Below are 106943 nucleotides of genomic sequence, written 5' to 3' on the forward strand. Positions count from 1 at the left end.
CCAAAGGGGGAGACAAAATAATATATCATTTTGATGTTATCAAAAAGAGAGAATAATATAGATTTTTTAATAAGTTTTGATGATTAATATGTGATTATGGTGATGATTTTGAGATATGATGATGATTTGATTACATGGTGTGTATCATGATTTAAAATAATTTCGGAGTAATATTACTAAACTTGTATTTGAGGTGATGCTTATTGTTAGGGGGAGTATCTATCCCAATTTCTACTCGGACAACATGAGTAACAAATTTATTATGCTTTTTCTTTTCCACTAATTTTTCTTTTTGATAATGAGGGGGAGAAGAATACATGTATTTAAATTTGTTAATTTACCTAAATTGTAAGAGAAGCTTACATTTAAAGGGAGCAATTTGTGGAATCATTCTTTAAATACATGAAAAGTTTGTCATCATAAAAAAGGGAGAGATTGTTAATATTTATGTATTCTTAATGTTGATTTTGATGATAACAAACAAAATTAAGAATGATTTAGTTTTTAAAAGCTCAAATTATTTTTATACATTTTAAATAAATCATTATTTTCACATTTTAAAGGTTTTTATATTTAATGGAAAAATGATTTTATGAAATTATTTATTTTTCAAGTTTATGGTTTAATTGAAAGAGTTATGAAAACTTTGAAATTAACAAGTATTGCTTGAAATTTTGGAGAAAGATTTATTTGAAAAGTATTCATAGCAGTTTGGGCTATATCATAATTTTATAAAGTTTTAGGAATATTAAGCATTATTTAGAAATTCTGAAATTAGACTTATTTGCTAAATGTATAACGTTTTGGGCCATAGTACAAATATATAAAGTTTTGGGGTCAAATTGTTATTTTACAAAATGGTTCACTGTAGCAGTTACTGTAGAAAATGACGATCCGACATCTTGATAATGGCTCGCCAACATCTAACAGAATTGAAAATTAGCCTTTGGACCTAAACGGCGATCCGACAATTTAGATAAACGGCTCGTCGATATCTAACAGAACTGAAGATTAGCCTCTGGACCTAAACGGCAATTCGACGTCTAAATAACGGCGATCCGACGATTTGAAAATCAGCCCAACGGTCATATTGACCAGTCAAACGATGATCCGACATCTAGTTAACGGCGATCCGATAGTGCGCAGAAAGTCAATAACGGCTAGTTTTCAGCTCCATCTATAAATAAGCTCATTCAAATTCAAACAAGAAGAATTCTAGCGATCATTATTGAGCAAAATATTGAGAATACAACTTTCATTGAGCTTTAAATCCTTGTATTCATCTCATTCATTCACACATTAAGCTTTCACTTGTGATCAAACACATTGTGTGAGAGAGATTCATTTGTAATCCTTTTTGTAAAATCAAGTTATGTAAAATCAAGTTAAAAGATTGTAAGTGTTGGGATACACGTGGGTTAAGAGATTGGGGATAATCTCTTGTTGTGAAGGTCCATTGACACCTTTGAAGTCAATTGTAAGCATTTGAAGCCCTGGAGGCTTGCTTAGTGAAATCCTCAAGCCCGGTGAACTTTGAGGTGTGGACGTAGGCGGGGATTGCCGAACCACGTAAAAATCATTGTGTTTGCTCTCTCTTTCCTTATCTTTTCATATTGTGATTAACTTATTTGTTATTGCTTTAAATTTGTTCTATATTTGAATTAAGTTTTTCTTTATAAATTGAATAATTTTTAAAATCTCAATTCACCCCCATCTTGGGTTGCATAACTAAAATTTCACTCTCAAGGGCTAAAATGCCATGAAGCGACACATACTGTACAAAATGCCACGTGCAAGTCATTTCATATGAAAAATAAATTTAAATATTTTGGCGCATTGTCCATAACCATTCTGATTATGATTCTAATCGTATTATACAATATATATGTCCTAGACCAATATTAGGTTTTTGTTCTGAATGTGAGAATGTTATTGTGGCTCTGATTCTTTTTTTGGCCAGGTCATTAGGAGTATAGGTAACACTGTGTGACATGAACTAATCTTTTTTTTTTCTATGTATACATGTTATAAGATTTGTTTTCATGGTTAATTGTGCTTTTGATATTTTGAATCACTTATGAATTGTGTCCTTCTGTTATAATATATAATTTTTTAAAACTTATGTTTTTCAAATATGTTTCGATAAGAAAAGTAAAACTTGCAATACATTTGGTACCTAATAACTCTAGTTCATTGTGAATAGTTTTATTTTTCGAGTTGACAACTCCCTCATCATTACTTTTTGCAGATTGAGTAATTTGCTGAGAGGCGTGCTTATCTTTAGAGACAGAGATTTACTTTTGCTAGTTGAATATGAGAAGGATGGATTTCTATTTCCTTTAATTTTGTTTATCTTATGAACTTGTATTTGGAGAGTTTTGGAACTTTTGTTATATTTATGTTTTCGCAAGAAAATGTTTAGTATTAGACTTGTGGATTTGTCGATTTGATTAATAAAATTTGAGATATTTCAGTTTGAGATTTTTGTGTAAAGAATTCAAATTTGTAAGTAACCTCATTTTTTACGTGCTCCATACATGTTAGATTTGCAGTGTTAGATTTTGGGTGTTTCAGTAATGAGCTTGTTACTTGCAGAGTAGACACTTATATTGTTACATGGAGCCTTTTGGTATATGTGCCATTTCCTTCGAGATCGATATATGTGAAATACTAACTAGGCAACCCAAGAGGAGGGGTGAATTGAGATATTAAAAATTATTCAATTCTAAAACAAAACTCAATGCAAATCTAAAACTAACTTAAAACAATAACAAATAAATCAATTACAATATAAAAAGATAAGGGAAGAGAGAGCAAACATAATGATTTTTACGTGGTTCGGCAACCCCCGCCTACGTCCACGCCTCTAAGCTCACCGGGCTTGAGGATTTCACTAAGCTAGCCTCCCAAGGCTTCAAACGCTTACAATTGACTTCCAATGTGTCAATAGACTTTGACAACAAAAGATTATCCCCAATCTCTTAACCCAAGTGTATCCCAACACTTACAACCTCTCAAGGATAAATATTACAAATGAATTTTCTCTCACACAATGTGTTTGATTACAAATGAATGCTCAATGTGTGAATCAAAGAAACAAAAACAAGTTCAAAGCTCAATAATAGTTTTATGCTCAATAGCAAGCTCAATGATAACTCTTGGATTTATCTTTATTTGAATTGGATTGAGCTTATTTATAGTTGGAGTTGAAAACTAGCCGTTATTGGCTTTCTGCTCACTGTCGAATCACCGTTAGGCTGGATTTTCAAATTGTTGGATCGCCGTTAGCGTCCAGAGGCTACTCTTCAATTCTGTTCAATGTCGGATCACCGTTATCGAGATGTCAAATTGCCGTTTTCTACAGTTACTGCTATAGTGAACTATTTTGTAAAATTATAGTTTGACCCCAAAACTTTATATAACTGTACTATGGCCCAAAATGTTATACATTTAGCAAATAAGTCCAATTTCAGAATTTCTAAATAATGCTTACTATTTCCAAAACTTTCTAAAATTATGATATAGCCCAAAATACTATGAATACTTTTCAAATAAATCATTCTCCAAAATTTCAAGCAATACTTATTGATTTCAAAGTTTCCGAAACTCTTTCAATTAAACCATAAACTTGGAAAACAAATAATTTCATAAAATCATTTTTCCATTAAATATAAAACCTTTAAAATGTGAAAATAAAGATTTATTTAAAATGTATAAAAATAATTTGAGCTTTTAAAAACTGAATCATTCTTAATTTTGTTTGCTATCATCAAAATCAACATTATGAATACATAAATGTTAACAATCTCCCTCTTTTTGATGATAACAAACTTTTCATGTATTTAAAGAATGATTTCATAAATTGCTCCCTCTAAATGTAAGTTTCTCTTACAATTTAGGTAAATTAACAAATTTAAATACATGTATTCTTCTTCCCCTTATCATCAAAAAGAAAACTTAGTGGAAAAGAAAAAGAGTAGCAAATTAGTTACCCATGTTGCCGAGCAGAAATTTTGATAGAATCTCCCCCTAACAACAAGCATCACCTCAAATACAAGTTTAATAATATTACTCCCAAATTATTATAAATCATGATACAAGCCTACTCCATATACAAATCATCACATAATTCATCAACCATAAAAAGATCATGAACTATTATTCCATCAATTACCAAATCAACAACTTATAAATTATCATATAGAACAACCATGTAGTCAAATCATCATCATATCCCAAAATCATCACCATAATCACATATCAATCATCAAAACAATACTCAAAGTGCATATTATTCTCCTCCTGTTGACAATATCAAAATGATATATTACTTTGTCTCCCCCTTTGGACAATAAAAAAGTTAGTTTGTTTATTGAGTTTTTAATTTGTTTATTGAGTTTTATAGTCATTATAATTTATTGCAATTTCCAAAAAATTAATAGATCTAACTCGTAATAGATTTTGGCAAAGCTGCTCTTATCAGTTGGTGTCCTTAGTCTTAGAAGGACTATTGACATGTATATTTGGGACATGAAACTTTTGTGATTTATTAATGTAGATCCTCAGGTGCTATGGACTGATTAAGCAACCCAAGACTCTGCCCCAAGACCTCTAGCCAACAGAACAAGATGCAGCAAGATGGTTAACTGAGAAGCTATGACTAAGATAAAACTATGGAACTAGATGATTAACCAATATGGTCTAAAGAATCAATAGAAGTAACGTAATCTAAAGAACAAAAGAATCTTAACGTGGTTCAGCTAGATTTCTCTAGCTTACATCCACTGGAGGCCAAGAAACACAGTTTTATTGATTTCAAAGATGAATTATAGAGTAACGCATCTCCCCCAAGAAAGATCACAACTGACTTTATATAACCAGTTCCCTTCTCTCTCTTCAGCTCTCTCTGCTTCTCCAATCCGTTGCTTCCACATCAGCTGTTCCATGACAGCTTCAGTTAACGAACCCAGAAAATCCCCAGCACTTCACATGAGTTCCTCATGCGTTTAACGACTTATAACGAATCTCGCAAGCTGAACACAAGCACGTGATATAAGCGTGCTTCACTTAAACCTAAACGACAAACCCATACGTCATTCAAACGTATAATTCTTTTACTCTTCAAAACGTAGAACCAATTGTCGTTGTGCTTAAATGTTTCCAGCTTCTAAATGCAAGGCCTTCTGTCGTTTTGGTTTTCTGGATTTGCTTTCACAGACAACAATTAAGCTTAATAGATCTTTTACTTTTGGGAGTTATTTTGTTGAACTCTAAGCTTAACAACTTTATAACAGTTTAACTTCTCTCATTATTACTATATTTGTTGCATTTTTGAGATATTCGTAGATAAAAACATGATCCTTCCATCCACAAACATATAATACGTTAAACCCTAATTTACATGTATCTGTTATTGTTCTCAGGCGCTGTTGCAACACTTGATATCATCTAAGTAATAAGAAAATTACAGTATTAATGAAAACTCAATTATATGTCGAATGAAGATGCTGACATACAAATATATAAATTGATGTTGTCATAGAATTATCAATATCCATGCAATGAAATTCCTAACAAGTAGGTTTCCTCCCTTTCCCAAAAGCAAATGCACTCGATTAACAAAGCTTCAGAATAAATAGCCTAGCATAACTTTCCTTCTTTGCATAATATTCCCCACAATTTAGAAGCAACATCACAATGGCGAAACAAGTGATTTAAAATCTCCTTAATACTTCTCCCACACGTCACACACCTTGAAGGCAAGATATGAATAAATTGTCATGGTTACTCATGTATTATGTACATTATGAAGTTTATATGTTTATATCTATCTGCAAGCAGTAATTTATAATTATAAAATTCTAAGGCACGCGCAAGCTTATTATTTTCAGATTAATTACCCTGTTACTCTCAGGTTTAGGTCAGACTTCATACGAAGATTACGATCATTTGAGTAAGGGGCCACAACACGTTGCTGCATATTCGACGTTTTCAGCATATGTTTATGCTTATTTGTATATATTTCATATGTATACATTTACTGTTTCGATGTGAAAAATAAAGTGACAATCCATGACAAACATCAACATCGAATGATTACAAGTCTTCTACCATATTAAGCAAAAAAAAAATTACTAATGAATTGCAAATTATTTTTAAGTAGCTTATTCAAGCATCAAATATAAATCAACCGATTTTTTTTTAAATAAATTATAGTATTTTCTTTTTTTTTAAGCGAACTAATTCATTAAATTGAAGTATATTAAATAAATTTTATTACATTTGATTATAACATTTGTGTATAGCGCTAATAATTATAAGAAAATGTCAGAAAAAAACATTACAATAAATAATATTATAAATTCAATTCAGATTTAAATAATAATTTTTAATTAATTTGAGCGTCCAAACTGTTTTTAATCTGATGGCCACGATTTACTCAATGTATCTATAAAAAGGGAGCCTTCCCCCCTAATTTGATATCTCTGAATCCATTTTTAGACTCTATTTTCTGTAATTCCTTCTCCATCTTGTATTTTCTATGTATTTTAATAAATTTCCATTTTACCCCTAATTCAATTATGAGTGGCTAATTTTCTTTCAAGCTTGGATTGAAGGTGAAGTCTCAACATGTGTCATAGGCTTTATTTGGTAAATTTATTTTCTCTTCCCCTCTAGTTTTTGTGGATGTTTTGACTTTTCGTTGACAAATAATAATAATCTTGTCTAGTACCGCCCTGATTTCACCGGCTCCCTAGTATAAGGTTGTTATTATTTAGCACGATAAGCCCTTAGTACCATATTGATTAGAGTGTGGTTCATGAGGTGTGGATTCCCCCCCTCATGATTTAATTGGTATTAATAAGGAATATTTAGCCCATGGTGCATGTTGATACGGATCCAGATACCCAAGTACGTCATTTCAATAGATTTCTCTTCAATTTATTCTCGTCATTTCAACTCCAATTTTAGAATTTATTCTCACAATTTCAATTCTAATTTTAGGATAATCCAAATCATTTTCACTACAAATCCAACCACCCTCATACAAAATTAATTCCACATATAATTAAAATCCACCTCCTCGTGGGATCGACACTCGTCACCATTAATCTATACTACAATAGATTCGTGCACTTGTAAGTTCAATAAAATTTGCACAACAAGTTTTTGGCGTCGTTGCCGGGGAGGTAAGTAATTTTAATTCATAGAATTAATTTTTGTAAATAATTTCTTTTAATTGTTTTCTTGTAATTTTTTATTAAAAAAAAGAAAAAAAAGTGAATTTACATTTTGAGCTAAGAATTTTTTTTATTTATTTTCTCTCTTCTTTAAAATTCTGTAATTTAATTTTCAATTTATTTTTCTTTGTAATTTTTTTTATCTTATTAATTTATTCTTAGTTAATTTATTTCACGTATTTGTTTTAGTATATTTTTATAGTAAGGTTTTAACATTTAAAATAATATAAAATTAATTAATATTACAAATCAAATTCAATTGAAATTGAACAAAAGCATTATTAGATTTAATGTTATTCAATTCAATTTCATTTATTAATAGGATGTTGTAGTATAATTAAATTAAAATTAAGTCTTAAATTTTAAATGAACTTTTCCACGTTTCATGCTTAAACCTGTCTCTAATCCTCCTATGTTTTATTAGCCTGCGTGTCTAGAGGCAGAAAAATCATAAATATAGGATGATTTGTTTTTTGGAAAATATCCACCGTCCACCCGTTTTTTACACATTTTTCAAAAATACACAATTCCTTCATTTTTTGGCTGGAATCCACCTAAAGTTACATTTTTTTTCACTTTTCCACTTCCGTTTGGAATCCGTTAAGAAAACTAACGGAAACTTAAAAAAATGACCATTTTACCCCCAAAACGAAAATTACAATTTCACCTTAAAAAATACCAAAAATAATAAGATTTAATGATGAATATCATTATTGGTACTTTAATAAAGTACAAAAAAATCTTAACTACTAGAGATTATAACTCAATTAATAATAAAACTCTATTTATCTTAAATTCAATTGATAATTTGTGAGATTGGGCTATTTTTAATACTACTGTTATAATTTAGCATTCTAATTACAGACATATTAAAAAAAAACTGCATTTGATGGTTATGGAATTAATTTATTTATTGACCGATGGGGAAAATAAATTAGATTTAATCTAATTATTTTTTGTAATTTTTAAGGTGAAATTTTTATTTTTATTTTGGGGGTAAAATGGTTATTTTTTTAAGTTTCCGTTAGTTTTCTTAACGAATTCCAAACAGAAGTGAAAAAGTAAAAAAATATATAATTTTAGGTGGATTCTAGCTAAAAAATAAAATAATTATATATTTTTAAAAAATATATAAAAAATAAGTGGACGGTAGATATTTTCTTTTTCTTTTTTTTCAGCAATTTATAATTTTCTTTACGAGGGAAAGAGGGAGGGAAAAACCATTAGTTAGTTTGCAGTTATGCCCGCGTTATTTTAAGCAAAGTCTCCCTCTCTCCCACCTCCCTCCCTCTGTCTGTCTGTCTTCACCAAATTCACAAAACAAAAACCAAATTTTAACTCTACTTTCTCTTTTGGGTTTATTTGCTTTGATCCCAAAAACTTGATGTCTAAAAGCACCAACCTTTCATTTTTAATTAAACGACGAATTTCGAAAAACTAACAGGTACCCATTTCATCATTCTTTTTCTTTGTCCAATTTTATCCATTTTGATCCCTTTTTTTATTGGATGCAAAATAAATATAATGTGCCCTTCGAATGTTGTGTCATAATTTTTGTTTTTCTAATTTAATTATTTGCATATAGTTTTAACGTACTATCATTTGTCAATAATGATGGTTTATTTGGTTGCTCTGACTGTTTCTTCCATGCAAATTCTTGAATAATTAACGAACTTCTTATGTTTCCACGGGGAATTTCTTGCAATGCATGTTTAATATTTGACGAATATGTGGACAGTGCAGGAATATGGTTAGTTGTGTATGTATTTCGTTTCATTTTGCTAAAATAAAGGAGGATTGAGCAAAGAAAAGAACGATTTTTTTTTTGGTCTATATAAATAATTTGATTTTCGAAGAGAGCTGGTGTTGTTAGGCATGATAATTGTAGAGCCTTTGTGAGTCAATAGCTCAAGGGTTTATAAGAAACAAATCGGCAACTTTGTATATGTAGTGAGGATTTTACTGTTCTTGGTGCATCTTGAACGGGTATCATAAGTTATGCATTTGATGCCATCAATTAGTTTAGTTTTTATGGCAATTAAGGAAGTAAGGCTTATCATTTTGCCGTTCTTGCGAATATGAAGCTATAAAGAAAGTAATATCTCTTTTGATACCATGACAAGAGAGGATCCAAGCATTTCAGGCCAGCCGTTGTGCAGAGATAGAGGAAACGTTGTGTCAAGCAACAGAGTTGATGCGGAAAGAAGCGTAAACAATGTTTGTCTGCAGACAGGCGAGGAATTTTCTTCAGAGTTTCTAAGGGATCGTGTTGCCGCAAGAAGAATAATGGTCATGAATGATGGAAAGTATCTCCAGACAATCCAAGCGGGTGTTAATATCAACCAGAACCATCAGGTAGTTTGCGGGGATCTTAATGGCATTGTCGGGTTAAGGAGGATGGACAACGAAGGCAATGCAAATGCCTCGGATTTTGCTGGCACTTTTGGATATGCGGTTGAAGCAAAGAAAAATAATTATCCTGATAATCTAAGCAGATGCCAGCTGCAATATGGTGCTGTTGGACAAAATTCAGGTATATTTTTTTATGAAAATCATTGTGATCAAGTTGCAACAGAATTGTCCGGTTCCCCTGTTTATGTTGTGGAGTCTCCTCAGTCTTATCATCCCTGCGGACCAGGTTATGCAGAAAGTCCTTTTACTAGAAAAATGAAATTTCTTTGTAGCTTTGGGGGAAGAATATTTCCCAGGCCCAGTGATGGGAAGCTTAGATATGTAGGTGGGGAGACACGAATTATATCCATAAGGAAAAGTCTTACTTGGGAGGAATTAATGAGGAAAACATCAGCAATTTGTAATCAACCTCATACAATCAAGTATCAGCTCCCTGGTGAGGATCTCGATGCACTTATATCTGTTTGCTCTGATGAGGATCTCCATCATATGATAGAAGAATATCAAGAGCAGGAAAGAATTGGGGGTTCTCAAAGACTGCGGATATTTCTCATATCTTTAGGTGAACCTGACAGTCCAAATTCTTTGGAGGGAAAGACCACACAACAGACTGATGCTGATAATCAGTATGTTTCTGCTGTTAACGGCATGCTAGATGCGAGTCCTCGAAAAAGTTCTAGTGGGCAGACTTTGGCCAGTCACACAACACAAATGGGCAGAGACTCTCCCACATTTGCTTACATCTCTGAAATTAAGGATCATAGTCCAAACTCCTCAAATGTGGGTGGGATGTTTTCAAATAATGCTAATAGATTACCTCCAATCTGTGTGGCAGGCAAGTCATTGAATCCATCAGTTCCTGTAACAACTTTTTCTTCTCAGAGTATAGATCCTTTCAATTCTAATGCACATTTTTATGTGGACTGGCCATGTGATGGCAATGGAAATGATAATCCTTGTGTTATGGACAAATTTCTTTGCGACCATTCCTATGATGTGAATTCCCTAAGTCATTATGATAATCTTCATGACCATCATCCATTGATGAATTACCACAAGCACAACCAAACTTTAGTAGAAACTGACCAGACTAACAACTGCCACTTGCATTTGCACAATTGTGGCCTCAGTAGAGATATTGTGCATTGTACACCGTATAATCAAAGTGATAAGAACTACAGATTACTTGTTCATAGGGAAAGGGTGCTTTCTGACTCAAGGTTACGGGTTCATGATAACAGCTCTACTCACTGTTTGGAAGAAGGGATTATTTCTCAGAGCCCAAGAAATATTGGAAGAGCGAAATCACCATCGGTAGTGTCAAGTTCTTCTAGGGGGTTTTCAATGCACTGGCAAGATGTAATTGATGAGAAACACCAAGGAACCACTTGTAAGAATCAGCCCTCGTTCAAGATGCTGGAATCCTGCAATGATAATTTTAAAACTGTTCAGGAAATCAAGGCTATGAATGGGAACCTGGCTTCCTCTGATCCACATTGGAAACACCATATAGGAAATAAAGAAGTTACACCAAATAATAAAGCCATTGAAAATAAGATTAACTACCAACCCAGCAGTAATCTTCCCATACGAGATTCACCAAACTCAGGAAGCTCAAATTTCTCTTTACAAATAGCTACTGCAGAAAGTTCTGCAGGTTTTATAATAGAGCACCTTTATGGTTACCAGTTGGATACAACAACTATGCCTGAGATTCAGGTCAAGAACTCAAATGCTACAAAGGATGAGAAGTGTGCTCTGACTGAGATAAGCCAACCAGTTTCCCCAGGATCCTCTGTAAAACTATCTTCAAAGGACGAGAAGTCTGCAATGACTGAGATAAGTCAACCAGTTACCCCAGGATCCTCAGTAAAACTATCTGTTTCGTCTCAAGCAGTTGCCAATCAAGAATGGATAAACCCAAGTTCCGTAAGTATATTTCAGTATAATTATTATACATTCTTAAATTAGACATATGTTTCAGTCATTTCTGTATGCTGTCTTCAGAAATTGATGAATCCTGCTTCAAGTAGAGAGGGTACAATCAATGATGAATACCACAAATATTACTATGGGGCTGACGAGGTATTTATCAGGAGAGTATCATCTGAGGGGCGAAAACCTAGAATTGCATTGTGCGCCCAAACTGAACCATCAGAAAACAGTCATAAAGACAAGATGCTTGCTAATCAAGAATGCATAAACCCAAGTTCTGTAAGTATATTTCCTTTTAATTTTTATAGATAAGCTTAAACTGGCCTATATATGAGCCATTTCGGTTGTCCTCAGAAATTGACAAGTGCTGCTTCAAGTAGAGAGGCTACTATCAATGATGAAGACCCCAGAATTTATTATAACTATGGGGCTGAAAAGATAGTTATAAGACGATCAAATGAGGGACAAAATCCTAGAACTGCCGTCCATGCACAAGTTGTACTGTCAGAAAATGATGATGAACACAATGTGCTCAAGTCAGCCGTTATTGTGGAAGATGTAACTGATAGTATACCTCCAGGAATCCCCTCCTCCTCATCGGTTGTGCCATTTGTACAAGATGATGTCAGTGATGATTGTCCATCTCCTATAGTAACTGAAACTGAGAGTGCCCATCCAGATTCTGACCATGAGGTAGCATTTGAGATTTTCCCTATTGTTTGTTGATTTGTTCCATTATTACAATGGCTTTGCTGATTGACATGAGCTTAAATCCTATCTTTCCTAGGATGTCAGAGGTGATGGCAGAGAAGTGGATGAATCTATTAGTGATGCTGCAATGGCTGAAATGGAAGCTGGCATCTACGGTTTGCAGGTTTATGACAACCATTTTAATTAATTTATGATAAACTTTCGTGAAAGTCTATATATGTTAAATTAAATGCATTATTCATATTCTTATCTGCAGATAATCAAGGACAGTGACCTTGAAGAATTGCAAGAGTTAGGTTCCGGTACATTTGGAACTGTCTATCGTGGAAAATGGAGGGGAACAGATATTGCCATTAAGAGAATCAAAAAGAGTTGTTTTTTGGGCAGATCACCAGAGCAAGAACGGTTGGTGGGTCTTCTCTTTCGTTCTACTCAAGATACTCTTATCAAGATATTCATATTTATAAAATTTAATTTTGTTAATATGCGTTACACATTCAGTTGTGGAAAATTAGAAACAAGTTATAGAAAATATTTGCTCCAAGATGCTTAAACAATTTTTTTTCTGGTTAATAAAAGCATGCATGTAAGATGACACTGCAAGATTATATCCTACCTTTTGGATTCTTAAGATCATAATAGTTCTTTTTTTATATATAAAAAAAGAATCCCACTCTTTAGTATATATCTTCATTATATATAGAGAGGCAAAATCTAGTGCAGATGTGCGTTGGAGTTTGCAATGTTCCTTCTTCCAGTAACTCTTTGTACAAACAGTTGCATGCCCATCCACACTAGACAATATACATAGCACTTCTCTTGTGTTGACATCCTTATTTTTCTAAATATGGACTAGTTAAAATACAAAATTTCACACAACCTTTTGTACAAAGAGATGGGAAGTCAATGCACTGGAGTTCACAAATTAGTCATTAGCAATCAGATTTTTTTTTTGGGGGGGATGGAAATATAACATTAGTAAATTTACAGATTAAAGAATTCTGGAGAGAGGCGCATATCATATCGAATCTTCACCATCCAAATGTAGTAGCATTTTATGGTGTCGTCCCCAATGGACCTGGAGGAACAATGGCCACTGTAACTGAATATATGGTGAATGGATCACTGAGGCATGTCCTTGCAAGGAAGGACAGGTGAGTCGACTAGCATATCTTATTTTCCTTTGTATCTCAAACAGGGAGTAGATTTACAGTCTTTAAAACTATTCCTGCAGAATACTTGATCGCCGCAAAAAGCTAATGCTCATGATGGATGCTGCTTTTGGCATGGAATATTTACATATGAAGAAAATCGTGCATTTTGATTTGAAGTGTGACAATTTACTTGTCAATTTGAGGGATCCCCAACGACCGATTTGCAAGGTGGCAAAAACTTAGATAATATTGACCATGGCCTTCTTCTATTTTGTGTCAACACTCGCAAACACCCTTGCTCTTGACATGTGATTAATTAAATGCTGTTGCTAAAAGCATACATAGACTAATGTCTTTGGATCTTTTAATCTGCGAGCATAAAATGATTGGAAGAATAGCATATTTCACTCAGAATTAACTTGCCTGCTTTGCAGGTTGGAGATTTTGGTTTGTCAAGAATTAAATGCAATACACTTGTATCTGGTGGCGTGCGTGGAACCCTTCCGTGGATGGCACCAGAGCTATTGAATGGCAGCAATAATAGGGTCTCTGAAAAGGTGAGGGTTATTTTCTCTTTTTCCCGAATAATCATAATAGAAGCAAATATAAGTGTGGAAGCCTATATGGTGATAACATCATTTAAGCTTTCTTTTCTTTGTCTAGGTTGATGTTTACTCATTTGGTATAGCAATGTGGGAAATCATCACCGGCGAAGAGCCATATGCCAACATGCATTGTGGTGCTATCATAGGTACGATTCGCACTTGGCTAGTCAAACTATTTCAAACTTTTCTGGATCAATTTTATCATCAAATCTTCTCAAGAGATTCCATGCTGGAATTGATTATGTGTCCCTTATATAAGTATTCGTGCATATTTATAAAATAATTTAAGCTGTTGAATAATGTAGTAGACAACTGTGTTTGTACATGTCTGTGTATTCGTGAAAGTATGTTTTGCGAAGAATAACATTTGTTAGTATTTTGTAATTCTCTTTTCAATGGGGAATATTAGTAGTTACATGGTAGATAAAGTTCTACGATACCTATCGCTGCGAAATTGTCATTAAATCCTTTACCTTCCATGGCAAAGCCATATAAAGTAATGTTTCATAAATTTTCTTCAGTGTAACATTTGGTCCCGATGGAAATTCTAAAGGTGGATATAGTAAATATTGATCTTCTAGTGGCATGATAATGTAGTCCTTCAAAAAATTGTGCAAATCCGAACTTTTGTCCCAATAGAAATTCAAGTGCTTGATTGTCTGATGATCAGCTACATTTTGATGATAACATTTCCATTCGTATGTCCGATATATTTTCTTCTTAAAGAGCTTATTTTGCTTGTTTTGATGCTTTATTATGATTCCTTACAATTTTGACACAAAAAATGTTACTAGCTGTGAACTTTATATGCAGGGGGAATTTTAAGTAACACACTCAGGCCTCAGATACCAGAACGTTGTGATCCTGAATGGAGAAAGTTAATGGAAGAGTGCTGGTCTTTCAACCCTGCTGCCAGGCCATCGTTCACAGAGATAACGAACAGACTACGTGTTATGTCAACGGCACTCCAGACAAAGCGACGGAATCATGCTATTAGATGAAATTAATCCAACGTTCTCACACAAGTTACATGCACAGAAACACACATACATATACATATATACTCATGTATCATATAAAAGTGTTGGATTTAAGGCTAAATTTGTTGAGTAGTTGCATTCAAATCATTGCTGTACATGTATAGATGTAAATTTTGTAGACTGGAAATATGAACCAAAGTTCAAAATGTTCATTCTAAAATTTGGTGTCAATTAATGCAAATCTTTTACTTTCAGTTTCAAAATTGTATTTGGAACCAATATGGGGTGAGTTTGGTGACGTATTTATTTGAAAATACTATGAAAAATACCTTGAGAATTAAGCAAGCACTAGATTGCAATTGCAGTACTGTGTAAATTTTGGTCCTTGCGCCTTAAGAAAAGCTTCTGTAACTCATATACATATTGATGAATATTCAGCACTTATCTATTACATGTATGGCTATGATTGTACAGTTCTTTGAAAAATTCAAGTTCGTTTTATAGTTTTATTTCCCTTCAAGATCTTTTACTTGTATTACAATCAGGGGTGTATGGGATTGTAAATCAATATAAAGTCATATAATACAGCACATCCCATTATCCCAAAGGATATTTTAAAAATCATAGCATTAGCGACGAAGCCTCATTATAATTTATAGTTATCAAAACAAAGCAGCAAACATGTATATAATATTTGTACTCCAAAAATTACTCTGAATACTCTAATTTTAACAATAAAAAATTTACTAAAAAAATTACCCATTATGTAAATTATTATTATGGACAATTTATTATAAGTCAATATAACATAATTATTTTTAACACTCATATAGTACACTCATTATTCAATGTACAATTCTCATATCTTAAAAGGTAAAACTTTTATGTCCAACATCTTAATCATGCTTAGATTATTATGCTATTAATGATTATGTGTTAACTCTCAAAATGAGTGTATAGAATTAGTTTTATTTGTGCTTTAAGTTAATAAACTTAATTAATTTAAATAGCTTAAGTAAGAATTTTTTTAGAATTTTAAAGAGTGTACAAACTAATTTTTTTTTTTAATTAGTGTATGAGAACATACAAAGTAATAGTGTCGAATTGATTTTTAGAGTACAAATAACCCCACCCTATAATAAATCAAGGAGAAAGAAATTTTTTATTTATTATTTCTGTGTCATTAATTTTTAAATAATAATTAGAATAATTATCTAGCAATTATGGTTAATGATTCGTAAGTTAAAAGTGATTTTACCATAAACGGTGCTTAGGTAAATGTGTTATATTAACCATTTATGTGTGTGTGTATTATAAATAAACATAGATAATACAGAAAAAGTAATTATAAAACAATTAAAATATCAACCCTAGTTAGCTTAATCAAAAAGTAATTATAAACCAATTAAAATATCAACCCTAGTTAGCTTAATCAATAAATCAAACAATGCAAGAGGTTAAGGGTTGTTTGTTTTTATCTAAAGTATAAGGTTGCGTTTGTTTTTTTATCTCAAATCTGAATATGTATGAATTTAGCTTAAATCTGAATAGGTCTGAATGAAAATTTCTGAATGACTTATTTATTTTTTCTTTTTCAACATCTAAAGAGAAAAAATTAAAAGCTAGTAGTTTGACATAAATATCTTTTTAAGTGGTGCATATATTTGTTTTTCAAAATTTATAATTTTCACAGGTTGTTTAGTTTGGTAACATTAAAAAAAATACTATCATTGTTGATCTTAATTTAATTTTTTAATAAAAGATGTAATTATAACGTCAAATTTTATTATAAAGTCAACACTATCACAATTGACATAATTTGATTTGTTCAATATTTCAATTTAGTTAATGTTATCGTGTGAATAAAAATTTAAAGCAATTAAAAAAATAACTTTAAGAATAATACAAAAATATAAGGTTTATGCATAATATTGGAAATACATTAATTGTTAAGGGTATTTTTGAGATTTCAAATTAAAATTTTCCATTTAAACTTCAGACTTCAGATAAAAGTGGAATTTCTCTACTTTTTTTATTTAGATAAAATTATCTGACAATAAGTGATAAGTTAAAAAAACAAACAACCTAAAATAAACAAATATATAAAAAAAGTTAAATTCAGACTTCAGACTAAAAAAAAAACAGCACATAAATTTTAATTATTCTCAGACATTTAGAGTTTTTAATTTGTTTGTTTTCAATAACTTGTGTTTGATTATAAGATTTTTAGGTCTGAATAGAAAAAATAAGATACTCTAACTTTTATCTGAATGACAAAACATTTTAATAAAACTTTATTATTTTCTCTCATTAATACCCCTTATTAAATACAAGTATTTCCTACCATATAAATTACCTTCTTATTATTTTTCATTTATCCATTTTCTTTGTTCTTTGTGTATCCAACTATCGTTATTTTTATTTTTATTTTTATTTTTTTGGTGAATGAGAATTTTAAATGCAATAAAATTTAGGAGATTGTGTTTTATAATAGGTCCATCCCTTTATATTTATAATTATAATTTTTTATTAGATTTTGAATATTATTTAATACATTAATTTTAATTCAAATGATTAAACAATTCTTGGTTGGCTTACGTAATTAACAAGAAAAAAATCATATAATATACTAAAAATAATATTATGAGTATCGTATATTAATGTAAAAAAATACATGTGTTAGATATTTTTTTATTTTTCATTCTTTGTTAAGTACAAATTGTCAAATTTTTGTTAACTAATCAAATAATTTATTTATAACTTGTCATGTGTTTAACAAATAAATATAAGTATTATTAATATTTAGGAGGTTATATATGTCAAAATATCATATTTTAGATATTTTCTTTTTAAAAAAATACTTAATACTTATATTCAGATATTGAAAAAAAAAATCTTGTCATTCATAAATACTCATTTAGGGGCTTTTTTTTTACTTAATGATTTAATTAACTTAATTGCAATCAGTTAAGTCATTAAGTCCGTTTGTTATTTTAACTTAATGAAAATTTTCAGTAATTAAGTCACTAAGTTATTAAGTTAATTTTTTTTAGTTTTTTGCTTAATTAAAAAGGCTAAATGACACTATTAAAAGATATTCTCCAAAATATCCCTATCTAATTAATTAATTTTCATTCATATCTAAATAAGTTTAATAATTAGCATCATTAATCATTTCTATAACTTGTGATAATATAGTGATAGACTATTATTATTTTATTTTTATTTTTCTTCAAATTAGCATTATTTATGTTTATAATTTTTAATGAACATTTTTCATATAAAACAACATAAACAACAATAAAATTGATTAACATATACCAATTTAGAACATTAAAGGGTTGCATTCAATTGAGCATGATCATATTATGAAAATATATTATCTTATTTATTTTCTTTGAGATGTTATTAATTATTTAACATTTATAATTTGAAGGGCATAGATGTAAAAATATTGGTTTTCGGTTCTTTCAAGTTAAAAAAACAAAAACCTTAATACTTATTTGTAGCGATTCAGATGAGAAAATAAACATATAATTCAGATTCAGACATTCAGTTCTATTAATAATTCAAATTAATTTAGGTCTATTCAGACTTAAGATTAAAAAAACAAACACCACCTTAAAGCTATTCAGACTTCAACCAAATTCAGACTCATTTATATTTTAAGGGGAAAAAAAATAAACACTACATTAGAGTTTGAAATCAAACCCCCTTGCATAAATGGGAAAGAAAAATAATAATAATAATAATAAGATAGCCATTAACCTTTATTATAATATCCAACATTAGAACTATGCCGCCTTTCCTCACCTAGCCATCCATGTGTAGCCTCTAAAATTAATTTTGTGTGTGTATACGCTTTAACACATGTTTAGAATAATTGTTAAGTTAATTAATAATATTTGAAAGTGGAAAAGAAGTGCTAGGCTTGTTGGTAATGGAAAGCTAGTCTCTCATCCATTCAATGTTCCACCAATATTATATTTATATGTCTACTCATCCAAAAGTATGTATAAATAGAATTTGACTTTTAGAAAAAAAAAAAAAAAGGTTGTTTCAATTTAATTTGCTCAAAATGGTCTGCCATTTATGATTGTGAAAAAGAGTGAGATGTGATGTGAAAAATATTGAATTATTGAAAAAGAAATTAATAAAGTTTATCCGGTGTATCTATCTGATGTGTAATATTCGAAATAAGAAGTGGAATGAACACAATTTTATTAGGTAGCCTATATTTATGATCATTTAATCGATCATCTCAACTCTTAAAATGCTTCATCAAATCATACATGAAAGCACACAGCCATGCCGGCCACAATGTGTTCTAAAGTCAATTGGTAATTATCCTATGTGTTTAGTGGAACTTTCACCTTTGTTTTTTTTTTCCTTGCTGGTGTCAATTGATATAAAATTTTTTAATTGCCCAGCTGACTTATTCCACTGTCAACGCTTACATAAGAATTTTGCACAATGATGCATTAATTTAGTGACAACAATAATGTGACAAGCAACAAATTGAATTTTCGCACCATGAGAGATCAAAAGAAGGGTTATCATATGGCCATAAAGATCGATTAAGAATTTACCATATGTCAAGCTTAGTTTTGACTTTAACTTAAAGATTGAATTATTGCTCATAATTTAATATATATGGAAATAAAAGATAAAAGATAGAGTCAAAATATTGTTTATAATTCAAAGTGAAAAGAGTAAGAAATAAAAGATAGATACAAAAGAGAAAAGTTGAACGTATATTTATTTAAATAGGAGTGACTGTTGGAAGATAAAAATTTATACCTAATTTTTTTTTTCAAGAAATTAGTGAAATAGTTTTCACTAAATCTTTTTTGAGCTGTCAATTTAAACATATTCTCATAAGATATTTGCTCATAAGTTTTCTCTTGATATGTTATTTGTTGAGGTTTAATATAAAACTTCATTCAAGATATCTACTCATGATTTCTTTCTGTCTTCGTCCTATTATAAAGAGAGCACGATTATGTGAGAACAAGCATCGAATCATGGTGGACTAATTTTTTTCCCCAAAGAATATAGACAATATTTATATAATGACGTAACTAATTGTAACGTTATCTTTTGCTCTATTTCTTGAATGCAATTCAAACAAATGCTTGTCTAGATTGTGAGAGATCTTAGAGGAGAATTAATTGATGCCCGTCACAAAAATAATAAGGTTACTTTTCATAGCAAGAAGAAAAAATTGTAAAGGTTATATAATTGATTATAGTTGATAAAGATGCAATTGCAATTAGCAAGTAGTGTCAAATGCAGATATAGAGATAAGAATAATACATCTTATTGGGGGTACTACTTGAGACTCCATACATGTCATGGCCTCCATTTGTAGAACTTGCTTTTTGCGTCATCAAAAAAGCCCATTAGACTGGGAATCAAATGATGACAAAAATGTCAGCGCCATACTTAATTGTCCCCATTCCCATTTTGTGTAACCACGTACTTTTATCTTATTATATATTTCTAATGACACACACTCAACAAAACAATAATATGGTAGGTGTTGGTTACTCTTAACCTGTAATATCATTTGGAACCGAGTTGGACCTTGTTTATTTGGGTGACAAGGAAATTGCAGTACTATCATACCATAATTTTTTAAATATATACTATTATAGTCAAAAAGTATAATTGACTAAAATGAGTGTGTATGACCTAAATTAAGAAAATTTATGTGGTTATCAAACCTTAAACCTTTGTGGGTGGATTTTTCCTTAAAAAATATTCAAAGTATTTTGAAATTATTAAGTTCTTACTCCAGTATTTATAGAGTATATAGATAAAGTTGTATTCATAGAGTATATCGATTTTTTAATTTATCGTTAACACCGTAGGAATCTTTTGAAGAATTTAATCAAAACAACCATTTTACCCTTAAAGCATATTTTTGAAAAGATATAACCATACTATATTTGTTCTATAGAAAATCAATTTTTATATAAGAAATAAAAAAAAATTTAACTAAACCTAATAAAGAAGAGAAGGGAAAAAAGATAAACAAAAAGTAAAAATTAAAAAAATAAAAACTATTTCCAAGTTTTCCTATTTTACCCATATAATGTCATTAGAATTTAATGGTTGTTAACTGCAAAATGAATAATTAATACACTTTAAAAATATTAGGTGGATTGTGATATATAATTATAAAAATTTTTAAGTATGTTCAAAACTTTCATTAATCATTAAATGGAAATATGATAATTTCTTGTATATTTATTACTACATGCTTATTTAAAAAGTATTTAAATACTTAATATTTTTTCTCATTTAGAAAAGTCTTTGACCAAAATCAAGATTCAGAGTTGAGGAAGAAAAATACTTGAATTTTTTTCTCATCTAAAAAAGTCTTTGACCAAAATTAAAGATTTAGCGCTGCTTTTTTTTTAATTTCTCTCACCTATTGTTATTATTAAATTCAGTGCTGAAAAAAAATATAATTAACTTCACGTGGAATCTTGTGACATTCACTTTCCCTGTTTTCTTGTCTCCCTTCGAAATCATCACACCAACATTTCCACCAATATGTGTAAGGATCCCACTATCTTACATGCATGTAAGATAGGAATTGTCGTATGTGTAAATATACTCGTGGATATAAACATCTTCTAATTTATTAGTGCATCATCTTCCTCATAACATTATCACAAACACATTGTCAACTTTCTCACTAATAGCATCTCAAAATAAAACCCATTTTGCAATTGTGTTTAATTCATATTTATACACCCAATGATATACACGCATGAAGATCCAACATGGATATCTTCTCACATATAATAATACAACTTGCCATAAGTATTTTTAATTCACTATACATCTGAATGTTGATTGTCTCCTACTTACTAAACAAGGCGCAAGAGAAGTAACTAGGATCATAAAACTTGTCCGCTCAATTCTTGTTCACTAATAAAAGTGCCATGAAATCCATAAGGAACCCTCCTTGGTAACTTAACCGAAGCCACTTGCTCCATGCTTGAGGCTTTCACTATCGCCATCTCCGACTGCTCTCTCCTTTCATCTCTTACGAAACCCATTATAAACCCTTCATCTTCACTTCCACTGCCCGCATTTTTACTATTTTGAGGCACAAACATTGGCTCACCGCCAAAACGGTGCTCACCGTACATTAACTTTGTCACCTCACCAGTTCCCAGATCAACCTTGGCAATGCCACTGCATTTTGGCCACGGGTCAGCTATTGCCAAGTACACGTACCGTGTCTTTTGACCCAATAGCGCTCGGTTGACTTGACCCGCCTCCAAATTCATACCCGACACAATAACCCGCCGGGTTGACTTTCCGGTTTTTAAGTTCAAACGGATTTCGGATAATTCACTCCGAACTGGGTCTTGTTGCTCGTTGAATACGGAGTCCGGTGGGTCCATGCATGATCCGATGACAACGACGTTTCTGTCGCCATCGTCATTATTTTCTTCCCATGCATTCCATAAATGAAAGCAAAAACAATTTGGTACGTCTATCCATTGGATACCAGACTCATCAGCATCATTTTTCGACAAAACTCCGAACCGGGAGGTCTTGTGTTTGTCGTAAATTACGGGCGAACCGCCCCGAATCATCTCGGATAACTTGAATACCACTTGGTGATCCGGGATGATCACACAATTTTCCGTAATGGCAAAATCGTGAATCATTGTTGGTTGGTCAAGTGTAACATCCACGTCACGTGACTTCTTCCCGTTATTACTGCCTCCAAACCTGAAGTACTTCAAGTACGGTTTCCTAACAACGTTGTAACTGAGTGCATGCAAATCACCTGTAACGGGGTCCACCTTGGGGTGCGCAATCATAGGACAGTCGAGCTGATCGTCAAAACTGAACCGTCCGATCGTCTCGAGATCGCCGTCGGGTTTGATTTTGACGCGATAAGGAAGGTCATCCTCGGACATGGCTAATAAGCTCCCGTTGAAGTAAACAAGTCCAGCATTAGCCGCGCCCATGCCGCGTGACCCATCAACCAAGCCGGCTCCGGCTCGAGCCATGAACAAACCCAGGCGGGCCAATCCCAAATGTCCATGCAGCTCACCAATCGGCTTAGGAAACACCGGCTTACCGTACTTAGCTTCCTGCACGAGCCGGCTCGTTTGAGTGTACCTACAACTATAGCTGGCTTGATTTGCATGCCCCAACGTGACAGCATGAATCATACCATCACCATCGAATAAATGGTGTCCACCTGAGGGCACGAACATAGGATTGGCACCATTTCTGACATAAACGCCACGTAAGCAATCGGGAATCCGGCCCACAACTTGTAGCCCGTGATGAACGGGGCACTCCTGGACCGGGGCGAAGTTGCCCGATATCTGAACCGTTGGGTCCACCGTTTTCGGTAAACTTTTGCCTTTCTCAAAGAACCCAATTAGTGAGTCCTCAATTTTGTCAAGAGCCGAGGCTGCAAGCTTTTGAAGTGGGTTTAAGTGATGTGGGTACTTCGGTCTCACTGGCTCTAAGAATGTCACCGGGTCCGGTGGCGGTGGCGTCGGCATAGGCGGTGCTAATTTCCGAGGTAATGACGTTTTCTTGGAAGGATTAATGTGGATTTTGGATGTCAATTTTGGATAATGAGTAAGAGGCGAGTCATGTTTGGAGAATGGTGAATTGGTGAAGCATTGAAAAGAGGCTTGCATGCTGTTTTAAACTGAACAAGAATGAAGCTATGAAATTGTGGGATGTTAAGGTGGCTACACAAGAGGGGGCTATATATAAGATTTTGAAAATGTTCAATTTATTTTCATTAAAATAATGCAAAGGATAGAGAGCAAATCTACCCAGGAGCCATGACAGCGTTTAGACGCGTGGCAGATTGTTTTGAGGACGTATGGATAGCATGCTGGCTAATTTATTCAATGAAACCCAAAAATAATTTATTCAATGAATAACACTATCCCAAAATGAATTTTTTTTTTTTTTTTGGGGAAGAAAATGTTCTCATGCTTAGAGCAAGCGATAGAAAGCAAGTGATGGTTTAAATATTACACTAATGGTTGATGAACGGTCAATAGACTTGATCTTAAATAACAATATTTTTGTTATTTCCAACACTAAAATAGAGCTAAAATGTGTCGTTTCTAATTTTGTTAAATAAATTATTGAACTGTACGACGTTTGTATTATATACGGTACTAGCTAATAGAAGTCCGTAGGCATAATTAATACTCAAATAACATTTGTATATTTAAATATACAGTATCTCCATCTGTATTTTCTTTTAAGAGATTCACTGTCATTGTTGGATCAATATCACCCAGGACATATATATATTTGAATACTCAAATGCTGCCTCATATATCTTAAAACAGCGTCACTTGTTTTTTGACGGGCAACAAATGTCATTAAAGCAGCCTCATATATCTTAAAATATATGAGAAAAATTCTTTGTACATAGAGAAATTTGGTGTTGTGTCGAATTTTGTTTGATTTATTTACCTATAGCAGACGCGTGGAAAAAATGTAAGACTAACTTGAAGTTTTGTATCTTTTTGCTCAACTAACGTGCGGGGATTATTCTATTATTAATATTTATTACAAAGATGGTGTACAAACAAAAAAAAATTAATCCATCATCTCACAAGAAAATTAATTTGTCAAAGCCAAATTAATTAATTCCTGGCATAATAGTAGTGAAAAAAACAAATCAACAATTGAATATTGAAGCTGGAAGATAAAAGTAGGGGTAGGCATCAACCCGTCCAACCCGTGAATCCGACCCAACCCGTGTAATTTTTTACGGGTTGAGTTATTAAATTCCCAACCCGTCAACCCGTATATATATATATATATATATATATAAATTATTATATGAATTTTTATATTTTATATAAAAAATAAAAAAAAATATAAATATAAAAACTTTGAAATGTTGGATTTGTTTTAAGGATTTTAATATTTACATTTTTTTTGTTTATCTAATTTATTTATTTATTTATTTTTGTTCACTATTTAATTAGACTATAACAATAGATTTTTTTAAAAACCCAATCCAATCAATCTAACCTAACCGGTCAACCCGTATGTATATAAAAATTATTATATAAATTTTGATATTTCATATAAAATATAAATATAAAAACTTTGAAATGTTGGATTTGTTATAAAGATTTTAATATTTGCATTTTTTTATTTTTTTTATTAATTAATTTATTTTTGTTTACTATTTAATTATACTATAAAAATGAATTTTTTTAAAAATCTAACCCAATCAACCCAACCCGACCCAACCCGCAGTTTTGCGGGTTGGGTTGAGATATGTAATGGGTTGAGTTGAGATATGTAATGGGTTGGGTTGGGTTGAAAAATTTCAACCTGTTCTACATGCGGGTTGGGTCGAGTTGAGCGACCCGTGCCCACCCCTAGATAAAAGAGAGGGATCAGTTTTATTTAAGATAAATAAATTTTATTGATCTCTCGTAATTAAATATAGTGTTCTGATGGATTCTAATAATAAGACCTTATGTGAGCTATGAATAGGTTCTCACTAAATAATCAACTAATGAGTCATTTAGAAAAGATGAGAGAAAATGATATACTAGGAAGTTCACCAAATAAGAGAATGTTAATTAGGAGAATATTCCTTATAAATTTTGGGGATTGTTATTCTCTTTTAATCTAAAAGTCTCATTTCTAATTTTGTTAAAAATATAAATTCAAATCAAAAGAGAATAATATTCTTGAAATTATAAAAATGTAATGAAGAATATTGTTACAAATTATATTCTTAAAAGACGCAAAAAAAAGCTATATGAAACAGTACACCATGTCATTCGTGCACTTGACCAATAATATTTTGACACATATATGTACTCTTATTTTGAAATTGATCAATCATGAAAAAGAGAAAATAATATAAAACATGTGGCATGCATTTTTTTAACAGTCTCAATATATATATAGGACCATCCCATATAATTTTTTTTTTCTTTTAAAGCATATGTTTGTAGACTAATTTAGTTGATTATTCTATTAAGGGAGGGATAGTATTAATCGATTATTAAGGGAAAAATGAGGATTATCCCCTTTTGTTTGGAGAAATTAAGTGAAATTTTCTCATGTCATAAATAGGCAGTCCAAACCTTTCTGCAGTTATAACTTCGATAATTTTATATCGTTTTACTATACTACTGCTAGTTTTGATAATAGTCATAAAATCTAAATGTTTTGAGCTATGAATCAAATCAAATAGCTTAAGTACCCTTAATGATTAAATTAATTTAATAATGAATTATAAACCTCAGAAAAACATTAGAAACTAAAGCTCAAACAATCGACTTCTCACACCCATAAATCAATTTTCTTCCCAACAAAATTAATAAAAACACCCATGTTAGGCATTTGAGCATAGTAACAATGGACATTGCAATCATTATTTCAAGAATTCCTTTAAAATCTCTATACCAACAAAATCAGACTCCATTTAATGACCTAGTCATAAACATTACAACAACAACAACAACAAAAAAAGAACAAACAAAAGTTTAAACTTTTAATAACCATAATAAACCCCATGTGTCAAAAAAAAAAAAAAACAACAGACTCAAGAACATAACGTACCTTTGGTTAATATTTGCTTTCACAGTCAAGGGCAAGCTTGATGATGATGACTTGATGATGCAAATTTAAATGATTAAAAACTTCACAAGCTATGGATTTAAGAAGAGGCTGAGTCACATGATTAAGCACGTGGATGCAGACCCTGCATAAGCCGAGTGGAACCTTCTTCCAATAACCCCCAAACACATCCTGGTCCATCGTGGGCTCCCACGTGTTCAACCTCACCTCACTTCGTGACAACTCTTGTTTGGGCATTTGAAACCAGCGTGGAATTTAATTGACCATGAGCCTTAATATATTATAGAGTTGCGTATATATCCATGACTGCTGCCGTTGTGTTAATTGATTTCATCACTCAATTTTGTCTTTTGATCATCATTTCCGTAGCCCTTAGGAATTTGCAAGTCCCATGTGGAGAACCACGCGTTACAATTTCGTACAGAAGCACAGTTCATTCTATTTTATTTATTTTTTGAACTTCTTCTCAAACCGAGAAAGAAGTTTCCAATTGTCTAATTAGCAAATTTGTCTAACAAGTAGGGATGATGCTGTGAGTGAAGGAGCTCGTTGGCCTCCGTGGGCTAGTTTGATATATCGCCATGAGAAGGAATTGTAATACGTATTTTTCCTTCTTAATTTTAATTGAGATGCATTATGTATTTCGATTGGTCGTAATATGTATTTTTTCTCGAATATGTATTTTTTTTCTTTCTTACTTTTCTTGACTGGTTTTATAGTTTAGTAAAGACAAATTTTGTTAATATTCTCTTATAATCTATAAAATTTTTAAAACTAGTTTGCTAAAAAATTAAAATTAATAAATTCATGATGGATTTGGAGTAGGTCTGGATTTTTTTTTTTTCTGAGATCTGAATATGGAGCAAAAATCATAGACTCATGATGAATTTGATGTAAATATTTATTCTATTTTTTTTTTTTTACAAATCTAGATAAGGAGGAAGGTAGATCCAACCCTTATATGCCTCATTGCTATCTCTTGAGCACACTATGTAGTATTATATTATATGAGACATATGAAAATGATATAATGTTGTCAAATGAGTTTGTACTACAAATTAAATTTTTAAATATGGCATTATTGTTTTTAAGTACTAAAATTGTTAGTACAAATCTTTCGGAACGTTGACGCCTATTATGGCATAATTTGGCAGAGGGAAGGAGTCACTAGCGGCAGCCAAAGGGTAATGGCACGGATTATGGGAAGGGACGTTGATCTTGATGCGCTGGTGTGGCCTTAAATCTACTTTAGGATACAATAATGCTACATTGATCTATTACTCTCTCGAGTGTGAGTTTTGGAGACAGGCATTATTGAGACCCAATAATTCTTGTTTCATAATCTTGCATGGCCGGTAAAGCGAACGGTAGAGTTGTGAGAATGGGAGCGGACTATGCCACATGATTAATGTAGAACCGAAATAAACGAGGGAACTATTGCTATCTATTGAGTTACTTGGACACAAAGCAACCTGGCGATCAACATATGAACAAATGCCACCTAAACATTATTTCAAACACTAAACCTAATGCTATTTTCTTGGAGATAGGGAGTGTTTAAGCTATGATCCTAGAATGAATGAGTCCAGCGTAAGGAAGATAAAAAGGTTAAGTGTCTATTTGATGAATAAGATTTGACCATGGAAACCAAAGATAGTCATTTTAGGGTTTCTTAGCAATCAAGATACATACTTTTGGTGTTTCAAGGGTTTTCTATACTTGGCGTAGATGCAAAGGCGGATGCAGCATGTGACTAGTAGGGATTGCAGCCCCGCTGGCAAAAAAAAAAAATTAAGAATAAAAGAAAAATATATTTTAGGTTTCCAATGAGTCCTTATTAAATTTATTAGAATAGTTCTGATAAATTTATAAACCCATAAAATTTAAACTTTAAGAATGATAGAAGCCTATACTTCAATTATAAATAATGATAACCTATCACACAACATTTTCCTATTCCCAAAAATAGAATTAATTCTTCTAATTTCTATAATAATAGTAGAGATAACAAAATTTGTGAGGAACCAGATTTATAAATAATAATTTAGTTCTTTATGTAGGAAATGATACATTTAATAGGGTCCAGCTAACTTGCAATAGTTGCAAGGTGCCACCAAATTTTGTCTTATGTGACGTTAAATTTCATTGAACCCTTTATCTTCTTTTTTATTTACATTTTATTTATAAGTTTATGTGCTTTAACTAATGACCTTTTAAAATGTAATTTTATTTTATTCAACATTATTTATCTTTTTAAAAAAGAATAAATATAATAATAAGTCTATGACTAAAAAATATTAAATAAAATGGAATAAATAATATTAAATAAAATGGAATAAATAATATTAAATAAAATGGAATAAATAATATTAAATAATATTTATTTTTAATAAAATAAATAATATTAAAAATTTATTCTTTTAAATAAAATTTATAATACTCCCTACTAATTAAACAATATAAATTGTAAACAATCCGGATTTATGTGCTAAAACTTTTAACTCTTTAACTTGTTTGTATTTTTAATAAATATCAAGGAGTACAATGTTCATATTTAAATGGACAAATCTCTACCATTGAAAATACCTTTTCACTAAATCCAATGGCAAAGAATTGAAATCAAGAAAAGACAAAACTTGGTGGTACCTTGCAACTGTTGTAAGGTAGTTGAGTCCCATTTAATAATATTGATAATCAATTTATTACATAACATTTTCAAAATATGAAAATGTGTTGATAACAATTATAAATGTATTAGTAAATATTTTATACATTCAAAGTTTTATTTTTAAAATTTTATTCTTATCTAATTTAGCCCCCAGTAAATTATTTTTTTAAATCCGCCACTGCGTAGATGGTACTATCTGTTCTACCCATTTCGACTTCCGCATCTGTTTACCTTCAAGCGCATGTGATATAACATTTTATTAATTTAGTGTTACTTCCAAAAGAGAGGTAGAAATTGAGGAACATGAACTATCAACATTTTCTTTTTCCTTTTCTCGCTACGTACTTTTCTATCTCATATTTATTGGAGGCGACTCAAGAGTACTTTGGGCCTTAGGCAAAATTCACTATTAGGCGTTTTCATATTTAAAAAAATAATAGTCTAATTTTCATATTTAAATTCGTATTTGTAGTTGATATATTCATTATAAATAAATAGTTCTGAGAAGACATTTTGCGATTTTATCTTCCGATAAAAATGATAAAAGAAAATTAAAAGAAAAAGTATAGAAACCAAAAAAAAAAAAAGAAAATTGTAATTTATAGCAAGGTATTTATATTATTTTTAATTCATTCTTTTAATCTATATATGGATCTTAATGGCAAAACCTTTTTTTTCATTTTTTTAATTGTCTAATCATAAGGATAGTGTTGACAAAATATAAGATATGAAAAAAATAGTTTAAAAAAAATTAGTTTTCAGTTTGAGTTTTGATAAGTCAAAGATATTACTGAGAACGTAAAAGTTTAGATAATGATAAACATTCAAAAATTTTAGTTGAAATTTCATTCTAATGACATATAATGTGTTGTTATTCATAAAGTGTTTGAAGACTTGGCTACTCATTAAAAGTAAAGAAAAAAAAACTTAATTAGACATAACCATAAATAATGCTGATTAATTAGGCTTTGATTCAATGGGAGGCCATAGGCTTAGGCGATTGCTTATGTCACCTGCTGTTTTCTGTAATTTTTTTTAATCTATTTTCAGTGGGTTTTTATTTGAGTTTTTTTTTTTTTATTGTCGATTAACAAGTTTGATTGTGTTCAACATTACCAGTTTAATTGAAAAATAAGCTAAAAAGGGACTTTTGCACTGTAATACATCATATACACCATTAACGAACTCTATTCTTTTAAAGGATTAGTCCACTTGCAGTATAAAAATGGCATTTTGATGGTTAATTTCTATATATTATGGGATATTCTCAAATGAAGCTTGTCGTAATCTTTTATCGGTCGTTTTCCGTAACTTTCTTTCAAGATAAATTTGTAATTATCGAAACGAGGTGACTCCTTAATTTTATGCACTGGCTCATCATCCTACCAATGGAACTGCTTCTCCAAAGTCCAAACAGCCAATTCTGCCAATTTTGTCTTGCATAGAATGTGTGTGGTTGCATGTCAACAATCAATGACCATCATGGGTTTATTTTATTATACTAATACATTAACTGTCATATCATTTGTGATATAAATTTTGTATTCTAAATTTATAACTATATCATTACTAATTTAACAATCATATAAAATTATTATTATTATATATTTAGGATAAATTTGTAGGAATTTAGACCTCAGATTTCTAGATATCTAATCCAAAAGATAAGCATATTGTGTAAAAAGACATATCTTACCTATAAATCTAAATAACTTCCTTTTATTGGCTAATGTAGGATACAACCCAACAATCTTCCCTTAGAGAAAACCAACGCTAGGCATTGGTCCTTTCGTCCAACGCACGAGCTATTTCATCACCACATTCTGCCTACTAAGATCTGGCTCTAATGCCACATGTTAGAGATTTTTAATTGTACCCAAGAAAAAAAAATTTAAACAAATAATAAATAAAAAATAGATGGAGAATAAAACTAATCACATAACATAAAAAATTTATGTGGAAAAATCTTATACCGGAGAAAAACCACAGCCACCAAGGACGACGAGAGAAAAATATATTATGTGAAAAATTATTGCAATTACTATAGCATTTTCCTCAGACAAAGAACCCCCAATAACCAGTGGCGGACCCAAAAACTAAAATTAAGGAGAGCTTAGTTAAAAAAAAAATATTTAATTTGGGGTACTTTTTTTTTTTTACTGTTCGCTTAAACAAGTTTAGAGACTCAAAAACTCAAATTCTATTATTTTCTTTTAAATTTTAAAAAATATTTGTGACCATATTTGTGAAAGTTCTTTTGTGTAAGTAATCTCCACAAATATATGTAAGAAAATAAACTAATGTAGTATTGGCTACACAAAATATCTTTTAAAAAAAAGAATTTATATGGCTATGGGGAGTTGAACTAAGTCTACAAAATCTTAAATAGCATCCTTATCACTAAACTGTAAAATTTTGTTATATAAAAAATGTGCTCAAATTCTTTTTATTTAAATCTTTCAAGAGGTACATTTATAAAAAAAAATAGCTTAGAAGGGTCTGAAAGCCCCTTCTAGACCTTAATTGGGCCCACTCATACAAATAATATACAATCTCTCAATAGTTTTATTATTTCTCTTACATTTGAAATTGTCTACTTACGAAGAAATTAAATATTGTATTATGTAAATAAGTGAACCTAACTTTCTTATATATAGTGATTATTTATTAGGAAAAATATTCTTTTCCTCATACAAATTGTGCTCCTACTTGAAAAAATTAAGTTCCAAAGGAGAAATTACTTTTTCCTTAAATAAGAATTTTGTCGAAAAAGAAAATATCCTAAAAATTCTTTTAAAAAAACATATTTTATACAAAAAGCTCTTTTTAGTCCCTTTGTGTGAGCAAATTAGCTTGTCAATCTCTTTATTTTTTTAAAATTATTTAAAAGGTCCATCTTGCATATCTATTCTATTAATATCTATTAAATTATGAGAATTTATATAACTAGCTTAAAAAACTTTTGAGTTTTTTGAAATTGGCCTCTCATATATATTTTTTTCAATCATAATTAGTTAAATACAAGTTTTCTTACACATGCTTGTTTGAAGTTTAAGTTACATACAATATAAATACATTTTCAGACACTATACATTTCTCACACAAATATTACCTATATTTCAAAATCTTTCAACACATATGATGCATGAAAAAAAATTAATAAATATTGTTTTCTCTAAAAGCCTCTATTCCTAATAACTTTATCACTGTTCTCTTTTCCTATTCTCTTTCTTTTTTAAAATATTATTTTGGTACCCATTTGAATACGTATACATACAAATATTAGTTAGGATATTGGAGAAAAATAAAACTAAAATCATGTTGGCGTCAAAAAGGATTGCAAAAAATAAAGTCGAATTTACTATTATTCATCCTTAAATACTATTTGAATGGTCAAGTACTGATCTAAGGCATTAGCCTTACATTCTAGATTTACCATTATTCACCCTTAAATGTCGAGCATAAGTTTTATTAATTAGTGTGCTAATTAGAGCTCAGGTAAGTACTATTGATGCAATTGCCAACCCAATATGCAATTTGATACAAGTAAGATATTTTAGTACTTGCTGCTGCCTAAAGCTTGTTTGAGAGCTTAATTTAAGCTCACATATTGTGTGTAGAAGCATCCGAATTAATCTGCCTATAAATACAGATATGATCGTTGTATTTCATAGCTCAAACACATGTATTTTATTTTTAAGTTGTTTGACAGCAACTTAATCTTTTCAACGATTGTTTAGCTAACTAATCTCCTGCTAGATGGAAACAATATGCCAAAAGTATAAATTTAAAGAGATACCTTTAATTTGGAGGCAGTCATGGGGTGACCAAAAAATAATAATAACAATAATAATGAATTAACAAAGATAGAAAATTCTCATGCCATTTTCCAAAGAAATGATTATGATAGCAGCACAAAGTTTATGATAGCCGCAGGTCCGCATGGATAGATAATCGGGCATTTGGTGTTCAAGGACCAGTATGAAGTTACCCTTGGGGTTGGATATCATTTTCCTAAAAGAAAATCATATATGTCGCATAAATTTATAGAACGTTATTTATACGCTTAAGAGTGATTCAAATTATTTCTTTTCAATTTTTTGATCGGGCTTCATGCTGGGCTTCAGAAGGACCAGGCCCTTCCTTTCACCCGGATCGGGCTTAGCCCATCCTACCCGAAGGTCTAAAAGCATATTTTCCAGTTTTGATCTTCTTGCATCGTTTGCCCCTTCCCCACGCCGGCACGCATTCCGAGACAATATCGTTGGTCCTAAGCAACAAAATACCACGCGCGCTGTAGCAAGTGCCCAACGCTTGAAACGAAATACCATGGGCTAATAGTGTATTAAAATAGTAATCAATCTTACGGTGTGCATATATAGTGCAGACTTTTTTTTTTTTATGCGGATATATTTTAAGACTACAGAATTTAAAAGAGTTAATTTTTAATTATTTTAAACTGTATGATTTAAAAATATATAAAAATTCGGGCTTTCGCACTTAAGAATGATTATATATATATATGGTTATAAATGTCATTTATAATTCTTTGAAATTCTGAAGGTGCATTCTTTAAACCGAAGGGCATAACAGTCCATTCATACTGTCTAAATGGAACAGTAAAAACAATTTTGTAACGGTCATTTGGATGAATTTGAATTTGCCAAAATCCTGACTTCATGTCAAATTTTGAAAATATGAAAGCAGAATGTAGTTTTTGAAGCAATATATATATATATATATAATAGAAAATTAAAAGATCTTCAATTCTCATATATTTTTGCATAATCATGTTGTTATTTTTAGATGCTAGTTTTTGATTTTTTTTCCTTTTTTAATTAAAAATATTTTTACGTTTCAATGGACTTGTTTAGTTTATACATAAATTTAAGAATTAATGTTGGATTGAGAATTGTTGTTGGACTTGTATTTTTTTTTTTGGGACTAATATTGAAATTTTAATTTTCTATTTACGTTGATTAAATTGAGAATTGAGTATTTTATGTGAAAAAAATTAGGTTATTATTATAAATTCACATATTGAGTTATATAATTTAAATTTTTAAGTTTTATTAAAAATATCTTACAACATTTGTGATTTTAAATGTGGAAATTTACAAAAAATTCGTCGAATACCATTATAAATTTGTAATTGTCAAAATTTGCAATGGGAGGATACTCTTAAAAAAATTAAAACTCGCAACTAATTGTGGGTGAATTTGATAATTTGAATTTTGTACGTATGTCAGTTTAATAATAGAGTAATGATACAGTCACAAACTCTTGTACAAACTTATTTTGTACAAACTGATGTGGCATGATAAAATTGATTGAATTAAATATCATTTGGCCCACATGATTTGTTTTTATTAATTTATATTTTTATTCAACTAATGAATTAATGCCACGTCAGTTTGTACAAAATAAATTTGTATAGGAGTTTGTGGCTATATCATTACTCTTAATAATAACAAACTCATAACGAGTAGTGTGCATTGTATGTATGATGTTATAAATGCGTATTTCCACAAACTAATGGATAAGGAAAATACAGTAAGTAACAACACGCGCTGAACTCGAGAATGGAAATGGCTTTAACTAAAAAGTCAAAACAGTGATGGCGCTTGCGTGTCCGTCATCATCACCGTTCAGATGATCATATCTTCATCTTCATTAACAGAACAAAAAATATCGTCATTGCACACATCCCCAATTCTTTTCACCTTATCCAAAATATCACTGTTTCAATTATTAAAACAAACTATAAATAGAATCCTCCAATGGTCAATTTCCTTACCGCCATTACATAGCACCAACACCAAGGGAAAAAAAACATTCAAAGCTAAACGCTAAAAGGATCAAAAAGGAAAAAAAAAAAAAGAAAAAAAGGATCCAATATTTTCGAATCAAACGAGAAATAATGGAGAAAGCAATCAACAGACAGCAAGTGTTGCTCGAACATCTTCGCCCTTCTAATTCCTCCTCTCACAATTACGAGTCTATTCTCTCCGTAAGTCGATTTTGATTTTGATTTGACGCTAATTAATTTTTAAAAAAAAAAATTCTGAGATTTTAATTAATTTTCTGGTTTTTAATTTTTGATGCAGGCGTCGGCATGTGCAGCTGGAGATAGCGCGGCGTATCATAGGACGTCTGTGTACGGTGATGATGTGGTGATTGTGGCGTAAGTGACGACCAAGATGTGATGATTTGTATCTTTTTTTTATTATATTATGTTATACTAATTATGACTCAATTGGATTGGATTGGATTTTAATGATTCAGTGTTGAGCTAATCTTTTTTGTTAATTTTTTTGAAAGATATAATTGGTAGTTATTGAATAAGAAAATAATAATGTAAAATTGATTAAATTTTAATGTATATTGCTATACTTGCACGCATGGTAAAAGATTATGGAGAGTTGAGGACAAGCCAGCTCAGTACTAGATTCAAGTCTAGATTTTAATTAGAGAGGTTTTTGTGATACAGAGCTTATAGGACTGCACTTTGCAAATCAAAACGAGGTGGTTTCAAGGACACTTATCCTGATGATCTGCTTGCACCTGTTTTGAAGGTATGCATTGTTAAATTACTTAAAAGATTCGAACAATTTCGTTGTTGCTCTTGTTTTGTTTGTAAGTTGCAATTGTTCTATGTTGTTATGACTGTTACATGTTTCGTGTTCAATTCAAATCTGAATTCTTCTAGAGTCGAATATTTAAGTTTCAAATCCTAGTACCGCTACATTTCCTTGATTTTTATTCGCTAAACCTAACATTGTAAGAATGTAAGAGTTGTAACATAAGTGAATCTGGCAACATGTTTATGCTGTGGTTTGCAGTGTTATTGGACCGGTAGTGTAGTTTAATCCCGATGGTCTGCTTGCACCTGTGTTGTGCATATGTGTTTTTAATTACCTAATGATTGATATGTATATCATTCTTGCGCTTTGTTTGTAATCCTAGTTAACCTAATTCTGCAAGTTGGAATATAGAATGTAAGGCATGTATGTAACGTGAGTGAATCTGGTAACATGTTAGAAGTTGATTTATAGTGATAATGGTTGGACTGGTAGTTTAGTATAATCCTAAACCTGAAGCTGAAAGGATTTATCTATGTATATTTATGGACTTGGGTGGGTGCAGGCAGTGATAGAAAAAACAAATGTAGATCCAAGTGAAGTTGGAGACATTGTTGTGGGTACAGTTTTGGCACCAGGGTCTCAAAGAGCAAGTGAATGCAGGATGGCTGCATTCTATGCTGGTTTCCCTGGTTTGTGTCTCTCTTTGAATTCATGTATTTTTTTTTTTGGGATTAGTTTTTTTTTTTTATTTTATGTGTGCTGGTTTTATTGTTAAAATTTTTATGATTTTATACGTGGTTCAGAAACTGTGCCTGTTAGAACTGTGAACAGGCAGTGCTCTTCTGGGCTTCAGGCTGTTGCTGATGTTGCTGCTGCTATTAAAGCTGGCTTTTATGACATTGGTAAGAGGACACTTCTCTTTTGAGGATATCTTTTTTGAAAAGAAATTTTTATTTGCTTCATTTAAAATTCTTCAAATGTATGTAGGTATTGGTGCTGGGCTGGAATCCATGACAGTCAATCCAATGGCTTGGGAAGGATCAGTAAATCCAAAAGTATGCTACTCACTCTTCCTGGTTGTATTTGTTGGACACGAAAATTTGATTGTGACATGCTCTGCTTTCTGATCACGATAGGTAAAAGCCTTTGAACAAGCCCAGAATTGCCTCCTTCCCATGGGTGTTACTTCAGAAAACGTCGCTCATCGTTTTGGTGTGACAAGGAAGGAGCAAGACCAAGCAGCAGTAAGTTGAATGAATTATTCTATGTGAATTAATGTTTTAGCAGGATTCTATGATATTGATTTACTTCATGTTATTTTCTTAGGTTGACTCTCATAGAAAGGCTGCTGCTGCCACTGCTGCTGGTAAATTTAAAGATGAAATTATCCCTGTGGCCACCAAGGTAGAGTTTCTCTTTTTTTTTTTTTTTGGCCGGGGAGGGGGGGAGTCTGCAATGAGATGGGATGTGGCCATACACGTTCAATGCACTTGTGGCCAAGCACTTGTGTTTTTATGTTAAGGCACTAATACATATTTCATCTATGAAGATCGTTGACCCAAAAACTGGTGATGAGAAACCCGTCACAATTTCAGTTGATGATGGAATTCGGCCAAACACTTCAGTATCAGAGTTGGCGAAGTTGAAGCCTGTGTTTAAGAAAGATGGGACTACCACTGCCGGTAGACAATTATTCAGCATCTGTTCTTTCTCTTTGATATGTGTGATTGTCAGTTTATTTCAGATTGTTTAAAAGTGTGGCACTTGTATTGTAGGAAATTCTAGCCAAGTGAGTGATGGTGCTGGGGCTGTTCTGCTTATGAAGAGAAGCGTTGCCATGCGTAAAGGCCTACCCATTCTTGGTGTATTCAGGTAGCTGACACATGCATATTTGTTTTAAATTTCTGATAAGTGAAAAATATTCACATAAATTTGGATGACCTTCTGTCTAGAAATGCCTAGAAATGTGAAAAATATTCACATAAAATTGGATGACCTTCTGTCTTCAAAATTTCTGTGAGGTTCAGCAACTTTCATATGATTTTAGTTCATTATTGAAAACAAGCTTGGATCAGTTTACATTCTTTGAATGAATCCAATGAGGAACAATTAAAGGCTCTTTCCTTTTTAAATTTTAATCTTTTCTTTTCCTGAAGCAAGAACTGCTAACTGTGCAGGACCTTTGCTGCTGTTGGTGTGGATCCTGCCATCATGGGTGTTGGCCCAGCTGTGGCAATTCCAGCTGCAGTTAAGTCTGCGGGTCTTCAACTTGACGATATTGATCTTTTTGAGATAAATGAGGTAGTAGCTTTAGTTCTCTCACTCATCAATTTCTTCAATTTCATTAATGCTACAGGGCCTTTCAAATCATGCAAGTCTCTTGTTGCACCTTGCAGGCATTTGCATCCCAGTTTGTATATTGCCGTAACAAGCTGGGTCTCGATCCAGAAAAGATCAATGTGAATGGAGGTGCACTTGCCATTGGGCATCCTCTGGGCACAACAGGTAATTGTTGTTCTAATTGTTTATGATTTTAAAATTACCCACATTAGTTGTTACTTCTGTTTGTCATATTTTGGCAATCAAGTCTTATAGAATTTATTGGCCCAAAAAAAAAATATATATATGTACTGGAGCTTTTCAACTAACAATAAGGGTGGGCCATAACGGTTTTAGGGTAGTGGTTAGGAAGCTTAAGTAACTTTTGTATTCAGAGGGCATAAGTTTAGATATGTAGAGCTCTATGGCAAACATAATAAAATCCTCTTTGATCTACTTTGTGCTTCTCACAGGTGCCCGCTGTGTTGCAACTCTATTGCATGAGATGAAGAGGCGAGGCAGAGACTGCCGCTTTGGAGTGATATCAATGTGCATAGGTATTCCTTCTTTTACTTTCTTGCCTTTTCTGTGAAATTTTGATGGAGTGTGTATGTATGATTGACCTTGAATCTCTTGAATGCAGGCACAGGAATGGGGGCAGCAGCTGTTTTCGAAAGAGGTGACTGTGCCGATGAGCTTTGCAATGTCAGGAAAGTGGAAAGCAACAATTTCTTATCTAAGGATGTTCTGTAGATTACCATTTGTCTGCTGCAGCACGTTCTTGTGGAACGATCATATTGTGTTTGGAATCCGAGTATTTTTAATGAACAGTTATATGTAATAAGATTGCTTTGTTGTGATCACAAAGCCGACCACAGGTCACACAGCTGTCTGTATCTTCGGTTTTGATATGATTAATTTAAATATCGTCACACTTTATGAATGCCAGAACACTATTCTGATGAGCTTTGTGTGATGGAAGTAAATAGACAGACGTCCAAAAAGAAAAAGAGAAATAGATCATACATAAATTGTAAACTGGAAATGTATCAACGTATTTTCTCTTATCTAGATTCTCCCTATGTCGTCCGTATAAATTCGTGCTTTATTTCCTACTGATCTAATTGAACATGAGACATGAAACAAGCCGGCACATAAATAAACATTATTCTACTGGAAGATGAACGAGCATGGGAACACAAATTAACTGCTGATCAAAGAATCTTCAATTCAAGATCGGGATATCCAACCTGCGCTTTGTGCCTTTCGAAGAGATCTCTAAGTGCTTCCACAAATTGATTGTGTACTTCAGTCACCTCTTCGTTGGTAGGCTGAGGACTTTTCTTCAGCTCTATTGGCTTCCCGACCACTACATGCATTGGATGCCGAGAGGGTAAAGGAGATCCGAAAAGCCCCCAAAAGTATATTGGGGTGAACTTGATGGCTCTCGAAAATTGGAGGTACAGCTTCCCACCTGGCTTCCACCACTTGTAGACATTCGACTGACCATAGCAAAAAACTGGAACCAGGGGTCGGCCCATCTCCATGGCTATGCGAACGAATCCTCTTCTCGTCTTCAGAAAGGCAACCTCCGAGCCATGCTCCATGTGAAACGTCTCCTGCACTCCCCCGGGCACTAGGATGCAACTGTAACCAGCAGCCAAGAGAGAAATGAAGTTTTTCTTCGTCGCTGGCGTAGTACCCAACCACGTCCATATGTGTCTCAGAAACGGCGTGTAGAATACGGCACTACTCCCGAGGACCTTTATCTTTGGCAGGGGCATGAAACCAGTAAGGTCAGCAAGTGCGACCACCCCAATGGGCAAAACTGAATGCGGCTCATAGCCAAAAACATAAGCGCGATCGGGATGGAAGGCATTGATATCCTCAACATGGAGGGTGATCGGAAAATAACTGCACGCGTGCTTACAGATATATCTGCCCCAATTTGAAAAGATAATCGTTTGAGAGACACAATTATACAAATACAAACATTAATTAATTAATTAATTAATTAAGGCAGAGACAGAGCAGACGAGGTACCTGGACAAGCTTCTGCCTAATTTGCTATGTTCGTCGATGGGGATGAACATAAACAACAATAGCAATCCTAACACCAGAATAGAAATGGAGAGAGGGAAGAATGTGAAGGAGACCAGGATCAAAAGGACGTTGAAGTGAATAGAGCCCAGCCATATCCCCAGAGCTACCATCGTATGCAACATGTTCGATGGAAATTCTTCGTTTCCTCGATATTCTCGGTATCCACGCTCGTGCTCATGCTCATGCTCATGCTCCGCTCCCTCTCCAAGCGCCATGTTCGCCCACCGCCCGCACTCCTTCACTTTACTAATTCTTCAGTTACAACGAACAATTCTAGTCTTATAATTAACAAATCGAAACATACGTGCATCGATAAACAAAACCCAATTTTTATTTTGTTTCTTTCAAGAGCGAGGGAGGTAAATCAAAATCATCCCCCCTCTCCTTATCCCAAATAAAAAAAAACAAAAAAAAAAAAGCATCCCCTCTCTCTATTCTATTCCCGAGCTTTCCGCCTCTGACCGCTGACCGCACACCTTCAGTCACATGCCTATGCTAACGGTGAAATGTAACATATTTTTTTTCTAATTCACGTAGCTCGTGAAGAATCCAGAGTCTTCTTTTGTAGGCTTTCGGTGTGTGAATTGAAGAGTATTTTCTCAGGACCACCTTACAGAGCTACCTGTTTTTTTAATGTTAGTATGATTAAGATTTAATTATTTTTATTTTTTAATTTATTAATTATCAATTACTTGAATTAAATTTTTTTAAAAAAATTAAATAATGAGAAAATTTTTTTAAAAAAATTAAATAATGAGAAAATTCTAATTCGTGAAATAAAAGTTCATGATTTTTTTTTTCTTTAATCAAACGCCGACACTATCATCGTAGGCCTAAAGTCAAGACTACAAAACTATGCTTAGGAGTAAGGACTAAATATAAAGTTGAATTAATTTCATGATTAATTATTTATGTTATGTTTGACAAACTTCACTTTGAATTAGATTAAAGGACTAAATTTTAAATTAGTCGTGAACTCATGAGACTAGCAATCCCAATTTACACTTGCGTTTTAGTTAGGATTAATTTTGAGAACAATTGTCTGTTTAGTTAACCATATCTAATGTAATGTTTAATTTAATAATCACTATAATAAAATTGATCACGAAAATTAATAATACCAGTAATTAGTTGCTTTCATATATATAGATTTTTACTAACATTTTGACAAAACAAAAAAAAAATGTGTAATAAAAATTTTAATTAAATATTTAAATAGTTTTTACATTTAAATTAATCTAATTTATATTTTATTTATTATAATTATGATAATATTTAATTTTCTATATATTTTATTTTTATTAATTGTCTTTCAAATTAATTTTAATAATTATTTTATTATTATTAAATATTCATAAATAATTCATATTTATATTTAAATATCAACTTAAATATTATTTAATTTCATTCAAATATTATTTAATATAATCTAATCTGATACCGTACCAAACATAAGACAATGTCAATATAATCCAATCTAATTCAATCACACCTAATTCAACCTAATCCTAATAATTTATCTAATCTAATTCTGTGTGCCAAACGAAACCTAATTATTTTTCAAGAGGTCATTTCGAATCATTCTCAAGTGCATTTTAAATTGACCCCAGTTGAGGAAAAAGAGTGGGAGTAAATGCTACTTTTCACGATCCATCTTCCTTAAAGATCAAAATTCTCCCCTAATCTGACCACTCCTGATCTTTTACAGATCTTGTACCACCTGTGTTTTATTATTAATGAATAATTAAAATCTAATTATTTTTTCTTTTTAATTTATTAACCACCAATTATATTAATAGAATTTACTCGGATCAAGAGAGGATCATAATCCCTCCCTCAAACGGGTCCTATACACTTATCAAACACTACCAAACGACCCAAAGTGTGACCGGAAACCTTCAAACTACTTATCATTTGCAACGTAAATTGACCAAAAAATAATAATAATAATAAAAAAGAATGAAAAAGGAAAAAAATTAGAAATTTTATTTTATGTTGACCCTATACACTTTAATATTGTAGTTTTTAAACCACCAATTTCTAACAACACTACCAAACGACCCAAAGTGTGACAGGAAACCTTCAAACTACTTATCATTTGCAACGTAAATTGACCACAAAAAAAAAAAGAATGAAAAAAGAAAAAAAATTATAAAATTTATTTTATGTTGACACTCTTTGCTCTTTCAAAATGACAAGCACTGACCTCTATTATTCTACCCTAGAACAAATGTGCCACTAAAATATCTCAAAGATTAGATAAATTTGTCACAATCCGAGTGGTGTTTAAGGCTTTAAACCCAACCAAATGATGCATGCAAGATCAGCAAATCAATAAATAAGATGTAATGTCCCGACTAATTGATAGTGGTTTTATGGGTTTCTACTTTCATAAAATTTGCAAACACAATATCATTATGAGGAACATGTTAAAAGTAGAAAATATAACCATAATCGAGATAAAAACTCATTCATAGGCAAAAAGGCATTCCTGCCTTAGATATAGATCACATAGTTTTGCTTAAAATACAACAACAAGAAGGCCACAGTACGAACATTATGCCGCAAAATGACATTAACTTGGTAAGTTTTAAGAGTGACGAGAGGCCTAGAATTGAATTTCGTGGTGTTATTATTAGGTTTATAATTTGACATCAGCATGCACCCATCGTGCATGCTTCCCTGTTACATCAAATTATAAACCTAATAATGACACCACAAAATTCAATTTCAGGCCGCTCATGAGATGGACTCACTCATATCACTCTTAAAAGTTACCAAATCCCTCCCTTCCCACTTATCACATCAGTTCTTCGTAACCACAGAGCTTGGGTCAGTTCAACCCCAATCTACCAGCAATTCAGAACACAAGACCATAATCAATCCAGACTATGTAGCATTACCATCTAAAAGCAAAAAAAAAAAAATCAAAAACTATACACTACTTTTATTTTTTGCCTAATTTCTTTCCACATGGGGTAGCTATATGGAAAAGAGGCAAGTTTCCACAAAAGCCAATAACTAGAATCCAAGAGACTGAAAATTTGCCACCAAGAACAACAAAAGTACTACAGGGTTACAAAATGCCAGAGGAATATATTAATTACTACCTTCGCTAAGAAATGCTTGGATATTTGACTTGTACAACGTACAATGATTGAAACACTGGAAATACAAGTGCCAATCAAGTTATGGATGACTTGCAAACTGGGCATGATGGTCTCCTGCTCAACCATGGATCAATACACTGCCAGAACATGAACAAAAGAAAATGCTTAATGACCTGTGTTATTAGGAAATAAGTAAGGTGGAGACGAGAGTCCTTACATCTTTGTGAAATTTGTGCAAGCAAGGAAGATGCCGTATGCTATCCCCAATACTTGGGTTATCCAGACAAATTGCACATGCTTCTTCAAAGTTATCAGTCTATAAATAGAGCAAAGATTAACAATTAGCAACCGAAAAACAAAAAAAATTCTTGGGCACTCACACAGGCCTATTCTTTCATAAAATGAGAAAAAAGACCACCTAGTATCATTTAAATGGTTTCTCAACTTGCCACACGCATAACTACCTGAACGGTGGACAGAGGCAAACTGTTGATCTGATTGGCAGACGCACCACTTTGGTGATTGTTCTCATCGAGGGCTAACAACATTTCGTAATCATTTCTGCAAGAAAAAAGACACCATCAAGATATAACTTCCATATTTGCTTTTACTTAATGAGTTGATAAAGAAAAAGCTAAATATACTTTGTCCCCTTGTGCTTCAGGGTTTCTTCACTTTACCACCTTGTGGCTTCCTTTGACGTGCTTTACGACCTCTGACTTATAAAAAAATATAGCACATCCAGGGGGGTAGGAGGAACAATGAAGCTTGGAATGGATATTCAAACTTTATGCCCAATCACCATGTGTATTGTAAGGCATATTTTTAAGTTTCGGATATTCATATTTGAGCTTCATATGTTTTTTATATAGGCAATTGCACCTTTTCTATCATCACAAGGAGGCAAAGCAACAAGTGATAACAGGAAGGCAACAGTCCAAGCATATCCATAACATTAATATAATAGCATTAGACTAAAAAAGAGATCAACTATGCCTATGGGGTGAAAAATTAAGTAAAAAAGACTAAAAGTAGAAACATCTTCACAAAACTAAACTATACTTATGGGGTAAAAAATAAAGTCAACTGCAAATAGAAGAACATTACTCGTTAAATTCACGCTGAAGTTGAGAGACATGTCTAGTTTCCAAGTCGCCAAAGTCAACTGCAGACTCTAATGCTTCCAAGATATCAAGTCGCTGCATGAAAAAGTGATCAGTTTCTCCCTTCAAGTCACTGTGAATGGTTCATAACCAAAGGCAGCTGTGTTTGTAACACTTAAAAAAAAAGTAGCTAGAGGGCGAGAGAAAAGAAAAAGCAGATGACAGAACAACTACAATCTAAGTCCAAACACATTCTCTACTCCAAACTTGGGGATAGTTTTCAAAGTGTTTCACACTAAGTCTTTCACTCCTGTTTCTTGGTACCAATTCTTGAACATGCAAAGATGCAAAATAGTTGCACATGCAATCCTCTCCCAAGAATTTTAGTTCAACTGCACACTAGAAAAACAATTGCAGCGACAGAACCATGGGCCGCCAATATTTCCAAAGAAATATGGCTATTTATACAAAATCTTACACAGAGACCTCGTTCCAACAGACATAGGCCCTTAATTTCCTTTTGAACCATGATCCCACAGGAAACTTCTACTTCTGCACCTACTCCACTAAGTTTCTTAATTCACTCATCCAATGTTTCCTTGTCATTAGTAAACTAACAAAAGTCCCGAGCCTCGTGAAAATAAAATTTTATAGCTATATGTGGAAGTTTTAGGATTCAATAGACAAATTGACAACCAATATAAGAATTCATCACCAGCTTTTATAAATAAGAGGAAGCTTTGAATTAAGACTAATAGGGAAACTGACACACATTTAACCAAATCAATTGTGTAGATGGAAAATATTCACGATCCCAATAATACATGAAAAAACATTCACATGCACCAAAATGCATACAAACAAATCAATATGTAAGAAATTTTCTTATAGAAACCCGTACCAGAAGCTTTTCTTTGTTGATTTCAAAAATTATGCAATCACGAGAGTGCTTTAATATTATAAATATCAGGTTATTACCACCATTTCATGAAAACATCCACAAACTTTTTTCTTTCCATTGAGACATAATTTAACACAACTTCCATGTCTCAACTTCTAGCGTCAGTGGAGACACCAGCAAAACATTTGAGCAGCAAAACATTTGAGCGAAATTCAGTGAAATGAAAATAGAAGACTTTTACAACAACTTAGCTTCAGTAATGAGCCAATCCTAAACAACACTCTTATGTTTTAAAATTAACTATAGGGATATTAGCTTTTTAATTTGAAATAATTAATTTCCACGTATGAATTATCAATTATAAAACCGATCACTGAATACCATTTTTTACACGATTTTACAGAAACTAAAAATCAAATTCAAACAAATTGAGTACATTGTAGTAGGTTAAAGAATTACTTCTTCATTTAATTGTTTTTTTCCAATTTATGCATTGCTAGAATAACTGAATTTTATTTAAGTCAGAATTTGAAATCTTGAAGACATGAATCTACAAATAAAACCATTTCAGAAAGATCGAAATGGCAAGAAACAATTCAGATATTTTAACATATGCGCAATCTTTTTATTTATTTTTTGGGTTGCTCAGAATCAAAATAAGGACATAGAGGAGGAACAAGAAATCCATAAAGACAAAAGACAAAAAACCCGAAGCCCAAAGAAACTCTGGATATATGCGCAAATAATATTTAGGCCATCTAACTTTCAAAAGATTTCTTCCACTCATAGTCCATCAGATAAATTTGAAGGAGGGAGAAATAGAAATAAGAAAACCACAAAAAAAAAAGGCTGAAAGAAGTAAGTTAAAGAAATTATACCATGTCTAAATCAAAAGATTTCTTCTACTCATAGTCCATCAAATAAATTTGAAGGAGGGGGAAATAGAAATAAGAAAACCACAAAAAAGAGGCTGAAAGAAATAAGTTAAAGAAATTATACCATGTCTAAATCCATATCCAAAGGAAATGGAAAATTTCTTCGTCTAGAAGGTGCTGCACGAGATCGATTGAGAAAGCGACTCCTTAACTGAGTGGGAGCTCCTCTCCTGTTAGAAGCATTCTGCAAGAGCCGTGACTGAGGTTGTCTGTATGTACTTGATGAGGTTCTCTATGTAAAATACAAAACAAATAAAATTACAAGGGGCCTAGAGAAAGTATGCATACTAGTAGAACAACAAAATAGTAGCTCTTCTAAGCAATTGAAAAGAAATGAAAGATAAAAATGAAGAAACAAATTTACCATGCTATAGAAAAGTACATTTAAGAAAATACTATTTCAGACAGGAATGGGATGTAAATTTCAAAAGACTAAGGAAGCTTGCCAAAAGGATAAGAATTATGTTTTAAAGCCAGTCTAACCCCAAGTGCAGGCACTCAAGCCAGAAAATCAAGTTCAAGACTCAGGCTTCTACTTTAGACGTCAAGCTAATTGTTTAGTTTTCTTAAAATTGTTCTCTTAATTCCTTGGTTTAAAAGTAATCCTGTGTTTTCCTAACCAAAAAATAAGGAAAAAACAATTCCCATGTTTTGAAAATATAGCTACAATTTTGCAAGAAGTTATGTTTTACTTTAGTTTTTGCGTGGCATAGGACTTCTACAATAAGTATTATGTATTTTTTCCCAGAAAAAAGTCAAAATCTTGTTGTTTCCTAATTTCAACCCTGAAAATTTTGTTTGAGCAAGTTATCCTTTTTTTTTTTGTGTTGGGGGGGGGGGGGGGGGGGGGGCGGGTTTTTGGGGGGGGGAAATTTACGGGGTGAAAAAAAGGGGGTTTTCATTAAAAAAAAGGGGGGCATCCTCCTCTTGCTGCAGCATCCTTGCGAGGTTTTCATCAATCTGTTAAGAATCAAGAACCATCAAAACCAACAGCATCTGAATGACTAGATCATAATAAGCAACATATCATAATAAGAGAACCAACCTCGCCACTGAGAAATAATGGCGACTCATGATACAACTGTTCTTGGAGTTCAAGAGCCAACATCTGATCTACTTCAAGTTGTCTAGCAATGGCATCTGAATCATCATTATTAGGGCAATCTACTCCTTGGGAATCACAGTTTCTCAATTCAGGTGACAAATCAGCAATATCCAAAATGCCCTGATGCCGTTGACTCCGGATTCTGGATGGTCTTGACCTAGATGATTCCCCAGATGAATCAAGAAACACAATATCTGTGTCGTCAGAAATTGTTTGAGAGCATTGTCCACGATTACTAGATGTTGATTCCTGTTTCTTTTGCCTCTTGGTGGCAGTGTTAGCAACCTGACAAGGTTTACTTATTTGGTCAAGATCATCATTTCTTCGTGAATGGATTCCAGTTGAATCACGTAAACGGTGATCTACTTTCTTCGAATAATTGCTCGTACTTCTCCATTCACCGGCATTGCCATTTCCATTAACTTCTCCATCATTAGATGCAGAACTGGAGCAGAAAACTAAATTAGACACAAGCTGATCCACCAAGTAGTTCGGCAGCACCAGCAAAAATGGACTAAGTCCATAATATATGCAAGTTGTCAATCACGTATTTCTTTTCAAAAGGATAAGCTTCAACAGAGCAAATACTTTATCCAGCTTAGAAGCCACATGATCAGTATCTCTGGGCCTTACTAGAAGTGAAAGAGTCGGAAAAGGAAGGGGGCACAAAAAAATGGCAGAAACCCTCATCTACTTGCTAGCAAAAATTAGGACCAGATCTTACCCTAACAAAGCAAACTAAAATTTTTTCTGTAACTTTAAGTCTCTTCTCCAGGAAAATAATAGCTAATCATTGACTATTGGGTATAACATTTATTTTTTTAATTCAAATCTGGGTCTACAATCAAAGTTCTTATTGTGTCAAGATGCGCTTCCCTCTAGCTCAGGTTCGAGGTGAAACAGGATTTTCCCAAGTGAGCTGGATATTTTCAAGAGTTGGACTGTTCATAAGACATTAAGAAAAACTAGATATAAGATTCTTTATAACCATAGCTCAATGGATCTAAGCCTACCATACAAACAAAGTATAGCTAAGGGAACACTACATCAAATTTAGGTTTTGTTTTAATTTTTTCATGTCCTTTTTTAGGGTTGAGAGACAATAAGTGCAGGGATAGAGCAGAAATTTATTTTTTTTTTTTCAAAAAAAAATAGCAGATGTCAAAGCAAATAACAGTCACCATGCAAAATAAACCAATGAATGACCTACTTTAGACTGAAAACTTAAGTTTCTCACAAAAAATGTAAACAAAAATATCACCAAAAAAATGAAATGCTTATGGAGAACATCACCATGCAAGTGAAATGCACACACAAGAAGGATAATGCACAGGCAGTCTTATACTCCTAATATGCCTATCAGTTGCATGTGTATAAGACAAAATAGCTGAAACCAAAATAATAAGCCAAACGACCATTTGACTTGGAGAAAACAATGTTAATAAATTACCTGCTAGACAAATGAATAATCCCTTTAGATTTACAATGATCATTATCTTCAGCAACTATATCACTGATGTCAACTGTAAATGGACCACTGGAAACCACATCCATAGAATGATTCTGTTCAACATCTTTGGAACCGTTTTGGGAACCTTCAGCTAATTGTTTAGCCTTACTTTCTATATTATGTGGAGAGATACACCCATTTCGAACCAATCTTTTTTGCCGATTGACTCTTGGTAAGTCTAAAGAATGATGAGACACAGACATTTGTTTGTCATTTTTATGCTGAGAACCACCAGAGAGATCAATAACATTCCCATGACCCAAAAATGAATCAGGACCTTTACTAGTATCACAACCTATCTTTTCCTTCCCCTTGCTGGAACTACCTGACATCTTTGGAAAATTTTGGGGCCAGTATGAAGTACAACTATTGGTTGCTGTTTGACCTTCCCGTATATCTTTTGCTGGAAGATCTTTTGTGTTACCACGTGATAAAGCCATTTCGGGCATTTTTGAAAACCCATTCATTTCACTTAATTCTACCCTAGCATGATCTTCTTGAAAAGCAGATGGTTTAGGAGGAAATTTGGAGCACATTTGTTTCCCTCTATCCATGTGATGTGCTCCAATAGTATTCCTGGTCTCATGCTTGGAATTCTTGTCTATTGCTGATCTCCTAAATAAAGAAGCATTTTGGGAAGCATATGGATTATCTTCTGGATTAAAAGAAACCGAGTCACTGAATTGCTTACTTTTATTAAAGTTGCTGGAGTTTTTCAGATGATGATTATTGAGCCTTCTATGGTGCCTGTTTTCATTGACCAGCAAACCCCTGTACCTCGTCTGATTCCAGCGTTCTTCATCCATAATATCAGAATTTCTCAAACATCCACCCACTGGTAACTTTCTTTCTTTTCCACCAAAATCCCCAGCATTAACATGCCGTGCAGCTGGTCTATCAGGAGTGTCAGGAATTTCCACTACTCGATCAATGTCCATGTCCTCCATCAACTGTAGGATAAAAATTCAAAGTTCAGCCACACCATCAACTAAAACGGAACTTAAAATTCACAAATAACTACTACTATTTCACGAAAGGGAAATCTAAATGCATACTTTTGCACACCAACAGGAATCAAAGTTTTGATTTACTTTAAGATGTGCCAAACAAACAAACAATGTTCACCAAAGAACATTATCAAGAACAATTCAAAATGTCATAGCATGAATTTTAGAAGCTCTACAGCACCCAAATTGATGCAGGATGAATCAAAAGATTCCAAAAATTGATGCTTTATTATTTAACAGACATTATTAATAAATCAAGACTTTTTTTTTTTAACTGAAAAACAAAATACATATATTCAGTTGCAATAACACAGAAAGAACATAAAAGTAATCCTAAAAAATTGGTACAAAATTAACTAAAAAAATAAGTGATTCAAAAATATAATCAGTTATAGACCAAAATTAATTAAAATTTAAGGAAATTGTTAAGAAAGAACAAGAAAAAAATAAAAATTTAAAAAAAAATCAGAGAATGGATTTTCCGTATTGTTGAGAAACAAAAGAAAGATCGGAGGCAAGAATGGTATAAAGATATTGGAAAAATTAATCAACAAAATATTCAACAAAAAAATTAATTAAATAAATAGTCAACAAATTACGGTGTTAAACAAATAAAACAAGAAAAAGAGAGAGAGAGAGAGAGAGAGAGAAATTAATTACCAGATTTTGTGGGTGTACCGACTACTGAAAAAAGTTGAGAACTTTGAAATTCAAGTGAATTTTTTTTTTTTTTTTTTTTGGTTTTAAATTTGAATTCAAGTGTTAGAAAGGTAAAGCGTTTGCCTTCGTGTTTGTGGTTAATGCGTTTCCTATCAGAGGGAGCCGAGCCGACTGAAAGGTATTCCGGGTCGGGCCAGGAATGTAACTGGGTCAGAATAGCAGATCTTGCTTTATTTGGGCCTAATAACATGGAACAATTGAAACTAATGGGCCAAATTTTTTGGGCGTTTTGGGCTTCAAAACTTACACCGATTGCAATAAATTTTACTCCAGTGCAACCTTTTCTACTTTCTTTCTTTTTTTTTTTAAAAAAAATCATTTTAATTAATTAAATGTATATGTGAATAATTGTCACCTTTTTTTTTCATATTTTCCGTATATTTATTTTAATTTTTGGCTTAAGCGTAAAGTTGGCAAAAAAGAACGGATCCCTAGAGCCAAGATCCAAGGGTTGGAGCCATTAAATTAAAAATAATTAACTATATTTAAAAAATTACTTAAAACCTCTTCTTTTTTTCTTTTTTTTTTTGGCTTGATCATATTAAACACCAGCAATCTTAAAATAACTAATACAATTATGAGTATTCACGGTAAAGTATTCATGGTAATTGTAATTGGAAAATCTTATATATTTTCATTATGTATTAACAAATACATATATGGAATCATATAAATCCATTATCATGATTTATATTAGTAACTAATATTAATTCAGACCTACTGTAAAATTTTTCTTACAGTAAAATATTACAAAATGTCCAATTTATAATTTATAAAATAGGACAAAATGGCCTAAATGTTTGTGCGCTTTGCACAATTGTTCATAACGAGGCTGAACTTTTTTTTTTTAATACTGTTTATACAGGACTGTAGGTATTACAATTAATATTTACACACAGATTCTACAATTGGGACCTTCATCGTGGCATGTACTCCTCTGAAGCGCTGCCAAAATTCTTCAAACCCTCTCAAATATTCGAGGGCTGTCCACTCTACTCACATTTCGTGAGGAATAGACTGGCTCCATTCAATTATGTGATAATTGAGGAATGATTGTAAATAAGCCCCATAAATACTTTTATGGAGGCTCGAACCCTTGCACTCATTATTCTAAGTGCAAGGGCTCTCCCACTGGACCAAAGGCCCATTGGTCATAACGAGGCTGAACTTATTTGTGCGCTATTCGAACTTTATTTTTTAGTATGTTTATGCATAGAATTATCTCACATCCAATAATAAGTCCTTCATGGTTCTAGACATTAAAATAGGATATTCAACTGCTTATTTGAGTTGTTTTTTATATCTAAGAATATGAGGGTTTGTTCGGTGGTGTTTCTAAATTTGTATTTTCTCATAACAAAAATAAAAATAAAAATGATGTTTTACAGTTGCAATATTTCGAATTTAAGTATGCGTCAAATACCATTTTTTATATCCTGTATTTTAAAAATGAAAACAGTAATATGCGTTCGGTAGACACAGTTGAAAATTATAAAAATAGAAAATGTGTTCGATAATACATTTTTCAAAAACAGTTTTTTCTAAGCATTTACGTCATACTTATAGTTAAAAAATAATTATTTAGCTAATACATACACAAATATACCATAACAATTTAAACAATATTATATAAGAAATTACATGATGATAAAGTTTTAGAATTAGCGTTAAAAAAAAAGTTTTACATTGTCATTCTTTTTACACTATAATTAAAATATATATTACAACACATGATTTAAATAAAATAATTACAAAAAATCACATAGTAAACATTATACATTACGTGTGTAATCATATCACATAGAAACTGCAATTCTATCTCTTGTAGCATTCATCTATACGACACTTGCTATATATAAACTAATATTAATAAGTGGTCTACTAGTATCTCCTTCTTCATTGATTACCAAATCTTGCACATCAAAATCCCCAAACAATCTATCACTTGCATTTTCTCATCGAACAAAATTATATAAAACGCAACTTGCAATTGGAGTTAGACGATGCTTATATAAACTATAATTATGCATATCCTTTAAAATTGAAAATTGCACTTTTAAAACGCCGAAGTATCGCTCAATTACATTATGCAATGATGGATGTCTATAATTAAACAATTCTTGGGGGACCTCTAGGTGCTCGACATGGTCCTCTATAATCACATAGATGATATCTCTCACCTTTATATGGTGTCAAAAAATTGTTCATATTTATATATCCAGAGTCCACAATGTAGTAATATTCTAAAATATGGAAACAATAAAACATAACTTAATTAAAAAATAAAGGCTAAAAATATTAACTTATATATATAACTTAATTAAAAAAATAAAGGCTAAAGATATTAACTTACCTTTTCCTAGATATGGAAACCTTTCTAGTCTATATAAGGCATCCATAAATACTCTTAAGTCATTGACAGCATCTTCTCAATCCGTATATACAAATGTGAACATCATGTCAAAAGAACGCTCACACATGATATTTTGAGTCACCTGAGTCTTTCTATTTCAATATGATATTTATTTATGTGTTGGTGACCACGCAGCAATGTAAGTTCCATCAATTGCACCAATACACTTACGTGAAAATATGTAAAAATTATTAATTTATTAACCAAATGTTAATATCACATAAATATTGAAGTAATGTGTATTGAATTTCTTACCTCAAAATATGGAGAAAAAAAAATTGGATTGTTTTTAATCTTTGGTGCCATCTTCCCTTGAGGTTTTGTTTTTATAATGTGATTTGTCAAGTGACAAATTATTTTTAACACACCCTTAAAGTGTGTAAACACAGTATCCATTGAACGTTGAAAACGCTCAAATACAGCCCGCACAACAGCACCATTGGACAATATATATAAGCACATTGCCACAATCTCCTTAATACAAGTATGTCTATCATGCTCTAACAATTGTAAATGTTTAAATGTATAACATAATCGAACGAAAAACTTCTTTATCCATCTGAAACATGTTATGCATCATGTTCGGATGATTATTTAACAACTCTTGAATAAATTCAATACCGGACAATTGTCCTATATAGTATTGCTTTTAATAGGACGTTGTTGTTTCTGATATATTTTTATATTAATGGCTATCTCTAAAACCTCTTCTTTAATATCTGTTAAACTTTCAATATCATGATCATAATTGTTGTTGTTGTTGTTCATTTTTCTGTTATTATTTTTTTTTAAATCATAAATTATATCTCAAGTGTATGATAATTGATTAAAAAAAAATACAAATGCAAATTCATTCACCATCCAAAAATATTATACCAAATAAATAAATAAAAACATTAGAAAGTTCAACTCACAAAAATAAAATAAAGTTTAACAAATACATTTTAGTTCATAAAAATAAAATAAAGTTCAGAAATCAAAGTACTACAAAGCCTAAACCATAAAATGAACAAGCACGGTTCACAACCAACAACATCCAAGTTAAACATATTACATCTTAAATAACATACTACAAACTAGTTAACCAATATTCTTTTTATATGTTCATACATGCTCAGAAAAGCTTTCCTTCACTCAATATTAGGCACTAGTTTATCCATCAATTTGTTGTATGTATCTCTATCAACATATCCAAATTTCTCCACAGCTTCAATACACTCTTCAATAGACCACTTTTCAACACATTGAAAAGTTGACTCCGCACTTTTACATTTAACCATCTCCAATCTAGCATTCATAATTGAACTAACCATTTTAAAGTAGTTGTCAAACTCACTATTTTTTTTTTTACCACACTCAGTTGAAGTTGAAACTGGCCGACGAGACCTTTTTCATGTCTTAGTCTCGGAAAGAGATTCCATTGAATTGCCATCCTCAATATCAACTTGGACTCCAAGACCAAGAAAAGTCTCTTCCAATTCATGATCCTCATCCGAGGACAATGGAACTTGGTTAGGAAAAACATAAATGACCAGAAGTTGTGGTGATGTTGAATATCTCCCCTAGAGTTTAGTAGTGCTCTATTCATTTTTTACGATATGGCTTAACTCCAGGCACTCTCTGTGGAAAAAAAATAAGTGTATAAAACCAAAAAAAATTTAATTTTATACGAAACTATATAATATGTTGCGAATAGAGTTTTATCTTAATATATTCAACCCAAACAGCTTCTGATATTGTGACCGTATTTGAAATAGAATCTCAATCAAACTCAATATGAGCTATTAAGTCAGAAAACTCTCAATATTTTTTATGCAACCTATTAAACTTAGACTTAAGCTGCCCTGTTCAAATAACTCATCACTTATAGTGGTCCAAATTTTCTTAGTGAAAGTTGATGTTTATAAATCACATTTTTTAACATGGTCATGCACTATACGAATAAAAGCAATTTCAATCCGGCTAGACCAATCAGTCTTATCCTCATCATCAACATCACATGGATCCATATCTTGAAAAATTAGAAAAAATAACACATATCAAATATTAATCAAATTCATCATAGAATGAAAGTCATTTTAACAACATGTCATAGATTAAAAATTGAATGTTACTCGAAAAAATTTAAAAAATAGCATAAATCAAATATTTATCAAATTAAAGACATTGCTCTTTACACATACATAGATTACAAATTACACATATCAAATTCGAAAACTGCTCTTATTTTTTTCCCAATTAACTGTTGTGGTATAATGGAAAAAAACAAGATAACATTCCCCATAAATCCAAAAACTTGAAAGATTATGGTGTGTATGTGCATGTAAGCACGATTGTGTAGAAAAAGACATCTTTCAAATGTGCAATGTTGTTCCAAATTTGACAGTTCAAACATGTGCATGTGATCAATGTTATCCCAAGCCAATAAACAGTTCAACATCGATCACATGCACATATGCAGATTATAATAAATTACACATATGAAATTAAACATAGCATATTTTCACTTTAGCAATATGTCATAGATTAAAAATTACACATATCAAAATCAAATACTACAAATTGGCCAATTCAAATTAAGGTCGAGCTCTCATCAAATTATTTTAACTTATTTTTTTCAAAGCACAACAAAAAATTTATAATCAATGCTATTATATTATAATCAATTAATTAAATTGATAAAATGAGTTTCTATTTTTTGTTCTCACTTCCACAAGTTGCAAGCTGTTTAAGTGAATTCTATCAAAAGCAAAACTTCAAAAAATCTCTATTTCTCTCTAATAAGAAAGCCAATTTGCCTAAATTATACCTTTTACAGCACTCTGCAATCTTAAACCCTAGTTAACTGAACCGAACCCAATCAGTTTATTAAACCCCCATTAGATTAACTCAAATTCCAGAGTAATACGCAAGTACGCATCACGTGCTAACCTGCATATTTCCAAACTCAAAAGCCATAAGTGTCAAAACCTGACGCTGCTGATAAAAACGTCTAAAACCCTCCGCTTTCAACTCTCGCTTCTAAACCCACACTCCCTCTCCCAGTCCAGTCCCCACTTCAATTTTCCGCCAACCCCCACGCGCCACCATGCAATCCGCAATCTTAACCCCACGCACCGCCACCTTCACCACCCCCTCACTCCCTCTCACACACACCCACTCCACCAGAAACACACGCCGCCCCACCTCCCTCCGCGTCTCCGCCGCCGTGAACGCCGACCCATCCCCGCCGCCCACCTCCACGACGTCCCCGCCAAAGCTCAACAAGTACAGCTCCCGCGTCACCGAGCCCAAGTCACAGGGCGGGTCCCAGGCCATTCTCCACGGCGTGGGGCTGTCCGAAGCGGATATGTCGAAGCCCCAGGTAGGAATATCGTCCGTGTGGTACGAGGGGAACACGTGCAACATGCACCTGCTGAGGCTGTCGGAGGCCGTGAAACGCGGCGTCGAAGAGGCCGGAATGGTGGGGTTCAGGTTTAACACGATTGGCGTGAGTGATGCCATATCCATGGGGACTAAAGGAATGTGTTTTAGCTTGCAAAGTAGGGACTTGATTGCTGATAGCATTGAGACTGTCATGAGTGCTCAGTGGTATGATGCCAATATTTCTATTCCTGGTTGTGACAAAAATGTAAGCCTTTTTTTCTTACAATTATAGGTCTCTTTTTTACTTCATTTTCATTTTTATTTTTATTTTGTCTTCTGGGTATCTTTTGTTGTTGGTAACCTTGTGAAGTTTTGTCTGCATTTATTATATTTGTCATTCTTTTACCGATTTTGACAACGTGGGCATTCGCGAGGCCAGGTTCCATGTTTTTTAATTATTATAATTAATTAATTTTTTTTTTTAATTTGGGTTTGGGGGATAGTTTAGAGTTCAATTTCTGGTACTAAGCTCGAAGAAAGCTTGGTTTCTGTTTTCTTTACAGGATGGTGTGATATAAAAAGGACGTTGAGTTTCATCTCATGAGCAAAGACAATTTAGTTTTTGCTCCTATGGTTTTCAAACTGTATTGGAGGTTGGATTTCCTGAGTTTGAAAATTAAATATTGCATTATTTGTTTAAAATTAAATCATTTTCCTAAGCAATTAGCTGCTTTTTTATCGTTAAATATGAATAAGGTGTAATTAAGTCATGGTCTTTGTAAGACAGTAACTGCTAGACCGTCTCTGTTTCTCCACCCCTCTTGTCTTTTCTTTTTGGCTCTTTGATTGAGTTGAACTTGGGTTATGTGGTACATCATGCGCATATAAGCTGTCTACTCCATTATTTTTGCAGAATCTGAACTTAATGGTGTTTGAATTGTGTAGATGCCAGGTACCATTATGGCTATGGGGCGGCTCAATCGACCTGGTATTATGGTTTATGGCGGAACAATCAAGGTCAGTAACCATTCTTTTCTACGTACAATATCCTTTTTTTCTTTTCTTTTGTTAATGGTAAGAGAAACAATCTATGGATATTGACATATCTAAGTATGTTTTGCTTTGACATGCAATTTGAATTAGCTATATGGAAATTTTTATGAGCCTTGTTTCAGGAAGATGCCGTTGGACCTTTTTTGCTGTATTTTTTACAGTATTTCTTTCTTTATGGTCCTTTAAGATGACTCTCTATGTCTTATATATATGTGATTGGCTGTCATTTTGTGTTAGGTCGTATTTGTGCAGCCATAGTGAATTTCTTCCTGGTATACGATAAGATAAATGGATTTACTTTTGCAGTTGACATGACAAATTTTTATTTTTCGTTCTACTTTTATTTTATTTTTTTCGATTGAAATCATAAGATTTAACATCTAATGACTGGTTTTCATGCTGATTTAAGTCTGTTGAGAACAGTGCAAAAAACAAATACGTTATCTAATTTAGTATGTATGCTTATTATTATTGATATAGCAAGATGCTCATTTATGACTGTAATCTAATTTCTTGATTTTAAGAGTTGCAATGTTGAAACTTTGTGTTAACACGACATTTCTTCTACGTTACTGATTTGTCAGATGCAGTTGAGTATTAGATACATGTAATCTACTATCAGTTCTGGAAATTTTATTAAGATTTGATTCTTAATATTTTAAATGTACATGTAATCTAATTTCTTCTATGATTCTTTTGCAGCCTGGCCATTTTCAAGGCCATACGTATGACATAGTATCAGCTTTCCAGGTATGCTAGAATTCACTTTCAATATTTTTTTTTTTTTGGGTGGTTGAATACATCTGAAAACGTCCAGGAAAAATTTACATTGTTAGCTAGTGTTTGATTTCTCCTGATATTTTTTGGTCTCTGTTCTTTTTTTCTTATTTGATTCCCTCAATGATTCTGAGAGCAAATTTAGAATGAGAAACTGCCTAGATTTTGGAATGCTTCGGATTTATGTGTGTTGTAGTATTCTGAAAATGCAATTTAGTTAAGCATCAATATTTCAGTTCGTGAACTCATTCTCCAAGTGAGTGGATTCACCTTTTCTTGGAATTTGAGTGTCTATAGTAATCCTTTGTTTGGTTATGCAAAGAAAACTTTCAAAAGAATGCTTGGATGGGTTGCAGCTCTTTCATTAAATAAGAGCAAAGACTATAAGATTCACATGAGCAGACGGTGTTAAAATTTGGATGAAGTTTGTGATGGTAGAGTTCTATTTAAACTTTAGTTTAAGGTGGACTTTTGTTTTGGGAATTGTTGAATGGATACCGCTTATGGTTTAAGAATTTGAGTATAAAGCATTAGTACATTACCCTATTATCAGGGGGAGTGTAAGTCAGAAATACTCTAGGTTAGAATATCAAATGATTAATCTGTTAAAGTTGCAAGGGAAGTATGCTTGCAACAGATGCTGATTGGTTTTTTTACCCTTTTTTTAATTTCTTAAATTTTGAAAGAAATAATTCCTCAACACATCTTCTTCTTTTTAAGTGAAAAAACCAACTGTTCGTAGAAATAGAAGAATAGAAAAACAAAAAAATACCAGTAAAAGAAGAACATGAGCATCGACCTCATCTCTCTCTAATCTGATTTCCTGAATTTTTCTGCAACTTCTGTTGGACTTAACTAGCTAAACCAAAACAAACTTTCATGTCCTCTTCTCTGTGCAAAATATTATGATATTGCTTCTTTAAAAAAAAGAAAAAAAAGAAATTGATGTTGCTTAGTATTTCATTTGCTCTTAGTTTGGGAATGAATAAGCATGTGGAAATAAGGTCTGGGATTTGTGATCCTTATGAAATATGAAAGAAAAAAAAAAAAAAAAACTCACTGAATGATAGAAGTCTTGTATTGCTTGATGCCCATTTTTTGCAAAAAATAAACAACATTAAGACCATATTAATGTTCACTTGCCCCTGACCTGGCTTTCCAGGAACTAGCACTACCCAATTGCTTCTAGGTTGGCACCATTGGTTTTTGTGATCCCCAGTATATACTTGACAGACAGTAGTCTTGCTCCTAGGGTGGTTTGAGTCCCTTGTCTTTCTGCAATTCAACCTTTAAAAATAATTGGGGTTTTTGAAGAAAATACTCGATCTGTATTTAAATTCTAATTTACTTAATAGTTAGGAAAAATTTTTATGATGATTTTCTCAACTTCAATGTCATTGTCATGATGAAATTGTTGTTGCAGGTTTATGGAGAGTATGTTAGTGGATCCATTAGTGATGAGCAGAGAATGAATGTAGTCCTAAACTCATGCCCTGGTGCAGGGGCTTGTGGGGGAATGTATACGGCTAATACCATGGCTTCTGCCATTGAAGCTATGGGGATGTCTCTTCCTTACAGGTAGAATAGTGACTTTGGACGATCACTTTGATTGGTGTTGTCAGGCCCTTCTTTCTTACCTTGTTCCTTCAATTTTTTGTTTATTTCTTAAAGCTCTTCAATACCTGCTGAAGATCCATTGAAGTTAGATGAATGCCGCTTGGCTGGAAAATATCTTTTGGAATTGTTGAGAATGGACTTAAAACCACGAGACATAATCACCAAAAAATCACTTCGTAATGCAATGGTTATTGTCATGGCACTAGGTGGGTCTACAAATGCGGTGCTTCATTTAATTGCTATTGCAAGGTAAGGGATGTCATGCAAGATTCTCCCTGGATACCAATAGTTTGCTTGATATAAAAGATTGTTCAAGTCAAAATTCATGGCAGGTCCGTTGGTTTGGAGTTATCTATTGATGAATTCCAGAAGGTCAGCGATGAGGTACCTTTTCTTGCAGATCTTAAGCCCAGTGGAAAATATGTGATGGAGGATGTCCATAAGGTGTGCATTTTAGCCAAGTATATTTGTGTTTGTTTTACGTAGTATTGAGGCTTGCATTGGTGCGTGTCAGTTGTTATCATTCCTTACTCCTCAACAAAGAAAATTCATCAAGCCTCAAACTGAGATTAGTTTGGTTCATTATCTGATCCTTTCGTCTATTCTGCTCTGTCATTTCTTTTGCCTGACAGTTGAATGTATTGTCCTTTCTTATAATGAAGCCGTAAATGATTGTATTAATAGATTGGAGGAACACCGGCTGTCATTCGCTATCTTTTGGAGCTTGGATTTTTAGATGGAGATTGTATGACTGGTATGATTATGGACTTTTTGTGTGCAGTATTTGCATCGGTAGCAAATTAGCAACTAGTGACATTTTGATGGTACAAGTTATATTAACAAAATACTAGTTCCTCTCCAGTAACTGGGAAGACATTGGCTGAAAATGCGAAGACATTTCCCCATCTATCTGAGGGGCAGGTAGGAAAAATTTTGAATTTTGTTCATAAATTGATCTATTGATTATTAATGTTCTTTTAAATTGTTATGTTTGCAAGTAAAACAAGTAGTGAAATGGTTTTCTTGCTTTTATTTTCCAGGACATAATAAGACCATTGTCAAACCCCATCAAGAAAACAGGACATATCCAAGTATTACGTGGAAATTTAGCACCAGAGGGTTCTGTAGCAAAAATTACTGGAAAAGAAGGGCTATACTTTTCTGGTGTCTTTTTTTGTTTGCTTTGTGTTATGATTTTTCAAATCTGACGTCCAGATTTGTTTTGTTAAATATAGTCCTTAAAGAATCTGCTTTTTAGGTCCTGCACTTGTATTTGAAGGAGAGGAATCCATGATTGCAGCTATCTCTGAGGATCCTATGAGTTTTAAGGTGTGCCTAAGTCTTATATGCTATGTCTACCTTCTTTGTATTTGCTATGTCTATCTTCTTTTTATTATGGGAGTATGAATTAGTAATTGGAATTTGTGTAAACTAAAGTTTCTGAGTAGGTTATTGAAATTCACCGAAACTACGTTATGAGGAGATGCCTACTTTTGGTTTTCTGATATTTGTTGTTTCATTTGTCCCGGCTATAGAAATATTTAATGTTTCTAATGCCATTACATATCTAAAAACCTCTGGTTTCTATCAATTTGAAAGTCTTTTTTAACTTTGAAGGTCAGATTATGCTATCTTCCCTCTATTGTCACTTGTACATTACCTGCTAGCAACCTGCAGGTAATGTACAGTGCATCTACTTTCTGGCTTAGCCTTGCTGCTACTAAAGACAAGTTGAGGGTGTGCTTATAATAGCATACTATTATGAGCCTTCATCCAAATTACATATCTTGATATGTATATTGTAGATATAACTTGATGTATGCTCGTTGTGTAGTCTCCAGCTTGAGGTGCACTTGTTCAGCTTGTGCATGTTTAAGTGGAAGTCATATTTGACACTGGAAAAACTTATTTTATTTTATGTTATTCTATTCTCTTCTCTCTTACATTTGTCACATTTTAGGGAAAAGTAGTTGTCATAAGAGGAGAAGGGCCGAAAGGAGGGCCAGGCATGCCTGAGATGTTGACTCCAACAAGTGCAATAATGGGAGCAGGTCTTGGGAAGGTATTTTAATAGCCAATCTAAGCTTGCTTTATTATTAGAGGATTGTTTTAGTCATCATGAATTGACTCAAATAGCCTTATTACTAGCCTTTTCCAAATTGTTAGATGGCATGCTGCCTTTAATGATCATGGTATACTTTTCACCTTTTAAGATAAATCAGTTTATTATTTGACCATCAATAGTTTGTTTTCCAATAACATTATGCATCTGGTTATACTTTGAAGTCAATTTTCATTTGGATATTGTTAATGAATGTTGCAGGAAGTTGCGTTGTTAACCGATGGAAGGTTTTCGGGAGGTTCACATGGATTTGTTGTTGGCCATGTTTGCCCTGAAGCACAGGTGCCTTTGCTTTTCATTAATGTAGTTTCTATGTTTAGTACTCTGTTTTTCTTCTCCATCTTGCATTTTCATTAACATCTAATAAAGTCAAAACTTGCTCGCTAAAAAGTTTAGGGCAAGATATTCCATTCAGTTTCACTTTCTTTTAGACCTGAAATGTACCATGGTTGGAAATGTGATCTTGGTTATGAGAGAGAGGTCATTTTACAATATAGACAGGCCTCATTGTTTATTTCCGAGAAGGAAATGACAATAAGAGAGAGAGTGGAGTGAAGCCATTTGGTGGACTTCTTGAGAAACCATTATCCTCATTTTAATATTTTTTAAATGCAAGGAGCCGTGTTATGCTAATTTAATTTATCCATTATATGCAAAAGGGTTTACTGTTCATTCTTTGGGGGGAATTTACCGTTCAGGTTATATGGTGTATTTACGTATAATTCGCAGCTAGGATTAATTATAAAAGAAAATGATTGTCTGCCTTCAAACGGGAAATATTCTTTTCATTCCCTCATCTAGTCATTTACCAAAGGTTTGGATTTTTGGCATGGTACATCCTTTTTGCTCTTCCCTGTAATCATTTCCTTCCAACCAAACAGGAGAACCGTTAAAATACAAATGACTGTAGATTCTTTGAGGGCGGTTTTACTTTTAAAATTTCCTTCAGTTGAAAAAAAATGCAATAGTCAGTGTCATTCCTTGTCAATATAATTCAGACTGTATTCCAAATTATTTCCAGGAGGGTGGTCCTATTGGTCTGATCCAAAATGGGGACATAATCAACATAGACGTGCAGAAGAGGAGAATAGACGTTCAGTTGACAGACGAGGAAATGGAAGAGAGAAGAAGAAAATGGACTCCACCTCCAAATAAGGTTAATCGCGGAGTTTTATACAAGGTATGGAAATGAATATCCTCTTACTGACATATTTGGTTTAGACCATACATTGTCTTTACTTACAGACGGCCATTCTCTTATTAATTTTCAGTACATCAAGAACGTGCAATCGGCTTCAAATGGATGTGTAACTGACGAGTAGGTACGGAACACATTTTTGAAGGGTTATAGAGTATTTACAACCGGCTCAAGACTCAAATCCATGTATGGGTTAGAAACATATAGGGTTTATTACTTAGTATGGCCCTTCTTATGTACTTTTAGGACTCCTCAAGCATAGGTTTTGGGGTTTAGACCTCAATGTTCGAGCATAAGCATGTTCTCTAGGTCCAAACTCTTTTCTTTACTTTTTTTTTTTTTTTTGACTTATTTTCGAGCTCGTCTTTTGTGGTCATCTGTGAGCTTCTTTTAACAATAAGTTTACAAAGTAGAATAAAAAATTTGTATCTCAATTGGTGTGATTGATGATGTGGCAATTTCGCAATAGAACCATATGATAATCAATAATTAAGCTTTATCATTTCTTATACCGATAAATTTTTATTTATATTCCAATTTTGTAAGTGTATCGGTATTCTAAATGAAGAAGTGTTTCGTTTTGTAATGCTAACAGATTTTATTATCCATTTCAACCAGAAATTTGAAGATAGATCCAATTTCTATTTTGCCTTCAACTTCGGACAGCACCAGAGCTCCTGCATTTTTTTCTACATTTATTCTTACAAACATTTCCAAGTCCAATTTTAAAAACCACCTATGATTTTCTACATTTTTTTTTTTTTAATTATTGCTGGTTAGCCTTGGAATGTTCATTAAGTTTCAAAGTGCTAGGAAACACACATAAAACGCAAATGTGATTATGAAAACAACAAAATTTGGCAAAAAAATTTGTCATATTTCAATGTCTACTCCTAACAATTTTAGATCAAATTACATGCATTCATTTGAAGTTTACCCAAACACCATCCCACCTGAAGGAGCTTAGAAAATAATGTGGAGAATTTAACATCTCAAATGATAGTCCAAACAAAGCGTTTCTCCAGATCTAAGTTCAACAAAAATGTCCTCATCAGGCAAGAACACGATAAAATTATAAAATTTTAACATAAAATAATTTTATAGCGACAAACTCTAGTACAAACTAATATGAAAAAATATCATTGATTAATTGAAATTATAGATTATTCGTGGCTCTGGAATTATTCATAAACCAACCATTTATATTTTAGAAAAAAAAAAAGATTAATAATACCAGTGATATCAGATCCATTTGGAAGATAATGCAAGCCCTAATGTTCCACTTTGGTGGGGGGGAAATTGAGCACTGTCCAAAAATAAATAAATGAATGTCAATTGTCCAACTAACCATACCAAAGTAGGAAGATTTTCCTACAAACTGCAAAGTCCATAAGCAAGCAATTCAAAGGCTAAATGTGAATGGCCATATAAATAGAATTGAGAATTTTTTGAATCAATTTATTTATTCCTTTGCATCAATGTCCAGTTTCAAATTTTTACTCAAACATATTATGTGTGTATGTATAACGACAATTGGCGAAATTAGGAACTTACTTTAACGCAGACTAAGGAATAAATTAAAATAATCTTTCAATAAATGTTATTTAATGAGAGTCGTATGAAATTCTTTAGTTGCAATATGAAAACTTTTGTTAGAGACTAATATGAACATCATAAAATTTTACTAAGACTACAAAAAAATTATTTAAGGACAATACGAATGTTAAAGCTTCTAAGAGATTTTTTAAGAATTGCTGGGCCTCATACTCATTTCCTCATAGTACTTTTCCAAGGCTAGCCTTCTTGTAGCTTCGCCTCTAAATTCGCAAATAATTAGACTATTTTACCTAAATTTTTCTCTTTAAATGAAATATCAATGAAAAATTAATCAATATTTATCTAATCCCTAAGTTCAATTTTAATTCATAAATTTTCCTAACTTACCAGAAAATCCTTTAATAAAATTTGTAAAAATATCCTACAATGCAGAACCTTTGTGCCAGTCCTTAAAAAGCTCCAATCTCAAATAATTTTTATAATCTTGATCATTCAAGTAATGTGCCCCTTTTATGAGATTCCAAACTACAGGTCACACATTTTCATCACTAGCATACCCTCCAATCATAAACCGCCACGTATGACCCTCAATCAATTCATCACAACCGTCTGATTTTTGTTTTGTGTGATGATGGTTATAATTTATGGTAAGTGAGGAACTAATGCAACCCCCTCATATCAAGCGGTGGTTTGATAGACAGATTTGTACATTTAAACCAAACTCATGCGTCACGTGCCATCCTACATTTTTATCCACACTGCACCGGGGGGTCAATCACGTGATCTTCAGCTAACCCAATTTCTCCTATTCTTATAAATAACGACCAAACTTTAACGTATTCTCATACAAAGTTATAAAACATCAACAAGAGCTAGATAGGTCTCCGGGAACCGTTCGATTGGAAGCAACAAACAATGGTGACCGTCGATGAAGTTCGCAAGGCTCAACGTGCCCAAGGTCCGGCCACGATCATGGCCATTGGAACGGCAACTCCTCCGAATTGTGTTGATCAAAGCACGTATCCGGATTATTATTTTCGCATCACAAATAGTGAACACATGACTGATCTTAAAGAGAAATTCAAGCGCATGTGTAAGATTAATTTTTTTAATTTTTTTTTTCATTTATAATTCTGTACCTATGTTTTTTTTTTAATAGGTAGAAAGTGTGTGTTTGTATTCATTTTTTCATAAAAATTTTTATTTTTATTTTTAAGTACTACCAGGAAAAAGACACACAGTGTGAAAATTTTAATTTTATTGACTTGAAAATAATAAATAAAATTAAAAGTAACCGTAGTAGTAAGACATTATCTCTTGACAGATAGGATATGCTGATACAAAACTCCAAAATGGGCTGAAAAAACGAGGTGCTGTGTTTGTAAATGTTACTGAATTAATTTTTTTAATTTATTTTAGGGGAAAAAAATTGCGGCACCATCAGTTAAATTCTAGAATTAGTGGTAATACTTTTATTTGAGGCACCTAATATTGGCAGGCACAGTCACCAAAATTGAGCAAGCAGCTGCCTCAATAGAAATAATTTTACACTCACTAGTCACTTCTTCATTCTATATAGAAATATAAAGAATTATAAATATGTGGACCACATTAATTCCTTAATGAATGATCGACCTAGCACTGGATTTGGAATCACAGTGATAGTGATTAATTTCAAGATCTCAATTTGGCATAATACAATCTTTGGCTTTAATTATTTGGTACGTTTATAAAATATTGAATTATATCAATTGCTGTGTGAAGTAGGATTACATTATATTAATTTCATTTTAATTCTATTTTCATGAATTTCAGGCGACAAATCCATGATCAAGAAGCGATACATGTACTTGACAGAAGAAATATTGAAAGAAAACCCCAATGTGTGTGCGTACATGGCACCATCTTTAGATACGAGGCAAGATATGGTGGTGGTGGAGGTACCGAGGCTCGGCAAAGAAGCGGCCACCGAGGCCATTAAAGAATGGGGCCAGCCCAAGTCCAAAATCACCCACTTGGTCTTTTGCACCACTAGTGGAGTTGACATGCCCGGGGCCGATTACCGGCTCACAAAACTCTTGGGCCTTCGCCCATCCGTCAAACGTCTCATGATGTACCAACAAGGTTGTTTTGCCGGTGGCACGGTGCTCCGCCTGGCCAAAGACCTAGCCGAGAACAACAAAGGTGCACGGGTCCTCGTGGTGTGCTCCGAGATAACCGCGGTTACTTTTCGTGGTCCCAGTGACACCCATCTCGATAGTCTTGTAGGTCAAGCCTTGTTTGGCGATGGTGCGGCTGCTATTATCATCGGCGCCGATCCGATACCTGAGATCGAGAAGCCCATGTTTGAACTCGTCTCTACAGCCCAAACAATATTGCCCGATAGCGATGGATCTATCGACGGGCATCTTCGTGAAGCTGGCCTTACCTTTCACCTCCTCAAGGATGTTCCCGGGCTTATTTCAAAGAACATCCAGAAAAGCCTAACCGAGGCATTCAAACCATTGGGTATCTCGGATTGGAACTCGATTTTCTGGATCGCGCACCCTGGTGGCCCTGCGATTCTGGACCAAGTCGAGGAGAAGCTGGGGCTGAAGCCCGAAAAGCTGCGGGCCACGAGGCATGTGCTTTCGGAGTATGGCAACATGTCGAGCGCTTGTGTGTTGTTTATTTTGGACGAGATGAGGAAGAAATCAGCTGAAGATGGCTTAGAGACCGCAGGAGAAGGGCTTGAGTGGGGAGTCCTTTTTGGGTTTGGGCCTGGGCTCACTGTTGAGACCGTGGTCCTCCACAGTGTTGCCGCTGCTTAAGGTTAAAAAGCAGCTATTGGTGTGGTTGGTTTGACTCACTTTTCCCTCCGGCTTTGTTTATTTTTCGCTGTTATTGGGTCTTTATTTTCCTTTTTCTAAAAGAAAGTGTGTCGGGGAAGTAATTATGTTGTGCAATGCATATGCTTGATTTCAGACTTTTTAGATTTGTAGACTGTAATCATAAAATCTGCAGGATTCATGTTTCGGTTTGTGTTATGAAAAAATAATGATTAAGTTTCTTGAATGATTTAATGAAAATTCTTAAATCCTTTTTTCTAGAGCCTTGTGTTTGGGGTTTTTTTTTTTTTTGGAAGTGCCAAGTCTTAAGTAACCCATGCTTTCTAGATAATATTTTAACCTTAATTTTATATTACCGCTTAAACAAACAATCAATTTGATAAAGCGCAGTGACTTTACAATTATGTTAATTTTAACTCTCAAGGTTTAAGTGAGAAAATTGAAGCATCGAACATTAAAAAATATAAGTATTTTAAAGAGATTTGAATTCATTCCGTACATAATAAGTATAATATATCTTAACTTCTGATTACTGTTAAATCATCAGATTTTATTGATACGATATCCTAAAATATCAATTCTAATTATTGTCATATAATCAGAATTTATTGATATAATATCCCAAAATATTTAAAAATTGTGGTAATAACTAAACCAATACTCAAAATCAAAGACGCGGTATGTAAAAGACAAAAAGGGCATTCATAGTCAACATTGTATTAGATCCTCATGCAATAATGTAAATATTCCATATTCTTTTATATCACTATCATCGAAGCACATTATTAAATTATTTTAATAATAAAATTTGAGTCCCTGTCTGTCATTACTCGTGTGGGTCATAATCGAAATCTTAATTAATTAATAATGTTGTGACGCTTTTAATTCTAATCCTCAAATTTAAGTCCCCACGAGTTTAGCCGCATCAATAAATGCCAAGCAAAAGAAATTAAAAAACAATCTGTATATTGTAACAATCAAAGCAGCATTATTATTATTTTTATTAGCGAAGATTTTTCAATGAGACCAACTTGTAATGCTTTGTACAATGTATCTCTTTGTTGGCTTCACTATTAGGGTCGTGTGAATTAACTAACATGTTCACATTTCTTATAGAGAATCAATCAACAATTGTGAAGATTGTTTATATACTAGTGTGTTTTTTAATTAATCCTATTATTAATATCATGGATTCTTTTTTTTTAAAAAAAAAAAAACTGTGGTACAGGTTGGAATGAAAGACATGAGTTTTTTTTTTTTTTTTTGGAAAGAAAAGGAAGAACCAATTTAAATTGGTTAAGAAATGATTCTAGATGATGGAAAGTGATTAATCAAATAGTCATAATCATGGGATTTTTTTGACTTTTTCCTGCATGATTTGTCCCAATTTGAATTGGATTACGGTAAAAGGAAAGGGCATAATCATAAGATGGCAATCGAGTACAAATTCTCCATCATTATTCGACAAAATTTGCCTAATGTGTGTCAAACGAGATTAACCTATTCAACCTCAAAATAATGTAGCAATTTCTTTTTCGCATTATTATAATTGAATAAAATTATTTTATAGTTACTTTTGTATTTTCTAGATAAGAATTTAATGTTAATTGAGTGCTGAATCAATGATAATTAAATAAGAGAAATAAAACCAACAAAGTGTTGGCTCCACTGGCAATGGAGTCCCCTTAAGTGGCTTGACTGAGTTTGCCCCCCAGTTCGAGTCGCGGGGAAGTCACCTTTGTTGGGAGAATATGTGCCTCTCTGTTCGAGTGAGGACTTATAGTATGGGTTGTGGTACGGGCTTAAAGGTGCCTCCCATAATTGGGGCCCTCCCCAAAATATCTCGTGGTCAAAATAAAATAATAATAATAATAAGAGAAATAAAAATAAATAAATATTTAAAATGATTTTTATTATTGATTCATTATTGAATAGGGGATCTCCACCCTTTCTTCCTTTCGTGGGAATAGTCTAGACAAAGAAATAGCTTTCTCACTTAGCTGAGAAAAAATGTTTTCAACAAGAGGAAAAGTTTCAATTTTGTAGAAAAGTATTAGATGCTTCATGAATATTATTTCTTTTCCATTCAATCACTAACTATACGTGTGCGTGTGAAAACGGTTAATGAATAAAGCAAAATGCTCTTGAAATAATTGAAACTTTCTCTGATTTCTTAATATAAAAAAATAAAATCTTTATTAGAGCCAATGGACACACTGAAGAAATTTTTTTTTATATTTTATTTTAATTTTTTTTAAGACCTTGTTGCCATATTCGAATTTTACTTTCGTTTTCTCATATACTTTTCATAATTTTTATTTCTTTCCAAATTTTCCAAATGTTAGATGGTCTGATTGACACATCTTATGGCATTCTCCACATGTTAGTGTCCCATCAACCATAGATTATCCAAACTATTAATTATTAACTAGATCTTTTTCACAGATCTTTTTTTTTTTAATAAAGATATTTTTAACAAATACTTAACACAAAAATCACATGAAATATCTGTAATGTCTATAACATGCACAAATATTTTGCATTTATGACCATTCTTCCTTCAATTACTTAAAATTAAATCAAATAAAATTCCGTTAAATGTTATTGGGTGGTGATGTTTTCTCCTCAATTCGCATAAACTCAACCACATCCAAAAAATTAAAAATTAAAAATTAAAAAAATCACATTATTTTTAAATTTCAAATAAAGAAAATTTTAACATTTAACCAATTTTATTTTTGAAAGTGGCAATAAGCCAATTAACTCATCATTAATTTTCATATCATATAACTTAGGTCTCTTGATCATCTTTAACCATTAAAATATCTTTAGTATAAATTTAATTTGACTAATTTACTCTTATTAATTAAAAGTATCAAAATACAAACAAAATTGTTTATATTTTAATTTCAACAATTATTTTATTTTATATAAAATTCAAATTAATTATATAATTATTATTCTTTAAGAAAACAAGGTGAGTTTATATAAACTTTGGGTGAAAATATTCCCAACCCAATGTTTTTATTTCTACTTAAAAATAACTACATATGCAAAATCCATTTATTCTTCCCCCCAAAAAAAAAATAACTAACTAACTAACTAACTAACGGTCTATATGAACCACCCACTAGTCAGGTGATAAATAGGGATGGCTATGGGAAGAGGAGGGGAGGGGACCAATCTCCCCGTATCCATCCTTGATACTTTGCGTATGTCCCCGTCCCCTCCTCATCCCCGTCAGAATTGTTTGAGAGAATCTTTATCCCTTCCCAAATAATAACAAAGGATGTCTTAGGGTTCCCGATTCCTAAATAACGAATACATATTTTTGTTTTCGATTTTGAGTTAATTATATTAAAATAAAAAAAATTCAAATAAAAGTAAAGTTCGAAATATATCTTACATTAACATTGATCCATTACAAAAGTCACATGCAAAATACAAATTATCAAAATAATTATCTTTGTCAATCTTCATAATCCTACAATAAAAAGAAAAAAAATTTACTTTTATATCGACAATAAAATAAATGAAATAAATGTAGATACTTAATTAATATTTTTAATAAAATAAAATTGAAATTAAAACAAAATTTTCAGGCTAATAGAATCTACTGGGTCTTTTTAATGTTTCAAATAAAAATTTAAGACTTTAATTAGTTAATTAGGCCTAAAAGTTCAATAATATAAATATTTTGATATTTGTTATTTTTACCAATATTTATAATTTTATAATATAATTTAAATTTTATTATTTATTTACTAGTAATTTAAAAAATAAAATTAAAAATTAAAATATGGGAAATGGGGAGGGGATGGGGATTCCATCTCATCCATGTCCCTTCCCCGAAGAAGAAACTGGGTAAAAAAAAATTTCCGTCCCTTTTCCGAATAAGAAATCGGATATAAAATTATCTTCATACCCTCCCTGAATAGGAAAAATCTCTGAGGGTACCCGTCCCGTGGGAAGTTTTGCCATCTCTAGTAATAAACAACTTCTCTTTTTCACATTTGTTAGATGAGATTCAAGTCTTGGTTCGTATTGGTGAAATTAAAATTTATTTTCAAAAAATAATAAATATACAAACTCATTTAATAAAGAGATTTTCAATAAAATGAAGATCCCAATAGATTTATAATATTAAAATAAACATGATCTCATGACTCGAAAACCCTTTTTTGTTCTGATATATATATATATCAGAACAAAAGCTTTGAACTTTATAAATAATAAATTGAAATTACCAAAAGAAATGTTGTTAAAAACTTTTTTTGATGGTCTTCGGCCTCTTGGGAAATCGAAATAGTACCAAACAGAAGCAAACTGAAGCTGGGGTGGCCGGATCACTTTTTTGGGCCTGTGCCACCACAGTCTTTTGTCTGACGATATGCCAACAGACTCATATGGGCCCCACTGCTGTTTTGGAAACATGTGAATTAAACTGTAGCCATTAATCCTTCAATTAACTACTCATATTTTTGGACGTTTCTGTATTAACTTATTACATTTTACGTTTTAGAATTTAATTAGGTTATTAAAGTCTAATAACCTTGAAAGGGGCCAACGTGAATATTTTTGAAAATAAGAATTATTATAACCATTTCGTCAAATTATAGACGTTGTTATCTTTTCTTAATTAATTAATCATGCTTAATTATTTGAATTATGTAATAATTGAAAAAAGGAAATTGGAAAGAAAGTGCCCTTCTTTCCTGGCTCACATGCTGGTCTTGCTAATTCAGGTATAATTTGCAGATTGGATCATCTATTCTGCTTAGGGTAATTTTCATTTATCGCCCCTTAGCTATCTCCAATCGACATACGAATGGATTTTACGTCCAAATTAACACTAATCTTCCTTAGATCAAATATGTTTTCGTTTGTTTGATTGTTACCATTAAGCACAATTTCATAACTTAATAAAATTTCTTGAAATTTGCTTGAATATGTGGTTAAATGCATGTGCTTTTAAATGGTCTTTACCTTCAAACAAATTATGAAAAATTGTTTTAATTTTTTCACGAAATGTTAGTCCTTTCAGATAACGTTTAAGTTAAACTTGATGCAAATTCTGAAAATTTACTTTAATATTGGATGAAATGTAGGTGCTTTTGTATGGACTTAAGTTTAAAGAAAATTAGTTGATTTTTTGCGGAATGGAGGTTTTGTCAAATGGTTTTAAACTTGAAGTATATTTTAAAATTAAAAAATTTACTTGAGTGTTTGATTAATAGAAATGTTATTGAATCGTTTTATTCTCTACTTTTTGTGATTTTTTTTTTATCTATCATTATGTGAGCTTATTAAAGACTTCATGTAACTAAAATTTAACTTAATGCAAATATGAAATATATTAAAACATATTCTTTAATATTATATGACTTATGCCATAAGCCCATAAAGCAAAATATTCCTTTCCAACTCTACTTTTACGTTGCAAAATAATCACTCACACTGTCACACAGATATCATTTTATTAGGTATTAGATTTTGATTTTTTTTTTTTTTTTAAGTTTCTTTCATAATAGTCAACTGCTTGGACTAAAGGAGGTTAGTGCTAATTTGTACATAGAATCCATCTATGTCTGGATTGAAAATAGTTGAGGGGAGGTCAGTGAAAATTACCCATTCTACTCCCTGTTATTAATCTATTTATTTTAATTTTTTCAATTATAAAACATTACGTTGCATAAAATTTTGACTCTTGACAGATACTAATCCTATTGACTAAACATTTATGAATAATTTTTTTTTAAGAACTTCTTTCTTACGACAATTCTCTATTTAATTTTCAAACTTTATATTGTATTTTAACGATATTTAACAAAAAGTCAATAAAATTCTCTCTAAAAAAATGTAGAAATTTTGAAAAAAAAAAAAGAGAAATAACACTTTAATCACTGGATATTACTGTTAAGCCCCACTATTTTATTCTCTAATCCCTTCATTTATTTATTTATTATTATTATTTTCAATTGTAATCATTTCATGTTATTTTCTTGTTCTTTCAACTGTCACGGAGAAGTAAACTCCCTTTATCCCTGTCTTTTTGAAACACTTGCAGGAGTCTTTTTACTTTTGATTCTTCTTTTTTTTCAAAATCACAAATTTTTGGTTCTTGCTTCATATGCTGGGGGTTCTATATAGCTTTCTTGTATTCCCTTCTTGATTCATCAACATCTTTCTTTCTTTCTCTTTCTTTTTTTAATAAATAAAAACACATTTTTTTTGGTATTTTAAAATTTCGTTTCACACACCCACATGCATGTTCTTGGGCTTGTCTGATCTGGATTGGATCACAAGGATCTCTTGTTTTCTTCCTATTTTCCTTATTCCACTTCATTTTTTTTTTTTTCAATTTGAAGAAAGAAATAACACGCAAAGAGGGGTATAACAGCATACATAGGTGCTTAGTGGGGTTTAGAGCTTTTGAGTTTCTATTTTTAGAAGCAATCTTGGATTCTTTCTTTTGGGGTTGTGTTGTAGAAGGTGCAATAGGAGAAGGAAGCAAGCAAAGGAAGAAGAAGGTGAGGGTTTTCTTGGATCTCTGTGTTGGACCCACATGACAAGATTCTTTTCTTTTTGTTTCTGTTGATAGTTTTTTAACGGTCTCTCATTTTCTGTAGTTTTCTTGTGCTCTTAGGGTGCTACTTGAATTGGGGGTGATTCATTTTTAGGTGGAGGTTTCAAAGTGCTTCTCATTTAGTAGCAATTGGGAGCTAGGTCTGTTTGATGTGTGTGTGTGTATGTGTATAAAGAATTACTTGGTGGGGTTGGATTGTATAATTTGGAAATCTTTTAGGTTTTCAATTGGGTGGTGATCTTTTGGATGGAAGTTGAGACCTAGTGTTGGATGATTGGATTGGTTTTTGGCGGTGAATATTAGTGTGAGTTGATATAGTATAGCTACTCCTTGGGCATGGCGGGTATAGATGTTTCGAAGTATGCCCACAGCCCTGTGCACAAGGCCATTGCCACGAGAGATTATCCCAGTCTCAGGAGATTACTTGCTGGTCTCCCAAGGCTTAGTAATCCGGCTGAGATTCGCACTGAAATGGCTTCTTTGGCTGAGGAAGAGAAGGCTGATGCCATCTCTGTGGCGATAGATAGGCGGGATGTCCCCAATCGGGATACCCCACTTCATTTGGCTGTCAAGCTTGGAGATGAGACTGCAACAGAAATGCTAATGGTTGCCGGGGCTGATTGGAGTTTGCAGAATGAACAAGGTTGGAGTGCACTTCAGGAAGCAATTTGCAGTAGAGAAGAAGGGATTGCCATGATTATAGTTAGGCACTACCAGCCATTGGCTTGGGCAAAATGGTGTAGGAGGTTGCCCCGCTTGGTTGGGACTATGCGAAGGATGAGGGATTTTTATATGGAAATAACTTTCAACTTTGAGAGCTCTGTGATACCTTTCATTTCGAGGATAGCTCCTTCAGATACTTATAAAATTTGGAAGAGGGGTGCCAATTTGAGGGCAGATATGACTTTAGCTGGATTTGATGGATTTAGGATTCAACGATCTGATCAGAGTATTATTTTCCTTGGTGATGGGTCCGAGGATGGGAAGATCCCTTCTGGATCACTTTGCATGATTTCACATAAGGATAAGGAGGTCATGAATGCTTTGGATGGTGCTGGTGCTCCAGCTACAGAAGAGGAGATTCGGCAAGAAGTAGCTGCAATGTCCCAGACTAATATATTCAGGCCTGGGATTGATGTAACTCAAGCAGTTCTTTTGCCACAATTGACATGGAGAAGACAGGAGAAAACAGAAATGGTGGGTGCATGGAAGGCTAAGGTATATGATATGCATAATGTGGTTGTTAGCATTAAATCCAGGAGAGTCCCTGGGGCCATGTCAGATGATGAGTTTTTCTCGTCTTGCAACGAAAATGAGACAGAGAGTGAGGATCTTAATGACATTTTAACAGAAGATGAAAGAAGGCAACTTGAAGTTGCGCTTAAACTGGATTCATCAGAAATGAGCAATGAGAATGGTGATGGGATTATTGCACACCGACATAGTTGTTATGAACATAGAGAGATTCCTATTGAAGAGGTGAATGGTCGTAGAAATGGCGAAACTAAACAGGAAAAGAAAGGGTGGTTTGGGGGATGGCGGAAGAAAGATTCTAAACCTGAAGGGCCAAAGAAGATTGCGCCGCCAAGAAGTTCTCTCTCTGTTGATGAGAAGGTTAGTGATCTACTAGGGGACTCTCCATCTGGAAATCAGATTAAACCAGGAAGACATTCTGTTGAGATTGTCGCAAGGGATGATCATAGAAGAGGAAAAGAAACCAGGACATCTACTTCTGTGAGCTCGGAGAGCGGACATCGACGCAAGGGTGGTGCTAGTGCTAGCCGTGAGAATGAATATAAGAAAGGGTTGAGGCCAATTCTTTGGCTTTCCCCAAACTTCCCGCTACAAACAGAAGAACTCCTTCCTTTGCTTGACATTCTTGCAAACAAGGTTAAGGCAATTCGTCGTTTGAGAGAACTTCTCACCACAAAACTTCCCATGGGAACCTTTCCGGTGAAGGTACGCTACTCTTTAATTCCTTATTCTTTTATTATATTTCATTTCTTGCATGGCTAGTAGGCAATTCTTTATTGTTGTTATGTTCTTTTGGTTGTTTGATAAATGCTCTTCCTTTTAGAATTGTGGATTTTACATGTGTTTTTCTGGGTAGATGGAGAGGGATGTGGGTTTTGAATCTGAGGGCAGTTGTTTCAAGTTTGGTTTTATGTGCCTTAAATGAGTCTGAAAAATGTTTGGTCTCTTGATGATTTATAGAAGTTGCTTGTCAGAATTCTATCTTCTGGCTTGCATATCTGACTTTTTACTCTGAATAAAAAATGACATAATTTGCAGATTATGATGGCTTGCTTGATTCTTCTTTATCCAATTTGCCACTCTATTGTTAGTGGGTATGTCTTTGAAATTGAGAGATATGTCAATTAGATGCCTAGGCTTGGTGTAATCAACTCTATGCTGTGCAAGCTGGTTCAAAATTTTGTAGGTAATAAGCCAGACTTGAAGCTAATTGACTTGACTTGTTTAGATCTTCAATTATAGGAATTTGACAGTAGAACTACTGGCTATATGTACATGTATGGGCATGTCCTATTATGGTTTAGGCTTCTCCAATTCTGCTTCTATATTTTATTCTAAGGTCATTGGCATTTTCTCCTTATTTCAGATTATCTCTGCCCTTCACGGCTTCAATTTTAGCTTCTATCCTTCTGTTTTCTTTTTCTTTTTATCCTTTGATTTATGCTATCAGTGGAGATTTTTGTTCCTCTTTCCCCTATGCATGCTTCAGCGCTCTATCTAAACTGATCATAAATGCTTTCCTGATAAGCCACATAATAGAATTGCTGGTAATTACTATAAGAACTAGTTGAATGAAGGTTGCACAAGTTGAGATTATCGAATCGAAGTTGTAAGTTTGAAGCAAATGGACCATTCAGCTGCAACGCCAGACATACTGTATGTGAACAAAAATACAGAATTATCAAAATGGATCAGCATTTGAGTTAGGGACTTCAAAATAGGATACAATTTTCATTATCAAATGCATTTGAAACAAGCTAACAAGAATTGTTTGAGGAATGGAGGATAAATGTTGAAATTTATAAGTCACATAAATCTTTCTTGGATTTGGATTTGGATTTGGATTTAACAATTAAGATGAATTTGGCAGATCCATTTTGTTCTTTGTCTTGGCAGATCTTGTATTTAACTTCGCATTGAAAACTGGATTTCGTGATTTGACAGGATCTCAGGGTAAAAGAATCATGAAAGGAATCAAATGGCCTTTTAGATGCTTGGATGTTTTAAAACTGGAGTGGGATTTAAACTGACTGCCACTGAGTTATCATGGATTGAAAAATTGTATGCAATAGTGTTGAGTAATTTTTTTTTTTAATGGAGTCTAAAGTTTTGAAATATAGATCTTTCATTGAAAAATGCTAATGCTGAAAGTGTATTTGTTTTCTATATATATTAATATCAGCAAACAATCAGGTATCTTCTTGCCAATCAATCTAAGTTCTTGATCACCTTCATTTTCTAATAACCTCATTTCGTGGAGGGTGAAGTCAACAATCACTCAAATTGAGCAGCCTACCTGTGAAAGAATGCATCCACCCTGGATGCTGATGCTCTTTTAGAGATTAGGTTTCCTTATTATGAACATCATCAACAAATGAATCTAGTGTTCTTATATGAATTGCATTGAGAGCTGAAAAGATAGTGATAACCTTCATTTGTCTTTATCCAATCTTAGACACTTGATATCATCTTAAAATCTGCCGGCAATCTTTCTTTTATCTAGCTTAACTTGAGATTTTCTGGATAATCAATATGTAGTGTCATAGTACGTATTTGCCGCGTTAAGAGATTAGGGAACAAACAGATGTGAGGTTAGCTGCCGTATGCAATGTAGGAGTATGTTTCTCATGATCTGAACGAGTCTAGAAATGTTTGCTCGAAGGAAAGAAAATGAAAGGTGACACCTTCCTTCGATGTTCCAAGTAAACCGCAAAGAAGGTAAGCCTGTTCCTTATGAAACTTGGAATCCTAGGTTTCAGATCCTAATCATTGCTACAACTTGAGGCGTTGCACCTCCACTGTTGTGGCTTTTTGAACTCAATAAAAGATAACTTGATAGAAGGGTTCCTTGCTTGGTGTGGATACATTGACCTTGGCAGCGTGAATTTGCCAAATCTTCTGTTTTTTTTTTTCTTGTTTGACAATTTTGCCTATACATTACCTTGAATATTGTTCATTTTCTGTAGTTCCATTCACCTACTGGGGTACCTTAAATGAAAATCTTTTTTGCTTAGAGATCCTTCATTGCTGTATTCAGGTTGCAATACCAGTGGTTCCTACAATTAGAGTACTGGTCACTTTTACAAAGTTCGAAGAGTTACAGCCAGTGGACGATGAGTTTGCAACACCCCCTTCAAGCCCTACTGCTGCAGGGAGAGAAAGCCCGGCGGTGACACAATCCTCAAGTTCATCATGGTTTCAGTGGATTAAAGGTCCTTATAGTCGCCCTAGCTCAACCGCTGTTGGTTCTAGCAGCCGGATAGAAAATATTCAAGATCCATTTGCAATTCCACAAGACTATACTTGGATTACAGCTGAAGCAAAGAAGAAGAAGATGCAAGACAAGAACAAGTCAAAGAAAAGTAGAAGTCAGAATCAATGAAGTGGTGGGATTGAGAGTTTAAAACCCACATGTAATAGATGTTTTAGCATCACTCAGCAGATAAGAGATAGGAAATAGTGTTTTTCTTCAGTCCTGAAATTGTGGATGATCCCATTTGTGAAGGGGAAAATTTGGTATATCATTGTGGGGGTGGAAAAAGAAAAAGGTAAAAAAAGAAAAAAAGAAAAAATGATATTGTTAATTCTTACAAGTGCTTGGCTTTTGATTGGTGGATGTGTACATCATTTAGATTGTACTTTTTGGTGCACTTTTATTCATTTGGATCCACATTGTCTTCCTTTCTTGTCAAGGAAAAAGAAAGATTGTTTTGGGGATAAAATAATACTTCCAAATTAGGGCACAAAAACATACCAAATTTGTTCAATTTCATTACCGGCACCATTTGATGACATGAGTAAGATAATACATTGGAGGAAAAACAAAAACATGGATTCAATTTTAACATGAAAAATGGAAACCCTAATCAATCTGTGCAATGGCTCTTCATAGATGTCGACGATATGATATAAGTGGGAAAATTGAATGTAATCTATTAAATGGCAAGTGTATATTATAATCGAGTGAAGAGTAATTGGTAAAAATTTTCTCACAATCAAACCCAAGATCGTTAGTCAAAATAAAACTATTTAAAATGGTAAAAATTTTCTCACAATCAAACCCAAGATCGTTAGTCAAAATAAAACTATTTAAAAATCACTCAGGTCTTAACGGCGTATTTTTTAAATTAAAAACTTGAGATTTTTAATCTAATATGTTATATAGATAACTTTCAAGGTTAATCTTCATATCCTCTTATGGCACAAGCTTTAAAATATTGTGTTTAAAAACACCAATCACTTCTTTAACCACCGGCTGCTACATATAAAACCACATTTCTCAACTGCAACTATCTGACGTTTTGTCTCATGGGAGTCGTATTTATTTATTATTAGCATTTTCTGGACAATTGAATTGTTGAATGTTGATAACTTTGAAAATTGTTTTTGGCACATGAGTTGAATCGACATCCAAAAATGTAGAAATTTTTTTTTTGAATACTTTCGCTACACCGTATGCTTCATTAATTTATTGATTTTTTTTATCTCTCATAAATATTTATTCTTACATAATTGATAAAAAAAAATACGTATGTCAAGAATTCAACGGATAAAATAATATTCTTAGAAGCATCTAAAACTTTCTCAATTCTGTGATGTTACATTATTCACAATATTTTATCTTCGAGTTTCTAGAATAATTAGTTTGCTTAACCTAACTGCTTCCTAAATCAACTATTTCCTATAGGTCATTTTTGTTTATCACGGGATTATGAAGGTCTATTTTGGCTTATCAATATCATCATTATTATTTTTTTTCAGTTAATATAATATAAATATTTTTGTTTATGTGGTATCTATGTCGAGCTGGACAAGTTTGGGCTTAAACCAAACTGTTTGGCGGATATGCTTCGACGAAGACCAGCAGTGATGAGCAGAATCTGGTAGCAGGGTTCCGCGAACATGTATATCTTGTAAAAGTCTGGTAGCAGGGGAACATGAGCAGGAATGTTCTGCTCGTCCACGAATACGCCATCCGCGAGGCCGATCTCCTGTTAGAAGCATAAAGCCACTCCTGCTAATGGTTGAGGCGAGGAGACCCGGTCAACGGCAATTGGCGAGACGTGCTCTCCAACCCGAGAATCAAGGCACGAAGACCACGCGACCACCAACGATTACGGAAACGGAGCACCCACTTCCGAGAGATGGAAAGGTAATGGACGTAGGTTGAGGGAAGGTCTGAACTCAGAAGAAGCCTATAAAAAGGTGGCCAACGAAGGTAAAAGGATTCGAATTTTTTATATGGAAACGAAGATAAAGAGAGCATTGAATAATCCCAAAAATAAGCCTTAAGATTAGTGGCTAACATTCCCAGGAACACAAAACCTTCATTTATGACTTGAGCGTCGGAGGGTTTACGCCGGGAAAACAACCGGCGTGCTCTGACTCGTTTTTGTGTACGCAAGAATTTTTGGAAAAGAAAGCATACGAGGAGAGATCCTGATCGTGGTCGAGTTGATTGAGCAGAGATCCTAGTCGTGGTCAAAAGAGTAACCAGAATCTCACATCAACACAAACTTAAATTTAATTTTGAAACCCACACTTACACAAAAAATTATAAAATTATACCGAATCGAACTGAACAAAAAATTTAATCAGACTCAAGTGAAAATTTGGTAATATATATATATATATATATCTACACTTACTGTTTGTGGAAGTAATTGGCTGTCAGATCATCACTCCCTCTTGAGCAAAAGATGGACTATTCCATTGTAAATTAAAATTGTTGGAATGTGAATTTGATAAGGCAAAATTTCATAGAGAATTCTCTCACCTTATTGTTCAAAATGATCCTTTGTTAGGCTACTCTGGTTGCTGCTATTAACTTCTCAAATTGGGAAGCAATAAGGTTTGGGCTTACCTTATTAGTTTTTAGAGAGCAGGAGTGACTTATCCTGTAAGCAGCTTAGACAGTTGTCTAGACCCTTACTACATATGAATGCCCTAAATTATTTTTTAAAATTATAACTATTAAATTATTCATTTATATTTATTATTATTTTATAATATTCACCATAAATAAATTATCAAATCCTTAGAAAATCTCCTTTAACATTAAAATTAACAATTTTAATCCTATTTATTCCTACAAAAATCTCTATTTAATGTTTTAAAACTCTATAAAAGCCAAACAGTTGTTAAATTATTGTCCATTAATATTTTTTATCCACAAAAAAAAGCCACTGCACATTCAATGCTTTAGTTCCTAAGAAAAAAAAAAAAACTGATTTCTTTAATTTTCTCTTGAAAAGAAAAACAACTATTTTCATTGATCACTGCTGTTTAAAAGCTTCAATCCATCAAAGTTAAAGTTCTCAAATATCCAGATTTTTTCTTCCTCTTCTCTTCTTAATCAGTTGTGTTATTCAATTGTTATTGTTTCTTTTTTAAATATTATTGTTGTTTTCTTCTAATTATCTAGCATAAATGTTTGCTTGTTTACTCTTCTTTCACTTTAAAAAAAAAATGTCTACTAGAAAATGTGCATTAAGATATGAAAATTTAAGATGTGAATTTGAGTGAAGAATTAGTAATTGATTAAGTTTTTCAAAATTAAGATTGATAAAAATTTATTTAAGATCAACTGCGTCACAAGAAAAATTAAATGGATCAACTATATTGTCTATTGAGAAAAATTAGTGAAATTAGTATATAAAAGTTTGATTAATAATTTTGCAACTCAGAAAGATAGAAAAATTGATTATAAATAAATAAATTTTAATAAAATTAATACATATATTTGACTTTAATTTTTTTTTAAAGGTTTAATTGAAAAAAAATCGTCTAAAGCCTCAAAATTAGTCGAGATGCACCTGCTAGAGAGGCAAGAATATTGAATTCATTACTTGTTTGAGTCATATGCAAAAGAATTGGTCAATGGGAAAGAAGTGAGCAAAACTAGATATTCACCAGTTGCTTGGGAATAACAATCAAAACCAAAAGTGAAGTATACTTGAAGAAATTATAATTAGGGAATGCCTAGGTTACAATCAATGTATCTTACGATTTTTGTCTTTTTCTTCTTTGGCTAATTCCTTTTGGGTCCTTTTATTTTTTAACTTTTACAATTGTGGATGTATTTGATTTCTTCCATCCCTTCTATACCTATTTCTTATTTTTTCTAAGGTTTTGTTTATTTCCTTAAATAACATTAAATGGTTATCAAATTCATATAAATTTATAATTTCAGAGTAGATTTCTGGTTCTAAATTTATTATTCCTATTCTTTCTTGTTCTAGTAAATCTATTTTCTGATTTATTAGAGTTATATATGTATTTAATATATTTTCCCATCCTAAAATCATATGATCTATACAATCTGCTAATTCATGTATTATATTAAATGCATGTTGATTATGATTCATAATGCTTCCTTCTTATACCAATATACTAGAAATTTTATAAATTCATCTATAAACTTCATTTTCTTTTCTATTAATATTTCTCCTCCAGTTGTGTCTATTTGCCTTTCTCTAAGTTCTTCTGTTAATTCGAGTTCTATATTTCTTATATTATTTTTATCAGTTTTTAAAGCCATTATAAGGTTTTTTATTTCTTCTTTGTTATATACTTTTAAAGTATATATGCTGTTAACTATTGTTTGTATTGGATCCATCAATTAGACTTATATGAAATAAAAAGAGTTATGATTCTAGTTATGGCTCTGATACCATCGTGTTTATGATGAAACTAAAATTTTTTCACTGAATATCAAATTTAGACTGAGAATTAAAATTTAATAGAATGACTGAGTATTACAAAAAGATATATTTATTATGTGTATGTCAAAACTCTCTACAGTATATATCTATCATATCCTGTGCCACTGTTATTTCTTAAATATATGGCTATAACTTGTTCTCCATCAATTGTTCTAGGGAATGTATTAGGAAGAGTAGGAATATATAAGTCATAATAATTATTATCAGTTTCTAAAATATATGTAGGATTAAAAATTCCTGTTACATTTTCTGAATAAAATATTTCTACTTTTATAAAATATATATTATTGTTTATTATACTAGTGTAATACCTGATTTCATTATAAACTTCCATGATTATAGATTGATTATAGGTACGTGGCTTGTTATCCCAAAGTACAGAGGATACTAACGCCCAGTCAGGATCGTCTATCCAATTTACGTCATGGGTTGCTCGCTTATATACCTTATAATCCTAATACTATATATTTTATAGTTCAAGTTCTTCAGTATCTGAATTTTCTAAGTAGTTTATGTATGATGGTCCAATTTCTCTACTTCCATGTTCTACATATGCCAAGGCTATGTCAATTCCTTGTTCTACAGTTAACATAATTATGTTATGCTTTAAAGTGTCTATTTCTATATGATTTATAATTTTTCTTTTTATTTCTTTTGGTAATTCAAGCTTATACACTGCTTGTAGTTCTTCTGTTCTAACAAGTTCATCTTTATTTAAAAGATAAGAACTTTGTTTAAATGATCCTAAATTAAAGTCTATTATCATTGTATAATCATTATATGTTATCCTAGTTGTTGGGTTTATCATATATTCTTTAGAATTTCCTAATAAGATGTCGTTATTCATCAAAATATTTCACTTCAAAAATTAGCTCTTCCTCCATAAATCTCCTCATCAACTATCATCAACAAACTTCCACCAACAGATAAGGATTAAGAATTATTACCTAAGTTATTCTTGTTCCTTTGCCTTATGATCTTTTTCCAGTGACCTGCAGCCTTGTTGTCCTTATTCCCTCAACGGCTTTCTTGCCTCAACGGGATCAGCGGACTCGAGTGGCCTTACTGTATGGAATACGATCGTTGTGCTTAGAAATTTTGAATAAATTTAGGTTTCCCTTTCCTTTCTATGGTGATTTTTGTTTTTGATTAGTGATGTATTGATTTAGGATTCTGAGCTGAAAGGAGGTTTTAGCTGATCATTTTTTGAACGAAAAATGATGGAAGATAATGGAGTTATGGCTGAATGATAAGCTCTTAGAGCTTATTGCTTTTATTTATATCCCAAGTCACCTCGGGTTTATGTTTACATTTCTGCCCTTGTATTATTGGGCTTTTACATTATTGTTACATTTTTGCCCTTGTATTATTGGGCTTTTACATCATTGTCAAGCATTTTGCTGTAGTTTTTTCATGCTCCTTATCTTGTCAAGCAACTTTATCTTGTCTTGTTGTAGCTTTATCGTATGCCTTATCTTCTTGTTAAGCATCTTTATCTTCACACTTTATCTTGCCCACCACATCTTTATCTTTTCTTGTTTTATGCTGTCGGCTATAGCTTGTCGGTCACTGCTTTATGTCCATGAGTTGATAAGCCTGCTCTGTAGTTTTGCTGCTACTGGGGAAACGCATAGTACTTATCTCGTTGATGAAATCCAATAACAGATTTGAAGGTGTATGACCATCCTCAGAAGTTATAAGGATGTAATTCTGAAATTTAATGATGGTTCTGAAATTTCTTTTATATAAATCCTTAGCTATGCTCCATATGGCCTTTATTCCTCTGGCTCTTCGTGTTCTGATCCAAGCTTTATTTATGTGAGGAACATTTGTATATTCTGTTCCTACCTCGACTTTAAAATTTTTTGTGATATGGCCTACAGAAATCATATAGAAAGCCTGGTACTCTATATTCTGATGGTATTCTGGGCTTATAGTGTAAAACTTCAAGTATATGGGTCTTTTTTGGGAAAATCTTGAGACTTCTTTTATTAGTAAATCATCAAGGCTGGCTATTTCTCGAAGGTCTACATCAGGATATACTAAGTCTACATAGCCATATTTTGCTATTTTCCCAGCAAGGAGTGGGTTTGCTCCTTTTGTAACAATCATCCTGGGGTACATATTTTTTCCAAGTGCTTTAAAAATTGTATTATTAAGAGAACAAGTGGAATATACCCATGTAGAAAATTGTTTATAGTCTTCTTCTTTTGGATTTAGGGGTTTCTCCTCTTTTTCCATGTAAGGATTGTCTATTTGAATAAACTTTTTTGGAGGGTCTGATTTTGGTGACTCAACTTCTATGGATATGGTTTTATTAGGAACTGAGTCAAAGATTGGTTTATTTTCTCTGAAGGGTCCACTACTGCTTCCTATATTTGGGTTTGTTTCTATTGGGCTCGTGTTTATAGAGAGCGCCTTTGTTAAGTCGTCTATGTATGACTCTAACAAATTTACTCTTTTCTCATGAGCCTCAGAAGCATCTTTTATGTATTGTATTGCATCAATTATGTCAGATGCTTCAGCCTTGAGTCTTTGTATCTCGGCTTTTATTTTCCCGATAGTTCTATTTGCTTCGGGATTCATTCTCCGAATTCTATGTTCCTGCTTAGAAAATCTGCAAGGAAATTGTTAGTCCCTTTTATATGTACTATCTTAAAATTATAATAAGATAGATAAACTTGCCATCTATGTAATCTTCTATATTGAGGTTCATTTGGTAAAATTTTATTGATAAGAGAATTTACTTGAGAATTATCTGTTTCTATAATAAATTGTTTTTGAAGTAAAAATAATGAGAATTTTTTAATTCCTTTGTATATTGCAAGGAGTTCTTTTTCATGTACTGGATAGTTGATTTGTGCCTGATTAAATGTTCCACTTGTGTATCTACAAATTTCATTTATATCAGTTTTCAGAATTGCTCCCCAATATAAATTTGATGCATCTGTTTGAATTATTAATTTATCTTTTTCGTTAGGTAATCTCAATGCTGGGAGGTTTTTACATTCTTGTTTTAAATTTTTTACAGTTTCTGTATGTTCTTCACTCCATCCTCTAGTATTATTTTTTCTTAGTAATTTCTGAAGTATATTTCTCTTTTTGGCTAGATCTTTTATAAATCCTTCTGCATAATTTAAACAACCTAAAATTTTTTGTATTTGTTGTTTATTTTCTAATTTATCTGGAAATTCGATTATTTTTCTTCCTATATGGCTCTGAAGTCTAATGCCTTGTTTGTCGAGTATCATTCCTAAGAATTCTATTTTCTTATGTTCTATAACTGCTTTTTACTAGATAATACTATACCTTCCTTAATACATATATTAACAAATTCTTTTAAATGGTGTCTATGTTCCTCTACTGTTTCTGATGCTATTAATATATCATCAACATATACTATAATATAGTTATAATTTCTAAATATTTTATCCATTCTACTCTGGAAAATTTGAGGGGCATTCTTTAGTCCAAATGGCATTACTAACCATTCATAATGTCCTTGTGGGGTGCTAAAAGCTGTATAAGGAATACTATTTTCTTCCATTTTTATTTGTCAAAATCCTGATTTACAGTCGAATTTTGAATAATAGGTCTTAAGATTTATCAATACCTCTTTATTAGGGAGAAAATATCCATCAAATTTTGTGTATTTATTTAGTTCTTTATAATTTATTACCATTCTTGCTTTTCCTCTCACTTGTTCTACTCTTTTCCTGACCATGAATGCTGGGCTATTATGTGGGCTATTGCTACTCCTAATGAGTTTTAAATTTAATAACTCTTTTATTTGGATTTTGAATTCTTCTCTATCTTCTTCTGTATACATCATGGGTTTTAATCTTATAATTCTGTTTTCAAGTAATTCTATTTTTGCTTTAGGATGATCTGGTTTCCATAATGCTAACAGATTTTCTCTATAAACTTGTTCAAGTTGTGACTTTATTGTTTCTAGTTGTATATTATAACTCTGACCTCTTTGTATTAAATAATATTTTTCATAAATGTGCTTATCACCACGCTGGGCTGGCTGAACTCTGTAGGGTCGAAATTCACGAGGGATGCGTAAAATATGATTACAAGGGGTTTTTAAGGTGATCATGTATGTAGTCTGCTGGTAATATTGAAATTGTTGTAGAAAGTCATTTCCTAAAAGTAGATCACAATCTAGATTATTATATTGAAAGATTTGGTTAATACTTATTACTTTACTGCCTAATAATATTTCAAAGTTTAATATAGATTGATTTACTTGTTGTTTATCGCCAGTAATTCCTACAATTTTTAATTTTTCATTTGATTCCCATCTATTGGATAAAAAGGATTTCATAATAGTTATTTCACTACCTGTGTCAATTAAGGCACAAGTATCTGTGTCTTTTTCTGGTATATTTATTTGGATATAAACAGACATAGGCTATTTTACATAAGCTTGTTTTAACATGTGTCGCAAACTATTCTTTGACCTTGTATAAGGAAAGTTATTTTATTTGGTTCAATTTTGTAATATTCTAAATCACCTAAAAAACTATTTCCTAGTACTATATGTTTTTCTGGATCTGTGGTCATAAATGAATCTATATAACAAGGTACTATTATTCTAAGTCATTCTATGATTATAGGGACTTTAACTTCTTGTTTATAAATATGTTTATTACTATTGAAATCAGTATATTCATAAGGAATTTCTTTTTCTTTTACTAAAAGTCTTTTATTTTTGGTATGGTTCATATAATTATGGTTGGTACCCGTATCTATTAATATATGTATTTTTGTTGTATAGTCTATTCCATTAAAGTATTGCCCTAATATTTTTATTACACTATTAGTAGGTATGGATTTTATCATTTGTTTATCAGTGCTTAATCTTCTAGATGAACTTCCTCTTATTAGAGTTCTTCCTGCAAAACTTATAGGAATTATAGAGTTTTCATTATTATTATCTAAAAATGGTTTTCTATCATCTATTTTTAATTCATAATTAATGGAAATTTTGTAATCTTGAATTATAGGTTCTATAAATGTTGCTATATCTTCACAATCCTTATTTATTTCTATATAGGGTTTATTCCCATATATTTCTCTATAATTCGAATTACAAAAACTATACAAAGCTGAGTAGTGTAATGTCATTATTTTATTTCCTTCTTTCATTAGATTTTTCTTTAGTAATTTAAAATGTAAACTTAATGTTTCATCTATATTTTTATCCTTTATATGTACGCAATATCTAGGGTGACAGGTAAATAATAATTTAGTGTAACATAAATTTCCTTCTATCGTCCCTAAATGTCCTATGCTAGGGTCTGTAAACCTTTGATCATGTAATGATAGAACTATGGGGCTATCTATTCCTTCTTTAAAAAGGGATTTTATTAAGATTTGGATTTCTGCCAAATATACATATTGAATTTTTTCTTTAGTTGATTCACTTTTTATTTTTCTTAATGCTAAATCTATTGATCTTTTATTGAGCAAACTGAATCTAATATTTCCTTCAGCTTGTGTAATTGTTACAGCTTTTTCTTGTTCATAATATTCATGTAGTATAATTCTCTTTCTTTTAAATAGATCTCTAAACCTATGTAGTATTCCATATTCTGGTTTTTCCATATTTAATTTTAAAAGTTTATTATACTTTTCTTTATTAAAAGTAGCTACAAGACTATATCCACTTTTATTTTCTTCTTTTTCTATCTCTTCTATTTCTTCTACATTTTCATTTCCCATTATTTCTTCCCTATTCGGATTCATCTTCTGATTTTTCTATCATGTAGACTTCTTTTCCATCATATTCTGAGAGATTACTTATTTCTTCTAAATCACTTTCTATATTTTCAAAATCTTCTTTTAAAAGTCTAACTTTCTTTTTTGTACAATCTGTACTGATGTGTCCCAATTCTCCACAATTCCAACATTTACATTTAGATTTATCTAATATTTTTCTTTGGTTTTTATATTTTCTTTTATAATATTTTCTTCCTGCCTTTTTATATTTTCGTTTAAAATTATTATATTTCTTATATTTCTTATATCTTTTTTTCTTTTTTGTAAGATTTCCTGTGCCGTTTATGAGGTGTATAACATCCCCATTGAGTAGGCATTTCTGTTTTTTCACAACATATTTTTGTAATATTTTTACTCTTTTTTATTAGATTTCTTTGAATACATATTTCACTTAATCTTGTATTTAAAAATCTTATTCTAGATCCTAATGTGTCTGGGAGTCTATTTTCATTATTACTAGTATATTTTTTATATTCATTACTAAAATATCCATTCCAAGGGTAAGGAAGTTTAGAATAATACAAATTTTTATAAATATTTTGATCTTCATGACTCATAAACTGGGTATAATAGTATTTAGAAAATTCACATGTATATTCTTTAACAAAACACATATTACAAATTGTTAAATTTATTAGTTTCATTCTTGCTTCTAATTTATCACGTTTTGATTCATTTTCTGAGTTTTGTAACCAATCTTCTCCTAAAAATTCACTAGCAATATATTCAATTATTCTTTCAATTCCTAATCCTTTATTTCTTCCTAATGCTATTTTGGTTGAATCCTTTATTAATCCTTGTGTATCTTCACTTAGCCCTTTCCACCAATTAAATACATTTCCTGAGAAGCTTGCTATTAAAATATCAGCAAATATATTTATTTTTTCTTCTTCTGTTTCAACATTCCAATCTTCTCTTGATCCATTAAACAGAAAAAATAATTTCATTTGCATTCCCCATTCCACTAAGGCCTTTCGGGGGTCTGCTTTGCAGTCTATATCTAAAAATGTACCAGCATTGCTTATTGGTATTAGATGCTCATTATTAGGTTTGTATTCTTTCTTCCATTGGTTATTTTTGGTGGGTGGATAATATTCAAAAAATGGTCTTTTCTTCTTATGTGTTTCATACCTATGGCTTGGTTCTGCTACATTAGGTTTCATTTCTGGTCCTCTAGCAACATTCATTTTTACACAATATTCTCTTTCAAATTCTTCCAAATCACTTAGATTTATATCGCTGAATTTTTCAGTTAATTCTTCTAATGTTTCATCCATCAATCAATATCACTAAGTGATGTTTCTTTTATTTCTAGTTTTCCTTTACCTTTTTCTTCAGTTTTTAATTCTACTTTCAATTTTTCTGTTTCTTCTAGTATAAATTTTTGGGTATTGAGTCTTTACGAACCAGTCATCATAGCTGCCTGGTTGAGGTTTTTGTACGGGTTTTTTAAAGCTTGTTCCAATTATTCCAGATTTTAGTATTTCAAATTTTTCTACTCTTTTATTTTTCTTTTGGCTTAATTGGATTACAGATAATTCTATTTTTATTTTTCCTATTTCTTGTTTAATTTCTTTTATTTCTTCTTTGAGATTTAAAAGTATTTCTTTTAATTCAAATAGTGTGGTTTCCATAAAAGTTAAGGGTTTTTATTGATATTATCTTTTTTGAACGTATGTTACGTTCAACGTAACATAGAGTTAGCCTTATAATTAATATACCCATCTGTTGGCAATATTGGTACTGTGTTGTGTGTTGTCCAGCGTAATTATTATTGTGTACGATATGTTAATAAAGAATTTGTAACAATATTACTAATAATTATTTATAAATTAATTAATATCAAATAATTTAAAATAATTTTTAATATCTTTACAATAATTATATATAAAAATTTAATTTACCAAATTAATCCTAAAAGTAGAATAATAACATAAAAATTTATATTATTTTTTATTTTGTTTTTGAGGACAATTTGATGAATTAACATTTTTCCATTAATATTCTCAATAACATAGTTGCAAATGTATTATTGTAAAAGAAAAGAAAAAGAGAGGGTAGGAATATAATTAGTGGCGGATTTAGAAAATAATTTACCGGGGGCTAAATTAGATATAGTAAAATTAAAAAATTAAAATTTTGAATATATAAAATATTGCTAATACATTTATAATTATTCTTGATGCATTTTCACATTTTGAAAATGCTATGCGATAAACTCATTATCAATATTGTTAAATGGATCATTTCCTACAAAGACAACCAAACTATTATTCATACATCTGGTTTCAAAGACGATTCTTCACAAATTTCGTTATCTCTACTATTACTATGAAAACTGCAAGAATTAATCCTATTTTTAGGAATAGAAAAATGTTTTGTGTGATATGTTATCATTATTTTTAATTGACGTATAGGCTTTCATAATTCTTAAAGTTTAAATTTTATGGGCTTATAGATTTATCGAAACTATTGTAATAGATTTAATGGGGGCTTATTAGAAACCTAAAATATGTTTTTCTTTTATTCTTAGAATTTCTTTTGGCAGCTCCCATTTGTCTCATGCTACATCCGCCGCTGAATAAAATATACTTAATAATAAAAGTATCTTAAAATATTTTTTAAAATATAGAGATTAAAAAGACTATTAAATAAAAATATATGAAATAAACGAGCATTTATTCATTAATCATTTGTCAAAATACCATTAGTTATTCCCTAAGAAGTGAAAGTTAACATAACCCATGATGATTCTACTAAAATTCAAGTTGTATTTCGAAGAGCTTGAGGAGAATCTAACAATGGGTTATTAATTAGAAGACTAATAACAACTAATTAAACATTGAGTCACATTCCAACCACATATTAATACACAGTACTCTGGTATATGTCATATCATTGAGGTCTCATTGAATTGTACAAACGCAAGATCTCCTTATTTCCCCAAGCTCTCCATCTTCTGACGTAGTACTGTTTTCAATATAAAGCTAGTGAGAAATATTGAAACTGCTGCAAGTTGGTTTAAACTTAAAGACAAGTACTGCTGTTGGAATAGAAAAATTAAACAGAAAGAAGACGTAATAAACTATACTACAATGCGATGTAAGAAGGAAAAAAAAAATCAATTAACATCATAAAATGATATAATGTTATAGCTCCTTCTCTCTTCCTTAAGTACCTTTAGCATTTTTTAAAAACTTAATAAAATTATGCTTACAGAGTGCTTACTTCAACATTTGGCATATTGACTAAGATACAAGCTTATAAACTTGGTTTATATCACAAGATTATCATTATTTATATAAAATGGGGCTTCTTCATTAGAAGGAATTATACAATATAGGGTTCATTTTGGATTACCCATCGTGAAATGACAATCGTTAAAATACTCCCTTAATTATTCTCAACCTCAGCTTACTCTTTCATTTTTATAAAAAAGATAAAAAAAAAAAATCATCATCTTATCCCCATTTTTTTCCCTTATCTTTTGAACAAAAATGGGGGTAAGTTGAAGTTTACAATAATTTCAAAAGTATTTTGAAGAATGTCATTTCACGAGGAGAGTAATTTGAAATTTACCTTATAATATATTAAACATTTGTGATATTTCCACCCTACTATTTTTATAACCCACCCCACCTCCATAAAATAATTACAATAAATTCACATTATTTTATAAAATTTCAAATTAATGATAAGTTCAAACAATTTATTAATTAAATCATTCTTACAATATTTTTTTTCTTTTGTGACTAAGTCTTTTAACAATATTTAACTATTTAAGGTTGCTTTAGAATAAGTTTAACTTGACTAGTTTGCCCTTATAATATAAAATAACCAACTGACTCTAAGAAATATATATAATATTGTAACTAATTGTTTAGGCATTTAGTTTTATGTTTTATAATCTAAAATATTTTTATATAAAATTTAATAATTTTCAATACTCCACATGTCCTAATTATATCTTGTTAGTTTAGTGGAATATTAATAATCGTGCTAATAAATTACTACTTTTACATCATTAAAATATAAAAAAGTTGTATAAAAAATAATTAAAGTAAACTTTTAGATATTTTGATACTTTTACCTTGTGAGGGTGAAATAACCATATTAATTTATGTTAAAGCAACCTTATTGATCAAATATAATTATAAAAAAAAGTCTTAAAAAATAAATGAATATAAAATAAATTACTACTTACACATCATTAAAATATTAAAAAAATGTATAAAAATAATTAAAGTTAAAGTAAATTTTTAGATATTTCAGTATTTTTACCATGAGGGTAAAATAGTCATTTTGGTTTATTTAAAGCAACCTTATTGATCAATTATAATAATAAAAATAGTCTAAAAAAAGAATATGGATTTAATTGATTACTTTTTAAATTTCTCCTTAATTTAAATTAAAAAAAACTAATGTGAAATTGTTGTAATAATTTTCTGAAAAAGGGGGGTTTATAAAATTTGTGGCATGGAAGTAGCATCTCCCTGTTTGTCTTGACAAATTAATTACCGGAAAATTTTCTTTTCAGCATGTGCCCTTCAAATTCAAGTTAGCAGAATTTTATAAATAACTACTCACAATAAAGTTAATTAGCAAGCAAGATATAGAAATAAATTAGTTTTACCTAGGCTCAAATTCGTGAACATGAGCAATATCTTTGCCATTTGCATCAGGCCAAGTAACTACTTTCCTCTTTTCTGTAGTCTTCTTGAATTCTTGATTTTCGGCCTCCAATTCCGTCATTGTTGTCTTCTTAAGAGTACTCTTCAGGTTGGTGGGCTTAATGTCGTGATCAAGCCGGTTGCAGCAACCATCAATGCTCTTGTCTTGCCCTTGTGTTTCATCAATATTATTATTACTATGCAATTTTTCCGTGACCCCATCTCCTCTCTTATTTTCTGCGCATAGTCTCTTCTTGCTAATGTTGCTTCTATCCCTTTCTTCACTACTTCTGCTGCTAAAACTTCTTGATGGTACATAGCAGGAGCACACCAAAGCTGTGCACTTGTTTTGCGCCGTTGCCGCCAGGAGTACAAACACAACAAGCACCAACGTAAACCCTAGCCATGACATATATATATGTACCCCCTTTCTATAGATAACATGTCAAGCTAGCCTTGATGTTTTTGTGTGTATTACTGGAGTTCAAAGAAAGCAATTGATGAAGAAATCAAAGAATGTTTGTATTATAAAGGGTAATTGTAATATGATTAAAGTTATTGCTTTGCAAATAAGAAAGTGGGGTGACTTCCTCTCATGGAAGTGGGCAAAGATGGATGGTGATATATTGAATTAAAGAAGATTCATAAATGCCATGATTTTTTATGCCTCCCCACTTAGAATTGTTTCCTTTTTGCTTTCTCCCCATTGCTCAGTTTGTGTGGTGAAATTAATTTAAAAATAAAAAATAAAAAGAATATAGCACAATGCTCTTTATCTTTTTGGTGTGTAAGTTAAAGGGTTTATTCATTATTGTTTGATATTTTTCTTCTCCCGTGCAATTTTAAACTGCTTTTGGTTCATGGCATGATCTCTTGTAATAATTAGTGAGAGAGAGAGGGGACATCGTCACTTACATGTATATATCATCAATCTATACTTTCAGAAAATTATCTGCTATCATCTAAAGTTATTCTATTATTAAAATTCTATGAAATATTATCATTCATCACAACGTACAAATTATTTACAAATGACGGTCATTGTAAATTTGTGTTTACTTCTGTTTTGGTAATTTGTAAGAGTAAATTTTTTTTTTTTCAGTATACGGTTGATACACATTGTAAACAATGAGTACAAAATCGAAAAAATCAAAATTTTGAAATATTTTTTGTAATAAGATAATCTTTAATTGGATGACTAATATTTTCCTTATTTTTACTTATATTTATGTATGCCTATATGTTTGTGCGCACATGTATTTTGTATTTTTCAAAAGGGAGTGAGTGTAGCTTCAATTATGATATGTAACAAGTAGCTCAAGTATGCATTAGCATTAATTATAACAAAATAAATACTCATTTAGTCTTTATATTATCACTTAAGTACCTGTTTAGTCCCAAAATATTAAAAAATACCTCAATACAGGGTACTATTAAATATGTTGCACTCATGCCCTTATCTCTCCCCCACCCCCCAACAATTATACCTTTGCAACAATATTTTAGGGATATTAATGAAAATAAAAATATTAATTCACCAAATTGTCCTCAAAAACAAAATAAAAAATAATGTAAATTTTTATGTTTTATTCTACTTTTAGTATTAATTTAATAAATTAATTTGTTTATAAATAATTATTAGTAGGATTGTTGTGATATTATTAAATATTGTTTAAAGTTGGTTGGTATTAATCAATAAAATAATAATTAGTAAGATTGTGTGGGGGCAAATAAAATACCAATTCTTTTATAATGATAGTTATTGGTTAATTTGCTAATTAACTTTTCCAATAGATATATAAATTAGGTCAAGAATATTGTAGCAAAGGTATTAATGCAAAAACCAAGGAAAAAATAGGATTAAGAGTGTAACATATTCAAGAGTAAGGTGTCTTAAGGTATTTTGTTAAAATATAAGAGCTAAATGGGCACTTAAGTTAAAATATAAAGATTAAACGAGTATTTAATGATTATAACATTTTTTTCTTAAACATAAATTATTATAACATTCAGACACAAATAATTGACCCAAAAAATTAAAAAAAAGAAAAATAGTGAGTCAAAATTAATTCTAACAGTGCTTTGGTTTAGCTTTTTTATGTGAAAATATGAGGTAATTTGAGAATAAATGATGTAAATAAAGGTTGAAACATGTGATTGGTATAGCTATAGGAAATGGAAATTGATTTGTGCTACGTTCCAACATATATTCAAACTCGAATCCTTTTATAGAATAATTCCTCCTTGTTCATCAGTGACAACTGAGTTAAATTCCCGACAGTCCGTAATGCATTGCAGAGCACTTCAAGTTGATTAGACTTCAGAAAAAGCAGATTCCCTCCGCTCTTCATATGTCTGCAAGAGTTTTGACTTGTAGAACAATCGCTTTTCATTTATTTGAATTTGTGTTTATTTTTGTATGATTCCCATATTATTCTGTGAAAGCTTTTGATATGTTTGTATCCATGTTTAATTTTTTGTACGATTCCTACATTATTTTTGTGAAAGTTGCCCCATATTCAATATCATGTTTATGGCTTTGCAAGGAATTATTTGTCTTAAAATCTTTGTTTTAAAGCGAAAACATATTGAATTTCACTACGTGGAACATTTGAAAATCTATCTGAATGCAAGTGCAGGGTTTGCAGTATCTCTTTGTCAGTGTGGAAAAACCTTAATTCAGCCTCAGATAAAATGATAAATCTCAATTTATCGCCAAAAAGTATAAAATCTTAATTTACCATTAAGAAAATGAGGGTAGTTGATGATTTTTTTTTTTTTTTGGTATTCTTAACAATAAATGAGGATAAATTGATATTTTAACATGTTTAGGTATAAATTAAATACTGTCATTTTAAGTAGAGAGTAAATTGAAGGTAACCCTTTCTTAACTCATACCTATTTATGATTCTAATAGGGAAAATTCAAAATTGAATGCTCAAGAATAGTGTGTGCTTCATCTATGACCTTAATATAATATTCCATAATGTTTGAATCTACTTTCTACAACAGAAAGCAACAATAAAAATCATAGGCATTACTAGTGCCAATGCTGCCAATTTACAGTGCACCTTCACCAAGTACTAATCATATAGATAAGAAGAGAATGGTCATATTAGTAGAGATAACATCTTTTCATTGTCTAGCTTTTAATCATATAGATAAGAAGCCTTTTTCTGATCTAGAAAATGAAAACAAAATATGTAGAAGATGCACATATACCATATTCATTGAAGATGACACACTACCAGAACACAGTCCTTCCAATCTCTTGAAGCCTTACAGCACTTTTCGTAGAAGCTCGAATAACCCTACCAAGATCACTCCCCAGTGCCACCGTTGCTGCTTCATCATCAGCTTCACTTTCTGACCCACAACCAGCCCTTCAGAAATCAAAGGAAGTTAACAATGAGGAAAAGATTAAATACTGAATACCTACACAAGAGTGTGGCCACACCAATCTTGGGGAAAGGGGAAATCCAGTTTAATTTCTGTTTGCACATGGAGAATAGTGGTGTGGTGTGTGGTAAGCTAAAAAATGAATATTAAAAACTAGAAAAGAATACCATCACTGAACCCTTGCTACCAATGAAGGGACACCATCTAAAGAAAGCATTCTATTGTTAGCTCGGACAATTCTAAAGTACATACTAACTTTGTGTCCTTGATTCCCAACTAGAAGATACATGCTACAATGCTACTGGCAAAGACATGGAATGAAGTATGAATAAAATTACGAGAAATTGCTTAAGTTGACCAGAAAATTCATGATAGAAATTTCACTCCAATTGAGTATAAAGGCAGATCATAAATAGTCCTAAGTTGCATCTCTAAATTTTCAACAATAGGCTCAAGCACCATAATAACTAGTGTTCGATACTTATGACTCGTAATTAATAATCCTCAGACTGTTAAAAACCTAAAATGAAAATCAACAGATCCGCATTGCAGCCACAACTCCCATAGTGTTACAACTTACGACATCAATTGATGCAATAAAATCCTCCTATCACACTGACATGATTGACTAGAATACAGTGGAAAATTTGATAAACATACATATAATATAAAGGAGCACACGTAGTTACTTGGTAACAAAATCACTCACGTCTTGGAGACTCCTGAGATCTGGAACTTGATGGTTCTGAACAAATTTTCTGAGTCTATGGGAGGCACTCACTGATTGTAGTCTAATAGAATAATGCCTAATATCAATGAGTTTTGTATCTTTTTGTTGTAATTAAGCAAAACAATCCTCTGGTAAGCAGAAAGATTGACCTGAGATATCATATGAAAAGAACATATGAGAATGTTCAGCTGGTTCCTTGCATTTTAAAGATATCAATAGCTGGAAAGATGTTCTGAAACATAATTGCTGTGAGCTTTAGATGTTGATCTCCAGTTCCAAAACCAGAAAGAACAATCTGTTAGAAGCGTACCCACGGTCCCCAATTTACAATTTTTTTTGCATGAATATATTACTTCATTCTATTGTAACTTGAGAAGAACACAAAATTACCCATGTAAATGGGGGAAAAAAATGTGAAGTACATATTAAGGGGAGTCAAATTACAAGTTCGTGACAGCTAGCCAGTTGATATTCAAGAAATAAAGCAAGAGATCAATAGAAGCAACAATGAGAATATAGCTGTGAGAAAATTTAGAAAAGGAGAATTTTTTAAAAGATCTTGAGGACATCTAGGACGCACTTGTAGTGAAAGATTTGGGCCCCGTGGGGCACTTGCGACCCTCAAGTAAGGTGCAGCTTCAGTCTTTGATAATATGAGGAAGTGTGCAGCACCCATTGGCCCTTCAACATTCAAAAAGTCCTTGAGGATCTAAATAAGAGTTCATGAAGAAAAACAAACTAGTGACTGCTATGAGACTGCTTTCTATACTTGGAGCCTGTGAAAGTGACCAAGTATATAACTGAATTTCATGGATTCTGAGAATCAGCCATCCAAGATAATTAAAGACCCGAGAATGGTTTTCTTCAAAGTTTTCCACACCACTGACTTGAGTTTCTGCATCTTGTTTACCATAATACCCTTATCTAACTCATCCTTAGTTATCCAGGTAGTGCATCAACTTTCATCAAAAGTTGATCAAAGACTGACAAAAAGGAAGCTTCAACGTTAAAAATTCACATAGTCTCATCATCATAAAAGCAAAATCACAATAAGTATTAAAAAAGAACTTTACCTTAAACCTGAGATCAATGTGTGTGGGAGCATCAACTTTCTTAAATCCATTACAAGCTGCCTGAAAGAACCAGGCAGCTTTCCTCTTGAAAACACAAAACTCTTTTGGAGTCTTTATCACCAGCCATTTGATCCACCGATGACTTACACAGATCTTCACAAATCCTGTCTTGCTATCCTCTTTTAATTGAGATAACAAGAAAGTAAAGATTGCACAAAAATTGATAATTAGCTAGTCTCAATTTTTTCAGTGGGATAAGAATGAAATATATATATATATAAAACGGTACCATTATACATTTTCATCTCATCAAATACAAGAGCATGTATGTGATCAGACATGGTGAATTCTACTTACTTTTCAGAGGGATATAGCGAATTCCACTTACAAATAAATAGTGACAGGAGGAGATTCTCAGTATAAATATTTATAAAAGTAAAATAATATTTTTCTTGCTATATAGGATGGTAGAATTCATAAAGTTTTTATTTAACAAGACTACAATTTAGTAACACAAACTAAATGAGAATCTTCATTTGTCAATAAATAAATAAATAGATGAATATACAAGTGATTTTTTTTTTAAATGTTAAAATAAATTAAAGTTAATTTTGTTATATCAATTCAAAAAAAGAAATTGAGTTGTATAAAACACAGTTTTGAAACAGAGGATGATAATTATTGTGTGTTTTTTTTTTTTCATTTTCCAATTTTTATCAAACCGACAAATCGATCCAGTCGGCCTTGGATCGGTTCGGTTCAAAACTTTTTTATGCGCTCGGACCGATTTGAACGAAACCCAAAACCGAACAATTTTCGATTCGGTTCAGAACTTCAGGCTCAAACCGATTTAAATCAAAATTCCCCACTCAAGTAGCCCCTGCCCGTTCTCTCTGTGTTGAGTTTTCCAGTGCTGCCAGCTCCTGCAAGAAAGAATGAACAGGTGCGCACCTCAGTTTTTAAATTTAAATTTTTTTCTTTCTTTTTTAAGTTTAATTGAATACAGCAAGATTAATGTTAGACTCCATTAGCTAGATAGTTCACTAAAATTTTCGCAAATTATTATTTTTTTTAATATGAAATTATTTCTTACTTCTTCATGTTTCAGCATGTTAATGGATACTGATAATAGATTTAGAATCAGTTGCTTGTCTCACTTAAGTCATCGCCTTTTCTTTCTTTTTTTTTTCCTGGAACTATTTTTATTTATATTAAATTTGTGAAATTATATTAATTCTATGTTTAAATCATTCATTATTCGTGTATTTGAAGTTTTGATGCTAATAAATTGCCCGTTTAAAAAATTAAAAAAAAATTGAAACAGGATCATTGTGGGAAGACTCTCTGTAAATGTCTCTGGACTGCGGGTTCTGCAGCGGAGTTTCTGTAGCAGTGTAGCTGAAAAAGTATCTAGTTCTAATTCAGGCCAACCTAGCAGTGTATCTTTTTTTTTTTCTCTCTGTTGGCTGATTTAACTGTATCTTATTTCAATTTTATATATGTTGCTGAAATCTTATGAGGCTACAGTCTGTTTTCTTTCAATGATATCTATTATTTTTACATAAAACAACAAATTGGGTCAAATCTTTCTGTTTAAAAAATTGTAGAATAGGAAATATGAGGCGATGGAATTGAAAGTCTGAGAAAGAATAGAGAGCTTTTGTATATTCACAGGTTTGGAGGTTTGCCTGCTTGCCCGTGGTTGAGCTTATAACTGTTCAGTGGCAGGATTATTATTAGTATTATTATTAATTTCTTTTTTTTCCCCCATGATGCCTTTTCTTGAGTTCATGCACAGTTTTTTCTTACTATGAAATAATTGCATTCCAAGTTACATTGAATACTCGCGCAATATTTGACTTTGTTGATTGGCTTAACATTCCAGGAATCTGAGGTCAAGCAAAGCTTTACAAATAATGATGATCAATACGATGTTGCTGTTGTTGGGGGAGGCATGGTTGGCATGGCCCTAGCTTGTTCCTTGGGTTGGTAAAATTTGCGTTATTATTTATGCACGTTTGGTTCCTTTTTTCCAATAATGTCTTTCATTTAGGGCCTTTTACTGGAGAGGCCCTCTTTTCAATTATATATGCTATAATTGTTATTCCTGATTTTATGAAAGTGTGGGATTCACCTTTTTTTTTTTTAATTTATAAAGGGTGGTTTGAGGAATTTGTTTTTCTAAAACAAAAATTAAAAATACCATATGATAGTGGTTTAACTAGAGTTACTGTGATCTCTAAACCTCTTGGAATAGCAATACCAATCCTGTTATTCCAGTTTTTGATATACTGGAACGCTATAGAATGGCGATCCTAAACTTCTTTTGCTAGTTTTAATGGTTATTTTCGATAATTTGATTGCAGCAAGTATGCCGTTGACAAAGCATTTGAGTGTTGCCATCATTGATAGCAATCCTGCTTTGGGAAAAAGCAACTTTATTAAGAAAGAAGACCCGCCTGATCCTCGGGTTAGTACAGTCACACCAGCAACCATATCATTTTTCAAAGGTAATAAGTCCGATACACTAAAACTGTTTTCCAATTCAGGACTATCTATGCTAAAATTATTGTGCGTTTGCTTAGAAATTTAATATATACAAATCCATAAAGTGATCTGTTTCTATTCAAATATGCAGTTTGGTTGATTATCCTTTTGGCAAATATCATTACAGCAAGTGTTTCATTCTTTTCTTTTTTTCATGCTTTCCAGAGATTGGTGCTTGGCAATATGTTCAACAGCATCGTCATGCATATTTTGATAAGATGCAGGTGATGGTTGTCATATTTTTTTAATTTTGGCATTTCTTTTTTTTTTTCCCACTATTTTTCTTTTTCATTGTTTTGTTTCAATTCTTCACCTTCTTTTAATTGGTAGTATGACTCTGAATTGCTGTAATGCCTAGTCCTGTAGAATGGAAAACTTATTTCTATTGTGGAGCAAATGAAGAGAAAGTATAATTAGCTTCAAGTCATTTATGGGTATTGGTCTATTAATAAATGATTCAATTATTTATTTAGTTATTCTTACAAATTTTTGCACTGAAACATATTGTTTCGTGCGTGATTTTGTTTCTTTGGTTACAAACCGGCCCTAGATGATTGTATACTTATGACTTTGTTGAAGTACTCATCCAAGACATTCTCTCTCTCTCTCTCGCTCTCTCTGTAGAAGATTCATTGCTAATGAATTTGCTGGAATGTTCATTTAGGACAATATTGCCATTGTAATGCACCAAAAGTTTTGGTGCCTTGTGTTGTTTGCAGTTTCATTATAATGAAATTATGTGTAATGCATATATATAAGCTGATTCGTGTCATTAAAACTATCCAGATGCACCGAAAGTTTGGTCTTTCATGATATGCAGCTTTGTTATGGTTTCATGAGGTTGTTACTTACGTCAGCTAGTTTTATATGATAATGTACGTATAAAGGTTTAAAAAATTATGTGATGAAGGCTAGAGAAGGGGACGAATGACAGTCAAACTAGAGAGCATTGTACTTCTCTCCTCATCAATCATCAAAGAGAAGACTGGTTAGGAAACTTTTGAAAGGGTAAATTTTGGAATATGTGCCATGTGAAATTACAACGTTTAAAATATTCCCTAAACTATTATAAACTTCAACTTACCCCTATTCTTGTTCAAAAGATAAGAGGAAAATGGTGGTGATGAAAATTTTTGTTTTCCTTAAAAAAAATGGTGGCAAGTTGAAGTTTACAATAGTTTTGGAGGTATTTAAAGATTGTCATTTCACCCCTGGGGGTTTTTTTTTTTTTGGGGGGGGGGAGGTGTGTTGCGTGAAATCTGAAATTAACCCTTATTGGAAGTATTAAAAGAACAAGCAATACCAGTGGTGGTACTGATAAACAATCACTTTCAATTAAAGATTCTGATTATGTTGAGTTGTATTGTGCATTGGCCTGATTGATGCATGCCTAACATGCATATGCATGTAAAATTAGAACAACATAGTAAATTAACTTTACTTGTTTTTTCCTTTTTAATATGAGTAATCACATATTGCTTCTCTCCGTTCCTCTCTAGAGATTATAATATCTTAAATGGGATTTGCTGAGTTCAAGGATTTAATTTTGATCATTCTTGGTGTCTTAACTGTAGAGAAGGCTGTCTAGGTTATGATGTATTAGTTGTACTGGTTTTTTCTTTTCCAAATGGCATGAAGAAGGATTTGAGTTGCGATCTTATCAATTTTCTTATTTGATTTATTTTTCTCTCTTTCTATTTCTTTTTCCTAAAATTGAAACGAATTTTGGCTCCCTCTCATCAGGGTCCTGCTAGCTTTAATTTAGTTGTCATTGGTACGTTTGTATTCAAACGCATGTAATTAGCGCAAGAGTGCTGTAATTCAACTTACTTTTACTGAAACATGCACCTTAATTCATTTTCTCACAATCTTCTGAAGGTTTGGGATTATACTGGCTTAGGTTACACAACATACAATGCAAGGGACGTAAACAAAGAAATTCTAGGGTAAGTAGACTCCTATTCAAGGAGTAAATATTGTTCATTTAGTCCTTTTTTACTGATTGAGGCACTCATCTTGAACTGGTGATTCAGGTGTGTAGTGGAGAACAAGGTGCTTCATAGCTCTCTGTTGTCATGTATGCAGGTATTCTCGTTACTGAACTATTTACTCTGTACCGGAGGAATGCTCAAAGTTGTTGAAATAATTAATCTATTTAGTAGTTTCTTTGGTTGATCATAGTTTGTTTACATGCAATTTTCCATAGACATGCATGGTGATGTGCACTAATGTACCTGCATATGTTTGCATACTAGACTCTTGTAACCACGTGGTATAGTTTTGAGTCCTTGCCAGAAAAACTATACCTACTTTCTGAAAATTTCCTTCTCCCTTTTTAAATTTTCCTTGCTAATGATTAAAGCACTGTGCAGACAACTGTGAGAATGCAATTAACAATTCGATTATCTGCAGAAAGTGTTCACATAACCCCATAAAGCTGCTCTGCCTCACATGAACTTAAACTTGTAATATCATTTATGGACCTAACTGAACTTTCTAAAATTTTTGCACAGCGTCTTCACATAACATTGTGATATAGTCACAGTGTAGAAGGATGAGAAGACAATCTGTTGGAATATTTGGGAACCTATATCGAGTTCTTGTCATTGCTCTTTCTGCTTCTCAGGCAGCATAAATCCTTTTCTTTATATGTTTCCATATGTTGATTTCTGTCAATCAAGAGTTGGATACAGTTTAATGATGCTTATGGAATCATCACTTGCAATTTCTTTTTATAATTTGTTTAGAAAGTACGGAGGGTGGAGTTGTGAAAACATAGCATACCAGAAGCACTCAAGAGAGACCACCTTAGGGAGAAAATAGAAATTGTAACTGTAATGAACTTGACTATATTTGCACAAGTTTTCTTCATTTCTTCATTTCCGTTATTTTTGTTGCTAATGGACTTTGGCTATATGAGAGATATGTCTGCCTCTTTGCTTCTGAGTTATTACCTTCGGTAATGCTGTATTGGTAATACTTCTTTTCTTTGAGTTTGATGTATGTTATCCCTGATGGATAATTAATAGACATAACCTGTTTTATCCAGTCTGAACTTGTTGAAACATCAGCAAATGTGGCCACTATAGTTTGATGTGTAGTTATTATTGCTGCCTTTTTATAATTTTTGCTCTTCAACAGAATACAGAGTTCCAGAAAACCATCTATCCTTCCCGATTAACTTCGATGGCTTTACTTCCAAGCTCTTCATCCATCAGTGTAGACAGCACACCATCAGCAACAACATTGTTCACTAAGGGGCATTTAGCTAAGCTGGATCTCAGTGATGGCACGAGCCTGTATGCTAAGTTGGTGGTAATTGAACCTTCATGTATATGAAATGCATCGCCCCATTGAAATATAACAGGATGATATAAATTGTTTAAAAGATTTTGGATGGCATTTGTTCACAAGATTAATTGGTTAAAGTTACTTGATCTTCGTTTTAGGTTGGAGCTGATGGGGGCAAGTCAAGAGTTAGGGAGTTAGCTGGATTTAAGACAACCGGATGGAGCTACTCACAGAATGCTATCATCTGTACAGTCGAACATAATAAAGAAAACTACTGTGCATGGCAACGCTTCCTAACTACTGGTCCAATTGCACTTTTGCCAATAGGTGATAACTTCAGCAATATTGTTTGGACTATGAACCCAAAAGATGCTTCAGATTGTAAATCAATGAACGAGGATGATTTTGTGAAAATTTTAAATCATGCTCTTGATTATGGATATGGTCCTCATCCAAAGTCAATCTCAAGCGGTAGTGTGGATATGTTTTCTTGGTTTAGAGGAGATGCAACTTTGTCAGCGAAGGAGTGCTTTGAAGTACCCCCAAGAGTGGTCAAGTTGGCATCTGAACGAATGGTGTTTCCACTGTCATTAAAGCATGCTAATAACTATGTGTCGAAGCGTGTTGTTCTAATTGGTGATGCTGCACACACTGTTCATCCTCTAGCTGGTCAAGGTGTTAATTTGGGTTTTGGTGATGCATCTACTCTTTCTAGAATTATTGCTGAGGGAATTGCAGTAGGCGCAGACATTGGGGAGGTGTGTAATGTGATATTTTTATTATGTATATATGCAATGCAGGTGCTTGTTTTCATAATCTTCATAATATGGTATCATATCCATTGTCATGTAAGAAAATTACCTTTAGTAGCCATGAGGAAAGTCAGGTTTAAGAGCCATAGGTGTCTGCTGAGAAGTTGTCTCAAATGTTGTGTGAGAAAATAAAACATGTATACCAGAAAGGCTCATGTAACACAGAAGATTCTTACATTTAAAGTGGAGAGTTTTCCGTTATATCTCACCTCTAGCTAATCCCTAATTCTAAACTTCTAACTTTGTTTGAATAATGTAAAATCTTCAAATGCAGTAGACTTGCATGGAAATAATTGCTGTCATTGGTTATTCACTTTTGCAACATTTTTTGTAGGTATCTCTACTGAAAAAGTATGAAGCAGAAAGAAAACCAGCAAATATAGTAATGATGGCTGTCCTTGATGGCTTCCAGAAGGCGTACTCTGTTGATTTCGGGCCTCTAAACATACTGCGAGCAGCTGCATTTCACGGAGCTCAGTATATTTCACCTCTTAAGAGGAATATTATTTCGTATGCTTCAGGAGAACAGAGACTCCCTCTTCCTCTGCCACTTTTTACTTAAGAGTTATGACCTTGGTATCTGAATAATGTTAGGTGAGTTGAAATGACTCGATTCTGTCTGTACATTGTTAACTATGAAATAAAAGCTTTGGTTTTCTTTGATGTTGTGCAAAAGTAATTTCCAAGTATCAAGATCAGGAAAGATCCTTAGTAACTATTTAATTCATGCTTAGGGCATAGTGGTAAAAATTTGCATGTTGAAGACTGTTGGCAGCTGTAATGCTTGGTAAATGCACTTGTTTATCGTGCTTGGTACTAAAAATAAGACTTTCATCAGAGTGTGCTTGTAAAATGGTTCAATTAATTCCCAGTGCAAAAGAAATCATTTCATTCATTAATAGAAATCATTAGAGAAATCGATTCGGTGTTCAGCTGAACCCTAAGTCCACAGTTACAAAAATATAAGAATCCAATTATATTTAATAATTCTTGACTATTGATTCGATGTTTAACTTTTTTATATTAATCAGTACTGTAGCACCCTTTGCAACGGAGAGAGAAAGAGTAATAATATAATTTGTACAAATTTATTTTATATAAATTAATATGAAATGATTAAATTAGTTGAATTAAATATTTTTTAATCTTTTAAATTAACAAATTCTTTTAAAAATATATAAAAATGGATGCTGTGGTGGGACCCAACTAACTAATCCAAACGAGATGTTAGTGATTGGTAGGTTTCATTAAGCACTCGTATAATTTTTTCCCGTGTCATGTGACCAGTACTATGAAATAGTAATGGAAATATGGAATCATATCGTTGGCTTACTGGCTTAGGGACCTATTTGATAGTAATAGAAAAGTTATTTCCTCAATTGAACAAAAATAAAACTTGCTTGCCATT

General features: G+C 32.2%; 10 protein-coding genes and 1 pseudogene across 13 annotated transcripts; 6 read left to right on the plus strand and 5 right to left on the minus strand.

The window, feature by feature from the left end:
- The first annotated feature begins 9169 nt into the window (after nucleotides 1-9169).
- On the plus strand, nucleotides 9170-15215 carry LOC18032250 (probable serine/threonine-protein kinase DDB_G0282963). The gene is made up of 10 exons (XM_024191882.1): nucleotides 9170-11582; nucleotides 11661-11867; nucleotides 11943-12281; nucleotides 12376-12462; nucleotides 12556-12708; nucleotides 13290-13453; nucleotides 13534-13681; nucleotides 13888-14010; nucleotides 14117-14204; nucleotides 14872-15215. The coding sequence occupies exons 1-10, from the start codon at nucleotides 9357-9359 to the stop codon at nucleotides 15057-15059; spliced, it is 3723 nt and encodes a 1240-aa protein (XP_024047650.1). The 5' UTR covers nucleotides 9170-9356; the 3' UTR covers nucleotides 15060-15215.
- Nucleotides 15216-21949: 6734 nt separating this feature from the next.
- Nucleotides 21950-23587, minus strand: LOC18032346 (9-cis-epoxycarotenoid dioxygenase NCED6, chloroplastic). The gene has a single exon (XM_006420539.2). The coding sequence runs from the start codon at nucleotides 23585-23587 to the stop codon at nucleotides 21950-21952; it is 1638 nt and encodes a 545-aa protein (XP_006420602.2).
- Nucleotides 23588-35014: 11427 nt separating this feature from the next.
- Nucleotides 35015-39199, plus strand: LOC18032615 (3-ketoacyl-CoA thiolase 2, peroxisomal). The gene is made up of 14 exons (XM_006420541.2): nucleotides 35015-35344; nucleotides 35442-35518; nucleotides 35825-35909; nucleotides 36481-36607; nucleotides 36722-36820; nucleotides 36906-36973; nucleotides 37055-37162; nucleotides 37245-37322; nucleotides 37468-37600; nucleotides 37694-37790; nucleotides 38096-38219; nucleotides 38315-38423; nucleotides 38711-38794; nucleotides 38881-39199. Exons 1-14 carry the CDS (start codon nucleotides 35255-35257, stop codon nucleotides 38988-38990), a joined length of 1389 nt encoding a protein of 462 aa, XP_006420604.1. The 5' UTR covers nucleotides 35015-35254; the 3' UTR covers nucleotides 38991-39199.
- Nucleotides 39200-39242: 43 nt separating this feature from the next.
- Nucleotides 39243-40955, minus strand: LOC18032424 (diacylglycerol O-acyltransferase 2D). Its single transcript, XM_006420540.2, has 2 exons — nucleotides 40281-40955; nucleotides 39243-40175 (listed from the first exon to the last, which is right to left on the minus strand). Exons 1-2 carry the CDS (start codon nucleotides 40553-40555, stop codon nucleotides 39452-39454), a joined length of 999 nt encoding a protein of 332 aa, XP_006420603.1. The 5' UTR covers nucleotides 40556-40955; the 3' UTR covers nucleotides 39243-39451.
- Nucleotides 40956-42794: 1839 nt separating this feature from the next.
- Nucleotides 42795-50801, minus strand: LOC18032312. Its single transcript, XM_006420542.2, has 10 exons — nucleotides 50672-50801; nucleotides 48945-49954; nucleotides 47435-47939; nucleotides 47267-47349; nucleotides 46754-46757; nucleotides 46454-46621; nucleotides 44558-44649; nucleotides 43915-44011; nucleotides 43668-43766; nucleotides 42795-43587 (listed from the first exon to the last, which is right to left on the minus strand). Exons 2-10 carry the CDS (start codon nucleotides 49949-49951, stop codon nucleotides 43525-43527), a joined length of 2118 nt encoding a protein of 705 aa, XP_006420605.2. The 5' UTR covers nucleotides 49952-49954; nucleotides 50672-50801; the 3' UTR covers nucleotides 42795-43524.
- A 5118-nt stretch (nucleotides 50802-55919) lies between these two features.
- Nucleotides 55920-63766, plus strand: LOC18032233 (dihydroxy-acid dehydratase, chloroplastic). The gene is made up of 14 exons (XM_006420544.2): nucleotides 55920-56775; nucleotides 57456-57527; nucleotides 58266-58313; nucleotides 59764-59918; nucleotides 60012-60206; nucleotides 60290-60401; nucleotides 60642-60711; nucleotides 60820-60878; nucleotides 60998-61121; nucleotides 61216-61286; nucleotides 61918-62019; nucleotides 62281-62361; nucleotides 63101-63259; nucleotides 63351-63766. Exons 1-14 carry the CDS (start codon nucleotides 56233-56235, stop codon nucleotides 63399-63401), a joined length of 1842 nt encoding a protein of 613 aa, XP_006420607.1. The 5' UTR covers nucleotides 55920-56232; the 3' UTR covers nucleotides 63402-63766.
- A 1929-nt stretch (nucleotides 63767-65695) lies between these two features.
- Nucleotides 65696-67846, plus strand: LOC18033130 (chalcone synthase 1). Its single transcript, XM_006420545.2, has 2 exons — nucleotides 65696-65927; nucleotides 66650-67846. Exons 1-2 carry the CDS (start codon nucleotides 65750-65752, stop codon nucleotides 67642-67644), a joined length of 1173 nt encoding a protein of 390 aa, XP_006420608.1. The 5' UTR covers nucleotides 65696-65749; the 3' UTR covers nucleotides 67645-67846.
- Nucleotides 67847-73651: 5805 nt separating this feature from the next.
- Nucleotides 73652-79241, plus strand: LOC18033256 (ankyrin repeat domain-containing protein 13C-A). Of its 2 annotated transcripts, none has more exons than XM_024180904.1 (3): nucleotides 73652-74192; nucleotides 74292-76207; nucleotides 78540-79241. In XM_024180904.1, the coding sequence occupies exons 2-3, from the start codon at nucleotides 74585-74587 to the stop codon at nucleotides 78882-78884; spliced, it is 1968 nt and encodes a 655-aa protein (XP_024036672.1). In that variant the 5' UTR covers nucleotides 73652-74192; nucleotides 74292-74584; the 3' UTR covers nucleotides 78885-79241. The 2 variants fall into 2 exon arrangements, with proteins under 2 accessions (XP_024036672.1, XP_024036676.1); XM_024180908.1 differs by having other exon boundaries at nucleotides 74309-76207.
- Nucleotides 79242-91869: 12628 nt separating this feature from the next.
- Nucleotides 91870-94159, minus strand: LOC18033019. Its single transcript, XM_006420548.2, has 2 exons — nucleotides 93647-94159; nucleotides 91870-91983 (listed from the first exon to the last, which is right to left on the minus strand). Exons 1-2 carry the CDS (start codon nucleotides 94093-94095, stop codon nucleotides 91920-91922), a joined length of 513 nt encoding a protein of 170 aa, XP_006420611.1. The 5' UTR covers nucleotides 94096-94159; the 3' UTR covers nucleotides 91870-91919.
- Nucleotides 94160-96927: 2768 nt separating this feature from the next.
- Nucleotides 96928-99226, minus strand: LOC112099006 (annotated as a pseudogene).
- Nucleotides 99227-99764: 538 nt separating this feature from the next.
- On the plus strand, nucleotides 99765-106199 carry LOC18032315 (ubiquinone biosynthesis monooxygenase COQ6, mitochondrial). 3 transcript variants are annotated; one of them, XM_006420549.2, is made up of 10 exons: nucleotides 99765-99828; nucleotides 100210-100324; nucleotides 100771-100870; nucleotides 101252-101395; nucleotides 101598-101656; nucleotides 103311-103378; nucleotides 103466-103517; nucleotides 104574-104747; nucleotides 104882-105481; nucleotides 105870-106199. In XM_006420549.2, the coding sequence occupies exons 1-10, from the start codon at nucleotides 99821-99823 to the stop codon at nucleotides 106095-106097; spliced, it is 1548 nt and encodes a 515-aa protein (XP_006420612.1). In that variant the 5' UTR covers nucleotides 99765-99820; the 3' UTR covers nucleotides 106098-106199. The 3 variants fall into 3 exon arrangements, with proteins under 3 accessions (XP_006420612.1, XP_006420613.1, XP_024045494.1); XM_006420550.2 differs by having other exon boundaries at nucleotides 100210-100291; XM_024189726.1 differs by lacking the exons at nucleotides 99765-99828; nucleotides 100210-100324 and having other exon boundaries at nucleotides 100782-100874.
- The last annotated feature ends 744 nt before the right edge of the window (nucleotides 106200-106943 follow it).

Source organism: Citrus clementina, unplaced genomic scaffold, assembly GCF_000493195.1.
Source record: "Citrus clementina cultivar Clemenules unplaced genomic scaffold, Citrus_clementina_v1.0 scaffold_9, whole genome shotgun sequence".
Lineage (NCBI taxonomy): Eukaryota > Viridiplantae > Streptophyta > Magnoliopsida > Sapindales > Rutaceae > Citrus > Citrus x clementina.

Coding starts and splice junctions, on each gene's coding strand:
- LOC18032250 (XM_024191882.1), top strand. CDS start 9,357: ATGACAAGAGAGGATCCAAGCATTTCAGGCCAGCCGTTGTGCAGAGAT. Junction 11,868..11,942: donor AATGCATAAACCCAAGTTCT/GTAAGTATATTT, acceptor GGTTGTCCTCAG/AAATTGACAAGTGCTGCTTC. Junction 12,463..12,555: donor CTGGCATCTACGGTTTGCAG/GTTTATGACAAC, acceptor TCTTATCTGCAG/ATAATCAAGGACAGTGACCT.
- LOC18032346 (XM_006420539.2), bottom strand. CDS start 23,587: ATGCCGACGCCACCGCCACCGGACCCGGTGACATTCTTAGAGCCAGTG.
- LOC18032615 (XM_006420541.2), top strand. CDS start 35,255: ATGGAGAAAGCAATCAACAGACAGCAAGTGTTGCTCGAACATCTTCGC. Junction 36,608..36,721: donor ATTCTATGCTGGTTTCCCTG/GTTTGTGTCTCT, acceptor TACGTGGTTCAG/AAACTGTGCCTGTTAGAACT. Junction 37,323..37,467: donor TTATCCCTGTGGCCACCAAG/GTAGAGTTTCTC, acceptor TCATCTATGAAG/ATCGTTGACCCAAAAACTGG.
- LOC18032424 (XM_006420540.2), bottom strand. CDS start 40,555: ATGGCGCTTGGAGAGGGAGCGGAGCATGAGCATGAGCATGAGCACGAG. Junction 40,176..40,280: donor TTAGGCAGAAGCTTGTCCAG/GTACCTCGTCTG, acceptor AAATTGGGGCAG/ATATATCTGTAAGCACGCGT.
- LOC18032312 (XM_006420542.2), bottom strand. CDS start 49,951: ATGGAGGACATGGACATTGATCGAGTAGTGGAAATTCCTGACACTCCT. Junction 44,650..46,453: donor TGGATATGGATTTAGACATG/GTATAATTTCTT, acceptor TTTTTCATGCAG/CGACTTGATATCTTGGAAGC. Junction 44,012..44,557: donor CTTCAGCGTGAATTTAACGA/GTAATGTTCTTC, acceptor TTTTTCTTGCAG/AAATGATTACGAAATGTTGT.
- LOC18032233 (XM_006420544.2), top strand. CDS start 56,233: ATGCAATCCGCAATCTTAACCCCACGCACCGCCACCTTCACCACCCCC. Junction 56,776..57,455: donor TTCCTGGTTGTGACAAAAAT/GTAAGCCTTTTT, acceptor TGAATTGTGTAG/ATGCCAGGTACCATTATGGC. Junction 62,020..62,280: donor TGGGAGCAGGTCTTGGGAAG/GTATTTTAATAG, acceptor TGAATGTTGCAG/GAAGTTGCGTTGTTAACCGA.
- LOC18033130 (XM_006420545.2), top strand. CDS start 65,750: ATGGTGACCGTCGATGAAGTTCGCAAGGCTCAACGTGCCCAAGGTCCG. Junction 65,928..66,649: donor AGAGAAATTCAAGCGCATGT/GTAAGATTAATT, acceptor CATGAATTTCAG/GCGACAAATCCATGATCAAG.
- LOC18033256 (XM_024180904.1), top strand. CDS start 74,585: ATGGCGGGTATAGATGTTTCGAAGTATGCCCACAGCCCTGTGCACAAG. Junction 76,208..78,539: donor TGGGAACCTTTCCGGTGAAG/GTACGCTACTCT, acceptor TGCTGTATTCAG/GTTGCAATACCAGTGGTTCC.
- LOC18033019 (XM_006420548.2), bottom strand. CDS start 94,095: ATGTCATGGCTAGGGTTTACGTTGGTGCTTGTTGTGTTTGTACTCCTG. Junction 91,984..93,646: donor GTTCACGAATTTGAGCCTAG/GTAAAACTAATT, acceptor TATTGAAAACAG/TACTACGTCAGAAGATGGAG.
- LOC18032315 (XM_006420549.2), top strand. Junction 101,396..101,597: donor AACCATATCATTTTTCAAAG/GTAATAAGTCCG, acceptor CATGCTTTCCAG/AGATTGGTGCTTGGCAATAT. Junction 105,482..105,869: donor TAGGCGCAGACATTGGGGAG/GTGTGTAATGTG, acceptor CATTTTTTGTAG/GTATCTCTACTGAAAAAGTA.